This window comes from Dendropsophus ebraccatus, chromosome 12 (assembly GCF_027789765.1).
Source record: "Dendropsophus ebraccatus isolate aDenEbr1 chromosome 12, aDenEbr1.pat, whole genome shotgun sequence".
NCBI classification, from domain to species: Eukaryota; Metazoa; Chordata; class Amphibia; order Anura; family Hylidae; genus Dendropsophus; species Dendropsophus ebraccatus.
This window is the reverse complement of record NC_091465.1, coordinates 81,289,860-81,434,038: the sequence shown is the minus strand read 5'-3', so window position 1 is coordinate 81,434,038 and position 144,179 is coordinate 81,289,860. Positions and strand designations below refer to the sequence as shown.

Here is a 144,179-nt window from a genome sequence, read left to right as displayed (position 1 = left end):
GGATGTCATGGGAGCTGGTCTCACAGAGAGAGAGAGAGGGAGAGAGAGAGAGAGAGAGAGAGAGAGAGAGAGAGAATTGAAGCAGTTTATATATCACCCGCATTATATCATTATTAAACTGTATATATTAGTTGTCTAAAACATTATAACATCAATAAAGATCATTCATCATTAGTGATGAGTGAGCATGCTCGTCCGAGTTTGGTACTCGATGGTACTGCGATACTCCAGGAAATCTCATCATCCGTTTCCTGTAAGTTTGGGCGCAATTTCTTAGCCAATAAACATGCAGGAGACTCTTTGGTGCATCCTGCGATGACGTGGGACCCATACATGTCGATAGCAGAGATTGGTTGGCCAGATCAGATGACCCTGCCATATACATTAAAACTCGGCGCTGACAAGGCTCGGCTCACATGCATGCTGGAAGAGATTAGGGACAGAGCTGCTGCTGGTCAGGGAGAGCGTTAGGGAGGGAATTAGCGTTCCAGTAGGCAGGGAATACTAGAGAAAGAACCCAACAGCCCTTGTAAGGGCTTTAAGTCGTTTTTAATTTGTATAACTACAGACTGCTGGCTGGGAGTTGCAGTGCAGCTACCACGATTTCAGCAGCACACTGTGGTGACCGGCTGCTGGAAGAAAGGGGACATTAGGTGTTGCATACAGACCCCTAAGAAGTGCTCAGTACTCTTTTATGATTTTGTGGTGACTGGTGGTGCTGCTGTACTACACTGTATTGCTGTGATTTGTAGTACACCTGCATAGAACTTCACTGCTCATTGTCCTGTGTAACAGGTGCTGCAGACCACAGCCCACCACTTACACACAGACTCTACACGCCTCCAAATACAGTACTAGTGTGACACTGACCACCAGTATATTTACTGATTTCTGTATTTACTACTCAAGCCATATCTAAGCTCACTGCTAATTGCCCAGTGTAAGGGGGTGTTACACAGTGTATAGGTGCAGCCACCAACAGATTGTATACCACAGCCTCCGAAAAACTAGTGTGACCACCAGTAAATTTTCTTATTTCTGTATTTCTTACTGAGGACATATCCAAGCTCACTGCTAATTGCCCTGTGTAAGTGCTGCTATACACCATATAGCAGCACTTACACACAGACTCTATACGACTACCTGCAAAAGTAGTCTGAGTAATATATTTTCCTGGCTTGCTGTGATCTGTAGTGCAGCTATCTCAGTCTTGACTGTGCAGTGTCCATAAAATGGTAAAGCCCAGGGGTAAGGGTCGAGGACGAGGGTGTGGGGTTCAAAGAGATGCAGTGGGCAGAGGCCGTGATTCTGGTCAGGGTCACACAGCAGCACCCGTTGAGGAGGGAGCAGTGGTACACCACAGACATTCACTCCCTAGCTTCTTCTCACAACTTACGGGGTCTCAGGGTAGACCACTATTGAAACTGCAGCAGTGTAAACAGGTGCTGAAGTGGATATCGGATAATGTGTCCAGTAACTTATCCACCACCCAGTCTTCCACGCAGTCCACCCACGCTAGCCAAGGGAGTGGAACCCTTGCTCCAGAAGCTCAGCCTCCTTCCCCACAGCCTGGCCCCTCCAGGCAAAGAAGGAATTCAGAATTGGAGGAAGAGCTGGTGGATGAGGACGAGGTGAGTGACCCTAGCTGGGTGGATAAGCCTAGTGACAGTGCTTCTGAGGGGGAGTCAGGTTCAGTCACAGGACCGGTTGGAAGAGGAAGAGGGGTGGGCAGAGGGAGAAGCAGGGCCGGATCTTTCACAGGGCAATTAGCAGTGAGTTTGGATGTGACTCACCACTTCTCCCCACTGCTGATTCGATTTTGAGTTTGAGTTTGACTTGGAGGTGCTGGGCTGCCCTGCCCCTAGCGTATTGTCAGAGCGGATCTTCAGTGCAGCTGGTGGCATCATTATCACTAAGCACACCTGCCTGTCAATTAACAGCCCTGACGGTTATTAATTTTATTATTTCTTTATTTCTTATTGCAGCCATTACCCTGTGTAATTAGCAGTGATCTTGGTTGCGCGTGACAACGGGCGAAACCTGGTGGCGGCTCTGCAAATCTGCAGCCTCACACATGTACCATGCCTGGCCCATGTCTTCAACATAGTGTTGGTGCGGTTCCTTAAAACCTACCCCAATTCGGCTGACTTGCTCACCAAGGTGCACCGCATCTGTTCGCATTTCCGCAAGTCAACCAGGGAACGTTACCCCAACTGCTACAGTCAAATTCAAAGTCAAATGTCATCTTACGGGTGTCCTCTGCCGTCCTTTCACCAGTACCTTCTACCCTCCTTGGATGTTGTAGCCGTTTTGAAGGCAGGATTGACCACTGACCATGTCTTTTTAATAACATTCTGGGGCCTCTTAAGAAGACTGTATTGTATTACCCTGTGTAATTAGCAGTGAGCTTGGTTGTGTGTCACAACGGGCGGAACCTGGTGGCGGCTCTGCAACTCGGCAGCCTCACACATGTACCATGCCTGGCCCACGTCTTCAACCTAGTGTTGGTGCTGTGTCAGGCTACATTTTTGGGGTTGTTCACATGCTACCTCTGTTTTAATGGAACTCTGTGTCCTCACCGCCATGCTGTGTCAGGCCTAATTTTTTGGGAGGCTCACTTGCTACCTCACTTTTAATGGGTCTTTGTGTCCTCACCGCCATGCTGTGTCTGGTTAAATTTTGGGGTGGTTCAAATGCTACCTCTGTTTTAATGGAACTCTGTGTCCTTACCGCCATGCTGTGTCAGGCCTAATTTTTGGGAGGCTCACTTGCTACCTCACTTTTAATGGTTCTCTGTGTCCTCACCACCATGCTTTGTCTGGCAAAGTGTTTGGGTGGTTCATATGCTACCTGTGTTTGAATGGTTCCCTGTGTTCTCACCGCCATGCTGTGGCAGGCTAAGTTTTTGGGGTGCTTTATATGCTAACTCTGTTTTAATGGTTCCCTGTGTTCATATATATATATATATATATATATATATATATATATATATATATATATATAAATAATATATATTAATATATGTAAATATTATATTTATAGTATACTTATAAACATAATATATAATATATAAATATAATAAATATTATAAATATGTATAACTATATGAATACAGGTATATAAATATATAAATTATATAACATTATAATATAATAATAATAATAATAATAATAATAATAATAATAATAACAATAATAATATAATATATACACTCACCGGCCACTTTATTAGGTACACCTGTCCAACTGCACATTACCACTTAATTTCTAATCAGCCAATCACATGGCGGCAACTCAGTGCATTTAGGCATGTAGACATGGTCAAGACAATCTCCTGCAGTTCAAACCGAGCATCAGTATGGGGAAGAAAGGTGATTTGAGTGCCTTTGAACGTGGCATGGTTGTTGGTGCCAGAAGGGCTGGTCTGAGTATTTCAGAAACTGCTGATCTACTGGGATTTTCACGCACAACCATTTCTAGGGTTTACAGAGAATGGTCCGAAAAAGAAAAAACATCCAGTGAGCGGCAGTTCTGTGGGCGGAAATGCCTTGTTGATGCCAGAGGTCAGAGGAGAATGGGCAGACTGGTTCGAGCTGATAGAAAGGCAACAGTGACTCAAATAGCCAACCGTTACAACCAAGGTAGGCAGAAGAGCATCTCTGAACGCACAGTGCGTCGAACTTTGAGGCAGATGGGCTACAGCAGCAGAAGACCACCCATTACTAGCATGGTGTACCTAATAAAGTGGCCGGTGATTGTAAATATATTAATATAATATTTAATATCTATATATAGATAGCTGCCCCTGTTGTTTTCTGTCCATTTCTGTGGTGTTTCCATCATTTTCTGAGGTTTACAGGTTTTCACTAGAGATGAGCGAACCGGGTTCGAGTTAGAGTCCATCCGAACCCGAACGTTCGGCATTTGATTAGCTGGAGCTGCTGAACTTGAATAAAGCTCTAAGGTTGTCTGGAAACATGGATACAGCCAATGACTATATCCATGTTTTCCACATAGCCTTAGGGCTTTATCCAACTTCAGCAGCCACCGCTAATCAAATGCCGAACGTTCGGGTTCGGATGGACTCAAGCATGCTCCAGGTTCGCTCATCTCTAGTTTTCACGCGACCTTCCCTCTACCGAACTTGGGTCCCCTGCAAAAATGCTCGAGTTTCCCATTGACTTCAATGGAGTTCTTTACTCGAAATGAGCACTCGAGTATCGGGAAATACTCGTCTCGAGTAACGAGCACCCGAGCATTTTAGTACTCCCTCATCACTATTCATCATCTAATTCTGCCAAAACACAGCAAATTACCATCTATAATAATTAGAGATGAGCCAACCTGGAGCATGCTCGAGTCCATCCGAAACCGAACTTTCGGCATTTGATTAGCGGGGCTGCTGAAGTTGGATAAAGCCGTAAGGCTATATGGAAAACATGGATATAGTCATTGGCTGTATCCATGTTTTCCAGACAACCTTAGAGTTTTATCCAAGTTCAGCAGCCACCGCTAATCAAATGCCGAACGTTCGGGTTCGGATGGACTCGAACCCGAACCCGATTCGCTCATCTCTATTAATAATCAAACAGCAGCCATACCCCCGGGAATATATAATAACTACTAATGTAAATTTGTAGTAAAACTACTCCTCCTACCATGCCAAAGACTACAAAGACATGATGAGGGTGGTAGTTCTTCATCTGCTAATACAATCAAACTCCATGACCTGAGTAATGGTGAGTTTACACAGACAGATTTATCTGACAGATTTTTGAAGGCAAAGCCAGGAACAGACTACAAAAAGAGATCAGGTCATAAATTTGTCTGTGTAAACACCATAAGGCTCCTGCTCCCCTCCCCACTTACCACAACCTACCCAAGAAGGATCCAGACATAAAAGTTGAATGCAAATGGCCACGACAGCCGTTTATTAGAAGAATACAACCTGAAATACATTAACATATTATAAATTACATCCTTAAAGGGGAATGTGTAAGAGATTTGTCGTTTGCTTCTATTAAAAAATCTCAAGTCTTCCCATACTTATGAGTTGCTGTATGTCCTGCAGGAAGTGGTGTATTCTCTCCAGTCTGACACAGTGCTCTCTGCTACCACCTCTGTCCATGTCAGGAACTGTCCAGAGCAGCAGCAAATCCCATAAAAAAATCTCTCCTGATCTCCAGACTGGAAAGAATAAACCACTTCCTGCAGGACATACAGCAGCTGATACTGTAAGAACTCATGAAACTTTGGACACCTGGAAAAGGAAGGAAAAAACAGTAAAACTAAGGGTAGGCGAGAGATGTTGACCTGGCTGTTACACTGCTGCCAGCTGGGAGGTGCTTTCCAGAAGAGGTAGGTCCTCACGAACACATCAGTTTTTTCATCCGCTTTTTCCAATAAACGGATCCATAAACAGAGAGCAAAAACAGTGTGAACCAAACCTTACATTTCACTGTAATGGCACCTAATCACCATGCCAGGACAACTGCATAAGAATCAATCAGTCATATCTGGAAAATGGTATACAGATAACACAATCTTGCATACACGACACACACATTCTTCCCAAGCTGCACACACTTCACACACAAATTACCTGATGAAGAAGGTACTATTTACCTTGAAACACGTTGTCTGTTTAGTTAAAAAATATTTTACTTGGGGGGCGTGGTTTGCCATGCTAGGAGCAGGACGCAGGGAGTGAGAGCTCCGCACCCGGCCACCGCATACTAGGGGACTACAACGCTCATTTATGGGGCTGAAATGCACCAAATCCTCCAAGAAGGTGCCGCCGCTGCCCAGGACCCCGGTGACGCCGATATCCAACTTCTTTCAACCCCTGGCCAGCTTACCGGAGGATCTGGACGGCGAGACCACGGCCCGGGCGCCATCTTGCCCAGCAGCAGATACACAGGGGAGACGGCAGACCCGCAGCGCGGCGCTCACAGGCACACCAGTGACTCCGCTCCCTCAACCGACAGCCCCTGCCTCCGGCTCCCGACAGCAGGGTGACCAGATCGTGGGTCACCACCGGCGAGAAGGCAAAGACCGGGCATCCGACGTGCATGGAGTCCCTGACCCGTCGCCGGAGACGCAGCCTGCAGAGCTGAGGAGCCCCCACGTTGCTCCTTCTCCCAGCCCGGCTGCAGTGCCCGCCGCTGCAGGAACACAGCCGAGCCCGCCACTGGCGGCCCTGTCGAAACCCAATCACCCCCCACCCCCCCCAGGCTTTGAGGAGAGGCAGCGGAGTCCACGAGCTGGACACAGATACGGTTGCTACCCGTCCCACAGACCTCTGGCGCCTACCCCTAGTGAAGACACAAGGTATGGCTTGGCCTCAGCTGGCAATGGCATCAGCCCTCAGCCATAGCTCAGCTCTTGACTGTTATGATCGCCCCACAGGCGCTATGGACAGATCACAGCCCCATACTACACACGATCGCAATATGGCGGCAAGCCCAACAACGTCCAATGTCTCCTGCTCCCCTGCTACAGGCTCTGAGGAAGCTACATGGCCCACTTTGCCGTCAACACAGGGGCCTGCTCCAAAACACCTGTCCCCTGCCATACCTAGACAGGAAGCTGCCACCATCTTAAGCGCGCATCCTGAACTGCAAGCCTTATTGGCATTTCTGCCCTCTAAAGAGGATATAGACTCCATGGCTCTGGATTTGAAAGCGGCCTGGAAACAGGACCTAGGGGTGGTTAAAACGGACATTACTACTTTGCAGACCCAGGTCCGTGACCTAGAGACTTCTCACACCACGATCCAGCATACAGTGGAAGACATGCAAACTCAACTTACAGAACAGACCAAGCAGCAGCAGGTCCTTTTTGCACACTTAGACGACCTGGAAAACCAAAATCGTCGGAACAACGTTAGAATCCGGGGCCTCCCGGAAGCCACTCGAGCTGCAGAGCTGCTCCCCACGCTACTGGGCATTTTCAATCAAATACTTAGTAGACCACCAGACACCCAGATTGAGATTGATAGGGCCCATAGGGCTCTACGCCCTCCAAGCACTGACCCAACCCGCCCTCGTGATGTCATATGCAGAATACACTACTATTCCATCGAAGAGGAAATTATGCAAAAAGTACGTCGACTCCCGGAAGTGGACTTTGACGGAGCTAAACTCCTCTTCTTTCCAGATCTCTCACGGCGCACTCTGCGCTTGAGAGCAGCACTGAGACCACTCCTAGCTCTCTTGCAATCGCATAACATTCCCTATAGATGGGGCTTTCCGTTTGCCCTACATGCCAGGAGCAATGACAAGACTGCAACGCTGAGAGATATGACTAATCTTCCTGCCTTCTTGCGAACTTTTGATCTGCCCTATACCCCTCTCCCCAAATGGGCTGCCATCCTGAAGAACCCGTTGCTAAGCGACAGACCGCAGGGACCCTCCACCTCCCAGGTGACTCAACGTTCTCAACCTCCCAGGCCGCAGCGTGCCCCTAGACGGCGAAGGAGCAGGTCCCGCTCTGACCCAGAGATGTGAAGCTCACCACCACCTCACTTCACTGACTGTATTTGTCCGGGACTCTAAGGCCTGCTGCGACGACACCAGCTGACACGTATGTTACCCATGCAGGCGGTCCCACTAAGATGATCGGATATTGGATTGCCCCTTATTTACTTGTTTGTTTCAGTTTTTGCACTCCCCTAGTCTTTTTGAAAGTTTTATCAGATATCTGTTTTTCATAGGCCGAGGTTCACCCTAGCTATGGTGCTTTGGTCATACACCCCCCCAATAGGTATGCAGATGAGTACCTTCCATCTGTTAGTTATGGTACATTTGCTCTACACATTAGTTCCTTTGCCACCTCTGTTTAGGTGTTGCTATGTTTGGTCTGTATTATGTGTCCCCTTTCCTTTCCCTCTCTCTTTAAATCAGCTCTTTATCGCTCTGCTTGGCGCATGGCAGCAAGACTCTTAGTGATGGCGTTACTTAAGATCACTACCTTGAATGTTCAAGGTTTTAATATCCCAGAGAAGACGTCACAGATCTTGTATGCCATGCACAAGTCCAGAGCGCAGATCCTGTGTATACAGGAAACACACTTCCGACGAGACAATGTACCTACTTTTAGAAACCGCTACTATCCACAATGGTATCACAGTAGCAACCCTGAGGCTAAAACGAAAGGGGTGGCCATCCTCTTACACAGATCCTTGCCCTGTCAGGTCTTAGATGTACAGATTGATGAGGAGGCACGATATGTATTCCTTAGATGCTTAATTGCGGGACAGACATATACGATAGCCAATGTTTACACCCCTAATCAGAGGCAACAATTGTTTATCTCTAGAGCTTTAGAAGCCCTAAACGTTTTTGCACAGGGCTACCTGATTTTGACTGGCGATATGAATGTCCCGCTGAATCCAGCACTAGACACATCATCGGGCTTGTCCTCATTCCCTCATAGCAAGCGCAATAAGATTAAACAGGATTTATTCCGCCTGCAACTATGCGACTCGTGGCGCCTAACTCATCCAGACACTCGGGACTACACTCACTACTCCAACATTCATAAATCTTACAGCCGTATAGACTACGTCTTTGTGCACCACCATTTATTAGACAGAATTAAAAAGGTCTCTATAGGCAATATTCAGTTGTCCGATCATGCCCCAGTGTCCTGCACTCTCTCTTTACCGCAAACCCTCGCTAGGGAATATACTTGGAGGCTCAATGAGTCACTATTGAATGATTCCCTCTGCTTATCGGACCTGAAGTCCGCTATCCAACACTTTATTACTGATCATGCCTCGGACGGCCCCTCTCCACAGGTGAAATGGGAGGCCCTCAAGTGTGTCCTGCGAGGCATCCTCATAAAACATGGTTCTCGACTAAAGAGAGAGGCCGCGGGCAAACTTAAGTCGCTCTTGCAGAAACTCCATGCCTTGGAGGTGGAGCACAAGGCGACCCTGGGCGAGGGGGTGCACAGGGACCTAGTCAGAATACGAAATGACATTGCACAATTATTAGAACGCAAACATCATAGATTCAGACAGATTTGTGCCAGTGCCTTTTATGAATATGGCAACAAGTCGGGCAGAATGTTGGCAAGGGCTTTGAGGGATAAGCGAGCTGCCTTCTATATACAGTCAGTGAAAGACGCTGAGGGGAAGTTAGTCAGATTAACATCAGAGATACTGGCAACATTTCAACGTTACTACTCTGACTTGTACCACCTAGATAAGGCGGCAGAGGCAACACAAGAGACTGTCCAACATTACATCACACGCACTACACTCCCGAAACTCACACCAGACATCCTGTTGGACTTAGAGAAACCTTTTGTACCAGAAGAGCTGACAGCGGCCATTAAGGCGCTTCCTTCTGGCAAGAGCCCAGGGCCGGACGGCTACACTGCTAAGTTTTTTAAAGTCTCCCCCCATATCCTTACAGCGTTTAATGAAATATCATCTTACTCCCCTTTGCCCCCCACCTTTCTCTCTGCACACATAACCGTCATCCCGAAGGAAGGGAAAGACCCTAACCTCTGTGCCAGCTATAGGCCGATCTCGTTGATCAATGCTGATGCCAAGTTATATGCGAAACTACTTGCCCAGAGGCTTTCACCCCTCCTGGGGGTCCTGATCCATCCCGATCAAGTGGCGTTCGTGCCTTCTAGGGAGGCGAGGGATAACACCCTAAAAACATTTTCAGTCATTCAACATGCTCATGCCTCTAAAACCCCTTGCATGATGTTATCCCTGGATGCAGAAAAGGCCTTTGATCGGGTGGATTGGGGCTTCTTGGAGGGAGTGCTAAAGGACCTAGGATTAAGCCGAGCAATGCTGGACCGTATCCTGGCGCTATATACCTCTCCTCAGGCGCAAATCAGAATAAACGGATCATTTTCTACACCGTTTCGCATATACAATGGCACCAGACAGGGGTGTCCCCTTTCTCCGATACTGTATGTGTTAGTCATGGAACACCTCCTGAGGGACATCAGACAGCAGACCGACATACAGGGGATTACGGTGGGGACCATGCAACTGAAATGTTCCGCGTTTGCGGATGACCTGCTCTTATACCTCACGAACCCTGAGATATCCCTACCGACCCTAATGAACGCCTTGGACACTTTTAGTGTGGTGAGTAATTATAAAATAAACCTTTCCAAAAGCGTAGCATTAAACATCTCCCTACCCCATCCCGTGTCCTCATCCCAACGACAACGCTATCCCTTTGTGTGGAAGTCGTCTTCCTTTAAGTACCTGGGGGTGCATATACCTGCAAAACTGTCGGATATTATAGCCTTAAATTTTAACCCTCTAATGACTGTGTTTGGACAGGATCTCGCCAAGTGGGACAGGAAAGATTTTTCCTGGATTGGCAGAATCAATATCATCAAAATGAATCTATTACCCCGTCTGTTGTATCTGTTTCAGACGACCCCGGTTCTCCTACCACGCTCTTTTTTTTAAAACATTAATCGCCTCTTTTCCCGGTTTGTTTGGGGAGGTTCACGCCCCCGCTTGGCGAGATCCACTCTGTCGCTCTCTAAGTTAAATGGAGGCTTGGCTCTCCCAGATTCGCACAAATATTACCTTGCGGCTGTGGCCACTAGGGTGCTAGATGGGTTCCACTACTCCTCCACCAAATTATGGGTGAAATTTGAGAAACTACTCTCTCCTTTCTCTATACCGTCCCTGCTATGGATCAAACCCTCCTCCTGGTCGGGTTCACAGTTGACATCCCTTCCCTTGATTTCTAGGACTGTACTATTGACCTTCAGGTACTTACGGGTTACACTATATGAAGCGAACGGACCTCTTACCCCAGTCTCAGCACCTTCCTATCCTCACGTGGGAGTAGGGATTTACTCTTCGCCCACGTCACGGAAGCCTCCACCCTGATCCCATACGACGCCCTGATCCCAGAACCAGATAGGACTCGTGGGACCCACTGGCAATATCTACAACTACAACACTTCTATCACACGACAGTGCAATCCCTTAAGCTACACAGACAGCTGACCTCATTTGAGGAACTTTGTTTACAATCAGTCCCCCCACCCACACGATATCTTTAATATACTCCTTTCTAATTACACCACCTGACTCTTATAAAACTGCGTTCCAGACTGGGTGGGAGACGGAGTTAAACCGAACCTTCACGCCGGAAGACTGGGAGAAGGCCTTTCTCCTTTGCCATAAATCCTCCATCTCCAGCAGGAGACGAATTATAAGGTCTTGTCTCGATGGTATAGAGTCCCGACCCTGCTACATAGATTCTATCCTTCGGTCCCTGACTCGTGCTGGAGATGCGGACTGGCCAGGGGGTCTTTATCTCACGTTTGGTGGGGATGTGCCCGTATACAGGATTATTGGAAGACAGTGATTACGGTCATCCAGACCATAACAGGGACACATCTGTCAAATGATCCCTCCACACTCTTATTGTCTATGATACCAGGCTCGCCCTCCAAACTCAGGAAATCCCTTCTGAAATTTTTACTTTTAGCAGCTAAAACGGTGATCCCTCGGAAATGGAGGGAGGAGACACCACCGACTGTAACGGAGTGGTTTGCTGAGATTTTGTACCTACAGAGGATGGAGGAACTCAGGGCTGAGTTTTATAATAGAGCTGTGCCTGTGGCAAAGCTGTGGTTTCCCTGGGCCTCCTTCCTTGACACCCCCCTTTACAAATCCTTGGCTACTCCCCTATTACCCTGACTCGTTGTTAGTACCCTGAAGGGCGCGAAACTAGATCTGGTTCTTCAATACTGTTGGGGCTGTGTTTACCTGCGCTCCTGTACGCGGATTACCTTTTCTCTCCCCGAGCCGTGCTGACATCCCTCCTCTTGTCTCTTTTCCTTCTTCTTCCCAATAATTCCTCATTTCGCGCTCCCTTGGGAGCTGTTTCCTCGCTACAAGGAATGGTTTATCTACACATCCGCTCCCCTACGTGGTTCATTATTGCACTTGGGAGCTATTCGGATGTCAGCTGTAATGTAGAGATTTGACTGTGCTCCCCCTCATGTTCGCTGTAATGACTTGTAATGAGTGATACACTTACTGTTTTTGCCTTACCTCGTTTCTACGTTTGTATCTACCTGACTCTGTTGCTTACAAATAAAAGCTTTGAATTATAAAAAAAAATATATATATATATTTTACTTCATCTTCTTGGGGTAACCGTTTGTTGGGACACCCTTGTATACTCCATAGATCTTGTAACCATCAGGACAGTCACGCTCTAGAAGAGAGGCAGAGGGACTGATCCCCAGTAGGATAAAGATGCTAAGTGCCGAAGTATCTTACTGACAAACACTCATCCACTTGGGGGATTCCTTAGCCGGAGACAGAGACAGAGAGTGAGGACTCGTAGTACCCTACCTCGCGGTCTCCTAGCTGGTGAGGCAGGAGGCGGTCATATATGCCCAGTTCATATATGAGTACAAGAAGTTCTTCTTGCAAATACCTTCGCTATCAAGTTTTCTACATTTCCCCTCTACCTGTATTCTACCTCCAGAGTATTTTTGCACTAGCACCTGTGAGCAGTTCTTTTTTTTTTGTGGTATGTCTTTTGTATTACACTGAAATGTTTATAGGTAAAGTATCAACTACTGGTTAAGTGCTGGTCACCTTCTTTGCAGCACACCTGCACCCTCACACCTCACTACTGTTCTACCAAAGGACCAGGGCAAGTGTGTCCGGGGGTGGGTACTGCCACTCCTGGCCACCGTGACAAGGTTACCCCAAAACACCCGGGCCCACTAGCTGCCACAACATCCGCATGCAGCACCCAGGCCATGGCATGTGAACCACCATTTGCTGTGATCATGAGGGGCTGTAACAAGTGGTGTAGTGTTCAGGGCTAACTCGGTGCAGTAGTGCGTTGTCACAGTGGTGATGTCTTCTATGTACCACATATGCTACTTTTAAATGAGCTGTTACAGTCATAAAAAAGTGCAGTCGAATGACACCAAGATTTCTCACAGTGTGGACTGGAACAATGGTGACTTGCTTCACGTGACTATGAAAAGTTCTGGAGTCAACTGAGAAGCAGCAACTGGAATCTGCATGTAACGCCTTCTTCTAGCAGACACTTCTGTGAATTGTAGGCCGCAGCAGACTGCAAACTACAGCAGCACTGGTGGGGAGATATGAGATGATTTAGAGGCTGCTCTTATTGATTGAGATAAGGGTGGTGACTGGAGATGAGCGGAAAATCTGTGAAGAAAACGTAACAGCGTGCAGCTGAAGACATGAAAGAGGACGCTGGGGAAACGCAGCTAAGTAAATAAACTTTTTTTTTTTTTTTTTTGCAAATTTAGCAAAAATTTGCTTTGGCAACTAATCAAATATTTGCTAAATTCGCTTTGTTCATCTCTAGTAGTGACCACATATGTGACAGCGTGGGGTGTAGTGATATGGCAGAAAATGTTTAACCCTTGCACTGACAAACCCCTTTCCTTCAGTGTATACTGTTAAGCAGTGTGACAAGTAAGTCAGATGTACATACACAGAATATAAAATACCAAAACCAAGTACACAGTGTAAAGTGTTCCTCAGTAACTGTACTGGGGGTAACATACACCACAAGGATCTGTACTGAGAGTAGCGGAGACTATAAGGATCTGTACTGAGAACAGTATAGCCCATAAGGATCTGTACTGAGAACAGCGGAGACTATAAGGATCTGTACTGAGAACAGCAGAGACTATAAGGACCTGTACTGAGAGCAGCGGAGACTATAAGGATCTGTACTGAGAACAGCAGAGACTATAAGGATCTGTACTGAGAGCAGCGGACACTATAAGGATCTGTACTGAGAGCAGCGGAGAGTATAAGGATCTGTACTGAGAACAGTATAGACCATAAGGATCTGTACTGAGAGCAGCAGAGACTATAAGGACCTGTACTGAGAGCAGCGGAGACTATAAGAATCTGTAATGAGAGCAGCGGAGAGAATAAGGATCTGTACTGAGAGCAGCAGAGACTATAAGGATCTGTACTGAGAAGAGCGGAGACTATAAGAATCTGTACTGAGAGCAGCAGAGACTATAAGGACCTGTACTGAGAGCAGCAGAGACTATAAGGATCTGTACTGAGAGCAGCGGAGACTATAAGGACCTGTACTGAGAGCAGCAGAGACTATAAGGATCTGTACTGAGAGCAGCGGAGACTATAAGGATCTGTACTGAGAGCAGCGGAGACTATAAGGATCTGTACTGAGAGCAGCGGAGACTATAAGGATCTGTCCTGAGACCAGCGGAGACTATAAGGATCTGTACTGAGAGCAGCGGAGACTATAAGGACCTGTACTGAGACCAGCGGAGACTAGAAGGATCTGTACTGAGAGCAGCGGAGACTAGAAGGATCTGTACTGAGAGCAGCAGAGACTATAAGGACCTGTACTGAGACCAGCGGAGACTATAAGGATCTGTACTGAGAGCAGCGGAGACTATAAGGATCTGTACTGAGAGCAGCGGAGACTATAAGGACCTGTACTGAGACCAGCGGAGACTATAAGGATCTGTACTGAGAAGAGCGGAGACTATAAGGATCTGTACTGAGAGCAGCGGAGACTATAAGGATCTGTACTGAGAGCAGCGGAGACTATAAGGATCTGTACTGAGAGCAGCGGAGACTATAAGGATCTGTACTGAGAAGAGCGGAGACTATAAGGATCTGTACTGAGAGCAGCTGAGACTATAAGGACCTGTACTGAGAGCAGCTGAGACTATAAGGATCTGTACTGAGAAGAGCGGAGACTATAAGAATCTGTACTGAGAGCAGCGGAGACTATAAGGATCTGTACTGAGAAGAGCGGAGACTATAAGAATCTGTACTGAGAGCAGCGGAGACTATAAGGATCTGTCCTGAGAACAGCTGAGACTATAAGGACCTGTACTGAGAAGAGCGGAGACTATAAGGATCTGTTCTGAAAGCAGCTGAGACTATAAGGACCTGTACTGTGAGCGGTGAGGTACCCTAGGAATCTCTGCTAGGCCCTGTTTGTGTTACCACTTCATAGATGAACATGAAAGTTAAGTATGAGGTTATGTTGATGATGTAAATCTCTGTGGGACACTGGCAGCTGAGCCGGATTGTGAAAGTCCCTGAGAAGCCTGAAGTATGAGGGTAAATCTACTAGACAGGAATGATTGTTGATCTCCTATATGTAGAGTAATAAAGGGGAAAACTTATACAATGTGCAGAGGAGCAGCAGAGCAGTCACCCATAGCAACCAATCAGATTCCAGCTTTCATTTTTAAAAAAGGCTCTGAGAACTGGAAGCAGGAACCTGATTGGTTGCTATGGGCAACTGCCCATGTTCACCCTGGCTACATCTGTAGCAGCACACACACTATAATATATGAAGTGACCCTATAAGTCAATGTAATGACAAGGGAAAAACCAAGGCCAGATATTCATCCACATACAGCTGTTTCGGGGTGTTGCCCCTCATCATCGTGGAGCAGGATTCTGGCTAGGTGGGAGCAATGCCTAGTAGAGCCATAAGAGAAACAGATCGCTGATCTCAGGGAGACCAGCCAAACTATAACACTGCCCAGCCATGGGTCCTTCCCGGAGGGATATCTGGCTAGTCCTGTGTTTCGAGACTCTTCAATGAGGCTCCACGGGCTCTTCTTTTGCATATTCATGTTTCCCAGGGGGCAATGCACCTTGGATTTCACTGCATTGAGCGCTTTCACTAGCAGCCGGCACTGTTATCGTTTGGCTGGTCTCCATGAGATCAGCGATCTCTTTCTCTTATGGTTTTAATATATGAACAGAACTCCCAAAGCTCTGCCTGTCACTCTAAGCAGATGGGGGCATGCAGGGTGTTTTGTGCCTTGACACACCCCACTGACCCAGGTGATGACCTGTATTTTTGCCATGAACATACCCTGTACATGCAGCGATACTCCCTTGCATAGCTGCTTTACAAAAAAAGTAGTATTTTTGGAAAATGATGAAATAATGGAGAGTATTATGTACAGATGAAATATAATGTCTCCTCCATGCAGGGATCTCCTCTGTGACTGACTGGAGGATCAGGACAATGTTGGGTGGAAAAGCCTATAGGAACTAATATGTAGGATGACCCAGCCATGGTAATCCATCAGTCTCTTAATATGGACTCATTTTTTTGAGTTAGGTTGTGGCTGTGGTCAGGGTTTGGCTCTATATGACAGGTCCGCTAGCTCTGGCTTTCCTTTTCTCTCTGGTAATAAAGCTGCTACCATCAAAAGAACAGAACAGACCTTTATACTATTCATATACTGTATAAGACACTGAGGGATTGTACAGGTTTCACCCCCTCTGCAGAATAATAACTCTGGACGTCCACGGTGAGGATCCATCTGGGATACAGTAGTTCTCCTCTATTTTATTGTAAATAAACAGTTCTCAAATGATTTTCTTATTAAATTCTGATTTGTATCCTTCATTGACAGAGACACGTGTGGAGTTCACAGGCTGGAAAGTAACAGAAGATACAGTGAGTGATACATTACATACAATATATTATAATATAGTCCTTAACATTGTAATGACAACACAAAAAAGAAAAAGTTGTGTGAATTATATCTACTTATCCTGTCATTACTATGTTAGGCCAGTTCACACTGAGTAAACATGGCATAATTCCGCGGCGGAATCCCGTCGTGCTCAGTGTGCTGCTGTAAATGAATGAGAGGGCGCGTGCTTGTCCACTCTCTCTCCTCTCCGCTCAAAGAACTAACATGTCACTTCTTGGAGCGGAGAGCGGCGGCAGGGAACGAGCACGCGCCCTCTCATTCACTTACAGCAGCACACTGAGCACGGCGGGATTCCGCAGCGGAGAATTACGCCATGTTTACTCGGTGTGAACTGGCCCTTATATCTAAACCTGTTATCATGGCCTGCAGCATCTCCAGACTTGTCTCCTATAGAGCACCTCTGGGACATCATTGGTCGGCAACCACAAAGGGGCCAGCAGCAAACCTTGTTGACTTGTGTGTCCATGTATACTGATCAGTTGTGGTACCCATACAAGCATGGTGGCTACCCCAGTGGTTCTTGTGGCTCATATCTACATTGTTATTTTTAGCAGCGGCGGTGCCAGGTACCGCAGTATTAGGTCGGGTTCACACTACGTAGGACACTGGCCATTCTCTTAGCCAGCCATGTCACTGAACGTCCGGTGTCAGTAAAGTTAATCTCGGCCGCTACTGCAGTACTTTCTATTAAATTGGGATGCGGATGCATCCACCTGTGCCCGCATCCCAATTCACCATTGCAGACAATGGAAAGTGCGGCTGGAGCCGCATTCTCCATTGTGTGAACTGTCAGGGTTGTGCAGCCGCTATTCAATGAATAAACTGGCATGTCAATTTTCATTGCAGTCGCTCCAGCCGGGATTCCATTGTTTGCAGCACAATGTAAATTATCAATCAATCACTGACCATGATAAATTGATAATTTACATTGTGTGAACATAGCCTTATCTTGTTCTACAATGAAACAATCCTGCAGTACCTTGCACCGTCGCTGCTGAAAGATTTTAGTTAAAGGGATGTTTTGTTGTAGGGCAGCGGTAATGTATACGTAGATTTATAGAAATTGTTATTTACAGCCATGATGTATTGTTATAGGTACCTTATATTGTTCTTAGTCACTTTCCATATCTCTTTTCACCAGGGCAGTGTATGTGTATGTGTATCTAGAGATGTTTCACAATAAGAGAGAAAAAAAAAAATAAAAAATCAAAGTGGTTACCAGACCATAATGATCCCTCAATAATGATAATGACCCCATGTGATTCCAGAGGAACTAAACCCCACAATGTACGCCTGAAAGTACCAAAAGAATCTGTGCCGCAAAGGTTCTAAAACGTAAGGGTACTATTACACAGAACTATAATCGGCCCTATCCGGCCGATTATGGTTCTAAATAATAAACACAACAATCAGCCGATCATCGGCTGATCGTTGATATAGGCTCAGACCTATAATTGTAGGGCACCAACCGCGCACCACTATGTGTAACAGCAGTGCGCGGCCGGCGGCTGACGATTTGCAAAGTGCATACATTACCTATCCATGGTCAGGTAATGTATGCAGTTTAAAGTGACTCTGTACCCACAATCTGACCCCCCCAAACCACTTGTACCTTCGGATAGCTGCTTTTAATCCAAGATCTGTCCAGGGGTCCGTTCGGCAGGTGATGCTGTTATTGTTTTAAAAATGACTTTTAATCCGGCAGCGCTGTGTCTAACAGCCGGGGCTTACATTTGTATATGCATTAGGCTGGCACAACCTCTCTGTCCTTCCTCCCCACCCTCCTCATCATTAGAAATGCTCCAGGCAGATTGCTTCCTATTCCCCACCAGTGTGTATAATGAACATGGGCTGGATCGTTAATACACCTGTGCAAAGCTCAAACAACAGTAAATGTTCCTGGATCATTCCTAATGATGAGGAGGGTGGGGAGGAAGGACGGAGAGGTGGTGCCAGCCTAATGCATACACAAATGTAAGCCCCGGCCGTAAGACACATCGCTGCCAGATTAAAAGTTGTTTTTAGGACAATAACTGCATCCTCTGCCGAACGGACCCCAGGACAGATCTTGGATTAAAAGCAGCTATCCGAAGGTACAAGTGGTTTGGGGGGTCAGATTGTGGGTACAGAGTCGCTTTAAGCAAGGGCTGCAAAGACATCGGTAATGATGTCCATGCAGCCCTTGTTAAACGATTATCGGGCAGTGTAATAGGCCCAGTAAACAAGCGCTGATCTAGCAGATCGGCACTTGTTTAAAGTTATTATCGGGCCCCCATCAGGCCGTGTAATACCACCCTAAGTCTAGTTCCTGAGCCGTAACACAATGGAAAAGAAGTTACTCTATGGTTTCTCCATTAAAGGGTTTTTCTGGGATTATGACAAAGTTTGTTTGGTGGGGTGCTCAAGCAAATAACCAGGTGTCTCCTGTTCGAAATATACAAAGTAAGAACAAAAGATGCAATACATTACTGCAGGACACATTAGAAATTGGCAAATGACAGCATACCGCCTGAGTTCTAATGTCTTGCAGTAACATACTGCATTTTGTGTATTCTTTACCCGATCTACAGGCGGTGCACCATCACACATTAAAGGGATTATCCAGCGCTACAAAAACATGGCCACTTTTCTCCCTACTGTTGTCTCCAGTTTGGGTGGGGTTTTGAAAATCAGTTCCATTGAAGTAAATGGAGCTTAATTGTAAACCCCACCTGAACTGGAGACAACAGTAGGGAGAAAAATGGCCATGTTTTTGTAGTGCTGGATAACCCCTTTAAGATGGATCCATCATGCTCAATTGAGCGCCATGCTCGCTCAGCACTAATAGTATCTCAAGTCATTTTTTTACAGTCTCTAGTGGAGTCACATACCTCATGGATTTTAAATTTCTTACATCTTTCTCTATGGAAAAAAATGCACAATTACCACTGCTATTAGATTCTAGTAGTGTAAAAGAAACAAGTGAACTAGACAAAATGACACATTAGAATTAAAAAAAATTATTAAGGCACTATGATGATCGATGGTCGTTGCGAATTTAATTTAGAGACTTACTGTAAATGGTTTAAATGATGACAGGACTGGCTCCAGGTGTATGGGCTCGGTGGCCAATAAGCTGGTTTCCCTCCTTGCTCTAAGCCCTCCCTATTCCTATAGTCCCCCGAGCTTCCTCTTCCTGCCCTTAGTCTCCATAGGATCGACCTGCAGCCGATTTGCCCACCCGTCCTCCCTTTGGGTCTTGGTTTTTTGATGGTCTTTTGTTTCTTTTTGTGCCTTCTTTTTGTTATTATACTACCTAAGTCACAGCTGGCATAAATTACCTGCTAAGCAGGCAGGCGTGTGAGGTTAGTAAGGTGGATTGCACCTATACGTGCCTGGTTATTGGTATGGTTAAAGATATTATAATGGATGTTATATTGGTGTCTGTGTCTTTATTCCTGCCATATTAATTACAGTTGCTGTTTGCTTGGGGCTGACTTGAATATGTTTACTCAGATCAGCATGGGTTTCCAATAGCAATCGGCCAGCACATCAGCCTAGGTTTGCCTGGTAATTTTGTTAGAGTAAAGGCATCTTTATTTAGAGTCTAATTCTACTGTATAATGCCATATTACCCCAGTTTACATAGGACTACAGTGTCTCTTAGTGGGGGCTGAGCTGGTTTATTGATTCTTTATCTGTGCAAAGGAAGGTTCTTGACCTCATTTAATTTTGAAGACACATATCTTAAATTGTTGATAAGAAATGTTGATTGTTTTCTCTAAACATAGTGCCACTCTTCCCATTATGGAGTCCAGTATTCTCACTTAATTTAAGAAGGTAATTAAGGTACAATACACAATAAAGACTAATATAAATCCTTGAAAAATGTCTATGAGGACTTTTATCCTTAGAATAGGCCATCAATATCTGATCAGTGGTGGTCCGACTTCAAGATCAACTTCCCTACCAACTCCAAGCACCCTACCGATCAACTGTCTACCATCTGACTCCGGGCACCATACTAATCAATTTTTTACCTACCGACTCGAGGCACCCTACTGATCAACATTTTACCTACTGACTCCAGGCACCTTACTGATCAACTTCTTACCCTTCAACTCCAGGAACCTACTGATCAAATTTTTCCCATCCAACTCCAGGCATCCTGCTGATCAACTTTTTACCAACTGACTCCAGGCATCCTGCTGATCAACGTTTTACCAGCCGACTCCTGGCACCCTACTAATCCACTCTTTATACCAATCAACTCCTGGCACCATACTGATCAACTTTTTACCAACCAACTTGATGCGCCCTACTGATCAACTTCTTACCATCCGACTCTAGGCACCCTACTGATCAACTTCCCACCTGGCACAGCTCTTTTGAACATTTAGTGGTGGCTGATCCTGATATTCTAGCTAATTCTGCATGCTGAAAGTCTCCCATAGATCGGGTATTGATGACCTATCTTTAGGGCTCTAACCCTTTAAAGAGTTTACTCTTTAAAAATAATAATAAAAAAATATATTGGTAGAAGATATACACTACCTCCAGCAACAGTAGGACTTGAGACAGCTGATATGAGAGAGAGAGAGAGAATGAGAGAGAGAGAATGAGAGAGAGAGAATGAGAGAGAGAGAATGAGAGAGAGAGAGAGAATGAGAGAGAATGAGAGAGAGAGAGAGAATATGAGAATGAGAGAGAGAGAGAGAGAGAGAGAATATGAGAGAGAGAGAGAGAGAGAGAGAGAGAGAGAGAGAGAGAGAGAGAGAGAGAATGAGAGAGAGAGAGAGAGAGAGAGAGAGAATGAGAGAGAGAGAGAGAGAGAGAGAGAGAATGAGAGAATGAGAGAGAATGAGAGAGAATGAGAGAGAATGAGAGAGAATGAGAGAGAATGAGAGAGAATGAGAGAGAATGAGAGAGAATGAGAGAGAATGAGAGAGAGAGAGAGAGAGAGAGAGATTGTGGTGGTATCATTCTGAGCCTGTATCATTAGTAAAATATTTTTTGTATAATGACATAGTATGAGATGACTGGCATACCATGGCTTCAACGTCAACTAAAATAAATATACTGTACAAAAGACATACAGAAAACACAATACATTAGAATGCAGTGGTCTGTGCTGCAGGTCACTAACGTTTTATCCAGATCTCTTCCGAGGAGGCATTCCCAGCTCTATTGTGAGCGATACATGAATATTGCCCATTGTTCTCCCCATTGTTATATAGGGTCAGAGTCTTTCCTGTCTTACTGAGTAATATAGATCCATCCAGGTGTAGTGAGTGACATCAGGACGGCTGCTCAGGAAATCACAGATCAATGCTGGGAATTCACCTTCATTCTTCATGGTGATGTAAACTCCAGTTGGGGCAGCTACAGAAAGGATAAAAAGCAACATAAAGCCATCCATGACAATAAAATATTTATAGAACTCTGATGCGTTATTGTGTTGATACAGAATAAGACAACCCCTATAAACCACTTCAAATTATTTATATATCTGTATACATACACAGTACAGGTATCTCTGTATACATACACAGTACAGGTATCTCTGTATACATACACAGTACAGGTATCTCTGTATACATACACAGTACAGGTATCTGTATACATACACAGTACAGGTATCTGTATACATACACAGTACACGTATCTGTATACATACACAGTACAGGTATCTCTGTATACATACATAGTACAAGTATCTCTGTATACATACACAGTACAGGTATCTCTGTATACATACACAGTACAGGTATCTCTGTATACATACACAGTACGGGTATCTGTATACATACATAGTACAGGTATCTGTATACATACACAGTACAGGTATCTGTATACATACACAGTACAGGTATATCTGTATACATACATAGTACAGGTATCTGTATACATACACAGTACAGGTATCTCTGTATACATACATAGTACAGGTATCTCTGTCAGGGCTGATTCTCCTTTCCCCACATAATTTCTGGCAGTACAGAAATAGGGCTCCGTGTCTCTGGTCACGTTCCTCACTGTGATATCCTCTTCTGTCTCCGGTAATTTCTCTTTCCCTTTGTACCAGTCATAGTCATAGACATAAGTATTGGAGAAGCTGTTACACTGTAACGTCACATCACTTCCCTCCATCATGCCATCCATTCCAATGACAGAGACAGGCACATTTTTGGGGGCATCTGGAAAATATTATCGGTATATATATTTATATTATATATATTATATATATACACACACACACACACTGATCCACAGAACAGTTTTCATTACACATGTAGAGAATTATATCAGTCATGAATACTGAAAAAAAATGCAAATAATATAAATACATACAATATAATGTTCCTAAATCCCATCTCTATTATCAGCAATACATTATACAGTAAGTATGCAGTCAGCTCCTATACTCCCCCTAGTGGTGGCTGCAGGCAGACAGTATTTTCAGGGTATATAGCGCTCACAGAAACAAGTAAAAGCTTCTCAAAATGACCCTTTCCAGCTTGTTATTAAGGGAAGTCCTTCAATTCAGCAGCTGCCCCAGGTACAGAAGAGGTGAGAGGTGATCTCCTCCTGTCTGTTCCCCCTATCCCCCTGAATATTCTACCAGTAGACAAGTAGTGTATGGATGTCATACTGTATGTATATGGATGACCCAGGAGAATAGGAAACACAGATACATTGGGGAGGGTGGGAGGCCTGGAGTACAGACCGGTCACCTATAATACGTACAGTAGATGTTCAGTGTTCCTGGTTTCTCAGCTGTTTGTCCATTAGGATGTGTAGCCGTGCACTGAACACGACTCCCATCATCAACATAGGAAAATATAGGTGAGATGTGATTCTTCTCTCCAGGATCCTCCAGACATCTCCTTTGACTTGTACCTAACATCCCCGGTTTTGCTCCATTGTAGAGAAGGAAGACTGGAGCCACATGTGTGAGATACGTGACATAGTAATTTGGTTTCTTCTACTTCCATCAGATACATGAAGCCGAGCATTTACCGTATCTGTGGGATTATATGTTACACATCAGACACCATTACCGATTCTGTGTTCTCTATTACAATATATCTATCAAAGAACAAAGGTAAGAATGAATTATCTAATTTTATCAAATTTGTTAATTCTTCACCAGTTCTCTTTCTTGCTGTCTATGTGGTAATGTATTTCTTATTTTTACCTACCCTAACACCGATCTGCACTTTGCAATGACATATCGAAACCCATCCATCTCACTGCATACAGTACATGAATACATATATACTGTACACATCACATAATAGAAATAGCTATGTTGTCACCAATGTATACAATGATAGACGACAAGTGAGAAGATTCCCAGTGGTTCCTAGCATCAGATGGAATGGCCCTGCAACCCCCATGTCACAGGACCAAACCCAAAATGCCCCACCAGAACACGGCCAGCACCACCAGCAGGGAAGGCTGCCCCCAAACACCACAAGTATGAATATGGTATTACACTCACCATTGCTGCTGCACACAGAATGAGAAAGACATGCCTTACAAAGGAGAGCCAGCTGCTCAGAAAAGAGAGAACTGCAAAACACGACATGGAGAGAAAGGAGCGGCTGCACATCCCGTCTATGGCTGACATTAATGCCGCTAGGCCTATTTTAAAAATCAACACCAGAGTGTCGGTATATAATTTGATCAAACCTTAATGCACCGTGTAGCGGCATTAGTGTCAGATATATATATATATATATATATATATATATATATATATATATATATATATATATATATATACTTAACTGTGTGCGAGATAAACTCTTCTATCTTGTTTCTTATATGCATTTATATTTATATCTTCTGTGATCCCTGGATAATAATATTTGCCGTCATCTTCCCTTCTCACAGGATCTATCCGCAGGGTACAGCTATTATTCCCTGGTACCAGTGAGGTTCGGTTTCTGTATTCCTCTATTACTGCCGATGAGTTTTTGGTGTTTAGGATTTCTCGTCCACAGGGGTGATTCTAGCCTCTCTGCTGCCCGAGGCGAACTATAGAATGACGCCCCCCCCCCCCCCGGTCAATCCGCCCACATTATAATCCACTACTGCCCCCCCCCCCACTGCTGTCCCCAATAAACATAATGTTTGGTCCCTTGCTGCACAGAGGATGTCAGGAGAGGAGGGGGCTGACTTTATAGGAGAGGTCCCAGCAGCACAGAGGATGTCAGGAGAGGAGGGGGCTAATCCTATAGGAGAGGTCCCAGCAGCACAGAGGATGTCAGGAGATGAGGGTGCTAATCCTATAGGAGAGGTCCCAGCAGCACAGAGGATGTCAGGAGAGGAGGGTGCTAATCCTATAGGAGAAGTCCCAGCAGCACAGAGGATGTCAGGAGAGGAGGGTGCTGATCTTTTAGGAGATGGTCCCCCTCTTCCCCCCTTATAGATGGTCCCCCTCTTCCCCCCCTTATAGATGGTCCCCTCTCCCTTATAGATGGTCCCCCTCTCCCCCCCTTATAGATGGTCCCCCTCTCCCCCCTCCCTTATAGATGGTCCCCCTCTCCCCCCTCCCTTATAGATGGTCCCCCTCTCCCCCCTCCCTTATAGATGGTCCCCCTCTTCCCCCCTTATAGATGGTCCCCCTCTTCCCCCCCCTTATAGTTGGTCCCCTCTTCCCTCTCTCCCCCCCCCTTATAGATGGTCCCCCTCTCCCCCCCCTTATAGATGGTCCCCCTCTCCCCCCCCCCTTATAGATGGTCCCCCTCTTCCCTCTCCCCCCCTTATAGATGGTCCCCCTCTTTCCCCCCTCCCTTATAGATGGTCCCCTTCCCCCCCTATAGATGGTCCCCCTCTTCCCTCTCTTCCTCCCTTATAGATGGCCCCCCCCTTATAGATCGTCCCCCTCTTTCCCCCCTCCCTTATAGATCGTCCCCTCTTTCCCCCCTCCCTTATAGATCGTCCCCCTCTTTCCCCCCTCCCTTATAGATGGTCCCCCTCTTTCCCCCCTCCCTTATAGATGGTCCCCTTCCCCCCCTACCTTATAGATGGTCCCCCTCTTTCCCCCCTCCCTTATAGATGGTCCCCTTCCCCCCCTACCTTATAGATGGTCCCCCTCTTTCCCCCCTCCCTTATAGATGGTCCCCTTCCCCCCCCTATAGATAGTACCCCTCTTCCCTCTCCCCCTCCCTTATAGATGGTCCCCCCCCTTATAGATGGTCCCCCCTTATAGATCATCCCCCTCTTTCCCCCCTCCCTTATGGATCGTCCCCCTCTTTCCACCCTACCTTATAGATGGTCCCCCTCTCCCCCCCCCCCCCCCTGCACAGCAGATAAAACAAAAACAAAAAACAGCACACAACTCACCTACCCTCCGTTCCCCCGTCGAGCCTCTCTGGTCTGGTCCAGGCTGATGTGCGGCTGCCCGGGGTGTCCCGTCCTGTCCCCGGCAGCGCGCGCATCACAGAGCTCCCCGTGCGCCTGTGACTTCCGGCGCACAGGGAGCTCTCTGATGCGTGCGCTGCCGGGGACAGGACGGGACACCCCGGCAGCCGCACATCACCCGGGGGACTAAGGCTGCATTCCCACGTTCCGTGATCCTGACGGATCACAGACGTGGAATGCATGTACTGGAGCCCCCCCGCCCCCGGGCAGTATCTGTAATGAGATGCTGTGAGCGGGGGGGACTGTATTCATAAGCGCCGCGCTGTAGTATCAGCACGGCGCGGCTGATTTAGTACAGCGGGGCGCTTATGAATACAGTCTCCCCCGCTCACAGCATCTCATTACAGATACTGCCCGGGGGCGGGGGGGCTCCAGTACATGGTACAATCAGTGGCGGATTATAATGTGGGCGGCCGCCCGAACCGCCCATATTATAATCTGCCACTGAATGCCGCCAGAGCCGTTTTAATACATTGGTGGGCCCAGTGCACAGCCCTCAAGAGTGGGCCCCCCCTTCCCTTTCGGCACATTGTATAATGTACTGAATTTGCCCCCACACTGTATCAAGAGCCCCAATACATACAGTAGTTACCTTATAACACTATTTCCACAATACAGTGATTACATATTACATAAAAACTGCACTAAACAAAACAGAAAGATATCACCAATGATACCATTACATAATACCGCCACATCATGACCTCTAACACTACAATCCTATAACAGAGTGCAGTTACATCCAGTGACTCACCGGGGGCGTCTTCTCCGATCAGAGTCTGTCACCTTTTCTTTTTCTCTCCATCCAGCCTGGGCCACCTTGAAGTCTTCTCCTGGCTGTGAATCTTCTCTCCAGAATCTGCCAGACAAATATTTTAGGCTCCAACACATCCAGTAGTTAGGTCCCTTGTACCCCTATACAGTAGTTACACCCCTCTGTACTCCTACATAGTTACACCCCTCTGTGCCTCCATAGTTTTAAGGTGTCCCTGTAGTATATAGACCCTCATGTGCTCCTCCAGTTATATACAGCCCTCCTGTGCGCTCCCCCATTAGTATATAGCCCCCCTGTGCACTCTCCCCAGTAGTATATAGCCCCCCTGTGCTCTCCCACAATAGTATATAGCCCCCCTGTGCTCTCCCACAATAGTATATAGCCCCCCTGTGCTCTCCCCCAATAGTATATAGTCCCCCTGTGCTCTCCAATAGTATATAGACCCCTATGCTCTCCCACAATAGTATATAGCCCCCCTGTGCTCTCCCCCAATAGTATATAGCCCCCCTGTGCTCCCCCCAATAGTATATAGCCCCCTGTGCTCTCCCCAATAGTATATAGCCCCCCTGTGCTCTCCATAATATATAGCCCCCCTGTGCTCTCCCCCATAGTATATAGACCCCTATGCTCCTCAATATGATATAGCTCCCTGTGCTCACCAATAGTATATACCTCCCCTGTGCTCCCCAATAGTATATAGTCCCCTGTGCTCCCCAATAGTATATAGCTCCCCAGTGCTCCCCCATAGTATATATTCCCCTGTGCTCCCCCATAGTATATAGCCCCTCTGTGCTCCCCAGTAGTATATAGCCCCCTGTGCTCCCCAGTAGTATATAGCCCCCTGTGCTCCCCAGTAGTATATAGCTCCCCTGTGCTCCCCAGTAGTATATAGCTCCCCTGTGCTCCCCAGTAGTATATAGCTCCCCTGTGCTCCCCAGTAGTATATAGCTCCCCTGTGCTCCCCAGTAGTATATAGCTCCCCTGTGCTCCCCCATAGTATATAGCCCCCCTGTGCTCCCCCATAGTATATAGCCCCCTGTGCTCCCCCATAGTATATAGATTCCCTGTGCTCCCCATAGTATATAGACCCCTGTGCTCCCCAGTAGTATATAGTCCCCTGTGCTCTCCCATAGTATATAGGTCCCCTGTGCTCCCCCATAGTATATAGCCCCCTGTGCTCCCCCATAGTATATAGCTCCCCTGTGCTCCCCCATAGTATATAGCTCCCCTGTGCTCCCCCATAGTATATAGCTCCCTGTGCTCCCCAGTAGTATATAGCCCCCTGTGCTCCCCAGTAGTATATAGCTCCCTGTGCTCCCCCACAGTATATAGCTCCCCTGTGCTCCCCCATAGTATATAGCCCCCTGTGCTCCCCCATAGTATATAGCCCCCTGTCCTCCCCTATAGTATATAGCCCCCTGTGCTCCCCCATAGTATATAGCCCCCTGTCCTCCCCTATAGTATATAGCCCCCTGTGCTCCCCCATAGTATATAGCCCCCTGTCCTCCCCCATAGTATATAGTCCCCTGTGCCCCCCCCCGTAGTATATAGCCCCCTGTGCTCCCCCATAGTATATGCGCTCCCCCTCCCATATAACATTGAAAAAAACAAACACTGTTACTCACCTAGGTCCACGCGTTCCTCTTCTCTTCCCTCCTGTGGCCGCACTTCCTGCGGTCACAAGAGGCTGCACTCCCCTTACCCTCGCGCCGACGCTCCAGTGACGTCGGGCGCTAGAGGGAGAGTGCGGCCTCTTGTGACCGCAGGAAGTGCGGCCACAAGAGTGACTGACAGGGAGGGAGCCAATGGCTCTCTCTCTGTCAGTGTCGCTGCTGCTGCAGCGCTGAAGAGCCGCAGCAGCAGCGGGCGGGGGCAGCGGTGATCGCCGGGGGGGCCCTGCAGGGGGCGCCATGGAGGGGTAAGTAGATTACCCATCCATGGCGCTCCCCCCTGACAGGCTGGTGGCCGGAGCCCTGTGCGACCGCATTGGTCGCACATAGCAACGGCCGGCCTGCTCGGGGGGGGCCCCTTTAACCAGTGGGCCCGGTGCACGTGCACCATGTGCCCTCTGGTTAAAGCGGCCCTGAATGCCGCCCCCATTAAGATAGCTGGTGGCGCCGCCTGAGGCAGACGACTCAGGTCGCCTCATCATTGCGGCGCCCCTGCTCGTCCATCCCTCCTATCATATATGTACCATGCAGTGCTGGGCGTTCCTGAGGTGCCGGCACAATCATATGTAAAAGGAATCTCCACACAGGAGCCGAGCAGAGCAGTAACTTCAGAGGGGAACGTCCATCGCTGACATACAGAGCCCAGATAGAAGCCTGGAGACAATGACACAACATGAGGCTGGAGTCACAGAATCTAATTCTATCCGATTATTCTGGAATTGTGAGACTATTTACCTTGACAGATGAGGAGAAGATAAACCTGCTTCACTGCCTCCATTCTGGATGAGGATGGTCAGCGACTAAATCAGGAAACCCGGAAGGTGGAGAATAGAAACAATCATGTGTTATCAATACTTACTTATGTTCTTTTTGTTTTTACTGTCAAGGAGTCCTGGGTTTCGGGAAGATGGAAGTCCCTTGTCTAGACCCGCAACCCCTATCCCTACCTGCTTGCCCCCCTAGGCTAACCCCTAGGGCAGCAACTGGGCGACAGTCCCTAACTTACCTAGGGATACGGGGAGGCAGACAGAACACACAGACAGGTATATACAAACAGGTCAGGCAGTCCGAGTCAGCAACAGGAGGTAACGTCATAATCCGAATCAGCAAACAAGGGGTAAACAGAGTCCGGTCCTAGGTCAAACACGAGAGGTAACGCAGTACAGAGGATGAGGCAAAAGCGAAGTCCAAGTGTCAAAATATCTAGCAGAACAATAAGATATGCTGGAGACCACACATACACTGGCAACTACAAGGTGTAAATCACCAGCTTAAATGCTACCAGAGCTCCCGCCCCAGTCCCTGATAGGAGCAAGTAGTCTGACAGCAGCATGAGAAACCAATGGCACCCAGGGAGCCCTCCCCTGTACTCAGACAGGAGCAAGCCTCAGGAGAATGCAACACCTGAAGGCTTAACCCCACGAGCACCAGAGAGGAGTCAGGAGAAGGCATGAGACTGGGTGTCGGCTCCCTGGCAGCAAAGCAAGAAGTGTGAACAGGTCAGAAAGAAATCGGGCGTAGGCTGATTCTTCCAACCGAGTTCACACACACAGACTGAACTCTAACATTTACCCCATAGTCATGTAATAAATAGATTCTGCTCTATAGGGTGGTGTGTGTGTGTGTGTGTGTGTGGGGGGGGGGGGGGGGGGGGGGGGTGTAATATTATTATCATCAGTCTATCATTATACAAATGGCTCCAAATAAATATTCATCACAGAATAAGTCATTTTGCAGTGTCTGCCCCATGCTATCAGGATTAAAAATGAATACGACTGGGTAAAACTCTTACTTAAAAAGTTATAAAATATAGTGATGGAGCCAAGCTGCTACACCGAGTGGACTCTGGATACTATAGTTCCATGTACGGCCAGGATTGGTAGAATATCTGCTGGTTACAGGAGTAATGCCGGATACACACTGCCCCAGTGAACCCAAAAGAGCAGCTGGAGAACATTCTGAAATGTCTGAATAGAGTTAAAAGGAAAAGAGGAAACACTTTAAAATATAACCCTTAAAAACAGACTGTCAGCAGAAGCGGATCTGCCAGAGCTATGTGCCAGGACCAGTAATGGAGTGGAGGGAGAGGAGAGCGTGTTTTTTTTTCTCTTTCAGGAGGGCTCAGCAGCGACATCAGTTTGCTTAGTTACAGTGTTGAATGAGCACTGGACCGCCGCTAGCGATGGCATCAGGGAATGGAGTCTAAAAGACCGCTGGTCTTCACCAGAGCCCGACCCAAGGTGGGATGGATTTGCTGCGGCAAGCAACCCCCAAGTCACTAACCCTTGCTTGGCTTGCTAGCGGTGGTGGATGAGGTGCAGCTAGAGACACGTAGGCATGACAGCAGGCATGAATACAGCAGGAATGTGAGGAAGGACTGAAGGGTAGGAACCACAGGAAGAAACCACAGGCAAGAATCACTGGTAGGAACCACGGGCAGGAAAGCTGGGACCACAATGCTGGGAAGCAACGCAGGTGCTCCAACAAGGAAGCCTGTGGGATGTGTGGTGTCCCACCACGGGCGTTGCTATTGGTTACACCCTTCATAAAAGTCTGTACTTTTTGGGAGAAAGTGGTGATGAAGTAGTACCAAAGTTTCGCCACAAGATGTTGTTATTACAAGTGTTTATGCTCAGTTATTGCACAGTTGTAGTCCTTAAGGGGTTGTTGTTTGCTTGTCACATGGATCTACACACCAAGGAGAGTACTTTCTTCATCTATCCTATCCTATCTCTCTTTACTTCACACATACACTCTCCTCACCCACTCACAGCACACCTTATAGGGGCTGTAGGAAAGAAGTCACATAGGTAGAGGAAGTTTAGGGTCTTTTGTCTTTAGACTCTGTAGAGTGAGGACACAAACCAGAACGCTCACTACAGTTTTCTCTCAAGTAACCGTATCCTACACTATGCAGTGTTAAGCTTACACTAGAGAGGACAGGTCAGAGATTATCTCAACCCACGCCGTGGACAAGGAGAGACACAGTGCAGGACAATATCCATAAGCAAGTAAAGGAACTGATCCGGAAAGAGCAAAGTTGCTAGAAGCCTATGAACTCTATCTCGCAGCGCGGGTGTAAACAGGGAACCCTCAGCATTCCACTCATCCCAGGTAACAAGGTCTGGGGCTTGTGTCACCCTCTAGGATGGGTCACTTGACACTGGTGGGCAATAGGTAGTGCAAAGACCAAAGAGTTAAACTACAGACACAAGTATTCTCTCTCTCCTCAACTGTTCTTCTATTTCTACCTCCGAAAGTTCCGGCAGAGCACAGAACTACTTGGGTTGGGACTCTCACTCTTCTGATCCTCTTTCAAACCTCTCGGCACGCAACTCAGTCAGCACAACTGTACCACTCTCTATACTCTCACTACAGTTCTGGATCCTAACATATCAAGTGTCTTATCAAGTGTAAAGTATTCTATCAATGCAAAGATGTATGATCTGCTGCATACAAGTTTTTTCAGAGTAAATCAGATTTTATGATAAAGAGACTCTGATTCCTCGTCAAGCACAGACAGAGTACACACACACTCCTTGGGTCATCTCCCCTTTTTGTGGGTGGCAGTGCCAATAGTCCGGGTGGGTCACTATTCCACTCCAGACCACCGTGATAAGTACCCAAGGGACCCCTCAACCACCCAGCAGGACACTGTCCACATGGGAACAAGATATAGCCGGCCCTTTAAAATAAAATCAGGTGTGCCACCATACCTGTGTGCCCAACCGCCACTGGCGTCACAACATAACATCACTGGGCCTGGCTATATCTCGGCTAACCACTATACAACTGGAGCCACACTTCACCAAGTGACTGGCTGTGTCACCTCCACACCGCGGGTGTACCACACCACACATGATGACTTATATAGGAATAGGCTAAAGCCTGCAACCAATTAAGGGCGCACTGGCCTTTGAAATATGCAGAACCCAGCACTCCCTGCTTCCTTGGGCGGGCACGTGCCGAGTGCTGCAGAGGAACTGCTGGGGAAAGGAACTGGAGGCAGGAGGGCGGACATGTAAAGCATCTGGGTGGTTAAGGAACAATGGTGCTGAGCCCCTAAACATGGGCTCGGATGTCCACTGGGAATAATGTGCCGGAAGAGCGGCTTCAGCAGTGGCCCCGGAGAATGTGTGGCTGCAGCAGCCATGACAGCACCCTCCCGGCCTCCCCCTCTTTCTTGACCCAAAAGAACTGTCTCCCGCTAACTGTGTTCATAGCCAGGATGTCCTTAACAGTGTTGACCTCAGAGGAGGCTGCTTGCGGGGGAGATAGATGAACTTACTTGGAAAGCTTTTGAGTATTACTGGCTTTAGGAAGGATACATTTAAGGAATTCGGGATGCGCATGGTGGGAGGCAGGTGAAGTTTGTAAGCTGCAGGGTTGATACCATTCTGCATTGTAAAAAGTCCAGGAAACTGTGGGCCCAGCTTGTAGCTTGGATCTGACCGGATACATGTATCATGGATTGGCGTGTCTGTTCCCAAATGGACGCACAGTCCTTGACTACTTCGTCCATGGCTGGTACCTCGGAGGATGTAGATAGAGGCAGCGGAGGATGTGAGTGTCTTCCATAGACACTAAAGAATGGAGATGTGCCTGTGAAACTTAAGTCCAGATGGTTATAGGAGAATTCTGCCCATGGAAGCAGACTTGAGCAATTGTCCTGGCAAGCAGAGATAATTTCCTAGGACCAAGGGCGATCCGGAATAGGTAAAAGCTGGAGCAGACCATATTGTTTCAATCTGAAAGTCACCAGTAATGGCGGGAGATAAACTGCCTGATTTTATGGATTCCAGGATGCCCTGCGACAAAGGAAGTATGACCCCATTTCAAAATTCTCCTTCTAAGATCAGAGCGCACTTAACCCTTTAAGGACAGCACCTGAAAATTGCTTAAGAACCGGGCCAATTTTCAGTTTGGCATTTTTGTTTTTCCCTCTTCGCCTTCTAAGAGCTATAACTCTTATTTTTCCATCTACATGGCTAAGTGAGGGCTTGTTTTTATCAGAAACAGGAGTACTTTGTAATGGTGTCTTTCAATCTACAATAACATGTATGACAGAACCCCCAAAATATTATTTATGGGGGGGGGGAAATTGGGAAAAAAAAAACATAACGTAAAAACATAAAGTTTTTTGTTTTTTTGTGTGTGTAATACGTAATGCACTTTACGGTAAAACTGACATGATATCTTTATGCTATAGGTAAGTCTGAAAACAGCGATATGCAGTTTATATAGCTTTTCTAATGTTTTACTATTTTTAATAACGGCAAAACTTTTCTTTTGCAAATAGATCAAATTACAATGGCCGTATTGTGACTCTTATTTTTTCACATATGGGGCTGTAAGGAGTTTCATTTCTTTATGCCATGATCTCTAGTTTTTTATAAAGTACCATATATATATATATATATATATATATATATATATATATTATTTATTATATATATATATATTTATTTATTTATTTTTAAATAAAATGTAATAAAAAACAATAAATTGTGACTATTTTTTTTACCACTTTGTTTACAGCGTGCACCATGCGGGAACAATATTGTTTTATTTTATTAGATCGGATGGTTACGCACTCTATGGTATATAATATGTTTATTTATTTATTTGTTTATTTTTAAGTGTCTTATTTATAAAAGGGGAAAGGGGGTGATTAAATTTTTTATTGGGGGCAGGGCCATGGGGTGTTTTTAAAAACTTTTAGTTTAAACATTTTATGTCTCCTTAGGGGACTTTAAAATTTTTACATTACATGATATGATATACATTGATCAGTGCTATGCCATAGCATAGCATTGATCAGTGTAATCTGCAATCATTGCATAGAGCTTGCCTGTGATAAACTCTATGCATCGATTGCCGATCTGACTGGTCATCTCCTCTGTATGTAGTGTACCAACTTGGTTCTGTACAAAGCTGAACAACCTCACTCAGGAATTCACCCGTAACAGGATATGGTCAGCTATTTTGCTTCTCTGACTATTTTTGTGTCAAGCAGGCATTATTAAAGTTGTCTACTGATTTTCAATCCAAAAGGGCCATGGGCTGATGTTGCTGACCAGCTGCACAGAGAACATGACCGGCAAATACTAACGGGGAGAGGATGCGTTCACACCAAGGAAAGCTTCTCCTATATTGCCTAGGTGTGGGAGTTTCCTGGATGCTGTGGATGCAGAGCGCAGTTCAGACGGAAATGGTCAGAGCTGGCAGAGTACAGACACAAATTCTGTTCCCAACAATGAGTTTTCTCCTTTTGCATAAGGCAAACTCTCTCCAGCTGCATGGGCTCCTCAGAAGCTAGCTGGGAAGAAGGAGAAGATGGATTCTGATGGTGCCAAACTGAATGTACGGCAAGGACAGACTAACTCGCACTCCTGACGGACCTCCTCCTCTCTGTTGGAAAACCAAACGTCATTCCGGGTAGCCAGTCGTTCAAGGAGGATGGGAAGACCTGGCTAGAAAACACATCCTTCACTCAACTGGAGGGACCCTTCTTGAAGGTGGTCTCTCCACCTTCATGGCAGCATTATTCTAGTTGAGTTCTACAGCCAGAGTGCAGGATTGTACCGCATACTCCCTGACAGAAGAGTTCCCTTGCTGCAAGTTGAGAAGGGTGGTCTTCACAGAAGATGCTAATGCTGGCCCCTCAAATACTCATCAAAACTCAGACAGGAATGCTTAGAGGTTGTCTTGATCCCAAAGAGGTGTAGCCCAGGCAAAAGCCTTCCTAGAGACTGATGATGAATGCCACAAACTGATTGGCCATGAGCTCTATGTGCATGGTGCACTGCAAAACAAAGCCTCTGCACATCTTAGGATCCCCATCATACTTAGACGGCAGTGCCAGGCATAGATCTGGACCTAGAGGTGATGCTGCAGGCAAAGGTGAAGAAGGTACAGGTAGGAGTTGCTGCAACAAGACAGACAACTGCTTAATTGCAACTGGACCACCGCTAGCAATGGCGTAAGCCGCACCCGGGAACCAAGTCTAAAGGGATACTGGTCCGGGGATGGTTTTGCTGCGGTAGGCAACCCCCAGGTCACTATTCCTGGCTAATCTTGCTAGCAGTGGCGGACTAGCAGGATGGTCAGCAGACAGAAATACAGCAGATATCATGGATAGGACTCACTGCTAGGAACCAAGGGTAGGAAAACTGGGACCAATACTGGGAAGCAATGCAAAGGCTCTAACAAGGAAGCCTGGTGCAACCTGCAGCTAATTAAGGTCGCACTGGCCTTTTAAATCTAAAGCATCCGGTGTGCAGATGCCCAAGGATGCGGCAGAGATGAGTGTGCCAGGCAGAGGGACAGGAGGCAGGAGCGTAGACATCTGAGGGGGGGCAAGTAACAGTAGGGCCCAGTCCCTGCACTTGGGCTTCAGCATCTGCTGGGAATAGAGCACCAGGAGAGTGGGGGTGGCTGGGGCCCAGAGCAAGGCTTGCTGTTGTAGCCATGACACAGATGTCCTTCCTGCATGTCACAGAACGGCTGGGTCATGGAACGGCCGGTGTCTTATGCCATGGACGGGGATGTATTCATGATGGTGTGGGCAGAGGCTCTTGTCCAAAGTTTTTTAGAGGGTCACACCAGGGTTTCACCTACAATTTTTCAGAGGTCAACACCAGGCTCTCGCCCATAATTATGAGGAGGGTCACACCGGCCTCTCGCCCATACTTATGAGGAGGGTCACACCGGGCTGGCTTTTGTCTATCATTTTTCCAGGATGTGCATGAGGCCCTCCGTATGTGTAATGAATGGGATTACCTCTTTCCTTTGGATTCTTGAAAGCCCTTGTACTTGGTGCATTGGCTTGATAAGTCTCCTTCAAAATGTAAACAGGATGGGTCTGACCATGTTACACATGCAATGATGTTAACGGTGGGTGCAGTTTTAGTTCACCCTTATCTTCGGCATATACAGTTGTCAGAGATGACAGGAACAAAGATTTTTTTGTTTCTCTACAAGTAAATGTACAGGGAAGATGTTTTCTAATGTTTTTCCACTTTGAATTGTCAGACTGTAAAAGTGGCGTAATACAGTGACCTGGGAGTCTGTAATGCATCCATTCATGCTGCCCCTGATGTTGCCATTCCATTTCCATGCTATTTCCATCACTTTCTAAGGTTTTTAGGTGAACCATACACCCTCCCATCTGCCGGACACCTGAAAAAATGCTTGAGTCTCCCATTGACTTTAATTGGGTTGGTTACTCAAGTCGAGCACTCGAGCATTGAAAAATACTGGACAAAGTACCGAGCACTTGAGCATTGTAGTGCTCATTCCACACCTGTTAGTAATATACAGTACACCCTAGGCAGGCCCAGTTTCATAGAAGATCATTAGCTGATGATATGTATCATGTCTACAGGGATACAACATCCATAGATATCTGTCTCGTACCTGCCATCATGTGTCTTGATAGGAAACCATGCAGCCTTGTTCAGCCAGTGTCAGTAATTTGTCAGTAATTATAGCTGTTCCTATTATTATTTGCCGTTCTCCCGAACTCTGGAGACATTTCCAGGATGTCATGGGATCTAACCTCACTGCCTGCCAGCTTCCTTTCCCATCAGAGAGAAAGAGAGATTCATAAATATCATCATTCATCATCTAGTTCTGCCAAAATAAAATATACAGTGGTACCTTGGTTTAAGAGTGACTTGGTTTGAGAGCATTTTGGTTTAAGAGCTCACAGTTTTTCAAAATTGTGACTTGGTGTAAGAGCATTGCTTTGGTGTAAGAGCTCCCTGTACTGGGTGGGAGGGGAAGTGGGGGAGGGGCATGGTCTGCATAGCGGGGTCTACAGCCCTGTACTCTGACCCAGGAAGTCTCCCTCACCTTCCAAATCATAGCAGATCCACTTCAGGCTGGGGCTTACATCAGGGGACAGGACTGTGGAGGTAATCTCTCCATAGCTGTAACCCCTCTCTCCCCGGACAGAGAGCGCTGCATGTATGTGCCCACATCTGCCCTGCTCATTCCTTCATGCTCCCTGCAGTCTCTGTCAGTCCTGATTGGTACAGGCTGTACTCACCCTCTTCCCCATTGCTGTCATGTGACCACACAGACCTCTGACAGCAGCCCTGCCTCTCTATTTTAGCCTGTTGTACTACGCTACTGCATTATGGGGATCCATCCTGTATCTACAAACTGCTGCTGTGTTATCAGGGTTATGCAGTAACTATACATCATACACAACAAGCTGATCGCTATACTGTACAGTAACTTATAATAGCACATATACAGCTGCTTATAAATGTTTGTTTCACATGTTTTTCAGAATATAAAATCATTATTTTTGTGGAACCAATTACACTATATATATATATATATATATATATATATATATATATATATGTGTGCCATTGATGCAAAGAAGTAACAAAACTACTACTCTCACTATGCCAAAAACTCATAGGAGTTTTAGTTACACTAATATACATATGACTATCATTTTCTTGTGTTACTATTACACAACAGCTGGTTTGGAATAATAGAAATTTTAGTCCTATTGCTATCCATCTCACATCCAAAAATTGCTATCCATCTCACACAAGCATCCATGGCACACATACCCTCACAGTGAGCATGATGGGCTGCAACAGTTGGTGTACTGATCAGCTCTTGCACAAAATTTTATAAACGTGCAGTCTCTTACAGCGCAAGGTAGTTATATCTGGTCACAGCCGATAGCAGTTAACTGAGGAATTTGACTTTGAGGCGCTGTGAGGAATACGGCTCAGTCACTATGGGGAACAACTCTACTTAAAGGGATCACAGTACAATTACACTTGACTCTACTGATGAGGATGTTCACAGTTTGGCCTAATGTTCTTTAAGAAGAAAAAACTCACAATCATAGGAGGACCCTGACACACAATCTGACATATATCCCTCAATCAGAGAGGGATATATGCAGGAGCATCACCGATGTTGAGGCATATGTCCAACAGGAGACCTAAATGAGGACAGCAATGCCAGGGGGCCTTTTAAGCAATCTCTGCAACCCTGGTCTAGAAGAAGAAGAATGTAGATCCTCACAGCGTGGACTGGAACAATGGTAATGGTTACTTCACATGACGTTGGAAAGTGCATGTAGCATGTTCTCCTTGCAGACCCTTCTGGGAATTCTGGATTCTAGAGTAGGATTCAGCAGATGTAGGAAAACGTATAGAAAATTACAGCCACATGGCTAATAGGAACAGAGCTAACACACATGAGCACTGGCCAGAGGCCAGGACCTGAACTGTCTGGACTTGTCTCCAAAGTCCACCTATTTATGGACCAGCAGAGATTGCTCCCATTGGTGGGGAGTCATGAGTTGATCAGGCTAAAATTTGCTCTTATTGGTAGGGAGACAAGATGGCATGATTTAGAATGGCTTGCATTATTGGAGGGATTGGTTGAGAGGGGAGCAGTTACCAGACAACCTGACTCTCATACATGTGACAGGGTGTGGTATAGTGATACAGCAGTAAAAGTTTAACCCTTGCACTGACAAACCCCTTTAGTATATACTGTTAAGCAGCGTAACAACAAATCAGACGTACATACCCAGAATATATGATACACAAACCTAGAGTAGAGTGCAAAGCAAAATATTCATCAGCCGCACAACAACAATATACATTCAGCAGCTGTGAATCGTGTATCAGGACACTGCACAAGCATCTGTACGGGGAGTAACAGAGACCACGATTATCTTTACTGAGAGCAGTGGAGACCATAAGGGTCTGTGTTTGGAGCAATTCTAAGCACAATGTGTGTAGTGTCCCAGAACCCATGTGCCACTGCTATGTTCCTATTCATGTCAGTTGTGGTATATGTGGTATATTGGTATATTGTGTTGGGTTCTCCTAGGCTCTTCTATGCCAGTTGTAATATCACTTTTTGACCACTGGATATGGTCAGAGGCTCTTTCCAGAAGGCTCCTACCTATAAGGTACCAAGTTACCTGAGCTCATCTCTTGCAATGGGAGACTAGCACCAGTTTCCCTTATAAATCACTTAGTTTGTTCCTGACTAGCTGCAGTTTGCGAGGGAGCGTTTACAAGGCCTGGCCTCTGTGGCCAGTTTCCTGTCTGCTTTAGAGACAGTTTTGATTTCCTTCCAGCAGAATTAGGGCCTGCCAAACCAGGGTAGGGACAGCTACCACTAAGGGGCCTAAACCTGTCTACATTGAGAGAGACTGTTCTATTCTATTATTTTCTTCACAGTCCTCTTTGCTGGCCAAGGACATTCCCAGTGGTGGAAGAAGTGCTTATTTTGCCGATGTACCCGGCTGACCTTGCTTGATCTCCTTAAATAATCTTAAAGGATTAGCTCCTCCCAGATACATCCTGTTTTCCTAAATGTTACACTCCGTGATCTCTTCTAGCATTAGTTAGTTCTTCAATAGCCACGACGGAACTGAAGCCAAAGTTGCCAGAGTTGCTTTGAGTCCCGCACTTAGACAAGCCCCTCCTCCTGGTAGCCCCTTAGCCTCCTGTACAAGTCTCCTAACTAAAACTTAACCTTAAGACTTTGCCACTAAAGTGCTATATTGTAAGTCTAAACTTCTAAACTATCTCCAGAATTAAAAGGGCACTCTGGTGAAAATCAACTCAACTGGTTTCAGATTTTGTAGATTTGTAATGTACTTCTATTTAAAAATCTCCAGTCTTCCAGTACTTATCAGCTGCTGCATGTCCTGTGGGAAGTTGTGTATTCTTTCTAGTCTGACACAGTGCTCTTTGCTGCCACCTCTGTCCATGTCAGGAACTGTCCAGAGCAGGAGAGGTTTTCTATATGGATTTGCTACTGATCTGGACAGTCCCTGACATGGCACTGTCCAGATCCCCGGAGGTGAGATGCCAGATGACAGGCATGCTGGAATGTGGATAGAACGCTTGTAAGGACACCCGGGATCTATGCTGCCGCAGAGGGGTCTGATGAGGCCTGTAATCCCGACCGAGCACGAAGCGTCTCTGGTTGCCATGGTGATCGCAGGAGGCGCGCGGGGAAGCTTCAGTGATCGGTTGGGATTACATGCATCATCAGACCCCTCTGCGGCAACACAGATCCTCGGAGGTGAGGTGCCAGATGGCTAGCAAGGATGCTGGAATGGGGAGAGAGTGCTTGTAGGGACAGCCGATTCACAGGTGCAGTCAGGGCCGGGACAATGAGTTTTGGTGCCCTAGGCAGAGAAGGCAAATGCCCCCCCCCCCCCCCCCCCCCCCCCCCCCACACACACACACACACGAGCATGCTGGGTGCTGTAGCTCTACCTTAGTCACACAGGTGCATGCTGGGGGCTGTAGTTCTACCTCAACCACACAGGTCATGCTGGGAGTTGTTGTCCTACCTCAGCCACACAGGTCATGCTGGGAGTTGTTATCCTACCTCAGCCACACAGGTCATGCTGGGAGTTGTTGTCCAACCTCCGCTACACAGGTCAAGCTGGGAGTTGTTGTCCTACCTCAGCCACACAGGTCATGCTGGGAGTTGTTGTCCTACCTTAGTCATACAGGTCATGCTGGGAGTTGTTGTCCTACCTTAGTCATACAGGTCATGCTGGGAGTTGTCCTATCTTAGTCATACAGGTCATGCTGGGAGTTGTCCTATTTCAGTCACAAATTCCACTAACACACACACACACACACACACACACACACACACACACACACTCCATTAGTACACACACACAGTCTATTAATGTACACACACACACACACACACACACACACACTCTATTAGTGTGTACACACACACTCTATTAGTGTACACACACACTCTATTAGTGTATACACACACTCTATTAGTGTACACACACACACTATTAGTGTACACACACACACTCTCTATTAGTGTACACACACACACTCTCTATTAGTGTACACACACACACACACACTCTATTAGTGTACACACACACTCTCTCTATTAGTGTACACACACACACACTCTCTATTAGTGTACACACACACAGTCTATTAGTGTACACACATACAGTCTATTAGTGTACACACACACAGTCTATTAGTGTACACACACACACAGTCTATTAGTGTACACACACATACACACTATTAGTGTACACACACACAGTCTATTAGTGTACACACACACAGTCTATTAGTGTACACACACATACACACTATTAGTGTACACACACACTATTAGTGTACACACACACTCTCTCTATTAGTGTACACACACACTATTAGTGTACTTACACTATTAGTGTACACACACACACACACACACTCTCTATTAGTGTACACACACAGTCTATTAGGGTACACACACACACTCTCTATTAGTGTACACACACACACACACACTCTATTAGTGTACACACACACTATTAGTGTACACACACTATTAGTGTACACACACACTATTAGTGTACACACACAAACTCTCTATTAGTGCGCGCGCACACACACACACACACACACACACTCTCTATTAGTGTACACACACACACTCTATTAGTGTACACACACAGTCTATTAGTGTACACACACACACTCTCTATTAGTGTACACAGACACAGTCTATTAATGTACACACACAGTCTATTAGTGTACACACACACACACACACACACACTATTAGTATACACACACACACACACACACTATTAGTGTACACACACACACACACACACACTCCATTAGTACACACACACTCACTCACTCCATTAGTACACAAATACCCACCCACACAGCAGTAGCAGTGGAGGAGGACACTGAGGATGTTTCTGAGGATGCCGATCAGATTCCTCATCGTTCTCTGCCAGGAGGGGGGGGCGGGGGTTGGGTCATCTGCCATTACACTTGTCCCTGCACTTCTCCCCTCTCCTGATTGGCTCCAGAGGTCATGTGACATTAATTAGAAGCTTTTCTTCAGCTCTGGAGCCAAGCAGAAGAGAGGAGGAGCAGCACAGGACCTGCCGTTGCGGAGCTGGAGTAGAGTGGAGAAGGGATTCTGCTGTGTGAGGCGGGGTGGGGGGATTTTTACGTGAAGCTACATTGCACCCCCTGTAATTTACCAGGAGATGGCGCCCTAGGCCATCGCCTACTCTGGCCTACCCTTTGTCCCGGCCCTGGGTGCAGTTACAAGACCCACTATGCGGGACGGGAGGAGGAGGGGAGGAGGCGCAGGGGGCGGACTGAGCAGGATGCAGTGGTGCCCCAAATGCTCTTAATCCCCAAATTTGCATAGGGGCCATTAGTGAATTTAGGAGCAATGCTGCGGCGCAGAGGAGTGGTTCTGGCATCAATCTACTCCTAAGTTAAAGGGCTTCTGTGGCATATCAGCAGGTTCTCTTGGCAGAACCTGCTGATAGTGCCGCTGTTAAAGTGGAAGCCGCAGCAAATATTATTCTGTGGAGCAGTGAAAACTGCAGCCAATCAGATTTCAGCTTTCATTTAAAAAAAATATATATCTGAGAACTGAGAGCTGGAAGCTGATTGACAATTGTATAAAGCGCCAGGGAACAGAGGAAGGTCGTTCAGGCAGCAGTATATGACGGCAGCAACAGGGAGAGGAGGGCAAAATATATTCCATACAAAATCATAGAAATGTATAATACAAAAGGAGGTCATACAGTAACAGGGTGTAGCAGCCCTCATAGTTTTATTAGGGATTGTCACCTGGAATCAATAGACTTCTGACTGATCGCCCATCTCAAGGGCCAATAAAACATGGCCAGGGCACAGGAGTGTCTTCAGCTTCAATGTCTCTCCCCGCATCCTTTAATAGCTTCTCAGTTCCCTCCAAATGAAAGGCTCGGTGCTCGCTCTCATCGGTGCTTGGAGGGTTGGTAGCCCCATCCCCCCTTACTACTCCAAATGGCTTACCAGGCGTTACTAACAGCATGGGAACTACGCTGAGGATGAAAGTAAGAGGCAGACCTTCATCTTCGGTACCTCGTGACCAGTAGGGAGCTATCAGCAGGATAGATTCATCTATCCTGCTGATAGTTCCCCTTTAAATACGGCTGTCAGTTAAAATGGTACAATTAACCAGTACGACCAATTGGACCTCATGGACTGATAGTGACGGGTCACATTATGAGCCTTCTCTGTACCCCCTAGTGCAGCTGACATACATGGACATTGTTGGTCGGGAAGGGACTAAACCAGCTTGAGCCCTTTAAGGAAAATATTATAGTACTAGACAACCCCTTCAAAAGAGTCGGAGCTCTGTTTTTCTGCAACCACCACTAAAGGGGTGTGAGGAGCTCAATATTATTGACTATATATCTATGGAAATTTTTTATTTTATAATTTTTTTACATTTTTAATTAAATTCATACAATAAAAAGTGATCAAATGTTATATGTACCCCTAAATGGTACGAGTAAAAACTATAGCTCATCCCATAAAAACAAGCCCATGATGAAATAAAACTGTTTCATAAAAGCCAAAATTGGCTAAAGGGGTAAGGAGTAGAGATGAGGGAACCGGGTTCGGGTTCGAGTCGTTCCGAACCCGAACGTTCGGCATTTGATTAGCTGGGGCTGCTGAACTTGGATAAAGCTCTAAGGTTGTCTGGAAAACATGGATACAGCCAATGACTATATCCTTGTTTTCCACATAGCCTTAGGGCTTTATCCAAGTTCAGCAGCCACCGCTAATCAAATGCCGAAAGTTCGGGTTCGGATCGACTCGAGCATGCTCCAGGTTCGCTCATCTCTAGTAAGGAGTTAAAACATGTAGAAAATACGGATCAAGTAGGTATGATGTCCTGTAAGGAGTTAACAGGCTGTAAAGTAACAGAAGACATAATGACTTATACAGATTATCAATACACAATGACATCACAGAAGACAATATAATATGATATTTAAAAAAAACATTGTAATTACACTAAGTAAGTAAAATCTTCTCTATTTTATTACATTGAGATAAATGTTTGAACAGTTCTCATATTGGCTGTATCCCTCATTGACAGCGACACATGTGGAGTTCACAGGCTGTAAAGCAACAGAAGATACAATGACTGATACAGATTATTAATAACCAATGACATCACAGAAGACTATATATGATAATAAAAAAAACTAAAAATAGTAAGCAAACCACAGGCTGACTATAATGATGCAGCATTGCGGCCTGTAATTGGCTGAGCGGGCTGTCACTCTTGTCTCTAGAGCCAATTACAGGCTGATACATATATTGTATTAATCCTTATATTTATTTTTATTTATTTATTGGGGGGGGCATTTGGAAACATTTCAGACAAAAATAAAAAACATAATATTAATGATGTTAGAGATGGGGATCAATATATATATATATATATATATATATATATATATATATATATATATATATAATATATCAGCTAGCATATGGCTACAGCATTTTTTTTTTAACTAAATAAAGCTATGTACCTTATATTGAGCATAGTCACTTTGTATGTCTCTTTTCACCAGGTCAGTGTATGTGGTCTCTGGAGATGTTTCAGTCTACAAGGAAAGAAAATGGGTAAATAATAGTGGTTAGCAGACATATTGTGGCATAATGACCCCTATAACCTCATGGATCAGTCATAGACCTCATAATGTATGGCCCAAACCACCAAAAATATATGTGCCTAAAAGCAGGGGCCAAAATATAAAATCTATTGTGGTCAGAGGCAGTCATGAGAGCAACTGGCAGAGCAGAGAGCTAAAGGCTGCTTGCTCTGTCAGTCCACTGTATAGAACTATAAGGGCCGATTAGAAGCCGTTATGGTGAAAAACATAGGTGCCGGAGCAGACCACCTTCTGCTTAATCTGCTTAACTCCTTATGTACTGCAGTGTGTAAGTGACCCAATGTTCTCTTACATGCTGCAGCATAATAAAGGGTTAAAAGCAGAAGAGAAGGAGATGGCTAGTGCACTGATGACCCCTGAATTCTGCAGGAGCTCCAGAGAACAGAGGTCAGGGGTTATCAGAGCAGTGATCCCCGGGCCCCCCTCCCCCATTAGCCCCATAGCAACTGCCTACCCTGCCTCTATGGTAGCTACGCCACTGCCTAAAAGCTTCTGGTTTTTCCTTTAAAGAGGTTTTCTGGGCATATCCACAGGACCTAGGTCATCAATGCCTCATTAGAGGAGTGCTGAAACACCGTACCCTCGCTGATCAGGTGTTTGGGGCAATAGCTGCACCGGCACCTATGCAAAGTGAATATTGTCGAAAGTCTTTTACCATCTATGGTGTAGTGGTGGAGGACACCACAGCTCAACTCCTATTGAATCGACAGGAAGCTTTAGAGTAGTGACCACCACTACACAGTAGAAGGCGCAAGGCTTCCAACACTGTTCTGTGTGTTTTGGCACCAAACAGCAGAGGCACCGGAGGGTTTCATAGACTTCGATGGGGGTGGTCACTAATAAGTCTCTTTGAGAGCTGAGGGCTGGTGACTGACCGGTTGACTTACTAAATCCTATTGGCATATAGGGTATCAGAGTAACAATTCTCAGCATTATTAGTAGGCTTGATCGAACATCTGAAAAAGCTAGGTTTTATCGAACTCGAACCTAGCCGGACCTTTCGTATTTGATTGCTGATGCCTTCCCGGTCCGTGCGGAAGGAGGAGACATCCCGGGGACTGCCTGGAATTCTGGGATTCAGCCTAGGTAATAGGCTGAATCCCGGAACTCCAGGCGGTCCCCAGGATGTCTCCTCCTTCCGCACGGACCGTAAAGACATCAGCAATCAAATACGGAAGGTCCGGCTAGGTTCGAGTTCGATAAAACCTAGCTTTTTCAGATGTTTGATCAAGCCTAATTATTAGCTAGAGAAGGGGAAAAGTGGTTACAAAAAGCAAAGGGGCACAAACCTTGGAGGCCTGGCTCCACATACATGATCACATGATCCCTCTTACCCAGAAAGCCAAGATTAAAGCTCTAATTCTAATACATTAAGTTCTTTCCCACAGTGTCCAGTGGAGTCACGTACCTCATTGCCTTTCAACTTTTGGCATCTTTTTCTATGGGGAAAAAAGACGCACCATTATGACAGCTATTAGATTTTAGTAGTAAGTAAAAGAAACAAGCAAACTAGAAAAAATAAACCATTACTAGTGGATGAAAAAAAATGATGGTCAGTGTCCCATGCCCCTTGTTTCTGCTGCTGAATGTGATAGGTCTCTTTTGTGTTTGGAACTGTGAAATGTCATATGGTGTGTTATCTGATTTCTATTCACTGAAGGTTGTAGATGTAGGGGTTAACTATGTCTTTGTGGTGCCCGAAGAAGCGTGGAGACGCGAAACAGCTGTCTACTGGAGGGTTTTAGCGTCCCTGCCGCCTGCTAATTGCTTTTGCCAACAAGAAAGTTTTCACAACAATAAAGTTTACAGCACGTACCGGTGAGTACCCTTACATTATTTCTTCTTTAAAGACTGTAAAGACAGTAAGACTGGTCATCGCCCCCACTTCTAAGCCTATCAGCTTCAAGTTTCTCCTTATCTACCTGAGCCAATAAGTGCTCTGTTTACTTCAGGCTACTCTCCACCTATGGAAAACCTCACTGTAAGATATATATATAGGATGGGTAGTGCAGATCTAGGGGTTGGCTGTAGTAGCCACAGCAAGAGAGTCAGTCAGAGCAGAGAGTCTCCCTCAGGAGCCTGGCCGGAGGCCAGGGTTCATGCCTGTTCCTGCGTTCTAGTGTTTGTGCAAATCAACCATGTAGTGCTAACCAACTAAAGTGCGGCTACTGCTGAAGTTTTGTCCAGTCCATGCTGCCAGGTCTATCTTCATCTGAAGTCTATTTACTTCATTGTGTAGGGTTGCAGAAGTTGCTTCTTGCCTACCTTCCCCTTGGCCGACCATATTTGCTCAGGTCTCTGGTCAAAGACAGTACAAACGGGCTATCACGTCCATGCCCAAATTTTCCCAAAAATTAACTCATAGGGGGAGATTTATCAAACATGGTGTAAAGTGAAACTGGCTCAGTTGTCCCTAGAAACCAATCAGATTCCACCTTTCATTCCTCACAGACTCTTTGGAAAATGAAAGGTGGAATCTGATTGGTTGCTAGGGCAGTCAATTTCACTTTTTCTACACCTTGTGATTGAGGGACTGTATTGTGATGGATTGTATTCCAAAGGTTGTTCAGTAAAGCTTCCAGTTGTCTCAAGAAACAGTGTGATTTATGTCCTACATCAACATACCGCACAACGGGGAAAATGGTTTTCATAAAAGCATTTGTGGATGTGGGAAACTGCTAGTGTACTACTCTGGTACAATATACTGATGAATGATATACAGTACACTACCTCCAAAAACAGTAGACGAGCAGCACAAGCAGCAGTAGTAGGAGGCAGATCGCTCCACTTGTTGCTACAAGGATAATGGTACTAATGCTGAAGCCGTCATCTGTAAGAAAATATAACAGACAGACAACGGATGAAGAAATAAACTGGAAGAGGAAACATATGAAGTGAAATCAATAAAGTGTTTGAGCGCCCTCTACTGTTGACAGATTAAATTAGCAAATTTCCTCCATTCCTTTCAATAAAATCACAGCTTTCCTTCTCCACAACTTAGGATCCTTCATTGACTAGAAGCCTAAATCTCAGACATTCTTATTATTCTTATTCACCATTTTGGTCTGCTTTCTTAGTGCACTGTAAGGCCACGACCACACAATGTTTTTTTTTTTCTTTCCGTAAGTTTGGCGGCTGTTTTATTGGTCGCATGTCATTCTGTGCCCAGATAAGAGACGTTATTTTGAAACAATGGCTGTACTCGTCTCTCTTTAGTGGTTAGATAGAAAATAAATGGAGCTCTGAGTCACACAGCGACTGGTGGCTCCATTTATAACAAAGCGGACACTGCGACAATCTAGAGATCCCCAAGGGCAAGGAGGTCGGACCCACTGCATATTCATACTGTGGATAAAGGACAGGTAACTTTAAATTGCATAAAACCTGTTTAACCCCTAGACGACCTAGGACATACCTGTACTCCCTGGCTGCCTGTCACCAGACGATCTGTGCGTACAGGTATGTCCTGGGGTATGAAGCACGCTCTGGAGCAGAGCGTGCTTCATAGCAGGTGGGGGCCGGCTGCATTCAGCCGGGTCCTCACAGTTAATGACAGGCTGCACCGATCGCGCTGCATCATCAACCCCTTATATGTCGCTCCTGTCACTTAGTGACCGCGACCCCCGCAGGTCCCAATCTCTCTGTCGGACTGCCAGTCCTCAAAGGGTTAAAGGAGAAGTCCAGCGAATTATTTTTAAAGTATTGTATTGGCTTCAAAAAGTTATACAAATCCCGAATATACATTTACTACTGGAAATGCTTATAAAGTGCTTTTTTTCCCTGCACTTACTACTGCATCAAGGCTTCACTTCCTGGATAACATGGTGATGTCACTTCCTGGATAACATGGGGATGTCACTTCCTGGATAACATGGTGATGTAACTTGCTGGATAACATGATGATGTCACTTCCTAGATAACACGGTGATGTTACTTTCTGGATAAAATGGTGATGTCACTTCCTGGATAACATGGTGATGTCGATGGCTGCTGGAGAAGATGATGGCAGGGGGACACTGAGGGACACGGGTAACTGGAGGGACACTGAGCATCCCCCTGCCATCATCCCTTCTAGCAGCCACAGCCCGCACAGCTCTGGGAGTCGAATTGTAACATCACCATTTTATCCAGGAAGTGACATCACCATTTTATCCAGGAAGTGACATCACCATTTTATCCAGGAAATGACATCACCATTTTATCCAGGAAGTGAAGCCTTGATGCAGTAGTAAGTGCAGAGAAAAAAGCACTTTTAAAGCATTTCCTGTAATGAGTGTATATTAGGGATTTGTATAACTTTTGGGGGGGGCAATACAAAAAAAATTGACGGACTTCTCCTTTAAGATAGGTCATAGAAAAATGCAGTTATGAGACTCCATACTTCTTTCTCTGCATGGGAAATACAGGCTTCCTTAGTACAACCATATCAGAGGGGAAATAGGAATCAAGATGGACAAAATAAAAAAAAAATCTGGATTGCTTTCTTAACAAGTTCCAGGTCACTAACGTTTTATCCAGATCTCTTCGCAGGAGGCATTCCCAGCTGTGTTGTGAGCGATACATGAATACTGCCCATTGTTCTCCCCATTGTTATATAGGGTCAGAGTCTTCTCTGTCTCATTGTGTAATATAGCTCCATCCTTCATCCAGGTGTAGTGAGTGACATCAGGACGGCTGCTCAGGAAATCACAGATCAATGCTGGGAATTCACCTTCATTCTTCATGGTGATGTGAACTCCAGTCGCTGCATCTACAAAAGAGAGAAAAGTCAATTTAAGCCATTAATGATAACATAATGTATATGTATTTATATGTGTTGCACAGCTGAAGGTAGTCATGGGATAATGTTTTATCTGTACTATGTGTTCCATGCTGACCAATGGGAGGTGCCCTTTTATATCTTTTATCTTTCTTCTTTATCCTGCACACAATCATCCCCACCACTCACAGGCAGACATATGGAAGGCCCCTGTAGGAGGGGTTGTACTTGTGGAGAAAGTGCACATCAGTCTTATCCAGATTCTACGAAGCAAACAGTCCCTGGAGAAGTTAAGCCAGGGCCTGGCTTATGCCGGGACCCCTGTAAGGGACAGCAGTGTAGTCTAGTCACTTAAGTGAACAGATGCAGTTTAAGACAGTTCTTATACTACTACCACTATACAGTATCTACTATGCAGTGCTAAGCACACCCAAGGAAGGGTAGTCACCAAGGAACACCCTGACCCACGCCAGGAACACGTCTAAAAAGAACAGGGTAGTATCTCGAACAAGAGAGGAACTTGCCTCGATAGGACAAAGCAGCCAGTACAGAAGGCCTACGTATCTTTTCGTGCAGTGCGGGTAACTGGTAAACCTCGGAACCTTGCTACACCCAGATAACCATGGCTAGGGCTTATACTACCCTACTGGGACGGGTTCTACAATACCAGGGGGCAGAAGGGGGTCAGACAAAGTTTAAACTACAAGTAATGTTTTACTATTGAAGATATCTCCAGGTTCTGGCAAAGCTACACTGTGTTGGGGCTCCTCTGGCAAACTCCTCTACTTTCTACTCTATAAACACCGCTACAACTACCTCTCTTACTTCTCTCAAGCACCTCTTTCAAGCACTAAGGTGCAGCAGTCAAGAGTGTGTCAATATTTATTTACTTGTAAAAATGTGTACTGTTATACTGAAAAGCCTTACAGCAAAGCTGTTATATTTTTATATTTAGCACAGGACTCATCTTCTATCCACATCGGCACCTGTACACACACCTCTGCATACCTTGGATTATTTCCCCCCTTCTGTGAGTGGCGGTACGTACAGTCTGGGCGGGTCAGCTGCCACTCAGGAATGCCGTGACAAGAGCCCAACGGACCCACAACAACCCAGCAGGTTACCGACCATTTGGAGAACACAGCCAGCCATACAACACCTGTGTGCTGGACTAGCACTGGCGTCACGACACTAACACCTCCGGCTGAGCTGATAAACACCACTACTAACATCACACCTGGTGGTCACCACACATACACAATACAGGTATCTTTGTATACATACACAGTACAGGTATCTGTATACATACACAGTACAGGTATCTGTATACATACACAGTACAGGTATCTGTATACATACATGGTACAGGTATCTGTGTCAGGGCTGATTCTCCTTTCCCCACATAATTTCTGGCAGTACAGGAATAGGGCTCCATGTCTCTGGTCACTTTCCTCACTATAATTTCCCGTCCTCTCTCCAGTAATCTGGATTTCTCTTTCCCTTTGTACCATTCATAGTAATATACATCAGGCTTGGAGAAGCTGTTACATTGTAACGTCACATCACTTCCCTCCATCACATCATCCATCCCAATGGTGACAGTCACATTTTTTGGTGCATCTGTCAATAGAAATTTTTATAATTTTATTAATATAATTAATATATGATATTGGTTCTATAAATAGGAAAAATGTGTTACTTTTGAAACATTTTCTCACAGCTTAATAAGCTGTTTTGGTGAGTGGGATATGAAAGTACCAAACTTCAGGAACTAAAACCTTAATAACAAAACATTTTAGGGAAAACTAGGGAAAACTGAGGCTCCACAGACTCCTTCTTTGCATATTCAAATTTTGTAGGGGACAATCAGTGGAGACTCGTAATTGAGTACTCCATTGGATTTTTTCGCTGTTCTCCCTGAGTTCAGTGATTGTTGTGACAATGTAAAGAAAACACTTTTAAAGGGGGTACTCCAGTGAAAAGCTTTTCCCCAGTAATTGAAACACATTACAAAGTTATATAAGTTTGTAAAATGCTTCAATCACCTATCTGCCCCCCTTCCCTATCCCCCCCCCCTTCAACCCCCCACCAGGAAGTGAAGTAAACTCATTCTTACCTAATGACTGTTGACCCAGGCTGTTCTGTGGCAGCCATTCTGTGACAATGACATCATCAAGAGGGAGGGGGGTCTAAACCCTGTTAAGCCAGCTTCTCTTTTGTCTGATGACACAGGTTTCTGAGCTCTGATTGGCTGAGCAAGATGAAAGCCATCTAACAGTTTTACAGAGTCAGTGTCAGGGCGCCAGGGAACAAAGAGACACAGGACAAGTGGGCCCTATGGCTATCACCCCCCACGCTGTCCCTACCTACTTACAGTGCAGGTCCTAAATGACCGTCCGCAACTGGGCAGCAGTCCCTGCACTCAAATAAGTGCAAGACACAGTACAGGCAAACAAGGTACAATGACAGTAGACAAGGCAAGGTCACAAAGACACACAGAAAGACAGGACCAAGAAAGCAGCAAGACACAAAGTAAAAGACAACAGGTATACAGGCAATGTAGAACAATAACAGCAGACAAGACTAAATAACCAAAGAGGCAGAGGTAAGAACCAAGAAGGCAGCAAGGAACGAAGGACCAAACTAATAGTGGACGCACCAAGGTAAACAGAGAACCAAAAGCCAGAGATAGAAGCAGGGTGAACTGAGGACTAATCAAGGTACACTGAGGACAAAGCGAGACACAGAACCAAAAGACAAAGACTGCTAAGAAACAGGCAAGGGTCAGGAAACCAGAAATTCAGACTATAAGGCAAAAGGCTGGATCTAGCTGAACAGACAAGCTGCACAAGACTGTCAAGAGCCCAGACTGAAGGGAGAGAGAAGCTTATAAGGGAAACCAAGTCCCGGGCAAAAAGCTCATAGGTTAGGCAGGAGAAACGCAGAAAGCCAGGAGGTAAAGAGACCTGTCCATCAGAACACAGCAGAGACAATCACTGAGCAAGCCACAGCAAGGTAAGTGCAGGGAGAACTAAGAAACATGGAAAGAATAAGCAAAGAACAGAATAAAACCAAAAACGGACTTAAGGCCAAAAGCGCAGTCTTTGGCACTGAGGTCAAATCTTTGCCGCAGAGGATAGCACTGATGCTTTTTCAGGCACAATCATGACAGTCAGTTAGACATCACAGGAGACAATGTGCATCATGGGAAACCTCAAACCAGGAAGCAAAGAAAAACTGAAGACACCAACTGGAGCTTTAGGGACCTTCAAACTGCGGGAAATTGGTAAGTGGGAAACCATGTTTATTATTGATTGATTGTTTTTTTTTTTTTTTTTTTTTTTAAATCAGAGCAGGAGTACCCCTTTAAGAGCAACTCAATAGGCACTGTAAACATTATATAACCAATGTGGTTAGATAAAATGTAAGGGGTGAGTTAAATGATAAAAGAAAGCATGCAACGTACTGAAATATAAAGGGTGGGAAAAACATTAAAGTTTTATAAAGATCACAAACAGTAAAAGAGAGAGAATCAGTTTACGAATAAAGCAAACAAAAATTGTTCCTATTATACATACATACATAGTAAAGAAAAAAAAAACTAAAAAGGTTGGTCTTCTGGTCTTCTCAGAAATAACCTGGATGTAATGGTGTAGTAGGATGAGGAAAAGGCCAATCTATTAAATACCTTCTTCTCTGGTGTATTGTCCAAGGAAAATTCAATAACAGATGACAAGTAGTGATAGTTAAATTCTCCAATAACTCTCACCTGCTCAACCCAACAAGCTTAAAAACTGTAACATACACAAATTACTAGTTCTAAATGGCATACTCTTCAAAAGCAACAAGAAAAAAGCCTCAGCATCAGCACAAGTTAATAGTGGAATCATTCCTTTCACCCATAGTACGTACAATTGATGTTGAGTGTTATTGATCTCGCATATTGTCTTCTATTATGATATGTAGCCATGCACTGAACATAACTCCCATCATCCTTATAGGAAGGAATATAGGTGAGTTGTGATTCTTCTCTCCAGGATCCTCCAGATATCTCCACTGACTGATGTGTAACTTCCCCCGGTTTATTCCATTGTAGAGAAGGAGGACTGGAGGGAAATGTGTGATATACAGTACATCGCATAGTGGCAGCTTCTCCTTCAGTCATATCTCCAGATCCATGAAGCTGAACGTTCACTTTATCTGTAGAATTATATGTTATACATCAGAAACCTTGACTCTTTCTTTGTTCTCCTTTAGTATAGATATTAAGAAGAAGGAGAAAGTAGATCAGTATGAAAGAGAGGAGCAGAAACCATCAGCAGTGTGTACAATAGGTCATGGCCAGTTCATGCATGTAAAAGCTATAACGTTTGATATTTTTCAGTCCTCCAGGCTGTATACAGTATATAGAGTACACAGTACATATATGCAAGAAAGGAGTCCGTGGAGACTCAGTTGCAAGGCCGAAAACACGGGAATAGCCAGATATCCCTCCAGGGAAGGAAACTTGTTGCCAAAGGGGTGCCTACCAGTGGTGAGATCACCAAACCACCCTGATATGCAGCCCCTTAAGTCCCACTCGGTTGGGAGTCATGGGACACAGATAGGGTAATACCAGGGTGGCCCCTTCTCCATCAAAGTCTACCTCAGTTGCGACATGACAAGGGTTTACCAAAAACAGGCATCCATCTACAGACAGCTGTTTTGGGTATTGCAGTGTGGAGCAGGATTCTGGCAAACTAGACCAACAAAACACAGCAATCACCGAGCTCAGGGAGATCAGCAAAAAAAAAATCCAATGGAGTACTCATTCAAGAGTCTCTATTGATACATTGCCCCCTATAAATGTGAATATGCAATAAAGGGATATGTGGAGGTTTGAGACTAGCAACTAAGGCTTTCTTGCATATTCACATAATACAGGAGGCAATGTATCAATGGAGACTCTTGAATGAGTACTTCATTGGATTTTGCTTGCTGATCTTCTTGAGCTCAGTGATTGTTGTGTTTTGTTGGTTTAGTTTTCATTGCCCCCATTAACCAGAATCCTGCTCCACACTGATGAGGGGCAATACCCCGAAACAGCTGTCTGTGGATGGATACCTGGCTTTGGTAGTCACTCATCATGTTGTTATACTCACAACTGAGTTTGATTTTGATGTAAAAGGGGCCACCCTGTTTTTCCCTATTTGTTTCCCAACACTTGTTACCGAGTGGGACATAAGGGGCTACATATCAGGGTGGTTTGGTGACCTGCACCCCTTGGCAACAGGCTTCTTTCCCTTGGGGGGTGGGAGAGAGATATCTGGCTATTCCGATGTTTTGAGACTTGATACTGAGGCTTAACGGACCCCTTTCATTGCCTTACATTGAAATTGAGCAATGTATCAATAGAGACTCTTGGATGAGTACCCCATTGGATTTTTTTAATTTTTTTTTTTTTTTTGCTGCTCTCCCTGAGCTCAGTGATTGTTCTGTTTTGTATATATCTCTGTATACATACATAGTACAGGTATCTGTGTCAGGGCTGATTCTCCTCTCCCCACAGAATTTATGGCAGTACAGGAATAGGGCTCCATGTCTCTGGTCACTTTTCTCACTATGATTTCTCGTCCTCTCTCCAGTAATCTGGATTTCTCTTTCCCTTTGTGCCATTCATATTCAAATGCGCCAGGCTTGGAGAAGCTGTTACATTGTAACGTCACATCACTTCCTTCCATCACTTCATCCTTCCCAATGACGGTGACAGTCACATTTTTTGGTGCATCTGTTGAGGGCAAAATATTGTTATGATTTAATGAATATAAGTAATTTACTATATTTGTTCTATAAATGGAAACTCAAGAAAAAAGGAAAATATTTTGTTTCTTTAAAAAAATTATAATGTCTTCACAACCCTTTCTCCTAATTTTATTCAACAACCTAAGGGTCACCTAGGTAATATTGGGCACAAACGTGAAGTTTCAAATTTTAATTTAAATATTAATAAACTGTTTGGTAAGCAGGCTACAAAATCACTAAATATTTAAAGATTTCATTAAAGATTTCTAAAGACCACAAAGACTGAAACAAAAACAAAACACTATTATAGTAAGAAGATAAAGTTTTTATTCTACATATAGTTAAAAGGTGGATAAGAAAAAGACCAATCTATTAAATACCTTCTTCTTTGGTGAATTTTCCAAAAATAATCCAATGACAGATAACATGAGTAGGGATGGTGTAAATTCTACATTAAACCTCACCTGCTTAACCCAACAAGCTTAAAAACACTAACACATATAAATCACCAGTCCCAAATAACATCCACTTTAAATTCCCCTTTTATATAGGAACCCAGAATGAGTTTATACTAGAATTGTCCCTTTCACCTACAATACGTACAGTAAATGTTCAGTGTCATTGATCTCACAGTTTTCTTTCTATTAGGATATGTAGCTGTACATTGAACAAGACTCTCATCATCCACATAGGAGGGCATATAAGTAAGTTGTGATTCTTCTTTCCAGGATCCTCCAGAAATCTCCACTGATGTTTTTTTAACTTTCCCTGGTTTGTTCCATTTTAGAGAAGGAGGATTGGAGCGACATGAGTGATCGGCTGTACATCGAATAGTGGTGGCTTCTCCCTCAGGTATTAATCCAGATCCAAGAATCCGAACGTTGACTTTATCTGTGGAATTTTATTTTAAACATCAGACACTATTAATTTTTTTTTTCCGTTCTCTAATACAAAGTACAAAAGAAACAAAGAATGATGGTAGACTATCTTAGTGTCATTCAAACTAAATTTTATTCAGTAAACATATATACAGGTGAGTAGTATATCCATCACCACATTCTTTATGGATGGTGAAAAGTAGGATACGGCCTAGTGGAAGGAGGGTGTTCCTATCTATAGACTATGAGTCACTTAGGTCAAGCGTCCCCTACACCAGGTGGAACTCACCCTACACTTGGTAGTGGTTCATCCAGGATCAAGTAGAGGTTTTCCCTTATTCCTAGGTAAAAACTATCCAAAGGTATTCCATGTGAACATCCTTACGGTGGGACTACTTTATGGACTCTCTCTTGCTAAGTCTACATACATGATATTGTGATGACACATTTCCATATACTCCCTGATTAACCCATCTATCAGAATTAAAGAAAATGGGAGTGGAATGTGACCCAACAGAAATTAAGACATGGAATCTTTATGTGCATTACAGACTGAAGAAGTTTTCTAAGATACTGTATAGTCATCTATTTAATCTACTGTGATAAATAATGTGACCACTTGGTGGGACACCCTACCGACCATTATTGAGGACCATACCTCTATCCTATTTACCTAGAACTGACAGCCTCAACTTTTCCTGACCGACCACTACAAAGAGTAAGGTGAATTCCGCCTGGTGTAGGGGATTCTTGACCTAGTCTATAGGTAGGCCTTTACAGGAACACCCTCCTGCCAGTAGGCTATATCCTACAAAAGATTCATTCTCTATTAGAATATTTCCATCAACAGAGAATTTTTAGGAAGACTCTACAAAAAGTTTTCTGTAAAGCAAAATGCAAACTTAATGCAAATCTCATCTGTTCTGTGAACAACCATATTACAGGTCTCATCATCTCTAACTTGAGGGTATGGACAGTCCTGAGGGGGGGGGGAGATAAGTCAGACAGGCCACATCAGCAGCAAGTGGGAAAAAAATCTACGATAGGAAAGGATGAGAAGACCAAGAGATCAAGTACCAGACACATCTCAACATAAAGTTTGCAGAATGGACATCAGATCAGTGAAAATCTTCACTATGGTTTGATGAGTCAAAGCCACCATGTCTTTGGGGAAAGGTGAATGGAGAATAGATGTTTGGATGGCACCATAACTACAACACCACATAGTGGATACCACCATACTGCTACCAAATAACACATACTATAAACAGACCAATATTTCCCCATACATTGAATATATAGCAATAGGTATCAGCTCTATATAAGCTCTGTACATCATATAAGAGAATACAGTGCAGTTCCATCTAGTGACTGACAGGGGGTCACTTCTCTGATCAGTAATTTTCCTTTTCTTTTCTATCTGGCCTAGACTACCATGAAAACCTCTTCCATCCACAACTCCTCTTTGCAAAACCTATTGAACAAACATCTGTTATTCCTCACTCTTGCTCCATTTTTCATATTTACCTGTGACATGTAGAAGAACAGCTACAGCTTGTCTCTGATATGCATTAACTCCTTTATCTTCTGCGATCCCTGGGTAATAATGTTTATTTTCATCTTCTCTCCTTACAGGATCTATCCGCAGGGTACAGCTCTTCTCTCCTGGTACCAGTGAGGTCCGGCCTCTGTATTCCTCCATTATGGAAGATGAGTCCTTGGTGTTTAGGATCTCTGGATATTCACTACTATTTAATATGTACCATACAGTGCTGGAAGGTCCTGAGGTCCCGGCAGGATAATATGTACAAGGAATCTCCACACAGGAGCCAATCAGGGCAGTGATCTCAGCCGGGATTGTCCATAGCTGACATACAGAGCCCAGATAGAAGCCTGGAGACAATGACACAGCATGAGGCTGGAGTCACAGAATGTCATTCTATCCGATTATTCTGGAATTGTGAGACAATTTACCTTGACAGATGAGGAGAAGATAAACCTGCTTCACTGCCTCCATTCTGTATGAGGATGGTCAGCGACTAAATCAGGAAACCTGTCATAGACGTCTGTAAGATGGGGAATAGATACAAGAACATGTCAGTAGCAATCAAATCCTCTATTTGTATGTACCCAAAGTTATGTAGTTCATGTGGCAGTCTCGGAAAACCGTCAAGCTGGCATAGATTTTCACTATGTTTTATACCTTCTTGCAGATATAAATCTTTGTAAATTGGGGGCAGGGGAGATTATAGATATGCTGGCTGAGAACTATAATATTCCACTTGATCTTGGAGGTCTATGCACGGTTGTTCTATTTGGTTTCTGCCACATTCTGTGCTCCAATGAGGGAACATGTTATTACATCCTGTCTGTGTTCTCCAGGCTTCATCCTACTGTCTTCTATTACTCATACCAAGGACAAGCCAACCCAGACCAGGTTCGCAGAAGAAGACTTCCTCTTACAGGTGAAAGCACAACCAGCAAAATCGCACATGTGCCACCCAATTGGTACAAGCCACAGTGATATAGATAGGACAAGATGTGCGATTTTGCTGGTTGCGCTTTCACCTATAAGAGGAAGTCTTCTTCTGCGCACTTGGGTATCTGATGACGATAGTGGGCCTCTCAGAGCTGTACCTATTTGTTACATGCTTTGTATAGAGTTGTGTCAATGCTTGCACAACTTTACCTGGTGAGTGACATCTAATATACCATTTCAGATTGCCATCTTTCACCTTTGGCATACTGCACTAGGATGCGCCCATCTCCTTTTCCTCTCTCTTTGTATTACTCATCAGATTCTGCTATAATAACTTGCCTTATGTTCAGAAACTTTGCTTGATTGTCTGTTTAGTTTTTCTGTGTTCTGTTTCCTAGAGCTGCCTGCCTAAAGTCATTGGTTCCTATAAATCTGATTCAGATTTTTCTATATCCAGACCTGTTTCTAAAGGCCCTTAATTAAGAGTTTTGATGGTGAAGAGATTGGCCATCACTATAAGGTGTATGGGGCTGTCTAGAACCACTGCCGACAGATGATGTTGGTGGTGACAGGAGTTGGCTGTGATAGAAAATCAAAGCCTACTCCTTTGTTCTGGTAGGGATATGACCCAGCAAGGGCACTCTCTGCCATGTCAGTGCCACCTTCCGTGTCCCTAAAAAGTTAAAGTTCTTTAAAATTTGGGGTTGAGTAGCTCTCTCCTTTTCATTCGGTTCATAGTAAATGTAGTCTGGGGAAGTGGATTTCTCCAGCTTTAATGGTTAATTCTTGTTGAGTAAATTCCCCAGGAAGGTGGTTTGGTATGTCTGAAGCCTCCCTCCCTAGTTCCTTAAAGGAGAAGTCCGGGCAGACCTATTTTTTTCCACAAGTGCTCTCACCTCCTCCGTCAGCGGCCAAGGTGGGACCCCGCTACGGCCACTGACTGGCTGAGCAGACCTTACACATCTTGTCCCGGACCCCCACTGAGACCAGGAAACAGCCGGGGACCAGATCGGCAGTATGCGGCCACCAGCGTTATAGAGGGGGAGGTGAGAGCATGTTATTTCTTTTGTCCTCCCCCTTCCAGGCACTTGTGAGAAAAATAGGCCTGCCCGGACTTCTCCTTTAAGAGTAGCTGGTATTGTTGCATCAATTATTTGTGTAAGTTATTGAAAATATTTGTACATTATTTACATACTGTTTGTACCTGTTTTTATGGTAAATGGTGTTAATAATCCATGACCATATCATCCACAACCCCTGGTGTGCTAAGTCTTTATCATCGGTTAGTAAGGGGGTGGATTGCGTGGCCAACGGTTGCCACCTCTGCCTCAGTCAAGGCACTGCATCATCTACTCTATTGGTCTTTGTAGTCGATACTGTATATGTGGCTGTTGTGTAGAGGGATTGCTTGCGTCTTATATAGTGACATTATAGAGTATTAGTGAATATTTCAGAGATTTGTGGTTATATGCACATTTGTTTTCATAATGGGGCAGATTGTTCAGGGACAGGACTGATATACCTATAGGTATAGGTTTCATTATATAGTAATATAATATCCAGGGAAGCCTTTTGTGTAGCATTGTTTTGTTTTTATTGCCCTGGGATTTGTGCATTAGTATAGGTAGCAAAGCCGCTTCTACTCTTTGCATTAAGGACTGGAAGAAATGACTTGGTTATTTCCTGAAATGTGCAATATCCTTTATTGCAAGTGATTTCATAAATAATTCCTACCTAATGCTGAAGTTACTGGTACTGAAACTGTCCGATTCTTACACAGTGTACACTTAGTATTACACGGAACGATAATTGGCCGAATCGGCCCTATCCAGCCCATTATCGTTCTGTGTAATAAAGACACCGATCAGCCGATGATCGTTGTCATCGGCTGATCGTTGATATAGGGGTGGACCTATAATTGTCGGGTGCCAACCGCGGATCGGTCGGTGTAATAGCAGTGCGTGGCCGGACGATATGCTAAGAATAATACATTACCTATCCAGGCTACAGGGCTCCTCTTGCTCTGTGCTTCTCCCCAGGTCCGCGCGCTCCAGCTTCAGAGAGGCCTGTCTCAGCTGACAAACCGCTCAGCCAATCACTGTCCGGGACCGCTGCAGCCAGTGATTGGCTGAGCGACCTGTCAGCTGAGACATTTAAACAAGGGCTGCAAGGACATCGGTAACGTTTAATAGGCCCAGTAAACAAGCACCGATCTAGCAGATCAGCGCTCGTTTACATTTATTATCGGGCCCCCATCGGCCCGTGTAATACTACCCTTAGACTAGACAGCCTAAGGCTATGTTCACACAACGTTAGAGAAAGAGAAAAGGCATTCGCTTTTTCTATTTAAAATTACTTCCGTTATTGCGGCTATTTAATCGACTTAAATGCAATGCATTAAAGTCAACGGAATGACAGACGTCCAATACACACAATGTATCAAATAACGGACATTGTCTGCACGAACGTCAAAATAACGATTATGTCAATAATTTCCGGATGTCGTTTGCAAATAGCGGACGTTATTTTTTAGTTGTTCATACACAGTTTTGTTTTTTTTATCACCGTCCTTTTACAGTTTTTACTATTAAATTCAATTTACTTTTCAATTAAAGACAAAAAGGGCAATCAGTCCACACGGCCAAACTGCAAAATTGCGGTCATCATTTTAAACTCTAAATGCCTTTGAGGGATAATGTAAACATGTCTTTTTGCTCATAATACATGGGAAAATGCAAGCAGCTCAGCAAAACTATGAGCCACAAAGTAACTCAAAGGGATGAGCAAACAATGGTGGAAAATCGTACCAGAAAAACAACAAAGAAAGGGTAAAAAATGTTGACAAAAGATATAAATTCACCATTTACCAAGTCCAAATAACTGACATGTCAGTTTTCTGCGGCTGCTATTCAGTGAATAGCAGCCACAGAAACCCCTGTCAGTGCAGACTATGAAGCGAGTGGTTGCGCGCGCATCAGAACGCTGCGGCCCAAAAGATCATCCGGCCGGTACAGCAGTCACGGAATGGCCGGTCTCTTACGCCATGTGAACATGGCCTAAGGCTTCACATTCAAAGAAGACCAACCACACAGAGAAGCCTGGGGAATCCTGATTGTATTGTAGAGAGCAACACAACATTGAAATATGGTTATAAATATATAGGGGGAGATTTATCCACCATGGTGTAAAGTGAAACTGTCTCAGTTGCCCCTAGCAACCAATCAGATTCCACCTTTCATTTTCCAAAGAGTCTGTGAGGAATGAAAGGTGGAATCTGATTGGTTGCTAGGGGCAACTGAGCCAGTTTCACTTTACACCATGTTTGATAAATCTCCCCCATAGTAAATGTATAGTATATAAGTAGTGACACAAGATGGTAATGGACACAAACATAAGGTAAAACAAGAAATCGATGTTACTTGACACTGCAGCATGAAATAAGAAGAGCTGGCAAAATGTAACAGATTATTTTTAGCCTCAGAGTATATAAACCTTCTCCTCCACATTACACTCTCTATATACAATGAATAGAGGAGGTGTGCGGAGGGGGATGTAGATGCGTAATATCATTGATGTCACTGAAGATAAGAGATAAAATAACAATAACTAATAATGTATATATCATATCCCTTACCGTCACACAGCAGAAGTCATCACAAACCTTACACGCAGCTATTTTCTTCTTAGACATTTAGAGACGTTCCTTGATTTAGCAACTTCCTGAACATGTGCAACATCCTATGCTGCTTCATATTCTTTCTCATCAAATCAGATTTTACTGAAAAGTGTAAAAAACATCCTTATCCTTGAAAGTGTGTGTTTTTGTGTGGGGGAGGAGGGGTAGCTACAGGCAGTTAGGGGTCTATTACAGCCTTAGGCTGTGTTCACAAAGATCATCCCGGCCGGTACTGCAGTACCGGGCGGATGATCTTTCCGGCCGCAGTGTTCCGATGCGGGCGCTTCAGCGCGCGCCTGCATCAGAACCTCCCACAGCACACAATAAAGCTGGCGGCCTGAGCCGCTCACTTCATTTTGTGAACTGACAGGTCTGTTATTCGCGGGTCCGCATGGGATCCTGGCCGGAGCAAATACGATCCGGCCGGGATCCCATAGAGAAATAGGCAATGTTCCACACTGCATAAAGTGTTGCCAATGGCAACAACGGCCATACTTTTACATAGTGTGAACATAGCCTTAGGCTTGATTCACACTGCCTTTTTGCAGTCTGTACAATGTATAAGTTTTATGGGGGGTTAGATGCAAAAAACAGATGCAAGCGAACTGTATGCAATCCATTTGGATCCGATTCTCCATTGACTTCCATTGGCATACACAAAAGCATAGTTGTCCCCATTTTTGTGTATGTTAAAAGTAACCATTTAAAAATTGACTTTTGCACGATAGTTACAGCCACCGGCACTACAACCTTTCTCATGCGGCTAGGATACACTACAGGGTGGGTGGAGTAGTCCCACTTAACTTTGCAAAGGTGGTGCTCACCTGCTGAACGGCAGTGAAATGCCTCCAATTCTTAAACACACCAGTAAGAGGATACAAGGGCACTCACCGTTCGATGCAAATAATCTTTATTGATGATCTTCTAAAAACATGATTAGCAGGCGGCGAGGACGCCGTGCACCTCCAGCAGACAGCTGTTTCACGATATTCGCTTTGTCAGTCTCCGCCTCTTCCCCTACGTCACAGGTTTTATTCACCTGATCTGGTGACGTGTGGGAAGGTGGGCGTCACAGTGGATTTTAAAAACAAGGTTAAAATTTAAAATACAAACATGATTGTTACCACCATGCAAAATGAAATCAGAGAAACATATTGAGGTCTATATGGTCGTTTAGACCGATGTCCCCTTGAGCGCCTGTTCTTATTATCAGGCGCGCTTACGTCCTTAACCCCTTAAGGTCAAAGCCAATTTTCGTTTTTGCGCTTTTGCTTTTTCCATTTTATGTTTAAAAGTCCATAGCGCTTGCATTTTTTCACCTAGAGACTTATATGAGTGCTTATTTTTTGCGAAACCAATTGTACTTTGCAATTACAGGCATAATTTTTCCATAAAATATGTTGTGAAACCGAAAAAAATCATTTGCGCTGTCAAATTGAAAAAAAAACAAATTTGTTTTGATTTCGGGGAGTTTTGCATTTACGCCGTTCGCCCTATGGTAAAACTGACTTGTTATGCATGTTCTTCAAGTCGTTACGATTACTATGATATGTAACATGTATAACTTATATTGTATCGGATGGCCTGTAAAAAATTCAAACCATTGTTAACAAATATATGTCACTTAAAATCGCTCCATTCCCAGGCTTATAGCACTTTTATCCTTTGGTCTATGGGGCTGTGTGAGGTGTCAGTTTTTGTGCCATGATGCGTTCTTTCTACTGGTACCTTGATTGCGCATATACGTCTTTTTGATCGCTTTTTATTAAATTTTTTCTGGATTTGATGCGACCAAAAATGCGCAATTTTGCACTTTGGAATTTTTTTGTGCTGACGCCGTTTACCGTGCGAGATCAGGAATGTGATTAATTAATATTTCGGGGGATTACGTGTGCGGTGATACTAAATATGTTTATTAATTTATTTATTTATTAATTTATATTTATAAAATGGGAAAAGGGGGGTGATTTGGACTTTTATTAGGGGAGGGGATTTTTTATTAATAAAAACACTTTTTTACTTTTTTTTTTACATACACTAGAAGCCCCCCTGGGGGGCTTGTATATACATAGCACTGATCTCTCATAGAGATCAATGCTGTGTATATACACAGCAAAGATCCATTAGATCGGTAATAGATTGCTATGGCCTGCTGCAGGCCACAGCAATCTATTGCCGAGCCGGGATCAGCGTCATTCCGAGAATCTCCCCCCCGCGATCGCATCACGGGGGGAGATCCGTGCCACTAGACACCAGGGATGCACGGAGGAAAGCACTTCAATGCAGCTGTCAGGTTTGACAGCTGCATTGAAGGGCTTAATTAGCCGGCGCGGCAACGGGATTGCAGCCGGGATCGGTCCCGGCGGGACCCCGCTCTGAACACCCCCTGCGGCACCATGATGTATCAGATACGTCATGGGTCGCTAAGGGGTTAATAAGGTTTTATTCACATTTGTGATATCCTTGCCGCTTACCTGCTCAAAACCCATGAATTTTAAGACTTTAATATCTCCTTCATGTATTTGATTAACCCCTTGCCGCAAAATGACGTTTGGGGAACGTCATGTAAAACAAGTAGTTCCCGCAACATAACGTTCCCCAAACGTTCCCCAAACGTCATGGCTTCTCTGCCTCCCCGCGCTGTCCCTAACGGTGATCCGGCAGCGGGAGGAGGCTATGTCACACAGCATCCTCCCGCTGCCTCTGCCTGGAGGGGTGCCGCGCTCCCCGCGGGCAGTTAACCCCATAAACACTGCGGTCGCCCGGCGATTGGGCGGCGGGAGGAGGCTGCAGAACGTTGCCTCCTCCCGCCGCCACTTCTGTAATGTCCTCCGGCCCCCTTCCCCAGTCCCCCGATACCGGCTGATCGCCGCTATTACCGTTACAGCGGCGATCTGCCAGTACCGGGCATTACCGGCGCCGCCGACAGCTGTCATGTCCCCCCACCGTGAATCCACGGTGGAGGGAGATGAAAATGTATAAATCAGACCCCAGATAAATCAGACCCCAAATTACCCCTAACCCCCCCCAGATTACCCGTAACCACCGCAGGTTGCCCGTAACCACCGCAGGTTGCCCATAATCATGCCAGATTGCACGTAATCACGCCAGATTGCACGTAATCACGGCACGTTGCCCATAACCACCGCACGTTGCCCATAACCACCGCACTTTGCCCATAACCACCGCACGTTGCCTCTAACCACCGCACGTTGCCCATAACCACCGCATGTTGCCTCTAACCACCGCACGTTGCCCATAACCACCGCAAGTTGCCTATAACCACCACACATTGCCAATAACCACCGCACGTTGCCCATAACCACCGCACATTGCCCATAACCACCGCACGTTGCCTCTAACCACCGCACGTTGCCCATAACCACCGCAAGTTGCCTATAACCACCACACATTGCCAATAACCACCGCACGTTGCCCATAACCACCGCACATTGCCTATAACCACCGCACGTTGCCTCTAACCACCGCACGTTGCCCATAACCACCGCAAGTTGCCTATAACCACCACAAATTGCCCATAACCACCACATATTACCCATAACCACCGCACGTTGCCCATAACCACCGCACGTTGCCTGTAACCACCACATGTTGACCGTAACCACCCCAAATTGCCAGTGACCCCCTCCAGATGGTCCGTAATCAGCCCCAATTGCCCGTAACCCCCCAGATTGCATCTAACCACCGCACGTTGCCTCTGACCACCACACGTTGCCTCTAACCACCGCACGTTGCCTCTAACCACCGCACGTTGCCTCTAACCACCGCACGTTGCATCTAACTCACACACGTTGCCAGTGACCCCTCCAGATTGCCCGTAACCACACTAGATTGCCGTAACCACCCAAAATTACATGTACCCACCCCTGATTACCTATAAGCACTTCAGTTTATCTGTAACCACCCCAGATTGTCTGTAACCACCCCATGTTGCCCGTAACCACCGCAGATTGTCTGTAACCACCCCATGTTGCCCGTAACCACCGCAGATTGTCTGTAACCACCCCATGTTGCCCGTAACCACCGCAGATTGTCTGTAACCACCCCAGGTTGCCCCTAATCACACGTAATTCCCCCCAGATTGCCTCTGACCACCGCACGTTGCCTCCGACCACCGCACGTTGCCTCCGACCACCGCACGTTTCGTCCGGCTACCACACATTGCCTCCGGCCACCGCACGTTGCCTCTAACCACCCCAAATTGCCAGTGACCCTCTCCAGATTGCCCGTAACCACGCCAGATTGCCTGTAACGACCCCAAATTACAGGTACCCATCCCAGATTACCTATAAGCACTTCAGTTTATCCGTAACCACCCCACGTTGCCCGTTACCACCCCACGTTGCCTGTTACCACCCCACGTTGCCCGTAACCAACCCTGATTGTCTGTAACCACCGCAGGTTGCCCATAACCACCCCAGGTTGCCCATAACCACACCAGGTGGCCCATAACCACACCAGGTTGCCCGTGACCACCCCAGGTTTCCCGTGACCACCCCACATTACCTGTATTCTCATTTTTTATTGTATTTTAGTAACTGCGCTATTCTAATAACTATTACTAGCTGCGGTTTTGCTCCAGCAAATTGGCGCTCCTTCCCTTCTGAGCCCTGCTGTGTGCCCATACACTGGTTTATGCCCACATATGGGGTACCGTTGTACTCAGGAGAACCTGCGTTACAGACTTTGGGGTACGTTTTTTCTCCCATTCCTCATGAAATTAAGAAATTTTAAACTAAACGAACATATTATTGGAAAAATTTGAGTTTTTCATTTTTACTGTCTTTTTTTTAATACTTTCCTCTAATACCTGTGGGGTCAAACCGCTCACTGCACCCCAAGATGAGTTCTTTGAGGAGTGTACTTTCCTAAATGGGGTGACTTTTGGGGGGGTTCTATTCTGCTGACACTACAGAGGCTCTGCAAACGCACCTGGCGCTCAGAAACTTCTTCGGAAAAATCTGCACTGAAAATGCTAATATGCGCTCCTTCCCTTCTGAGCCCGGCTGGGTTCCCATACAGTGGTTTATGCCCACATATGGGGTACCGTTCTACTCAGGAGAACCTGCATTACAGATTTTGGCATGCAGCTTCTCCCCTGTTCCTAGTGAAATTAAGAAATTTCAAACTAAACGAACATATTATTGGAAAAATTCTAGTTTTTCAATTTTACTGTCTTATTTTGAATACTTTCCTCTAATAACTTTGTGTCAAAATGGTCACCACACCCCAAGATGAATTCTTTGAGGGGTTTACTTTCCAAAATGGGGTGATTTTTGGGGGGGTTCTCTTCTGGGGACACTACAGGGGCACTGCAAACGCACCTGGCGCTCAGAAACTACTTCAGCAAAATCTGAACTGAAAATGCTAATTGGCGCTCCTTCCCTTCTGAGCCCTCCTGTGTGGCCATACAGTGATTTATGCCCACATATGGGGTACCGTTGTACTCAGGAGAACCTGCGTTACAAATTTTGTGGTGCGACATATTATTGGAAAAATTCAAGTTTTTCATTTTTACAGTCTAATTTTAAATACTTTCCTCTAATACCTGTGGGGTCAAAATGGTCATCACGCCCCAAGATGAATTCTTTGAGGGGTGCACTTTCCAAAATGGGGTGACTTTTGGGGGGTTTCTCTTCTGCAGACACTACAGGGGCGCTGCAAACGCACCTGGTGCTCAAAAACTTCTTCAGCAAAATCTGCATTAAAAAAAGCTAATTGGCGCTCCTTTCCTTCTGAGCCCGGCTGTGTGCCCATAAAGTGGTTTATGCCCACATATGGGGTACCATTGTACTCAGGAGAACCTGCGTTACAAATTTTGTGGTGCGACATATTATTGGAAAAATTCAAGTTTTTCATTTTTACAGTCTAATTTTAAATACTTTCCTCTAATACCTGTGGGGTCAAAATGGTCATCACGCCCCAAGATGAATTCTTTGAGGGGTGCACTTTCCAAAATGGGGTGACTTTTGGGGGGTTTCTCTTCTGCAGACACTACAGGGGCGCTGCAAACGCACCTGGTGCTCAAAAACTTCTTCAGCAAAATCTGCATTAAAAAAAGCTAATTGGCGCTCCTTTCCTTCTGAGCCCGGCTGTGTGCCCATAAAGTGGTTTATGCCCACATATGGGGTACCGTTGTATTCAGGAGAACCTGCGTTACAAATTGTGTGGTACTTTTTTTCTCTTGTTCCTCATGAAATTGAGAAATTTCAAACTAAACAAACATATTATTGGAAAAATTTGTGTTTTTCATTTTTACTGTCTAATTTTGAATACTTTCCTCTAATGCATGTGGGGTCAAAATGCTCATCCTACCCAAAGATGAATTCTTTGAGGGGTGTACTTTCGAAAATGGGGTGACTTTTGGGGGGATTCTATTCTACGGACACTACAGGGGCTCTGCAAACGTTACAAATTTTGGCATGCTTTTTTTCTCATGTTCCTTTTGAAAATGAGAAACTTTAATCTAAACATATATATTATTTAAAAATTAAAATTTTCGATTTTTTTACGGCCTAATTGTGAATCCTTTCCTCCAGCCCCTGTAGGGTTAAAATGCTCATTATACCCCTAGATTAATTCTTTAAGGTGTCTAGTTTCCAAAATGGGGTCACTTATGGGAGTTTCCAGTATACAAACCTTCTAAATCCATTTAAAAAAAGAACTGGTCCCTAAAAAAAAAAATCAGTTTTGGAAACTTTCACAAAATGTGATAATTTGCTAATAAATTTCTAAGCCCCGTAACACCCTAAAAAAGTAAAATATGTTTTCCAAGTTATGCCATAATAAAGAGGACATATTGGTAATGTGATTTAGTAACTAATTTATGTGCTATGACTTCCTTTTTTAGAAGCAGAGAATTTCAGAAGTTCATAAAATGCTAAATTTTCAATTTTTTCATGATATTTTGATGTTTTTCACAAAAAACACACAAAGTAGTGACCAAATTTTGCCACTAATATAAAGTGTCATATGTGACGAAAAAACAATCTCAGAATCGCTAGCATACGTTAAAGCATCACTGAGCTATAAGAGCATAAAGTGAGACAGGTCAGATTTTGAAAAACGAGCCTGGTCATTAAGACCAAAACAGGCTTTAGAGGCAAGGGGTTAATATGTTCTATGAGTCAGGTAGCCCCATGCCCAGTTCGCACTGAACGTGTATGTTCGTAAAATCGCCTGTTTAACGCTCGTGTGGTCTTCCCTTATGTAGAAAAAACGCACGGGCATGTAATTGCATATACAACTTGTTTTGTTTTGCAACTGATGAAATCATTAATTTTATGTGTGTTCCCTCCTAATGTGACCTCTTTTGTATTGAGGAAGAAGGGACACCAGTTGCATCCTCCACATTTGTGATTCCCTTGAAGTGGATTTTTTGTTAACCAGTTAGTTTTTTTATTTTCTTTAAAATTACTTCTAACAATATGATCCTTTATGTTTTCTGTTCTTCTAAAAGATACTAGTGGGCGATCTGTATACAGTTTGGAGAATAATGGGTCCTGTTAAATCAGGTACCAGTTGTCATTTATTACTTTTTTAATTTTGTCCGCCATCGGTTTGAATTTGAATGAGAACGCGAACCTGGAAGCTATTTTTTCTGCACCTGATTTTTCCTGGCTATTCCTTGTTCTTTTTCCTTTTGTATTGTCCAGTAAATCTTTTCTGTTTATTTTGTAGGCTCTATATTTGGATTTTTCAAGACGACTTCTTTGGTACCCCCTGGCTAACAATCTTTCTGTTAGCTCATCCGCCTGTCGAAGGTAAGTTGTGTCTTCACTATTGATGCGATGTAGTATTGTCCATAAGGGACTGCTTTTTTTACATGTGACGGATGATAGCTGGAATGGTGTAAATATGCATTAGACGCTGTTGGCTTTCTATAACTTGTAGTTACTATCTGATCATTTTTGACTTCCACTAGGACATCTAGGTATTCTATTTTAGTTTTACTCCAATTACAGGTAAACGTCATATTGAAATCATTGGTATTCAAATATTTAACAAAATCCTCATATTCCTGTGGGGTTCCCAACCATACTATAAATACGTCATCCACAAATCGTCAATAGCAATGTAACTGCCTAAGATATGGATTATTGGGAGTGAAAATCATATGTTTTTCGAGTAATGCTAAGTACTAGTGATGAGCGAATAGTGAGATATTCGAATATTCGCTATTCATACGAATATCCCGCGAAAATTCGATCGAATATTCGATCCCATTAAAGTCTATGGGAACAAGTATTCAATTAGTGAAAAACATCTATTTGACTATTTGGAGGGTGAAACCGGAAGCTGGGGGATTTGAACACTTATCGAATATTTATCGAATATTCGCGGGATATTCGTACGAATATCGAATATTCGAATATCTCACTATTCGATCGAATATCTATTCGATCAAACAGTATTCGCTCATTACTACTAAGTATAAATTTGCGAAGGTACAAGCGACGGGCGTACCCATCGCTGTACCCTCGCATTGTCTGTACCACTCCCCTGCAAATTGGAAATTAATATTCTGTAAAATAAACAATAACGCGTCGCACACAAAATCTATGAAGTGCTTACTTTTATCAGTTTGTTGCAATAGTGTCTGTATAACTTGGACTCCTTTAACATGTGGAATCCGCATATACAGACTCTCCACATCGATGGTCCCTAGTATCGCGTTTTATTTCCATTCCTCTTCTGAAATTATTGTCAAAAAATCATTTGTGTCCTTTATTAAAGAGGGTATGCTTTTTAATAATGGTTTTAATAATGTTTTTTTTCTTCTGTTGTAAGGTTTTCGGCATCCATTGGATATACCAAGGCCTTTATTTGCTCTATAACCTTTTTTTGGAACAGATCTAAATTGCTACCTTGGCAGACAGGGGGGGGGGGGGGGAATCAGACTTAACACCTCCTGCAAAAAATGCAGAGTTAGTATCATGTTCATTATATTTTTCGCCCAACAATTCTAGCATAGTATTTAAACACTCACGATCCTGTTCATTTTCTGCACCGGCTAGAAAAAAAACAAGTGTACCTATTCCTGTTGGTCTCTCCCCCTCTTTTTTGGTGTGACTACTTTCAGAGGGTATTGTTGAAAAATACTTTTTCAGATTCAGATTTCTATCTCAAAATCTACGTAGTCAAATTTCTCCGTTATGCAGTAATTTAAACCTTTATTAAGTAAAGACAATACGGAGTCACTTAGTTCCAAGGTAATTAAATTCACTACCAATGGAGGATCATTAGTCTTGTCTGGACTGTTGTTTACTTGCACCAGCTCACACTTTTGTGTTTTGCTCCCTCGGTTATTGCTCTTTTTTCCTCGTCCTCGTCTTGTCTTTTTCCTAAAGGGATCTCAGAGTCACGTTCTCTTTCTCTTTGTACAGGTTTTTTCATTCTTCCTTCATGATCATCGCTCACTGGATTTTGGTAAGTTTGTTCTTTACCTGGATTATATTGCTTTTTTTGTTGTTGTTTTTCCTCCTCTGAGGATGTTTCAGATTCTGTTGTCCAGAAATCACTGGTTTTTCTGTTGTGTGTCTTTTTCTTTTGAAATGGTTGGCGTTTTTTCTTTTTGTAATTATTGTTAGTGTTTTTCCATGGTTTTTCAGGCTTGGCAAAGGCTTTCCCTTCCATATAGTCGATTTTGTCTCGTAGGAACTTATCTTTCTTTATATTCTTGATCTCTTCTTGCAATTTGGTTAGTTTCTCTGTCAGTTTCTGTTTAAAGTCCTGAAACTGAACATCTTTTAGTCTTTTACGCAATTCTGTCTGTGATTTACATAGATCACTTGTTATTTTTTCATATTCTTCTTCATTGCGTTTTAAGACTAATCTCATTAAATTCAGAGCATGTGCTTGATGCAAATCTTTCCACGTTTTAACAAAATCGCTATCTTCACCATATTGGGAAACCTCTTTATAATGTCTCAGTCCACAAGATACCCGTTCACACTGTGCATATTGTGTCAGTGAATGAATGGTCCAGAAAAGACGTAATTTCTTCTCGGCAAGGTGGTGAATACGTTGTTCCAGGTTCTTTATGCTTATCACCTAGATCGTTTCTCTGTCTTCACATTGCGTGAAGAAGGTGCTGGCATCAACTCGCCCTGCATCAAAAGTATACTCCATTTTTTCTTCTGTATGATCCATTGATTCCGCTTCCATTTTGTATGTTTATTCGTAGTGGTTGTGTGCTCAGGTGCAAGAAAATAGGGATCCACACAGTCTTTTGCACGATAGTTACAGCCACCTGCACTACAACCTTTCTCATGCGGCTAGGATACACTACAGGGTGGGTGGAGTAGTCCCACTTAACTTTGCAAAGGTGGTGCTCACCTGCTGAACGGCAGTGAAATGCCTCCAATTCTTAAACACACCAGTAAGAGGATACAAGGGCACTCACCATTCGATGCAAATAATCTTTATTGATGATCTTCTAAAAACATGATTAGCAGGCGGCGAGGACGCTGTGCACCTCCAGCAGACAGCTGTTTCGCGATATTCGCTTCGTCAGTCTCCACCTCTTCCCCTATGTCACAGGTATGTTCACCTGATCTGGTGACGTGTGCGAAGGTGGGCGTCACAGTGGATTTTAAAATTGATCCGTTAAAAACAAAATGCAGTGTTAACCCGGTCTTATTCGGCCCATCACTGTCCATTCAGGTTGATATTCATTCAGTGTAATAGGGCATGTTGAAAGGCAATGAACAGCCGACATGCATGATGTCAGCTGACTGTGGTCTTTCAATGTGCTGAAGGATCGGTCTGTAGCGCATCGCTCTGACTTCATCGATTTAAAGATTGTTAAGATTGCCCCTCTCACTGCTCCCCACCAAGGGCGGATTAAATTTACTATAGGCCCCGGGCTGTTCACCAAGCCTGCGCTCCCCATCCTACTGTAACTATGGCAGCACTAGCGTGGTGCTTATAGGACAGGATAGATAATGTCAATATGCCCTGATTTGTGCAAAATTGTGGTAAAAAAGCTACTATTTTTTGCAAATCATAGTAGAACTGTAGCCAGGAGACGGTACATCACTGAAAGTATAAGTCTTTTTGGGTGGCCATGGGCCCCACCAGGAGCTCAGAGCCCCGGGCTGCCGCCCAAAAAGGACCTATTATAATCTGCTATTGCTCCCCACTGTCTGTGCAGGGAACGAGGGGGAAGCAAGCAATGACCTGAGGTTGGCGCTCGATTCCTCAAAACATTGGGTTGTGTGATACGGCCTTTACTCATTCAACTGTATGAGCGCTGTGCCTCCTCCGTACAACATACTAAGGTGAGTACATAGGAAGCAAGAAAAGGCATCCTGATTATTGGGCTATGTTCACACGAAGTAAAATAATGCAAAAATATGTCTGTAGTTTTTGTTTTGTTTTTATGAAATAATGTGCTCCACTGAAGTCAATGGGGAATTGACTGTCAGTACACACACTGCCTGTGTGGAAAGGGGAAAAGTGATTTTTTTCTTGGAATACCTCTTCAAACAAACAAAGACAAAGATATGGCAGCACTTCAATATACAGTACAATGAAAAGGCCAATAATAACACTGTTACGGCCAAACAATATCAGACCATGGACACATATTGCGACACACAGTGACTGAATATTACTATTCTTACTGTTACGCAACAAAACACACTATGAGAAACACAATATTGCTCCCATACTGTAACCACATAGTAGTGGATGTGAATTCTACACTGGCACTCTGCACACCATACAAGTGAATACAGTACAGTTACATCCAGTGACCCCTATGTGATGTCTTTTCTGATTGGAGCTCTTCTTTTTTTCTTTATCCTATGACTGAGGCCAACATAATGACTTTCTTCATCAACAATTTCTGTTGCTAGACAACCTTTTCCTAAACAACTTTAACACCTCTTTTTCCAGCTACCCCCCCCCCCCCCCCCACACGCAGACACACACACCATACATACACCCCTACACAAACCTTGCTTTAAAAGGGTACTCCACAGGGTAATTTTTATGCCTAGTTCTGAGCAAGCAGGTGGTAAAAATTTTTTTACACTATACTTACCTTCCTTACTCCCCTACTACAGCCATTCTCATAAAGTACGGCCTCCCTGTGCGTTACTTCAGAGTGACCATAGGGAATTGCCTCCTCAGCCAATCAGTGGGTGCAGCAGTGTTCCACTACAGCCACTGATATGCTCAACAGACAATAAATTTTTGGATCCTGACCTTTGAAGTGCTGTGCAGTGAGAGAAAATGGCAGTGGTGGGGAAATGTGGATGGAACGCACAGTTTTTATTTTTTATTTTTTTTTTCTTACTTTCTTATTTTTATTTCTGTACTTTTTACCACCTAGCTGATAAAAATTAAGCATAAAAAGTTATTTTCTGCATAAAAAGTAAAGATAAAACCAAAAAGTCCTTAAATCTTTCAATATTTATAGCTTTTATTTCAGCAGGAACTGCAGGATTATAAGGGATCAAATCTACAGGAATATGAGCAGGTAAATCTAGTACATAACATTCTCATAAAATAGAATCCCTAAACAAATCTAAATTCATATCCATAAGTGGCAACTAGTGATGAGCGAGTACTAAAATGATCGGGTGCTCGTTGCTCAAGTAACGAACCCCATTGAAGTCAATGGGAGACTCAAGCATTTTTGGAGAGGACCCAAGCTCGGCCCAGGGAAGGTCGTGTGAAAACCTGTCAACCTCAGAAAATGATGGAAACACCACGGAATTGGACAGGAAACAGCAGAGGCAGCAGGCATGGATGTGGCTAATCACATCAAATTATGGGCAATTGTATGGCAGTGATTACACAGTGAAGGATTAAAACAGAGGTAGCATATGAACCACCCCAAAATTTAGCCTGACACAGCATGGCAGTGAGAACATAGGGAACCATTAAAACACAGGTAGAAAATGAACCACCCAAACGCCTTGCCTGACACATCATGGCAGTGAGGACACAGAGAACCATTAACCCTTAGAGGACTGGGCCAATTTCAATTTTTACGTTTTTTGTGCATTTCTTTTATATGGGGGGTATTTGTTTTTACGCTGTCAGCCCTGGGGTAAAACTGACATGTTATATATGTTCCTCAAGTCATTACGATTACATATGTAACATGTATAACTTTTATTGTATTTGATGGCCTGTAAAAAATTCAAACCATTGTTAACGAATATATGTTCCTTAAAATCACTCTATTCCCATGCTTATAGCGCTTTTATCCTTTGGTCTATGGAGCTGTGTGAGGTGTCATTTTTTGCGCCATGATTTTTACTTTCTATCTGTACATTGATTGCGCATATGCGACTTTTTGATCGCTTTTTATTACAATTTTTCTGGATTTGATGCAACCAAAAATGCGCAATTTTGCACTTTGGGATTTTTTTACGCTTGCGCCGTTTATCGTGCTAGATCAGGAACGTGATTAATTAATAGTTTGGGCGATTACGCACGCGGCGATACCAAACATGTTTATTTATTTATTTTTATTTATAACATGTGAAAAGGGGGGTGATTGAAATTTTTATTAGGGGAGGGGGCTTTTTATTAAAAACAACACTTTTATTTTTACTTTTACACTTATACTAGAAGCCCCCCTGGGGGACTTCTAGTATAAGTGCACAGATTTTTTATACAGATCTATGCTGCATAGATATGCAGCATAGATCGATGAGATAGGCACATTGATTGCTTCCGGCTGCTGCAGCTGGAAGCAATCGAGTGCCGAGCCGTGATCAGCGCCATTACGGCGCTGACCCCGGACGGGATAAGATGTGTGGATTGCTCCTCCAGGACAGCGTCCTGGGGGAGCGATCTTCCCCACTAGACACCAGGGAACAGCTGCATCAAGTAATTTCTGTATTAGCGGGCACGGCGATCGAACCATGCCCGCTAATAGCCACGGTCCCGGGCTACATGCGGCACCCAGGACCGCGGCGGTTCAGAGCGCAGCCGCCGCGTGGCCCTGCTCTGAACACACATAGACGGCCCAGGGCGTACAGGTACGCCCAGGGTCCGCCTAGGGGTTAAAAAACAGGTAGCATATGAATCACCCCAAAATTTAGCCTGACACAGATTGGCGGTGAGAACACAGGGAACCATTCAAACACAGGTAGCATATGAACCACCCAAACACTTTGCCTGACACAGCATGGCGGTGAGGACACAGAGAACCATTAAAACAGAGGTAGCATATGAACCACCCCAAAATGTAGCCAGACACAACATGGCGGTGAGGACACAGAGAACCATTAAAAGTGAGGCAGCAAGTGAGCCTCCCAAAAATTAGGCCAGACACAGCATGGCGGTAAGGACACAGAGAACCGTTAAAAAAGACAAAAAACAGGTAGCATATGGACCACCTAAAAACTTCATACCACTGACCCAGACCAAGATGGAATCAGCGCAGCATCTGCTTCTGGCCTGTCAGAGATGGTGAATCACTCAGGGGATTGGGGGATCCAGCCAAGTCTCCTGTGACATCACGCCCTGCCCCCTGTCTGCATCATCAGCCTGTCCTGAGCAAACACACACAATGTGAGACAGAGGCATGGAATATTTGTCTCCTAAGGGGGGAGAGCAGTGGGAGCAGGAGACAATGTGAATTGGCACATAGGCCATTTTTCTTCACTTCCTGGATTTCTATCAGCTACTAGTGTGGCAGAACCGCACAGATACAGTAATACATTGTATAGACACATCTATATAACTTTTAATGTACTTTTAATAGAAAACAAGTTTTTCTTATCCGGAGTTCCCCCTTAAGACATTAGCGTTCATTCAGATGTATGAATGAGACCAATTCATGACTAATCTATGAACTTATACCTTTCATTGGCATTTTGTCATTTTTCATAATTTTATTTTTCTTCTTTTTATCATGATTTCTCATTCTATTCACGATTTTGTTGATTGTCTATTTATTTTTTATATCAACAGTATTTTTTTATATCATTAGTATCTTTTTATCTTGAACATCTATTACTATAGAAATGTTTGTATTGTATTTGGACTTTTAATACTATATGGTATATTATTGTCGCACTTTGTTATTTTAAACATCCATAATAAATCAACAAATTAGATTTTAACTACACATTCATCGATCATTGTGTCATACAAATAGTTACCTGAGGACCTCACTACTAGAGATGAGCGAACTTTTCAAACGTTCGGTCTGACCGGACCTCCAGATTTTTTCAAAAAGTTCGGTTCAACCGAATTTCGGATTTTTTTCAGATTTCATAGTTTAACCCCTTAAGGACAGAGCCTGAAATGGCCTTAAGGACAGAGACAAATTTTATGAATTTGACCTGTGTCACTTTATTCATTAATAACTTCAGGATGCTTTTACCTATCTGGTCGATTCTGAGACAGTTTTCTCGTGACATATGGTACTTTACATTTCTGGTAAAATAGAGTCGATACTTATAACGAATCTTTATAAAAAAACACCAAAATAACGTGAAAAATTGTGAAAAAATGCATTTTTCCAACTTTGAAACCTTTCTGCTTAAACAGAAAATGGTTATGCCACATAAATTATATATTAAATAGCATTAGCAACATGTCTACTTTATGTTGGCGGCTTTTATTCAACTATGTTTCATTTTTTTTAGACAATAGAAAGCTTAAAACATTAGCAGCAATTTTCCAAATTTTCAGTAAAATTTCTAAATCAGATATTTTTAGGGACCTGTTCAGGTTAAGGCCAGGTTCAGACTATGTAACTCTGCGGCTGTATTTGCGGCTGTAATTGTGCGGCGGTATTTTTGGTGGTTCGTGTGTATGCTTGGAAGTATAGGATATACGGCTGCACAGTGCACACTATGTATGAATCTACGGCCCTATCGTAAACGGACCCGTAAAAAATGAACAAGACCATTGTTTGCGGCTGAATATGGGGCCGTGGATTGACAGGCGGTCCGTACGGAGTACTTCAAAAATAGCCGGCAATGATGCCGAATGCCGATGCCTCTAATAGTTAATATATTAAATTAATCAAACACATTTTCTTTGTAATCAAGACACTTTCGTTGATCAATAATTTATTTCTAACGAATCCATCATTTTGCAATTAAATATACTGTTAAAAAAAATAGATATATAAATAAATGTATATTTATATATATATTTATTTTTTGACAGTATATTGAATTGCACAATGATGGATTCGTTAGAAATAAATTATTGACCAACAAAACTGTATTTATTTCAACGAAAATGTGTTTTTTTAATTAAATATTAATTAGTACAGAAAGCTCTATAAGCCGTTAATTCATATTGCCGGCAATAGAGCATTCTGTACTAATCATCACTTTACTTTAATGAAAACATCAAATGTTTCTTCTAATTATGTTGTGACAATAACATTATTAGAAGAAACATTTAGAATTATATGTGCGCTCAGCTGATTGGCTGTTCGGCTGAGCGCACATATAATAAGCCGGTCCGCAGCACACTGACTTCATTGTGCTGCGGACCAGCGAAGAGGACACATCGGGGTGAGTATAGAGCTCTCCCCACCCCCTCCCCGTCACTGCACCCCTCCCAGCAAGGAAGGGGGGTCACTTAACCCCTTCCTTGCTGGGATGGGTGCAGTCTGACATCAGTCTGGCCCCCAGGGGGTTAAGGGGGATGCAATACATCCTCCCTTAACCCCTTGGGGGCCAGACTGTAAGCAGCGATCTGTAAAGATGCTGCATACTGTAAGGTGCACAACACCGCTCACAATGATGGGTGTTGTGCTCCTGTTTGTGTGTTTTTGTGTGTTTCTCCCTTTTTGTTTTTCAGATATCGGTATCCTGGGGATTACGTCGGATTCCATGGACTACGTCGATGACCAGCGTTTTTTTAATGTTTTTTTTAATAAAATGGTCAATGAGGGGTGTGGGGGTGTTTTTATTTGAATAAAAAAATTTGTAAACTTGTGTCTTGTCTTTATTTCTTTACTTTATAGACTTAGTAGTGGAAGCCGTCTAATAGACGGAATCCATTACTAAGTCGGGGCCTAGTGTTAGCCGGTATAAAATGGCTAACACTAACCCCCCATTATTACCCCAGTACCCAATGCCACCAGGGGTACTGGGAAGAGCCCGGTGCCAGTGGTCCCGGAGCGTCAAAATTGGCGCTCCTGGACCGGGTGGCAGCAGGCTGGTAAGATTTAGGCTGGGAAGGGCCTAAACCAATGGCTCTTCCCACCCTGGTGTTACCAGGCTGCTGTCGCTTGGTTTTTAACCCGGCTGGTTCTAAAAATAGGGGGGACCCTATGCGTTTTTTTTTTTTAAAAAAATAAATAATAAAAAAAAAACGCATAGGGTCCCCCCTATTTTTATAACCAGCCGGGTTAAAAACCAAACGACAGCAGCCTGGTAACACCAGGGTGGGAAGAGCCATTGGTTTAGGCCCTCCCCAGCCTAAATCTTACCAGCCTGCTGCCGCCCGGTCCAGGAGCGCCAATTTTGGCGCTCCGGGACCACTGGCACCCGGCTCTTCCCAGTACCCCTGGTGGCATTGGGTACTGGGGTAATAATAGGGGGTTAGTGTTAGCCATTTTATACCGGCTAACACTAGGCCCCGACTTAGTAATGGATTCCGTCTATTAGATGGCTTCCACTACTAAGTCTATAAAGTAAAGAAATAAAGACAAGACACAAGTTTACAAATTTTTTTATTCAAATAAAAACACCCCCACACCCCTCATTGACCATTTTATTAAAAAAAACATTAAAAAAACGCTGGTCATCGACGTAGTCCACGGAATCCGACGTATTCCCCAGGATACCGATATCTGAAAAACAAAAAGGGAGAAACACACAAAAAACACACAAACAGGAGCACAACACCCATCATTGTGAGCGGTGTTGTGCTCCTTACAGTATGCAGCATCTTTACAGATCGCTGCTTACAGTCTGACCCCCAAGGGGTTAAGGGAGGATGTATTGCATCCCCCTTAACCCCCTGGGGGCCAGACTGATGTCAGACTGCACCCATCCCAGCAAGGAAGGGGTTAAGTGACCCCCCCTTCCTTGCTGGGAGGGGTGCAGTGCTGGGGAGGGGGTGGGGAGAGCTCTGTACTCACCCCGATGTGTCCTCTTCGCTGGTCCGCAGCACAATGAAGTCACTGTACTGCGGACCCGCTAATTATATGTGCGCTCAGCCGAACAGCCAATCAGCTGAGCGCACATATAATTCTAAATGTTTCTTCTAATAATGCTATTGTGATAACATAATTAGAAGAAACATTTGATGTTTTCATTAAAGTTAAGTGATGATTAGTACAGAATGCTCTATTGCCGGCATATGAATTACCGGCTTATGGAGTTTCCTGTACTAATTAATATTTAATTAAGAAAACAAATTTTCGTTTAAATAAATTCAGTTTCGTTGGTCAATAATTTAATTCTAACGAATCCATCATTGTGCAATTAAATATACTGTCAAAAAATAAATATATATATAAATATACATTTATTTATATATATATATATTTTAACAGTATATTTAATTGCAAAATGATGGAATCGTTTACATTTAATTATTGAACAATAAAAGGGACTTTATTAGACAGAAAATGTGTTTTATTAATTCAATATATTAACCATGAGAGACATCGGCTATAGTGCAGAGGATCGCAAACCCCGGTAATATCGATTCATGTAAACTGTTTCCCTGCTTTCCCAGATGCATCCAGAGGTGTTTCCATCACTTTCTTAACATTTTATTTGTTATTTTTAGTTGAACCAGATTTCCAAGTAAATGACCGTATGTTTTGAGCCGCATGTCTATTTTTTCCCACGGCCGGAGTTTCACCCGCACATTTACAGCCGCATAAAAAATACAGCCGCACAGTTACAGCATGTGAACCCGGCCTTAAAGTGTATTTGAGGGGACTGTATGTTAGAAAGCCCCACAAAGCACCCCATTTCAGAAACTGCACCCTCCAATCTCTGCAAAAGCACATCCATAAAGTTTTTTTAACCCTTTAGGGAAGTCACAGAAATTAAATTAAATTAAATTAAATTAAATTAAAGCTAAGTGTGTAAGAAATTTGAAAATTTTAATTTTCTGTGCAGAGATTTTATTGTAATCCAATATTTTTCATAATTATAAACCTATTACCAGAGAAATGCACCCCAATATTGATTGCCCCGTTTCTGCAGTTTATAGAAATACCCCATATGTGGCCCTAATGCGCTATTTGACGCAACCACAAGCCTCAGATATAAGGGAGCGCCTAGTGAATTTCAACGCCTCCGTTATATTTGGTCATTTTTGACTATACCACTTCAGGTTGGCAGAGGCTCTGGGGTGCCAAAACTTAAAAAAACACCCCTAAAGGGACACTATTTAAAAAACTACACCCCTCAAGGAATGTAACACGGGGTGCGGTGAGCATCTGGACCCCACAGGTGCTTCACAGATTTTCAGAACAATGTGGTGTATATTTTTTACACTAAAATGTTGTTCTAGCCTTTATTTTTCATTTTAACAAGGAGATAAAAAAAAAAAAAAACACCAAACGTGTAGCGCAGTTTCTCCAGAGTACGGAAGTACCCCACATGAGGACATAAAGTGCCAAACGGGCGCAGGACGAGCCTCCAAAGGGAAGAAACGCCAATTGGCCTTTGGAAACGGAATTTCACTGGAATGGATTTCAAGGGTCATGTCGCGCATTTACAGAGCCCACGTGCTGCCAAAACACTGGAAACCCCCCACAAGTGACCCCATTCTGCAAACTACAACCCTCAAGGAATCTAACAAGGGGTGCAGTGAGCATATGGACCCCACTGGTGACGGGCACAAATGTGGAACAATGTGACACAAATGTGGCCGTCATCAGGGGGTCCATATGCTCACTGCACCCCTTGTTATATTCCTTGAGGAGTGTAGTTTCCAGAATGGGGTCACTTGTGGGGGTTTCCAGTGTTTTGGCAGCACAAGGGCTCTGTAAATGCGACATGGCGTTCATCATCCATTCTGGCCAAATCCAGCCTCCAAAATCCAAATGGCGCTCCTTCCCTTCGGAGGCTTGCCCTGCGCCCATATGCCGCTTTATGTCCACATGTGGGGTATTTACGGACTCAAGGGGAATTGCTCTACACATTTTGTGTGTTTTTTTCTCTTTTAACCTCTTGTGAAAATGAAACATTTAAGGTTAAACCAACATTATAGTGTAAAAAATTTTATATTTTATTTTCACACCACATTGTTCCACGTTTGTGCCCGTCACCAGTGGAGTCCATATGCTCACTACACCCCTTGTTACATTCCCTGAGGGGTGTAATTTCCATAATGGGGTTACTTGTGGGGGGGTTCAACTGTCCTGGCAACACAGAGGCCTTTTAAATGCAACAAGGCCCTCAAAATCCATTCCAGCCAAATCCAGCCTCCAAAAACCAAATGGCGCTCCTTCCCTTTGGAGGCTTACCCTGCACCAGCATGGCGCTGTATGTCCACATGTGGGGTATTTTCGTACTCAGGGGAAATTGCTCTACACATTTTGTGTTTTTTTTTTTATCTTTTAACCCCTTGTGAAAATGAAAAAATCAAGACAAGATCAATGATTTAGTGTAAAAATTAATCATTTTTTACACTAAATGTTGGTCTAGCCTTAATTTTTTCCATTTCCACAAGGGGTTAAAAAAGAAAATGAACACAAAACGATTAGGGTAATTTCCCTACGAAAATACCCCACATGTGGACATAATGTGCCATATGGGCACAGGGCAAGCAACCAAAGGAACAGAGCGTTATTTAGAGGCTGGAATGGAGGATGGAGGCCATGTCACAATTACAAAGCTCCTGTGCTGCCAGGACAGTAGAAACCCCCCACAAGTGACCCCATTCTGGAAACTACACCCCATAAGGAATCCAACAAGGGGTGCAGTGAGCATATGGACCCCACTGGTGACGGGCACATATGTGGAACATGTGCCTGTGAAAAGAAGAAAAAAATGTTTTTCATTTTCACGCCACAAATGTGCCCGTCACCAGGGGTCCATATTCCCGCTGCCCCCCTTGTTAGATTCCTTATGGGGTGTAGTTTCCAGAATGGGGATACTTGTGGGGGTTTTCTATTGTCCTGGCAGCACAGAGGCTTTTTAATTGCATCATGGCATCCTCTAATAGGAATGGCGGCCATATCTATTTAGCTGGGGAAAAGGGACCATTCTAATTTATTTGGGGGTATTAGGCCAATTATTAGTTTATAAGGTTGAACATGACAGGTGTCCATCAAATTCAACCTGTGTTGATCCAGAGGAAGGCAAAAAACCCTTGTGAGGCAGACGACAGAAGCCTCATCACAGGGAAAAAATTCCTTCCCGACTCCATAATGGCGATCAGAATAATCCCTGGATCAACGTGACCCCTGAAATAGGAATAAGGGACAGAATTTTGAAAATGTAGAACTCCAATGACCTGTGGTGCGCCTTGAAGCGATCCTGTATCCAGAGGCCGGGGTGATCAGGACAGGTGTCACACTGGAAAATGGTGTCCTTCCTGATCCCCCTGTTACGCCACACTCTGCACTTCTTCTGGGGTCTCCTGTTTTCCAGTGTGGGGGACGTCACCTGGAAAATGTTGTTCTGGTGCTATACGGGGTCCTTCATATCCAGAAGCGCTGGGTCCGCTCCATGGCTGCTAAATATTAGGGCTTTATTACGGCTTCTGATATGTTCGGATCGTGCCGCAAGCTACAGTAGCTCGGGCAGCGAGGGACAAGAAGAGGGGGTGCTGGTATAAAAGTTATCCCCATACGGGTGGTAACTGTTATCCAGCAGTTCCAGCAGTTCCCGAATGATCTCCCCACTAACTCGGAGGATGGGGGGGGGGCATCTGGGGGCTGAATTCGGGTGTCCCTTCCTTCATACACTCGCCTTAGTAAAGGTACATGCACACTGCGGAATGGTGAAGGATAACCCTTTGTGCATTCCGCAGCTTGCACCTGCCGGCGGACAAATGGAGGTGCGCATCTCTGTTCGTGTCACACTCCATTTTATGCACGGGCGTATAATTAAAAAAAGACTACTTGAGCAGCTGGAAGAGGCAGCAGTTGATCAATTCCCCTCTCAGGACCAAGGCTTGGAGGTAAGTGACTGTGCCTGGTAGATTGTCTTCTACCCCTCCCTCTTGTGCCTCGCTTCCTTGCAGCAGTGGGATGTTGCTGCTTCGGTAGCACCTCACTTTCCTCCCCTGATGACACTGAGGATAATGGTGCTTGGGGGCGCCACGTCCGATCGGCGACATCATCATCACCACCACTGCTACTGTCCTCCAGTGGCTGGGACAGGATCTCAGGTGTGGCACTGGATGCCCCTCCCTGGCTTACAGCCACCACCTCCTCTGCAGTCTCTGCACGTTCCACCTGCTGCCTTTGGTGGACTACCTCATCCAACTCCTCATCATCACTAAAAAGTGGTAGAGAATCCAAAGGCAGATCAAGATTTGCCAACAGTTCCCTGGCAGAAGGTGCCCCAGAGGTGGGTGGCATAGTAATAACAGGGAACGGGGCAGAGGACTCTCGCTGACCCTCCCATGTAAGGGTGGTGTCGGATGATCCAGCTGACCTCGTTTGGTAGCTTTGGGCGGTGGAAGTGGAGGATTGGGTAAGCCAATCTAGAACCGCTGGCTGTGTGGTTCTTACAGAACCACTGGGTGTCTGGGGTAGCTGCACCCTGCTGCCACGCCTGTTGCCCCGGCTGCCGCTGGGCCTGGTGCTGCCACTTCTCCTACCCTCACCGCCTGCCGTTGCAGTCCTTGCCTGGGAAGTGCTGGAAGTAGGACGCTTGGACATAGTTCTTTGGTTGGTGTAAATTTTGAAAAAGAAATAATCTATTGGGCAGAAGGCACAAATTTTAAGTGACTATTGCTTTGTGGGTTGGAGGCACCCAGCAAAGCAGAAATTTACAGGTTATCCCAAAAAAAACTTTTTTTTTTTTTTTTTTTTACTTTTTTGGTTGCGGGTGGCTAGAGGGGTTTGACGGCAACCAGCAGAGCACAAACGGAAAGCTTTTGTGGGGCGCTGACTTCGCCTCAAATAGAACAGCTGATCACAAACAAACAAACTTTTTTTTATTTTTTTTGAAGGTTTTTATTTTAACTTTTTTGGTTGCAGGTGGCTAGAGGGGTTTGACAGCAACCAGCAGAGCACAAACGGACAGCTTTTGTGAGGCGCTGACTTAGCGTCACCTAGAACAGCTGATAACAAACAAACCATTTTTTTTTTAAAGGTTTTTTTTAAACTTTTTTGGTTGTGGGCAGCTAGCCGGGGTTAACGGCAACCAGCAGAGCACAAACGGACAGCTTTTGTGAGGCGCTGACTTAGCGTCACCTACAACAGCTGATCACAAACAAACGTCTAGCGTCTCCTCTCTGTCACAGAACAGTAGCTGGTTCAATGCTACGTGTCCTGACTCCTGAGTGACTCTTCTCACTTTTCTCTCCCTATTTCTTTTTTTTAATCTCCCTATCTCTCCCTAGATATCACATTTTTTGAGTTAGATGGCTATCTCTCCCTCTCTCTACCTAACTCTTGATTTCTCAGCCTCTTTCACTATGTATGAGCTTATCAAGCTTTCCCTGTATCTTGCGCTTTTTTTTTTTTTTTATCTTCCTCTTTCCGGCTTCTCTCACAAACAATATATACTCCTTCTCTATCTCTCCCTGTACTTATCCAGTTGTTTTGATATGTAATCTATGTGTTTTCCCTCTCTGCCTAACGTACACCTCCTCTCTCTCTGCAGTCTAGACACACAATGAGAAATAGCATGGACTCTCAGGCACTTCCTGTTCCTGGAGTGACGTCACACACCTTGATATTCACATAATAACAGGATACAAAGGATTATAGGAGTAATAATCCCTTGTAGCCTGTTCTATTCTCTGATTAAAGTATAGTTTTGTGAGGCCGTTGCGATTTTAACGAACTTCGTCACTAACTTTTTGAAAGTTCGGTTCGGTACCGAACCGAACTTTTTGCAAAGTTCGTAACGAATCTGGTTCGTAACGGTTCGGTTCGCTCATCCCTATTCTACACACATGCATGAGGTATATTTGTGCCTCAGGATAATACCTATGTCATATACACTCTCGCAAGGGTGACAGTATAGTACTTATATATCTGTATAGCACATTCTTCTTCTGTGCACCCTTTGCTCTCCTATGCCTAATCTATCTATCTTTCGCCGTCTGTTTTTTTCTCTCTCAATCACTATATGTCTCTTCTCCACTTTTCTAATAATCTTTTGGTCTTTGCTTTTGTACAATATCTTCTCAGTAGTCAGTACAGCAGCGTACAGCAGCGTTTTGTCGCTGACAAGCTCTGTGCACTGCTAACAGTCTCCTTCCTCTCTCTCTGCAGACTGTATCATGCGGTCATGTGACCGCTCCTCTTAAAGCAACACCGACGTCACACAGGGGGTGGGCTAGTGCAAGATCCCTGCTGATTGGATGTGTTCCAGGCATCATGGGAAAGCGCTTTTCCCGCCCGGAACACTTTCTGCTTTCTAGAATGGCGGCTGCCATTTTAGAAAGCAAGAGAAAAAAAAAAATCGGCGCAGATTTCCAAAAATCCAAATCCGATCAAACTCGGATTTTTGGAATAATCCGAACAGGATCCCATACCGGGTGAAGCGGTTCGCTCATCTCTACTCACTACATGTTTTTCTGTTTTCACATTATTATATGAGACAAACATTTTTGTTTTTCTTTTATTATATGTGTGAACGTAGCCTAAGGGTGTAGAGTGTTGTGGGCATGCTCTGTGACATACAAAGGATATTGAAAACAATAATATTACTAAAATTTGAAAGTTACACTTGTTTTTGACAATGCATTCTGAAATAATCCACGAGAATATACAGGAAGTTGCTTCAGTGACTGTTGATTCATTACTTTACAAACAGAAAACCTTCCCTTTCATTGCTTAGTATTAGAGAAAGTTCTAAGTTGTTCATGCAAGGTCAGTGAGTCTACTTCTTAATGAAGACCTTTATCCTGTTCCTGAAAATCAGAAATCCCCTGAAAATAAGACCTAGTAGATGTTTTGCTGAATCGCTTAATATAAGGCCTTCCCCGAAAGTAAGACCTAGCAAAGTTTTTTTTCGGAAGCATGCCACCAAACAGAACACCAGGGCATGCAGCTGTGATACTTTTTAGCCTGACGCCATTGTCCCCTTTTGATAGTAGGCGCAGAAGGCTATAACCACACAGATTTATAGAAAAAAAGAAGAGATTTATTACAGAAAACAATACTTAGCTGCAGTTACAGATGGCACAGTTGCATTGTTGTTTCTTCCACAATGAAATGGGCTACCATACCCCCATTTCGCTCGATGACAGGGTGCTGGGCACCTTCCCTTCATGGTCCCAGCTGAGGCTGACTAGAAGCTTTAATAGTAAGTTTGGGTGGGGGGGGGGTGATGTGCTTCCAGAAATGTCTATGTAGACCACTGATGACCATGAATGGAAGTTTCCCAGGCCTTGTTAATGCTTACCAAGCAAAATGTGGTTGTACAATTACAGCTACATGCATTTGGGCAATAACAACAACTGTGTCCTCCAATGTTGACACTACTGGGGAGGTTTATGGCCGAACAGTTGACATAACAATACATCTCCCTATTCCCATGCGCATAGCTAAATACAAACCAATCCCACTTACACAGCCAGCTAAGATAGATAGATAGATAGATAGATAGATAGATAGATAGATAGATAGATAGATAGATAGATAGATAGATAGATATGAAAACACTACATTCCTTCCTATCACATGAATAAGACACTTAAATATTCTGAAATAAACCTATCCGGTTACACCCCTACCTTCATCATCCATTGCAGAGCAGCTGCATCCAACCCCAATGTTCCCTTCCGTGACTCATCGTCTGGTGCTATCCCCATTGTCCCCTACCACCAGATGTAGAGCTGCACACAGTCTGCCACTATCCTGTCGCCTGCCACCATTCCATACGCTGTCCCTGCTATGCTGTACAAGTGTGATGTGGTGAGCTCCCCCTGGTGGCCGGAAGCCGCCTTATCATACGCTCTGTCCCTGCTGAGCATGTGACAAGTAAATTCTTCTACATAGAAAAATAAGATATCCCCTGTAAATTAGACCTAGTGCATCTTTGGGAGCAAAAATTAATAGGATACAACAGTGTCTTGTTTTCAGGGAAACAGGGTACAATATATGAAGACTTTGTATACACATGTCATTATATAGAGAGAGTTCTTGGTTACAAGACAGTTCCCAGGTCGGAGAACTGGTGTAATATACTGCATCTTCTAACTCACTAACTCACTGGCCCAGATATACTAATGGTGTCCCTGGATGAAAAAGTACAATAGTTTGGTATTAGAGATGAGCAAGTAGTGAAATATTCGACTTTCGAGAATTCGAATCGAATAGGCACTGATATTCGACAATTTGAACAAATATTCAATCCCATTATAGTCTATGGGAAAAAAATTCTCGGCACCAAATCCCCCATGAAACCTCCCTAAACGATGCCAACACCTCCGGAATGACACTGTGACATCAGGGGGAGCATGCCTGGGTGCACCCAACACCCCAAAATCGCAGTATAATGCCACTCTGCGCAGTTGCAAATGAAAAATATTTGTGAACGCTTTACGAACATTTATGGCAATGTTCACACATTTCCTTCGTATTTCTTGCGCAGCGCTACATACATGATTCCAATGTGCGTCGCACGTATCACACGTCATGCTGTACGAAAGATACTGGAACAGTATGTATGACGTGCCTTTTTCTGGGCTACTGGAACAATATGTATCACGCGTCATGCTGTTCGAATAGAGATGAGGGAACCTGGAGCATGCTCGAGTCGATCTGAACCCGAACTTTCAGCATTTGATTAGCGGTGGCTGCTGAACTTGGATAAAGCCCTAAGGCTATGTGGAAAACATGGATATAGTCATTGGCTGTATCCATGTTTTCCAGACAACTTTAGAGCTTTATCCAAGTTCAGCAGCCCCAGCTAATCAAATGCCGAACGTTCGGGTTCGGATGGACTCAAACCCAAACCTGGTTCGCTCATCTCTATAATGTACGAACGTTACTGGAACAATATGTATCACGTGCCTTTTACTGGGCTACTAAAACAGTATATATCAAGTGCCCTTAGTGGGCTACTGGAGCAGTATATATAACGTGCCCTTAGTGGGCTAAACCACGGACACTATAAGTGACTTGTACACACAGGGTACTGGAATAAATACACCTGCTGATGTTGCTGTTATATCATCTATTTCTTAGCACTGAGAAGCTTTGGATGCAGAGATGACTTTTTCGCTGTATTTTAGCCCTGAAAAGGACTTTTGGGTTCTGTAGTAATCCTGCCTAACCAAAACGCTACTAAAACCTATCTCTCCCTGCTCCAAGATCTTTCCCTGGCTAGGTTGAAAGCTCATCTGCGGTCGAGAGGCGGGAGCCAAGTATTTAAGATTCAAGGTCATGTGGTTCAGCCATCCAATGAGGGTAGATGCCGTTTTGGCGCTGCGGGCATACTCCCAGGGTCCCTCACAGCCTCCCTGCATGGTGATTGGATTAAAAAAAGCGCTAACTGCGATGGGAGGGCTTTCCAATGTTTCCCGCGTATTCGCCACACTACTCGATTGAATTTGAATCTTTCGAATACCACAATATTCGATCGAATACCATCTTTATCGAATCGTATTCGCTCATCTCTATTTGGTATCGCTGGATTTCTACCGACCTGTAGAATTCAATTTGCATGTTAGTTTTACCATGTGGTGAATTAAGAAAAACTATTGTCACACAAAATTGTGTATATATTTTTTTTTTTCCTGGCTCTGTGATACATTATATAGTAAAATAAAAGATGACAGTAAATATAAATTCTAATGGTGCGGTCCATTCCGCTTACTGCTGCCCACTTCCAGAGATCTCCTCCGTTTTGTAATATGTAAATATCTGATTTGGTGCACTGGAGATGGTCCCAGTCCTCCCAGTGCACCGATACCCCCTCCCCTCGGGGAAGCGCCATCTTCAGAATTAAAGGAGTTGTCCAGCAAAAAAAAAAATTCTTTAAAATGAACTGGTGCCAGAAAGTTATACAGATTTGTAATTTACTTCTGTTGAAAAATCTCAAGTCTTTCCGCACTTATTAGCTGCTGTATGTCCTGCAGGAAATGTTTTGTTTTCAGTCTGACACAGTGCTCTCTGCTGACATCTCTGGCTGAGACAGGAACTGTCCAGAGCAGTAGAGGTTTTCTATGGGGATTCCCATAGAAAACCTTTCCTACTCTGGAGAGTGGTGCCGATCCAATGGTATGGAGATCTTTATTCAGTAATTTTTGTGGTACATTTGCTTTAAGGATTCCTGAAAAATTTCTGGGACTTTTCATTAGGTTGTTATATGTGGCATCTGGAAATGTTTCAGCCTAAGGAAAATAAACGAAAAAGAAACATTAATAAAATAAATCAAATAGAGCAAGGGTCCTAAACTGGCAGACCGCAGAGGCCACCTGTCCGGACCCCGGCTGCAGCTCAGTATACCTTTATATTGAGCTGCGCTGCTCCGCTTTGCACAGTAACTATGAGCGCTCGAAACGAGTGCTCATAGTTACCGTGCAGCAGCAGCACTGACTGTCACTCTTGTGGCCGCAGCGGTCCAAGAGGACGCTCTATTTCTCTGGTGTTGGTTCTCAAGTGATGTTACTCTGTCAGCGCCAGAACAAGAGGACAGCGGCCTCTTGTGACCGCTGCAGTGCGGCTACAAGAGCTAAGAGAAGAGGAGACGCCCGAACCCAGGTGAGTATAAGTGTTTTTTTTTTTAATGTTATATGCTATATGGGAGGGGGAGCACAGGGGGAGCTATATATTACTGGGGAGCACACAGCGGGGGTCTTTGTAAACGGGGGCCGCACACAGGGGGTCTCTATACAAATGGGGGGAAAACACAGGAAGTCTCTATACAAACGGGGAGCACACAGGAGGTCTCTATAAAAATGGGGGAGCACACAGGGGTCTCTATACAAATAGGGGAGCACACAGGGGCTCTATATACTACTGGCAGAGTGCACAGGGGGCTAAATGGGAGCACAAAGCGGGCGGCTATAAACTACTGGGGAAGTGCACATGGGAGCTATATACTACTAGGGGAACACAAAGGGGGCTATATACTACTGGAGGAGCGCACATTGGGGCTATATACTACTGGGGAGTGCACATAGGGGCTATATACTATTGGGGGAGCACATAGAGGGTCTATATACTAGTGGGGGAGCGCACAGAGGGGCAATACACTACTGGGGGAGCGCACAAGGGGGCTATATACTACCTGGGGAGCGCACAGGGTGGCTATATACTACTAAGGGAGCACTTAGGGGAGCTATATACTACTGGTGGAGTGCACAGAGGGGCTATATACTACTGGGGGAGCACACAGGGGGCTATATACTACTGGGGGAGTGCACACAGGGGATATAAACTTCTGGAGGAGCGCATAGGGGGACTATATACTACTGGGGGAGCGTACAACAGGCTATGTACTAATGGGGGAGCGCACAGGGGGACTATATACTACTGGGGAGCGCATAGGGGCACTATACAAGGGCAGTTGTCCCACAAAACACGTTTACTGCTGATGTTAAGCTCGGACCTTCACCTGACAATAGACCCCGGTAAGTTGACCTTCACTAAAAGTTGTTGAGTACCCCTGGGATAGAGGATAAATGTTATATTAATGTTATATGGGGGTGTACTGATAAATGTTAAAGATTATACCATGGTCCCCTATCCCCGTAGCACATTTTCTAAAGACAATTGTCACTGCAATGAATTTCTATTTGAATAAATACTGGATAAATACTGTGATCACTGGATAACACAATATTGTAAAGAAGGCATGACGGATAAAACACAATGCGTAAATTATGGTAGAGTCGGGGACACAATGTATAGTGTAACTGAACCGTGTCTATCAACTAATGTGAAGTATTCAAAAAAAGCAAAATGATCATAAGTAATATAAACACAAGATATTGATGAATAACATACATTACCTCTGACAGTAATAGACAAGCAGCACAACCAGCAACAGCAGGCCGATTACGCCAATCATTACCAAAAAGATAATGTTGCTAATGCCGGAAACTTCATCTATAAGAAACATAATGAATCTTAAGGGTACAAACACACACACACTGTATACGCAGCAGATCTGCAGCAGATTTGATGGTGCAGATTTGATGCTGTGTTCAGTTATTTAGATCTAATCTGCTGCGTATCGCAGCAGAAAATACACTGCGTATATGGTGTGTGTGTTTGTACCCTAAAAGGAAAGTAATCAACAAAAACCATATTGACCTCTTAATGACCTAGTGTCACGATCGGCAGGTGAAGACAACACACTCGACAGTGGGCCCTAAATCTGACCCCACCCACTGTCACCTGCCTACTTGCCTCAGTCGACCCTAGGCGGTCGCGGACAACCACGAAGACAATCCCTATACTGTATACGTGCAGAACATAAAACGCAGACAGACAGACAAACAAAATGCGGAAAGTCAACTAGCCGAGTCAGGAACCAAACGAGCAACGCAGTACAAAATCAGAACCGAGCGGAGAGTCAGGGGACAGGCAAAAGGTCAGAATCCAGGCAAGACAAAATGGAGAAGGATAGGACAGAATACAAGGGACTGGGGAGCTGGGATCAGAAACAACTAATAGCCAGCGATTAGAGGCTGACACTGCAAACACTTTATACTGGATCAGGAGCCCGGACCAAAGACTGATTGGTCCGGCCTCCTGAATCCAGACACATAGCAGCTGGTGCGCTGCAGGCTGAGTGGCAGAGCGATCCGTCACTCAGCCTGAGCTCAACAGCACTCAGCTGCTTGGCCGGGCGACGTACACTAACGCGAGACCCGCGGCTTCCCTGGTTACTAGGGACGCCGTCGGGTCTCCGTGACGTCACCCGGCTCGGCCGAGGAGGACGGCGCTGCGCTCCAGCCGGACCAGACGACGCTGGAGCGCGGTCAGGTAAGTTACTGACATTACCCCCCCCTTCAGGAGGGGCCTCCGGACCTCTACCTAAGGGACCAGGCTTAGATGGATTTTGCAGATGAAACTGTCTAACTAGACGTGATGCATGCAAATCTCTACTAGCTACCCAGGTGCGCTCCTCTGGTCCAAATCCTTTCCAATGAACTAAATATTGTAAAGAACTCTGAACCCGACGAGAATCCAGAATTCTCTCCACCTCATATTCCAGTTCACCTTGAATGATTAACGGAGCGGGAGGAGCAGACGGAATCACTGGATTAACAAATTTTTTCAATAGAGATTTATGAAAAACATTGTGAATTCTAAGACTCCTAGGCAACAGCAGCTTAAATGAAACTGGATTTATGATTTCTACTATAGGATAAGGACCAATGTATTTTGGAGACAATTTACCAGATGGTGTCTTTAATTTCAAATTTCTAGTGGAGAGCCACACCTTGTCACCCACCCTGTACTCAGGGCCAGATATGCGTCTTTTATTAGATTGTTTTTTACAATTCTCTTGAGCTTTAACCAGGTTCTGCAGAGCCTGGGCCCAAACTGTGCACAGTTTTCTGTAAATTTTTTCGGCGGATGGATTAGTGGATTCGGACGCATGTACAGAAGAACAACGAGGATTAAACCCAAAATTACAAAAGAACGGCGACATTTTGAGAGACTGACTTTCACGATTGTTCAGGGCAAATTCAGCCAATGGTAAGTATTCTCTCCATTTCTCCTGTGAGCCTGCAACAAAACACCTTAAGAATTGCTCCAGTGACTGATTTACCCTCTCCGTTTGTCCATTGGATTGTGGATGAAAGGCTGAAGAAAATGACAAAGATATACCTAGACGACCACAAAACTCTTTCCAGAATCTAGATACAAACTGTACCCCCCGGTCCGACACAATATTCTCCGGTACCCCATGCAACCGTAAGACATGACTAATAAAAAGAGAGGCCAAAGTACGAGCATTGGGCAGTTTGCTGAGAGGAATTAAATGACACATCTTCGAGAACCTGTCAACAACCACCCAAATCACCGTTTTACCCTTAGAGGGTGGTAAATCAGTTATAAAATCCATGGAGATGTGGGTCCAAGGTCTAGCAGGCAGGGGCAGGGGTTGAAGAAGTCCCTCCGGTAACCTGCGAGGAACCTTGGACCTGGCGCAAATCTCACAAGCTTCTACAAACAGTTTAGTATCCGTAGCCCAGGATGGCCACCAGTTATGACGAGACAGTAGGTACTTGGTACCAGCAATACCTGGATGACCTGCCAGTACTGAACAATGTGTTTCTTCCAACACTTTCAACCGAAGATTAGGGGGAACAAATAGTTTATTTTCCGGGGTGTTTCTAGGTGCCATGGACTGAGACTGAACCACCTGAGCAGCCAGATCGGGCTGCAGAATTGCCACCACCACCCCAGGAGATAAGATGGTTTCGGATTCTCTTACAGGGACCTCTTTAACACTGAAACTACGAGATAACGCATCTGCCTTTACATTCTTGGACCCTGGTCTGAAGGTGATTTCAAAATCAAACCGTGCAAAAAACAATGCCCATCTGGCTTGCCGTGGAGTAAGGCGCTTGGCTTTATCTAAATAAACGAGGTTTTTATGATCGGTAAGAACTTTAATTTTGTGTTTAGCCCCTTCTAAAAAATGTCTCCACTCATCAAATGCCCACTTAATGGCAAGGAGCTCTCTATTGCCAATATCATAGTTGCATTCGGTCTTGGAGAACTTTCTAGAGAAGTAGGCAACGGGTCGGAGGTTAGTGAGTGTTACGGGACCTTGAGAGAGGACAGCCCCTACACCCACCTCTGATGCGTCTACCTCGACAATAAAAGGTAATTCAAAGTTAGGTTGAATCAACACTGGAGCGACAGAAAAACATGTTTTGAGTTTGTCGAAGGCCAGAATGGCTTCAGGAGTCCAGTTATCCATATCGGAACCCCTTCTGGTGAGATCAGTTAAGGGTTTAGCAATTACTGAGAAGCCTTTAATAAATTTTCTGTAGTAGTTGGCGAAACCCAGAAATCTTTGAAGAGCTTTAAGATTCCTGGGGCGTTCCCACTTTTCAATGGCTGCCACCTTAAGGGGATCCATACCAAAAGAACTAGGGGTGATTTTATATCCCAGGAAAGAGACCTCCTGAACACCAAACTGGCACTTCGACAACTTCGCAAATAACTGATTGTGTCTTAACAGTTCCATAACTCTGCGAACATGATTGACATGTGAAGACCAATCTGGAGAAAAAACCAAGATATCGTCCAAGTACACCACCACAAAACGACCCAGGTACTCACGAAACACATCATTGACGAAGCGTTGGAAAACTGCAGGCGCATTACACAACCCGAAGGGCATGACTAGGTATTCAAAGTGTCCCTCGGGGGTATTGAATGCAGTTTTCCACTCGTCACCCTCCCTTATTCGAATCAAATTATAGGCCCCCCGGAGGTCGATTTTAGAAAACCACCGGGCCCCCCCAATCTGATCAAACAAATCTGGAATCAAAGGGAGCGGGTGTTGATTCTTAATGGTGATTTTATTTAGCTCCCGATAATCAATGCAGGGACGTAATCCACCATCTTTTTTACCTACGAAGAAAAATCCGGCCCCAAGGGGAGAACAGGAGGGACGGATGTGACCCTTATGTAAACTTTCCTTAATATAATCCCGCATAGCTTCCCTTTCTGGTCTAGACAAATTAAAGATACGCCCTTTCGGGTATTTAGATTCAGGAACCAAATCGATAGCACAATCGTATGGACGATGAGGGGGTAGTTCATCCACCGATTTTTCATCAAAAACATCACCAAAATCAGACAGAAACTCGGGGATCTCCCCTTCTAATGAAGAACATCCTGTTAGATTTAAAGAAATACAGTGAGCAGCACACCCGGGCCCCCATTGGACGAGCTCTCTGCTTGCCCAATCAAAAACAGGGTTATGCTGGGTCAACCAGGGCAAACCTAAAATAACATTGGAAGACAAATTGTCCATAACCAAAAAATCAAGACACTCCGAATGGATCGACCCCACTTTTACTTCTAGAGGAGGAGTGATATATTTCACTCTACCTTGAGCCAGTGGTGTAAAGTCCGCCCCAGTAATACTCAGCGGGCATTTAAGCTGAAGTGGACATACCTCCAAACTGGACCAAAACCCGGAATTAATAAAATTAGCGGATGCCCCTGAATCCACATGGGCCATTCCCGAAATACACTTCTCACCCAAACATAGTGAGATGGGGACCATTAATTTATTCTTATCGAGTGGTACCTGTGCGCCTGAGTGACCCCCTCGATAGTCACTCAGGCGCTGGAGTTTTCCGGCGATGATCCAGGCTTGGAAGTACATTCCCGAACACGATGTCCAGCTTTGCCACAGTACAGACACAGATTATGTTGCATACGATGGGCCCATCTAGTTTTCGCATCGGTAGCCCCGATCTGCATGGGTTCCTCCGGAGGTGGTAACGGGGAAGGAGGAGGTTTAGAAGGAGACAGAAAAGAGGTAGGGGTTTTACAGAGTTCAACGATTCCTTTCTCCCTACGTCTGTCCCGCGTACGACGGTCCACCCTGATGGCTAACGTCATGGTCTCTTCTAACGTTTCAGGGGGAGGATAAGCTACCAACCAGTCCTTTAGCTGCTCAGATAGGCCCACCCGAAACTGATAGCGCAGAGCAGAGTCGTTCCAACCGGATGGGATACACCACTGGCGGAACTCTGCGCAATAGTCCTCAACTGGCCTTTTACCTTGTTTTAAGGATGTCAACTGTCGCTCGGCTACAGCAGTCCTGTCAGGGTCGTCATACAATAACCCCAAAGCTGAAAAGAAATAATCAACCGAGGTTAACTCTATGGCGTTGGGAGGAAGAGAAAATGCCCACTCCTGTGGTGGCCCCTGCAACAGTGACATGATAATCCCCACTCTTTGAGACTCGTCCCCTGAGGAGCGGGGACGTAGTCGAAAGAACAGTCTGCACCCCTCTCTGAAGGTCCGGAAATTCCTTCTATCACCCTTAAATTTTTCTGGGAGTTGTACCGGTGGTTCAGGGGGGGAAGGGGTGGTCATAGTAACTTGTCGGGGAGCAGCCTCCTGCTCCTGAACCCGCTCAGCAAGGCTCTGTACCATAGAATTTAGGTTCTGCATTTGCTCCAACAATGCTTTCATAGGATCCATAATAGAAATCCTGGTGCACGTCACGAAACTGTACGGGCTGGCTATTCTGTCACGATCGGCAGGTGAAGACAACACACTCGACAGTGGGCCCTAAATCTGACCCCACCCACTGTCACCTGCCTACTTGCCTCAGTCGACCCTAGGCGGTCGCGGACAACCACAAAGACAATCCCTATACTGTATACGTGCAGAACATAAAACGCAGACAGACAGACAAACAAAATGCGGAAAGTCAACTAGCCGAGTCAGGAACCAAACGAGCAACGCAGTACAAAATCAGAACCGAGCGGAGAGTCAGGGGACAGGCAAAAGGTCAGAATCCAGGCAAGACAAAATGGAGAAGGATAGGACAGAATACAAGGGACTGGGGAGCTGGGATCAGAAACAACTAATAGCCAGCGATTAGAGGCTGACACTGCAAACACTTTATACTGGATCAGGAGCCCGGACCAAAGACTGATTGGTCCGGCCTCCTGAATCCAGACACATAGCAGCTGGTGCGCTGCAGGCTGAGTGGCAGAGCGATCCGTCACTCAGCCTGAGCTCAACAGCACTCAGCTGCTTGGCCGGGCGACGTACACTAACGCGAGACCCGCGGCTTCCCTGGTTACTAGGGACGCCGTCGGGTCTCCGTGACGTCACCCGGCTCGGCCGAGGAGGACGGCGCTGCGCTCCAGCCGGACCAGACGACGCTGGAGCGCGGTCAGGTAAGTTACTGACACCTAGTCAATTTAAAATTTTTGCACTTTTGTTTTTTCATACAATATCCTGTGAAACAAGAGTAGCTGTGGTCGAGTTACAGTCCGTTTCTAGTCAAGTATGATTGCTGCCAAGAATTTAGAGGGTGTGCTTTCCAGGACCTGGCTACTTGGCCAGTTCCTGAAGTAGTCAGGTGTATGCTGTGTTCCAGTTTCCTCAAAGTTCCTGAAAACTACACCATGGCCTACTAAAGCTTCAAGGGAGTCACTTCTGCCAACAAGATACCTAGGCCTGTCCACGCTGAAGGGATTGTCATTTACTAATTTCTGAAGTCCAACAAGTCTACAAGAAGGGACTACTAAAAGTGGCTGGAGAAGCTTGCCATTTGCCGATGTGTCCTGCTGTCTTTTGTTTGGCTTCCTCAGCTAATTTTGAGGGGTCAGCTCTTCCCAATTGTTCAAGCCTGTGGCCCGTGCTACCAAACTTGATACTTGTCTACCTGCTCAGCATCGATGGGTCAACCATAGCTGTGAGTATGGGTTATTCTTCTATATATCTAAAGTCATTACAACTGCAGCCAAGATTCTTAGAATTCCTCCCAGCAGAGTACCATTTCTATAGGAAGAGCGGCGTAAACCTATGGGAGCATGGACAGTGCACAGCCGCAGACCCAATGTGTAAATGGAGTACGTGAATGGTAATAATACATAAGTGCAATCTCTGGACTGAAGCAAAGAACAAAGAGATACAGAATTGCCAATAATATAATTTGAATCTTTTTTCATTGTCTACAAACCGTTCTCATACATCAAATTATCATATTATATTTTCTAATGTACAGCTGTAGCGGCAAACATGGCCTGATGCCACAATTGTGTCAGGGAGGTATGTTAAAGTGTCACTGTCGTTTCGCAAAACTTTTGACTTGTCATAGACACATGTCAAAGGTTTTGATCGGTCCAGGTCTGAGTGTTCATACCCGTACGGATTGGGAGATAGAGCTGGGAGAAGACCGCGCTTAGTGCGTGATCAGTCAGACTTATAATGGAGCTTTATGGAGCCCGACTGATAAGTATGACAGATCCTGTGACACAGAGGCGGGAGAGGACCGCGCTTAGTGCAATCTTATTCCGGCTCCATCTCCTGATCAGTAAGGGTCTGATTTGTAAAATACTGGCCGTTATTTGCCCAACAATGGCCGTTGTTATGAAATACGGCCGTTGTTTTACATAGTGTGAACCTAGCCTAAATATGTATTGCATTTTAGTATTGAGACTTTAGGCTGTATACATACATAGTACAGGTATCTGGGTCAGGGCTGATTCTCCTCTCCCCACAGGATTTATGGCAGTACAGGAATAGGGCTCCATGTCTCTGGTCACGTTCCTCACTGTGATCTCCCGTCCTGTCTCCGGTAATCTGGATTTCTCTTTCCCTTTGTACCATTCATACTCATTTACTTCAGGCTTGAAGAAGCTGTTACATTGTAACGTCACATCACTTCCCTCCATCACTTCTTCCATCTCGATGACGGTGACAGACACATTTTCTGGTGCAACTGTCAGGGAAAAATTATGATACAGATTTAAAGGGGTATTCTACTCAAACATAACTTTTGATATACTGCTCATGGTGAGAGTAACAATTCCTTCCATACTTGTTATTATATATTCAGTCTCCTTCCCCAGTTCTGAGCTGCTGCTTTCTGCTGAAAACACAAAAAATCAGTGTGTGAGCTTTCCTCTCTGTCTCCCCCTCCTCCCTTCTGAGACAGATGATGATGAACAAGTTCCTGGCTTGTCTGCAACATTGTAGCTTATTTTTAATGCTGGGAGGGTTATTCTGAGGTCAAGTTGCTAATTAACTCATTGTGATTATCCCTCCTAGTATTACAAAGAAGCTACAATGTTGCAGATGAAGCAATTCAGGGACTTGTTTACATTAGCTGTCTCAAAAAGGAGGGGGGAAGGAGGGGGAGACAGAGGATTGGCTCTCACAGTTTTTTGTGTTTTCAGCAGAAAGCAGAAGCTCAGAATTGGGGGAGGAGACTGAATAGATAATAACAAGTTTGGAAGAATTGTTAGTCTCAGCATGGGCAACAACATATCAAAAGTTATGTTTGAGTAGAATACCCCTTTAAATATAATAACAAATAATTGTCAATTTCAGGGGCACTGTTTGTAAAAATATTGTTATCACATGGGTGGGAAATTACATCAGTCCAGCACAATGGGAGAAAGTAATGCAAAAAAGCTAAAAATTTCTGATTATTTTGTTTCTTCAAAAACAAGAGGGTTCCCAGAGCCCTTTCAGTATTATCAGCATTATTTGTACAGTAAGTATGCAGAAAGCTCATCTGCTCCACCTAGTGGTGCTTGCAAGAAGAATTTTTCCTTTGTCTCTTGTGCAGAGAATTTGGAGGTCAGTCATTTATCATGATGTGGATTAAGATTGGGCTTTGCATGCACACATTTATTTTAATCAAATTGCATAATATTTTTATAAGAGGCAGGGTTTGGCTGACCCTTCAGAGGACTACAGCGCCCTCAGGTGGGCACTGGATTCAACATAATAAAAAAAAAAAATCCTGAGATTTATTGTGCAATTGCAATTTTTTATTTTTTCCCCCTGGCATTTTAGACTTTAGGTGTGATTTTTTTTTTCCCCCCAAGACATACTGTACTTTAGGTTAGCGGTAAATATTTGTAGTGAAAGCTTTTATAACCTAGTACAGTCAATGGCCATCTTAAAGAAGTTGTCCACCTTAAAATAGCTTATCTCTTATCCAAACTAGCAAATTTTGGTTCTTTGGACCACCACCATATCAGGACCACGTCTGTGGAGCCACCTAGTGCTCTCTAGTGGCAGCATACTGATGCATCCTGTGGCAGGATACTCCAGTTACTTGAGTCGAGCATTTTTTAATGCTCGAGTACTCAACTCGAGTAAGAAACCCTATGGAAACCAATGGGAAACTCAATTATTTGCCACTTGGTCCCTTTAAGTAACCTACTGCATCTCTGTATCTCAGGTATCTTTGTATGCAGACATAGTACACGTATCTCTGTATACATACATCTGTAGTGTCCCACCACAGATGTGCTACTAAGTTCCTATTGGGAAAAGTAACTTGTATCAGGTTCACGCTGTGGGATATAGTCTGAGTGTATACTGTGTTTTCCCCACTAGGTGTCACTACTATGGTTTTCTATGCTTTATTCCATGCACAGCTGAAGGAAACTATGAGTTTACTATTGTATGTCATGTGTAAATTTTTCTGTCACATGTGCAGGCTGTTTTCCCTCTTGTATCTGACCTATCCTCTTCTTTTTCTTTTTCACCACATAACCCCACCAATCACGGGGACGTTTAGTTTGCCCCTAGAAAAGGAGATTAGTTCCTGGTGGCAAGAGTTCTCTAGTTAGTCAGTGGAGAGGGAGCAACAAACAAGACGCCGTTCCTGCTGCAGTGAAGTTAGAGCCTGACTATGGCTAGGACTCTTGTCAGGGACTAAGAGACTTGAGCTTTCACTTCTTTAAGCAAGAAACCACCACTAGCATGCATTGCTAGATGCCTCAGTAGAAAAGGACGTCCTCTGCGGAACACCTTGTCCACGCCAGGGATACGCTTTGCACAGTACAGGGCAATGACCTGTTTCCTGTTAGGCATTGACTCCAGTAGAACAGTTGCAGTTAGCCTACGTATTCCACTGCATAACACACGACTATCCCAACACAGGGACATGTGACCACGTACTACCCTGCCAGGACGGGTACCCTGACATTGTAGGGCAATAGGTGGTCAGTAAATGTGAGTATAAGTATCTTCTCCTCTACTACTGTCAGCTAAGCTATCCTGGCAAAGTACAGTGCTACATTGGATAAGACCCTCAAGAAACTACTCTCCTCTATTTTCTTCAAGTTATTGAAGTTATTGAAGATATATATATATATATATATATTTTTTTTTTATATATATATATATTCGTGTATTGCACTAAAGAACTAAGTAAACAGACGTTATTCCGGTTAAGTCACTGGTCTATCATTCTGCACCAGCTCACCAACTTACACTTGGGTAATCCAAATGTTAGGACTCGGGCCGTGGGTTCAGCTCGGCGTCCATAGCAGCCAGACTGCTTCTCATGTTTTGCTCTGCTCTGATATTCCATGCTGTAGCAGTGGCAGGTGTTTCACTCCCTGTCCGATCAACATAAGGTGTAGTGTGTTCACTGATTGTTGACTGACAGCTGACTCACCTGTCAGCTGTCGGTATCTGGGCAGGACCTGGAACCTCAGCCCCAATCACGCCTTGGGCTGTGACTTCAGGCTCCATAAGTATCCTCACTTGTCTCATGTTCCTTGCTTACGATAGTGCCTTGTTTGACTAGTGTTACTTGACCTAGCGTTTCCCTGCATTTGTATTATGGTTACCTCACTTCTGCTATTGACCCTTTGACTACCCTTTTGTACACAATTTTGTACTTCGCTGCTTGGTTGGTTTCTGACTTGGACTTCTGACTTCCCCCATCATTGTGTTGTGTATTGTCTTGTTCTGTTCAGTGTTGCACTTGAGATCAGGGACTGTCGACCGGTTGTCTGTTGCTACTTAGAGCATCTGAGTCAAGTAGGTAGGGACAGTGGGCGGATGCTAGCTTCAGGGCTCACCTGTCCTTGTGTCTCCCTTTCCCTACCCTAACACCAAACCTGTGAAAGTGGAGCCTGTCTGACCGGGGGTGGGTAACAACGCAACTCCAGGCTACCTGGACAAGTGCCCAAGTGACCCTACAACTCCCCCCCCCCCCCCCCGCGCTTCACCGCACATAGTACAGGTATCTCTGTATACATACATAGTACAGGTATATGTGTCAGGGCTGATTCTCTGCTACCCATAGAATTTCTGGCAGTACAGGAATAGGGCTCCATGTCTCTGGTCACTTTCCTCACTGTGATCTCCCGTCCACTCTCCCACCGCAATCTGGATTTGTTTTTTCCTATGTACCATTCATAAAAATATACAGCAGGATTGGCGAAGCTGTTACATTGTAGAGTCACATCACTTCCCTCTATCACTTCATCCATCCCGATGATGGTGACATTCGCATGTTTGGGATCATCTGTGGAACAAGAATATTTTTTTTGGGTTTAGAGAATGTAAGACATAATTGCCATAACCAGAATATCACTTGTAGGATTCATTACATCTGTAGGAAATTATATCATACATTAAAACCAGAAGAAAAACAGAAACTTGAAAAAGAAACAGCTACTTTTGTTTCTACGTACATAAAAAAAAATCAAAAGTTTTTATTGCCCTCCTTTATTTTAAGCATTAAAGAGGTTGTCAGGGCAAAATTTAATTTTGTCCTTTCCACAGGATAGGGGAAAAGTAAGAGATTGTGTGGGACTGATCTCTATACCCCCTGGCGATCTCCGTATCAGCCCCTAGCTTCTGTGTTATGAATAGAGCCGCAGGTACGGCACGTGATCCATGGCTCTACTCATTCCTATGGAGGTGCTGGAAAGAGCTGAGTAAGGCGGAAGAGCCAGCACCTCCATAGGAACTAATAGAGTCATGGATCACTTGCCATAGCAGCGGTTCTAGTTATAACACAGAAACCAGGGCCCGATACGGAGATAGGCAGGGGTCCGGAGGTTGGACCCTCCCGCAATCTCTTACTTTAACCCTATCCTGTGGAAAAGTTGGTAGGGGGTGGTAGGGGAAAATTGATTTTGCCTGGACAACCTCTTTAACCCCTTTCCTGCAGAAAGACGTACCAGAATGTATGCAAGCAGTCAGAATTATATTGGGGTCACAAAAGTTGAGAAGAAGAAAAGCCTATGAGACACTGGCCATGTAGACAGCCACATCTCTCTATTTAGATGTTTTTGTGCAATGTTACTGAGGAACATGTTCTCTCTAGATGAGCCCTCACTCTATTATCCTCTGGGAAGAGCAACATACCCTAGACTGACACTATGCTGGGGCAGAGAGTAACATTTAAAGAAGTCTGGCGGATTATAAAGTCCAGCAGCCAGCAGATGGGAAATTGATAAGTACAGTACTGACTTAACTCTCCCCGTGCCTGTGGTGACGGCGGGATCTCCGGAGCTGACACGTCACAACCCAGCTGATGGACTGGCTGCTCAGCCAGTCAGTGACTGGGACGGACGCCGCTCCAGTCACTGATTGGCTGAAGGGCCAGTCCATCAGCCAGGAGAGGCCCTCCCCTCCCCGAGTCATGATGTCATTACAACCTGGGAGGAAATGCCTTCCAGCGGGAGTCCTGGGGCTGGTTCCGCTGTTCACCGAAGGCACAGGGAGAGGTAAGTCAGTACTTGTAGTTAATTTCCCCCTTGCGGGCTGCAGGTTTTTATAATCCCCTGGACTTCTCCTTTGGAAGATTTATGGGCATAGACTGATAGGATTCCTTGTCGCTCTTCTTTTCACTACAGTTCAGAAATTATTCATATAGAGATATAATACGTACAGTAGACGTTCATTGTTTTGTTTCTCTCAATTATTAGTCCATTAGGATATGAAGCCGTGCACTGAACAGGACTCCCATTATCCACATAGGAAGGGATATAAGTAAGTTTTGATTTTTCTTTCCAGGACCCTCTAGAAATCTTCTCTGACTGATGAGTAACATTCCCCGGTATGTTCCATTGTAGAGAAGGAGGACTGGAGCCACATTTGTGATATGCAGTACAGAGCATACTGGTGGTGTCTCCTTCAAGCATAAGTTCAAATACATAAAGCTGAACGTTCACATAATCTGTAGATTGATACAAAAAAGACACTGTTACTCTAATAGAATATGTCCATTAGCGGAGATTGTGTTCGAGAAGGTTTTACAAAGACTTTTAAGGAAGCTTTTCCACCCTGAGGAACATGGACAATCCTGAGGTCTTGTAAAGTGGGAGGTCTGAAGGCACGGCCAATGTGTGTGCTAGAGACCTGACGTAAAGCGAAGACTTGGGAAACTAAACCCCCAGTATGTTTTACAGACACTAGTATACCCACCTAGCACCACTATTCTGACTACTTTTTGTTATTTACCTGGAAGGAGTCCTAGCGCTGTGTGGTAACCCAGGGGCTGCAGGTGTATTCAAGAACTTTAGGTTTTGTTACTGTACCACTGTGGAACTTGTCACTGTGGCACTAGGTCTCATCATAAAAACTGTTCCTAGGACTTCTTCCTACAGTGTGGTGGTGGTGCGAGACTGAAAGGGGGGCATTTATTAAGACTGGTGTATGAGTACCCCATTTTTGAATTAAGCCAGTCCCCGTTTCACTAAGAGGTGCATGCAGAGTGGGGCCCATCTAGAAGTACTGGGCACCAGGTGAACTACTGGTAGGAGCTGACTTTCAACTTTAGGGTTCAGGGACTTGCAGAGGTGCACACAGGTGAGAAGAACTTCTCTAACCTCTGCCTGGTGTGAAAGACCCCCTCATCATGGACAAGGACTAGGACCCTTCAGATGTCAGGCTCCAGCTTCATCACCACATCAAATTTTAACCTTTTCGATAATGGTCAGCATTTGGCGTGCAATCCTCATGGAGGGGGTCATGGGTGAAAATCTGTCACTCCTTCTAGTATTTGCCCAGCAAACCCTGTGGAATTGAGCATTATTAGGTAAGCCAGCACTGACTTACTGGGTCCGGTGGCATAGAGTCCCTCCATTGGACATGGTGTGCCCCTGGCCCAGGGAATCTTTTACCTATAAACCAGTGATGCATAGTGCTATGATAACGTCCCTGCTCTTATTTCTTAGGTCCTCCCAGGTCAAAGAAGCAGTCAATTCTACTCCTATTTCCAGCTTACCAAAGATTACCATAGATCATTACAGGACATTACCACTCATCCTCTCTACATACATGAATACACAGACACATCACATACACTAGGAGAGCAGTCAGATACAATAGACCTAATAGAAATAACTATGTCACCAATGGATATAATGATAGAAGACAGTGAGAAGACTCCCAGTGGTGCCTGGTATCAGTATATATATATATATATATATATATATATATATATATGTATTTATTTACCTGAGACATCGAGATAAACACCTCTAGATTGTTTCTTATATGCATTTATATTTATATGCTCTGCGACCCCTGGATAATAATATTTGCCGCCATCTTCTCTCCTCACAGGATCTATCCGCAGGGTACAGCTCTTATTCCCCGGTACCAGTGAGGTTCGGTTTCTGTATTCCTCTATTACTACAGATGGGTCCTTGGTGTTAAGGATCTCTTGTTCATCCCTTTTATCATATAAGAACCATGCAGTGCTGGATGTCCCTGAGGTTCCGGCAGGATCATATGTACAAGGAATCTCCACACAGGAGCCGACCAGAGCAGTGATATGTTCAGGGAACGTCCATCGCTGACATACAGAGCCCAGATAGAAGCCTGGAGACAATGACACAACATGAGGCTGGAATCTCATTCTATCCGATTATTCTGGAATTGTGAGACTATTTACCTTGACAGATGAAGAGAAGATAAACCTGCTTCACTGCCTCCATTCTGTATGAGGATAGTCGGCGACTAAATCAGGAAACCTGGAAGATGGGAAATAGATACAATAATGTGTTATCAATATTTACTTGTTCTGTTTGTTTGTTAACCCCCCCTCCCCCGAATGATGTAATAAATAGATTCTGCACTATTAGGGGATAAGTCATTTCCAGTATCTTCTATCACACATCATCATTAGCTAAAACTAATATGACTGGGTAAAACTTTTACTCAAAAAGTCATAAAATATAATGATGGAGCCAAGCTGCTACACCGAGTGGACTCTAGATGCTATAGCTTCATTTGCGGCCAGAATTAGTAAAACCCCTGTTGGTTGGATACAATGTTGGATACATACTTCCCCATTGGACCCTAGAGAGCAGCTGGAGAGCTGTTTGCGCAGTAAAGCAGAGTGTGGCCTGTGGGGCTGGATTCTATTGGTTTAATCCTATTTATTATGTAGTCTCCCAGCACAGGTGTGTCACTAGGGTTGTTATGCACCTGGGCAAAGTAACTCACTCAGGCTGTCATAGTGGGATTAAGGAGATGTGTATTATGTGTTTTTCCCCACTAGGTGTCACTGCTGTATTTACTGTATGTATTGTTTTGAGCACAGCTGAAGGAAGCATTGGGTTAACTGTTTTATGTTACATGTTATGTTTAGAGATGAGCGAACCCGCCAGATTTCTGGTTCGTATGAATCAGAAATCTCGGCGGCTGTCTCCCGCTGTCTGCTCGCACTGTGCAGTGGGTGAATACAGCGTAAGGAACGCCTAGAAAACTGGGATACACCCAATTCCAATGGCTGTATCCCAGTTTTTCAGGCGTTCCTTACAATGTATCCACCCGCTGCACGGAGCCGGCAGACAGCGGGAGTCAGCCGCCGAGATTTCTGATTCATACGAACCAGAAATCCGGCAGGTTCGCTGATCTCTAGTTATGTTCTCTCCTGATAGAGGTGCAGGTCTTTTTCCCTCTTTTTTCTGCCTATTCTCTTCTTGTACCTGCAAGGGATACCTTTTACAAAACACAGAGAAATCACCTGGAGTTAGGTACTGACCCCAGTAGGACAAAGTGGCAGTTAAGGCTACGTATCCTACTGCAACGCACGGCTATTCTGGGAAACCTTGTAAAGTCTGCTAAACCCAGAGCAGGGACCTGGGACCTCATACTACCCTAGCAGGACGGGTATCCCGACATCATAGGGCATAAGCGGTCAGATCAAAAGGATCTATACGAGAGTACGAATATCTTCTTCAGTTACTTCTATCTTCAACTAGGCTATCCTGGCAGAGTATACTGTAACATTGCACAGGGCCCTCAAGACGTTCCTCTGCTCTACCTTGCTGTCAAAAACTTCTGTTACTACCTCCTACCTGCTGTTACCAAAAGTGTGATGTCCTGTAGGTAATCAGCAAGTAAATGAGATGAATACATCAGTGGCACTCACCCGGTTTTCTCTGCAAGCTTTATTGTAGTACAAAAATCATCAATCATCCTGATGAACAACATGCAGGTGAGGGAGGAGAAACTAAAGTGCTCAAAGCTTTGGGGGAGGGGCTTTGCAATCTTTTAAAACTTTTTTTTTACTCTTTTTAGGTCTCCCAGTTGACTTTTATAAGCAATCATCGGATTACTTATGCTGGTTAATGCTACTCCATCACATTGAATGGATTAGTGACAACAGTCTCCTGTTACTACCTGAAGCAATCTCTATGAGTATCAGGCTGCAGCATTGTTCTCAACCCCCCTGCAGCCCCTCATCCCAAGAGCAGCAGGTCAGAGGCCCTAGCCATGTACAATACCACTACAACCACCCTCATCATCTCCTGCTTTATCCCTTCTCACTTTCCTCCATATCTAGCCTTTTGAATTTGAAAGGAGTTAAATGGAGGGGAGGAAACACTTTAAAATATTAGCTAGAAAAAACAGACTTGTCAGCAGGAGCAGATCTGCCGGAGCCATGTGCTGGGATCACTGATGGAGAGGGGGAGAGAAGGGCGTGTTCTTGTTTCCCTGTTAGGGGTCTCATCAGTTCGGTCAGTAATATACACCCTGGACAGGTCTTATGTTATAGAAGATCATGATCTGCTGGAGTGATCTCCTGTCTATAGTCATTAGAGATGAGCGAACCTCGAGCATGCTGGAGTCGATCCGAACCCGAACTTTCGGCATTTGATTAGCGGGGGCTGCTGAACTTGGATAAAGCCCCAAGGCTATGTAGAAAACATGGATATAGTCATTGGCTGTATCCATGTTTTCCAGACAACCTTAGAGCTTTATCCAACTTCAGCAGCCCCCGCTAATCAAATACCGAACGTTCGGGTTCGGATGGACTCAAACCCGAGCCCGGTTCACTCATCTCTAATAGTCATACATCATCCATAGATATGTGGCCGTCTCCTACCTGTTATCATGTGTCCAGATAGGAAACCATGCAGCAGCCTTGCTCGGGCAGCGTCTGTGATCCTTCCCAGCTCCCGCTGTATATGTTCTGTTTGTCAGTAATTATTCCTGTCCTTCTGCTTATATGCTCTGCAGTTCTCCTAAACATTAGAGACATTTCCAGGATGTGATGGGGTCTGGCATCCCTCCCTGCCAGATTCCTTCCCCGAAGCTGTTTGACTGACAGCAGCGGAGGCCAATCAGCTGCCGTCTCCTCAGCCCCCTCTCTCTGTATACAAGGGGGGAGAGCAATGACTGCAGCACACATGGTACACTTTATATATACCACTCCCACACTATACTAGACACATATATTTATATAACTGTATATTGTATTTGCCTAAAACATTATAATAACATTCATGAAAACCCTTCATCATCTAATCCTGCCGAAACACAGCAAAATACCATCTAGAATAGTCAAACAGCAGCCATACCCCGGGAATATACTATAACTGCTAATATAAAGCTTTAGAAAACTACTACCTTTATAGTCTTTGGCATGATGGGGGTTGTAGTTCTATAACTACGAGAGCAATCACACAGCAGCCATATCTCCAGTAACATGCCATTGTTGCTAATTTACATATCACTATAAAATTTTTGTTTTTCCAAACTAGTATTCAATGGCCGGTTACTGTATATTCCTGCTGGTATAACAATAACCGCTCCCCCACCCACCCCCACCCACATTACAGTAATCAACCCCCATATCAGTATCAGTTCACCCCATGCAGCCACAATATCGTTTCAGCTAACACCCCTCCGCCATCCTGATATATTTCCAGAGTCCTATGGATCCCTCTGCTTTCTTAGCAAAAGTGAGGATGAAATAATAAATCTTATGTGACTTAGGGTGAAAGCAGTGGGAAAGTTTATTTACAAGTGACATTACATAAAAAAAAAAAAAAGAAAGAAATACATGGCAAAGAAGTAAAATCTATATCATCATGTTATAACATTAGCAGTGCGTTATTGATATTTAATGAAATGATAATTATTTTTTATTAACAAACAACAAAATTTACCATTCAAAAAATACAAAAATACCCCCCCCCCCCCCCCGGCCTATTGAAAATCATAGGAGGGTGTGCACAAAACCTGAAGCTTTTAATAATAAGTGCATCCTGTATACACAATCCAGATCCACCATAAGTCACCCTGTCCCAGCATTACCTTCCATCCTTGGTGAGGACAAGACAGAAAAAGTTTCCAATTCCACCGAAGTGTAAACAATTCTTCAGGGTCAGTGATCACTTGTAGTGTAGTGATGTGTGACACGTATAACAATACCTGCAAAGTGTCTGCAGTCCTGACTTTCCTGCATTTTATGTCTGTGTCCAGTTATCATCTGCAGGTTATGGGGTCAATGCAGTCAGTGGTGTGTAGCAGATAGTATAATTTATGGCCACTCCATAAAATCTGCCGCTCTTCAAAGCTGCCGCCCTGAGCAGTAAACTCATCTCGCCTCATGGCAGAAGCGGACCTGGTCCCACCTCTAACAATGATTGAGGTCTACAGAACCAGACTCTCCAGCTCTCTGCTGTCCCAGTGATATCAGGGCAGCCTTTGTGTCGAGTGACACGCTGAAGATTGTCTGGTCTGATGTACAAGGTGCAGAAATGTACATACATACATGAAGACAGGTATATAGAGATTACATGAAGACCAGTATGTAGAGAGTACATGAAGACAGGTATATAGAGAGTACATGAAGACCGGTTTGTAGAGGGTACATGAAGACAGGTATATAGAGATTACATGAAGACAGGTATATAGAGAGTACATAAAGAGAGGTATGTAAAGAGTACATGAAGACAGGTGTGTAGAGAGTACATGATGACCAGTATGTAAAGAGTACATGAAGACAGGTGTGTAGAGGGTACAGGAAGATCGGTATGTAGAGAGTACATGAAGACAGGTGTGTAGAGGGTACATGAAGACAGGTGTGTAGAGGGTACATGAAGACAGGTGTGTAGAGAGTACATGAAGACAGGTGTGTAGAGAGTACATGAAGACAGGTGTGTAGAGAGTACATGATGACCGGTATGTAGAGAGTACATGAAGAGAGGTACGTAAAGAGTACATGAAGACAGGTGTGTAGAGAGTACATGATGACCGGTATGTAAAGAGTACATGAAGACAGGTGTGTAGAGAGTACATGAAGACAGGTGTGTAGAGAGTACATGAAGACAGGTGTGTAGAGGGTACATGAAGACAGGTGTGTAGAGAGTACATGAAGACAGGTGTGTAGAGAGTACATGAAGACAGGTGTGTAGAGAGTACATGAAGACAGGTGTGTAGAGAGTACATGATGACCGGTATGTAGAGAGTACATGAAGACAGGTGTGTAGAGAGTACATGAAGACAGGTGTGTAGAGAGTACATGAAGACCGGTATGTAAAGAGTACATGAAGACAGGTGTGTAGAGAGTACATGAAGACAGGTGTGTAGAGAGTACATGAAGACAGGTGTGTAGAGGGTACATGAAGACAGGTGTGTAGAGAGTACATGAAGACAGGTGTGTAGAGAGTACATGAAGACAGGTGTGTAGAGAGTACATGAAGACAGGTGTGTAGAGAGTACATGATGACCGGTATGTAGAGAGTACATGAAGACAGGTGTGTAGAGAGTACATGAAGACAGGTGTGTAGAGAGTACATGAAGACAGGTGTGTAGAGAGTACATGAAGACAGGTGTGTAGAGAGTACATGAAGACCGGTATGTAGAGAGTACATGAAGAGAGGTACGTAAAGAGTACATGAAGAGAGGTACATAGAGAGCCACATCACCAGTAATAACACAATTGTGTTACATGTATTGTACACTTGCGCTGGGCACAACATTCTTTTATAATACAAAGTGTAATGCTCTATAGCTTTATATTGTAATTGTAATGTGCAGGTGACAATGTATCATTTCTAAGTTTTTGGCAAATGGTGACTGTGTTACTGCCGTCTATAAATACACAGAATCAGCGTTTGCTAAGAACTTTGCGGTAATTCCTAATTGCAGGTAAATTTCTGAATGAAATCATATTTTATTATATTTATATTATATTTTTGTTTTAGTTTTACTACTGTAAGGGTAGCTTCACACGTACCGCATCACTGCGTTTTTAACGCTGCATTTTTATCGCTGCGTTTTTAACGTTGCGTTTTTGGTGCTATTTTTACATGCGCATTTTGATTTTTACATGAAAATCATGTGAAAATAAAAAAATGTAAAAAATGCAGCGATAAAAACGCAGCGATACGGTACGTGTGAAGGCACCCTTAATGAAAAATAGCAAAATTAGAATGAAAATATGCTGTATTAAGTAACTATAAGCTAAAAGGAGGATCGCTATTGCATTGCATTAGATGGAATCTCCTTACATTAAAGCCTAAGGTCCTTTTAGTTTATATTTACTTAATACAGAATATTTTTGTTCTAATTTTGCTATTTTCCGATTACAATAACAAAATTTAAACAAAAATATGTTTTATGTTGGTGAATTTTTGCAAATTTACAGGAAATCCTGCTCTTTGTCTACAGCTAAACAATTGTTTCACTGTAGTGATTCATTTAGGTTGGATTTGTTAATATTGGTAAATTTGCGGTGAAATTCGTGAATTTCGGAGCGCTTCACTCATCTCTAATCTTAACATTTACCTATAACAATAAATGGTTTGAGACCTCGGGGAGGGCGGTTTGGCTTTGCCTGACGGGGCCGCTAGCTCTGGCTTTCTATTCCTCTTTGGTAGTACAGTTGCTACTATTAAAATAATAAAACAGACCCTTATACTCTTCATTTTCCACTCATAGAAATCTTCCTAGATTTTACTAATGAGTCCGGATCCATATGTGAATTTTAGGTAAATTGTTGATGGTTCCTACATCGTTGTCATATTACATTTTCATATTGGTGACCTGGGTAGAGTTCAAAGGCTGTAAAGAGTCAGAAGATATAGTAAGTGATATAGATCAATACAGTGTTTGAAAGGATTATCCAGGCTATGGCCACTTAGCTCCAGAAACAGCACCACTCCTGTCCTCAGTTTGGGAATGGTATTGCAACTAAATTCTATTTAAGTGACCAGAGCTGAATTGTAATACAACACACAACCTGAGGACAGAAGTGGCTCAGTTTTTGCAAGAAAGTAGTTTAATCCTGGCTAATCCCTTTAACAATATTATCAACTTGGAATTATTAAATTGTATTAAAATTGTAATTTCTTTTGTAATAAAAAAAATACATAGAAAATAAAAACATCAACATTAAAAAAGATTATGTTTAACACATAGAATTGTGATGCAATTGCAACAAAAAAAAAAAAATAATGATTGATCAGCCATTGATCGGCCTCAGAATGAGCAAAATCTAGTTAATCAGCCAATCGTATCTTTTGTGCGGCCATTTAAATCATCATCAGTCGACTACACATCTTCACGTGTAAACAGAAATGTGCGGCCCCCTATGATAAATTTAACAGGCCCAACCACAGGATTGATCCTTGCTTTCGACAATTGTAGGACCCTGTAAAAGGGCCCTTGGATCACTGGAAGAAGATATCAGAGTCCACGTAGGGTGGTAGACCTAAATATACAGAGGTGCAGAATTATGAAGATCTACAGGTATATTGGATATGGCTGTTGTAAGGAGCATTTTTAATCCCTTCCTGATCCATAACATACAAAACAGTATGGGAGTATGGGTCGGGTGAGGGAGTAAGACATGTACTAGGCTGCTATATCCAGATGGAATTTGTCCAAAAATGACCGATGTGGGTGATTTAAATCAGTAGCGAATGTGGCATCTAAAGAGTCTTTACCAAGTGGCCCTACTGTCACTCCACAAGGTAACCGGCCCATTGCCATGACAGCTCAAGGACTCTGTTAGGTATTGGCTCCTATTGGTTACTGTGACTGACCTGCTGGTGTAGTCTGCATATGGCACCATATGCATTATACTCATCTGTATCAATTGAGGCAATTAAATGATTGCTTATAAAATTTAAAGGAGGATTCAAAGAGTGTAAAAAAAAAATTAAATCAAATGGCATAGAAGGGGGGGGGGACCTGAATACTGATGTGATCAAAAAGTCTAAGGGCCCTATTCCATGGAGCGATAATCGGCCAAATCGTCCCGGTACGGTCGATTATCGCTACGTGGAATAGAAACAACGATCAGCCGATGATCGTTGTCATCGGCTGATCGTTAATATAGGCTAGGACCTATATTTGTCGGGTACCGACCGCGCACCGCTACGCGGAATAGCGGTGCGTGGCCGGCACCTAGCGATATACATTACCTATGCAGGGTACAGGGCTCCTCTTCTCCTTCTTCGACCGGGTCCCGCACGCTCCTCCAGCGTCAGGTCGGCCTGTCTCAGTTGACAGGCCGCTCAGCCCATCACTGGCCGCAGCGGTCCAGGGCAGTGATTGACTAAGTGGCCTGTCAGCCGTGACAGGCCGCCCTGACGCTGGAGGAGCGCGCGGGACCCGGGCGAAGCAGGAGAAGAGGAGCCCTACACCCTACATAGGTAATGTATGTTAGTTAAGCTAGGGCTGCAAGGACATCGGTAACGATGTCCCTGCAGCCCTTGTTTAACGATAATCGGGCCGTGGAATAGGCCCAGTAAACGAGCGCCGATCCAGCAGATCGGCGCTCGTTTATCGGGCCCCATCGGCCGTGGAATCGGCCACTTTAAGGCTGCATTCTCACGTTCCATGTTCCTCAGGGAACACGGACTTGGAATGCCTGTAAAGGACTCTCCCCTGCCCGGGCAGCATCTGTAATTAGGTGCCGGGAGCGAGGGGAACTCTACAGATATTCGCAGCGCTGTAATGACAGCACCGCACGGCTGATTCATTACAGCGCGGCACATATCTGTACAGTTCTCCCCGCTCTCAGCATCTTATCACAGATGCTGCCCGGGCGGGGGAGACTCCGTTACAGGCATTCCAAGTCCGTGTTCCCCGAGGAACACGGAACGTGAGAATGCAGCCTTACCTTCACATAGTTCTACTGACAAAAACTTTTGATCTTTGAGCTCTGATGTAGTTCCAGGGGTCAGAACATGGAAAAAATAAAACTACTTGGTCAGATTGGATTTCCACTGAGAGTACATGCAATACGTTAGATTCACCATGTGGTGTCCTTCATTTTTTTTTTTTTTTTATCGCATTATATGGTGGAATAGAAGGTTCCAGAAAAAAGTTCACATCGTCCTTCAAACATAAATATTATTTTCACTCATCATATATTTTTGCACCTTTAATGATTCCTAATAATTTTCAGAGACTTGACTTTTCATGAGGTTGGTATATATGGCCTCTGGAGATGTTTCAACCTAAAGGGGAAAAATGAATAAAATACATTGGATAGAGGATAAGTGTAATATTGTTGTGTACTGACCGATGGTAACAGATTGGAGAATCTAGACTACCTATCCCCGTAGCACAAGTACCAGGAAAGCTTTGCACCTATTGTTTTCTATTTTTGAACCAGTATTCCATGGCCGAATTTTTTTTAGATTAGATTTTTTAATCTGCCTGTTTGAAGTTTTCACCCAAAATTTGGGATTAACGTTTAATTTATCTTTTGCGGCTTTTCGAAAAGTTGCACAAACTGGTGCAGGCCTCTGAATGGTCAGTACTAGGTGAATTTCATTGTGACTTTTTTGCGACTTTTCACTTATCTACAAAGCCATTGTGACTTCATAATAAATAACACACAACATATTGGCACTAATGAAGCACCAATCCCCATTGCAATAGTCATAGAAGTTAGACTCCTTAGTAAATGTCCCCTATGTCTATAAAGCTCTGACGTGTAACTCTAGTTCTGCAGCCATCAAATACATATACAAAGTTCTTCCTTACAGCCCCTCAACCAGGAGATCAGGAGAATATCATGGACATACCTCATTGCTTGTCACCTCCTGAGATTTTTTTCTAGCAAAAAAAAAAAAAAAAACAATTATATTTTTTGTTAATTTCTATGTGAATAAATGTGAGTAAGCATCTAGCAACAATAAATATAGCAAAATGGTATTGATAATAAATATACACACACAATATATAGATTGATAATATAAACAGGATATTGATGGATAATATATACACAGGATATTGATAGATAATATACACACAGGTTATTGATGAATAATATATACAGGATATTGATAGATAATACACACAGGATATTGGTGAATAATATATACACAGGATATTGATGAATAATATATACACAGGATATTGATGAATAATATAAACAGGATATTGATGGATAATATAAACAGGATATTGATGAATAATATATACACAGGATATTGATAGATGATATATACACAGGATATTGATAGATAATATAAACAGGATACTGATGAATAATATACACACAGGATATTGATGGATAATATACACACAGGATATTGATAGATAATATAAACAGGATATTGATGAATAATATACACACAGGATATTGATGAATAATATACACAGGATATTGATGGATAATATATACACAGGATATTGATTGGTAATATACACAGGATATTGATGGATAATATACACAGGATATTGATGCATAATATATACACAGGATATTGATGGATAATATACACAGGATATTGATGGGTAATATATACAGGATATTGATGAATAATGTATACACAGGATATTGGTGAATAATATGCACACAGGATATTGATAGATAATACACACAGGATATTGGTGAATAATATTTACACAGGATATTGATGAATAATATAAACAGGATATTGATGAATAATATACACACAGGATATTGATAGATGATATATACACAGGATATTGATGCATAATATACACACAGGATATTGATGCATAATATATACACAAGATATTGATGGATAATATATACACAGGATATTGATGGATAATATATACACAAGATATTGATGGATAATATATACACAAGATATTGATGAATATACTGTACATTACCGGCAATAGAAGTAGACAAGCAGCACAACCACCAGCAGCAGGACGATCGCTCCGATCATTACTGAAATAATAATGTCTCTAATACTGAAGTCTCCGTCTGTAAGAAATATAACATTAAAGGACTTCTCCTCTTTGCTAGGAATATAGTTTTTTTGAAGTATTATTTTTGTTTTTTTCTTTTCCTTTATTTTTAGCACACATCTCATATAAAAAGAAGTAAAGAGAAAAATTAGGAAAGTAAAGCAAAAACTAGATGGTTCTGGTGCTGATCTGGCTGAAAAGTCCAAGATAGATGGATCTTGAGTGCTGGAGGTGTGGCTCTGGGGGGACTCTCCCAAAATGGGGAAAGCCCCAGTCATTGCTACACTGTAACTGCAGGAAAAAGAGGTTTAGTACATTAAAAGCTTATGGTAAAGGTAAACGTTGTAGAAGAAGTAATGTATGTCAAGCACACTGCAAGTGAAACAATTTGTGAGTAGGGGGTGAACAGAGGAAGGCATTCCTCCAAAGAACAGGGTAAATGTAATAAAGGTGGAGGAAGAGGGTGGGAGATACTGTGAGGGAAGGGAAAGAAAATTTCTTGATATTGTATTTTATATATTATTGTATTGAAAGTAAGCTGAAGAATAAAGATTGTTAATTAAAAAAAAAAAAAATTCCAGACTGCTGACTGGTCGAAGCTCCTGGTGAACATTGCAGGGCTTCAGAAGACAGAAAGTTCAGGATAGGCCCTCACTGTGGATTAGAATGGTCCTTTGGTAGCCTCACCAGAGGTTGACTAGCCTAGCATGGCTAGAACAGAAGGAACTGATAGGATCAGGATCTGTATGCACACTCTCAATCCATGTGGTGCATGGATGTGGCGCATGGGGCCTGGCCAACTGGCCAGGCCCTTGAAAGTCTCTCCTGGAACCAGCATTTCTTGTTCTTACTAGACTGACTGGCTTAAGACCCCCACATGGCCTACTCCACCACTACATACAGACTACAGGAAGATTTTCTATAACCTCAACAGGAATAGGCCAGCTAGCTAACTCTCTGCTGGTGGCAAACAAGAGAAAGATATGTGCTTAGGCACGTACATCCTTAGCCCACTGCAATATCACTTCAGCTGTGCTTTGTAATAGACAAATGCAGTGAAACACCTAGTGGTCAAAATGCAAAAAAAAAAAAAAAACATCTTTACAATACCCCACCTATTGCTTCCTTCCATATCGACCTACATACCTACAGAACAACAATGGCACATGGGTTCTGGGAAATTGCAAGCATACAGTACAAATATGTATTCTACTTTAATACTGAGACAATACAATGTATACGTACATATGTGTATCAGGGCTGATTCTCCTCTTCCCACAGTATTTCTGGCAGTACAGGAATAGGGCTCCATGTCTCTGGTCACGTTCACTGTGATTTCCCATCCTCTCTCCGGTAATCTGGATTTCTCTTTCCCTTTGTACCATTCATACTCATATGCATCAGGCTTAGAGAAGCTGTTACATTGTAATGTCACATTACCTCCCTCCATCACGTCATCAATTCCACTGATGGTGACAATGACATTTTTTGGTGGATCTGTGGAAAAAAATATTATTCAAGCTTAGTTATTATAGTAGGTAATTGTCAGGTATCAGTTACAGAATTCATAAAGGTAAACTACCACCACCAGATCCCATACTGATGTCTCGGTATGTGCGTAGATAAGTGCTGTGATACTGATCACTAGAACTTTATTCACATGAAACTCTGATGGCTGCCCCTGTCACTGTACCTGATTGTTATATATATAATGGTATGCTGGGCTGTGTATATATATTGGTATGATGGGCTGTATATATAATGGTATGATGGACTTAGACCTAAAGTGGCTTTAAAATCAAGGGGTTAATGCAAAAAGTATTTAGGTTTTCTTAAAAAAAAAATGTTCAGAGAATCACACCAACATGACTACTTCCTGTAGCCAATCCTAGTGCTATCTAAAGTTGTTCTGCCTGTTGTTGGATCCTTGTGTTTCCTGGTGTTGCCCAAAGACAAACTGGTTAAACAAACCAGTTTAACTTTGGGCCACAACAGGAAGCAGATTTTATGGTTAATCTGTAAGCGTTGTCCCAGTGTGGGTAAAGCTAAACTTGTTTGGTAGTATAGCGAGTCCATCTGCTGCCTATTACACAGCATGGGCTTACTTCTGAGTGTGGTATAGATTCTTTGGGTAAGATGCACCATGCTTGGCCTAAGAGGTGCCTAAAGTATCAACGGCTTACTGTTTTGTAAGTGGAACAGAGCCTACTAGTGGCTTACCCTATCCATGGCACCTAATTCAAATAGCAAAAAGTGTCATACAAAGTGACTATGGACACCCAGGAAAGGGTGGCTATATTTGTATATCACATATGTCATCTTTTCAGAGATATGGAATAATAAAAACTATATACAGTATAGTATACAGAGTATATGGTACAGACATGTATTAAACATGAAAACAGTTGCTCCAAGCAGTATACATACATAGTACAGGTATCTCTGTCAGGGTTGAGTCTCCTCTACCCACAGTATTTCTGGCAGTACAGGAATAGGGCTCCATGTCCCACGTCACACTTATGATTGTGATTTCCTGTCCTCTCTCTGGTAATCTGGATTTCTCTTTCCCTTTGTACCATTCATAGTCAGATACATCAGGATTGGAGAAGCTGTTACATTGTAACATCACATCACTTCCCTCTATGACATCCTTTGTCCCGATGACAGTGACAGTCACATTTTTTGGTGCATCTGTTGAGGAAGAATATGTTTAAAGTTTTAAAAAAAAAATAATAATTGTCATTGTGGTGACCCGGCACGGGCACCTTAACTTTTATTGCACCTAAATAAAGTAACTCCCTTGGGTTCACACAAGTGGGATGAGGTATCCATTGCAGTTAGTGTTTTCCCCCGCTAGGTGTCACTACTGTGTTTGTATGTAGCTTATTCTATGCACAGCTGAAGTATACCAAGGGTTAACTATTGTGTGCCATATGTTGTCCTTTACCCACTCACAGGTGCAGGTACTGTACTTTTCCTCATTTCTTCCAGCCTATCTTCTCTCTCTCTCAGTTACCTCAACAGTCATAGGAACTGACCTCAATGGAACAAAGTTACAGAAAGTCTACGTATTCCACTGCCAGACGACTGGGAAGGCTTAGAAGTCGGTTTAGTCCAGATAACAAGGCCTGAGGCTCGTATTACCCACCTAGGATGGGTAGCTCACAAATAGGGGGCAGAAGGTGGTCAGACTATAGGTTATCTGTGAGTACGAGTATTCTCTCTTTTTCGTCTACACACCTCTACTGTTCCAGGCAGAGTACACTTCTACATTGGACAAGGCCCCTCAGGCAACCCCTCTCCTCTACTCTCTCTACTGCAAAGCTCTTTCTTCTCCAAAGTACCTTGTGTCTACCACAACTACAAATACCTGAGTCACTTGCAAGATTGTATTTTGTATTGCACTGAACTGAATTCTTACCAAAGTACATTAGTCTTTAGTCCTTTAGTACCGATGTCTCTTTATTGCACTCTGTTCTCTCAAGTAAACTGTTCTATTCTTTAAATTCTGGCCTATTTCTTGTGCATCCACCCAAACATGTACACTTGGGTTAACCTTTTCTTACTGTGCTACTGCCAAACTGTTCAGGTGGGTCCTACACTGCTCCAGGCTACCGTGACAAGTGCCCAAGTGACCCTAGACCCCCGCAGCTATCACACCACCCTACCAGCTGACCCGACAGAGAGACCAAACCAAACCTCACCCCTTCAGGCCCCTGCAACACATCATCATCAGGGTATTGTTTATACAAAAGCATTCATTACACCTGTGGAGAATGATGTCAGTCCTGGATAATGGGTGAAAGAAAGAATGGCAAGTAAAAAAAAAACAAAAAACTAATAAATTCAGACGTCAGGACGTCGCTGGAGTGCAGGGAGTTAAGGATGTTACAGAGCCCTTTCTGTAATCTACCTGTAATATACCTTGTCTAAACCTGTGCAACCTTCTTGGGGGACCTTGGGGGACACGTGCTACCAGACCTGAAATAGATAATAAATAGTGATGAGCGAATAGTGAGATATTCGAATATTCGATATTCGTACGAATATCCCGCGAATATTCGATCCCATTAAAGTCTATGGGAACAAGTATTCGATTAGTGAAAAGCATCTATTTGACCATTTGGATGGTAAAACCGGAAGCTGGGGTATTTGAACGCTTATCGAATAGCCATCGAATATTCGCGGGATATTCGTACGAATATCGAATATTTGAATATCTCACTATTCGATCGAATATCTATTCGATCGAACAGTATTCGCTCATCACTAATAATAAGTAGCAGAGCCTTTTCTGTAATCTCAGCATTACTTTTTACAATAAGTATGCAGAAAGCTCCTATACTCCCTCTAGTGGTGGCTGCAGGGAGGCAGAACTTTACCATCTACCTATTTATCCGGGGCAGATAATTCTAGTAACTCATTTGAAAATCTTGTACAAAGTCTCACCAGGAGAATGAAAGTTGTTAAAGCTGTAAATGGAATCTCCAAAAAATATCCTGTAGGTGTCCCAATATTTTTTTTCTTTTTTTTTTTATCTAGTGCTTTTTAATATGTGAACAATATTTAAAAATATCAGCTATACAGAGAAAATATGTAGAATATAAATGTATGTTATATAGCAGTATTGTTGCCTCTGGTTGAATATTGAATACATACATAGCACAGGTATCTGTGTCAAAGCTGATTCTCCTTTACCCATAGGATTTCTGGCAGTACATGAATGGGGCTCCATGTTCCAGGTCACGTTCTTCACTGTGATCTCCCGTCCTGATAGATTGGTTTTGCTTTTCCCTTTGTACCATTCATACTTAGATACATCAGGCTTGGAGAAGCTGTTACATTGTAATGTCACATTACTTCCCTCCATTCCTCCACCATTGATCACAGTGACGGTCACCTTTTTCGGTGCATCTGTTTAGGGAAAATATTATTCTGGTTTAGTTAATTTACCAAATAATCGTCATCACTCGGGTGTCTCTATTATCACCAATACCTAATGCTGTAAGTATGCAATAAGCTCCCATACTCCTAGTGGTGACTGCAAGAAGCCAGATTTTTACCATTTACCTCTGTACCTATAGATCTAGCCAGCACCAGCGTTATTGAGTTGATGCACACATTGCATAGAGATCTGTATGTGACGGGCAATGGATACAAATCACTGGACATTTACTCAGCAGAATTTTTGGTGTCTTAAAAAAACAGCATAAGTCACCACAGACATTTTTTACAGGTGTCAGAACTAAGGTTGCAGCCTATATGGAGAGATGCGTTGTGACAGGCGTTCAGCCACTCTGGACGGGGTGCGTGTCACTGTTGCCAATAAGAGGTCCAGGTGGTCGCACCAATCAGCTGCAGAGGTGGCATCCAGGCACTCCATGTTGACCTCCTTTGAGCTCACAGCAGATGCCAGGGACAGTTCAGGCTGTGTATTGCTACAGTGTGTTCTAACCTCTTGGCTTATTTCTCTGACCCCATCTTTGGTTCCCGATTCTGCACCTTTGCTTCTGACTATTACTGACCTTGGCTTGTTAAACGTTTGTTCTTGGGATTCTGATTTTGTGCTTCATTTTCCTCCTGTTTCTGACCTTTGGTGTGTTTTACTGGTTATTCCTTTGATTTGTGATCTGTGGCATTTACATTAGGGCTAGTTACTTAGACCTCTGACATTTCTCCGCTACTTAACGGCCCAGCACTCTAGCAGCGTAGAGATCACCAGCCAATTTAGGTCTACCACCTGGGGCAGCACGTCTAAGTAAGTAGGGGCAGTGGGCTGGGCTCAGTTAGGGTTCACTGCTCCCCTACGGATGTGACAACAGGATTCCTTTTTTCCACTTACTTAACATTAAGCCTGTGATGCTTTTGCATTACTGACTTACTGTCAGCAATGCATATGGCAGCCATACATACACATATTTAGGCAATTTCCGCTACGGTAACTCTTTCGAATTAGACCAAATAGGCTATCCTTCTTTATCCACATATACAAATGGTGCCAATGAAACTTTGACTGGTTCACTGCCACTTTATACCAGTTACATCCCACAAGACTTGCCACAAGGCCACTCTATACCAATATTATTCCAGATGACCACTCTTTACCAATAACATCTCAGGTGACCACTCTATACCAGTTACATCTTACAACACCACTGTTTAAAACTAATATCCCACAAGACATCCCTGCGAGACCTGCCACAAGACATCCCACCTAGTTACTCTATACCAGTAAAGTCCCACATATTTTTCTATTTCCAACAAATCCTCTTCAAGATCTGACTGCTCGTTTAATGCAGATATATTCTATTTTTTGACAGATTCCAGTTTACGGGCCTGTGCACAATGTGAGAAAGAGGCGGAAATTACAAGCGGAGTCCGCACGGCGGATTCCACTTAAAATTTTCCCTGTCCTATTGCTCCAATAGGATTTCTTGTGCGCCTCTGCTCTCCACTTAAAGAATCAACATGTTCATTCTTTGAGTGAAGAGCAGAGAAGCACAAGAATTGTCATTGAAGCAATAGGACAGGAAAATTTCAAGCAGACACCAACACGCAGACTCCGCTTGTAAATTCCATCTCTTTTGTTCAGTGTGCATGGGCTCTAACAAGTTATTTGTTAAAGGAGTGCCGGGGTGAAGGCCGCCCAGCTCCCCCTTATACTTACCCTTTCTCTCCAAGCCCCGATCCTGGAACCGGTCCCTCCACCAAGATATCAGCGTTGGAAGCTGTGCGCGAGATAAGTTCAGAGAATGGCGGCTCCAGTCATTCTGTATGGGCATCGGACTCACCTCTGCAGCGCGCTCATATGGCTTCCAAAAGGAGCGGGACTTGGAGAAAAAGGCCTTCACCCCGACATGGGGATGACAGGTCTCCTTTAACGTTAAAAGTTGTTAAAAATTTGACATGTCAATTCTTTGAGTAAAGAGGCATGCAAGCCCTCCCATTCAAACAGATAGCAGTCAGAATTTGGTGCCATTTCAAGGTGCAATGGTTCCGCACGGATTTTTGACGCCGATTCTGTAGTATGAATGGGCCCTTAATTAAAGTGGTATTCTGGCGATCAAAATTGAACATATTTATTAATGACTTTAGACCTTTTTTTATTGGAGAGCCAAATCGGCAAATGACAACTAGACATAAAGTTAAGACTTAACTGGACTTTTAAAGAGACCCTTATCCTAGTAAATAGTAATGTTGAAAAATGTATATGTGTACAGGTATATCTGTATACATACATAGTACATTTATCTGTATACATACATAGTACAGGTATCTGTATACATACATAGTACAGGTATCTGTATACATACATAGTACAGGTATCTGTATACATACATAGTACAGGTATCTCTGTATACATACATAGTACTGGTATCTGTATACATACATAGTACAGGTATCTCTGTGTACATACATAGTACAGGTATCTCTGTATACATACATAGTACAGGTATCTCTGTATACATACATAGTACAGGTATCTGTATACATACATAGTACAGGTATCTGTATACATACATAGTACAGGTATCTCTGTATACATACATAGTACAGGTATCTGTATACATACATAGTACAGGTATCTGTATACATACATAGTACAGGTATCTGTATACATACATAGTACAGGTATCTGTATACATACATAGTACAGGTATCTCTGTATACATACATAGTACAGGTATCTGTATACATACATAGTACAGGTATCTGTATACATACATAGTACAGGTATCTGTATACATACATAGTACAGGTATCTGTATACATACATAGTACAGGTATCTGTATACATACATAGTACAGGTATCTGTATACATACATAGTACAGGTATCTCTGTATACATACATAGTACAGGTATCTCTGTATACATACATAGTACTGGTATCTGTATACATACATAGTACAGGTATCTCTGTATACATACATAGTACAGGTATCTGTATACATACATAGTACAGGTATCTCTGTATACATACATAGTACAGGTATCTGTATACATACATAGTACAGGTATCTGTATACATACATAGTACAGGTATCTCTGTATACATACATAGTACAGGTATCTGTATACATACATAGTACAGGTATCTCTGTATATATACACAGTACAGGTATCTCTGTATACATACACAGTACAGTTATCTCTGTATACATACACAGTACAGGTATATCTGTATACATACATAGTACAGGTATCTCTGTATACATACACAGTACAGGTATCTGTATACATACATAGTACAGGTATCTCTGTATACATACATAGTACAGGTATCTGTATACATACATAGTACAGGTATCTCTGTATACATACATAGTACAGGTATCTGTATACATACACAGTACATGTATCTCTGTATACATACATAGTACAGGTATCTGTATACATACACAGTACAGGTATCTCTGTATACATACATAGTACAGGTATCTGTATACATACACAGTACAGGTATCTCTGTGTACATACATAGTACAGGTATCTCTGTATACATACATAGTACAGGTATCTGTATACATACATAGTACAGGTATCTGTATACATACATAGTACAGGTATCTGTATACATACACAGTACAGGTATCTGTATACATACATAGTACAGGTATCTGTATACATACATAGTACAGGTATCTGTATACATACATAGTACAGGTATCTCTATATACATACATAGTACAGGTATCTCTGTATACATACATAGTACAGGTATCTCTGTATACATACACAGTACAGTTATCTCTGTATACATACATAGTACAGGTATCTGTATACATACATAATACAGGTATCTGTATACATACACAGTACAGGTATCTCTATACATACATAGTACTGGTATCTGTATACATACATAGTACAGGTATCTGTATACATACACAGTACAGGTATCTGTATACATACATAGTACAGGTATCTCTGTATACATACACAGTACAGGTATCTGTATACATACATAGCACAGGTATCTGTATACATACATAGTACAGGTATCTGTATACATACATAGTACAGGTATCTGTATACATACACAGTACAGGTATCTGTATACATACACAGTACAGGTATCTGTATACATACACAGTACAGGTATCTGTATACATACACAGTACAGGTATCTGTATACATACATAGTACAGGTATCTGTATACATACACAGTACAGGTATCTCTGTATACATACATAGTACAGGTATCTCTGTATACATACACAGTACAGGTATCTCTGTATACATACATAGTACAGGTATCCGTATACATACATAGTACAGGTATCTGTATACATACACAGTACAGGTATCTGTATACATACACAGTACAGGTATCTGTATACATACATAGTACAGGTATCTCTGTATACATGCACAGTACAGGTATCCGTATACATACATAGTACAGGTATCTGTATACATACACAGTACAGGTATCTGTATACATACATAGTACAGGTATCTGTATACATACATAGTACAGGTATCTGTATACATACATAGTACAGGTATCTCTGTATACATACACAGTACAGGTATCTGTATACATACATAGTACAGGTATCTCTGTATACATACATAGTACAGGTATCTGTATACATACACAGTACAGGTATCTGTATACATATATAGTACAGGTATCTGTATACACACACAGTACAGGTATCTGTATACATACATAGTACAGGTATCTCTGTATACATACATAGTACAGGTATCTCTGTATACATACATAGTACAGGTATCTGTATACATACATAGTACAGGTATCTGTATACATACATAGTACAGGTATTTGTATACATACATAGTACAGGTATCTGTATACATACACAGTACAGGTATCTGTATACATATATAGTACAGGTATCTGTATACACACACAGTACAGGTATCTATATCCATACACAGTACAGGTATCTCTGTATACATACATAGTACAGGTATCTGTATACATACACAGTACAGGTATCTGTATACATACATAGTACAGGTATTTGTATACATACATAGTACAGGTATATGTGTCAGGGCTGATTCTCCTCTCCCTATAGGATTTCTGGCAGTACAGGAATAGGGCTCCATGTCCCAGGTAATTTTCCTCACTGTGATTTCCCGTCCTGTCTCCGGTAATCTGGATTTCTCTTTCCCTTTGTACCATTCATACTCGAAAACATCAGGCTTGGAGAAGCTGTTACATCGTAACCACACATCACTTCCCTCCATTACTTCATTCTTCCCGACTACAGTGACAGTCACATGTTTTGGGACATCTGTTGAGTAAAAAAAAATCTGGTTTGGAGAATATAACAGATAATTGTAATAGCCACAGTAAGTATGCAGTCAGCTCCTATACTCCCCCTAGTGGTGGTTGCAGGCAGACGGGATTTTACCCTTTACCTCTGCAGGGAATTTGGAGCTTTGTGGCTAAAAAAATGAGTTCTTATCACTAGAACGATATATTAATATTAGATTGCAGAGAATTCAGACATAAAAGTGAACTTGTTTTAAAAGATAAAAATGTAAAACATTTAAATTTAAAGATATTTTCTGTTTCATTATTCTTAAAGAGGTATACCCATCTGGAATACTAATGGAATATCCACGGGATAATAAAAGGTCAATAAAATATCAAACAATATTTATCTGCTAATTGTAAAATAAATCTCTAGCACAGATACAAGTTTAAATAGATTGATAGTTGTCGATGTTTAGTGGTTCATGATGATTTCTCTCTCCGTGTACATAGCGGTCAGTAATATACCTTGATTCGTAATAGGATTGGGCTTTGCATGCACATATATATGGGTTAAAGTGTATCTTATAAAATAAAGACAGGGTTTTCCTGCCCTATTAGAGGACTAGAAGTTTTTGGGGTGGGCTAACACAAGGTACTAATACAAGATCACAATACATATGAAAAGGAAAAGCTGATTAGAGACTGACTACAGTATATAGACTGCCACGTGTCTCTAGTTAGATTATGTAATTGAAGATGATTGAGGAACATGTCCTCTCTAGATGAGCCATCAGCAGCGCCAGACTGGGACAATTGATCAGCCCTGGCGCACAAACTACATCACCAACCCACATAACATTAGAATGTTGACATAGAACGTTGACATTGAATGTAGTCTTAGAATGATGGCATAGAATGTAGGTTTAGAATGTCAACATTCTAAGCCAGCATTCAATGGCAACATTCTATGTCAACATTCTAAGCCTAGATTCCGACATAGAATGTTGCAAATAATGTTATTATAGAATGTAGACTTAAAATGTTGGCTTAGAATGTTGTAAACCAACATTCTATGTAACCATTCTATGGCAATATTATATGTAGGTTTTTAATACTATGTCTAGATTCTATAACAACATACTATGCCAAGATTCTATGCCAACATTCTGTCATAGAATGTTGATATAAAATTCTAAACCGACATTCTTTGTCAACAGTCAAAATCTGAATTCTATGTCAACATTCTTACATAGAATGTAGGTTTACAATGTTGACATAGTATGTAGGCTTAGAATGTTGACATAAAATTTAGGTTTAAAATGGTTACGTAGAATGTTGGCTTAGAATGTTGACATATAATGTATAGTGATGATCGAACAGTAAAATGTTCAAGTTTGAGTCGAACCTCGAACAGTAGTGGACATATGAAACAAAATGTTTATTGTAATATTGCTATTGTGATAAAAAAAAAAATAGCATAATTAAAAGAAACATTTGCTGTTTTAATTAAAGCGTAACCGTCATTTCAGGGTCATTTTTTTTAAAACATTAAATATCAACAGTTCAAGCGATTTTAAGAAACTCTGTAATAGGTTTTATGTACTGAAAGAGTTAACTTCTGGACTAAAAAAGCAATCTCCCAGCCCCCACCCTCACTACAAAAGAAGCAGGATTTCTCTGTCCATTATGTGTCTATGGAGAGGGGAGGGGCTGTTAGGAGTGACTGAGCACAGAGGATTTCTGCAAAGCACAACACTCTCTAATCTTTTCTCAGTAAGTCCATAGATAAGCACTGACCTGTCTGAAACCTGAATCCAGCGTTTTAGGTGCACAGAGAGTCTACAAACAGCTGACCTTCATGTCTCCTCTTCCTGCTCCCTCATCTCCCTCAGCCCCTCCCCCCTCCATAGGCTTACAATGGAGAGAGCAGAGCCCGTCTTCACTGGCTTCTCTGTAATGAAGACGGATTTGCCTGATAATGCACAGATAAGAAGTCAGGGGGGGAGGCTGGGAGATTGCTTCTTGAGGACAGAAGGAGGCTTTTTTGGCTGATGAAACCTATTACAGAGTTTCTTAAAAACGCTTATACTACTGATTTCTGCAATAAAAAAAAACATGACAGTTACGCTTTAAAAATAAAGTATTACATTGAGCTGTATTACCGGTATTAACGATCCCTATACATTTATTTATATATTTATTTTTTTATTTACAGTATATTTATTTGAAAAGGCATTTATTCATTTCAATTATGCTATTGTAAACGAAAAATAGCTTTTTTAGTACAAATATTTGCTTTATTAATTAAATATTAAGTATTACATGGAGCTGTATTAATGCCAGAGATTGCTAATACCGGTCCCTGTAATAGTGGTTTAATACTGCTTCCCTGCTATATGGCTGGCAGAAAGGCCCTCAAACTTGATCTTGAATCGGTTCTCGAATCAAGATGTTCGAGTCAAACCTAACTTTTCTCGCACAGTTCGATCAACACTAATAATGTAGGCTTAGAATGTTGACATAGAATGAAGGCTTAGAATGTTGTTATTGAATTTATGCTTAGAATATAGACATTAGCTTGATTAGACTCCAAGGTCCCGATCTCGAGCGCAGCCTCTAGTAAGTGCAGCAGGAAGAGGGGGGGGGGGGGGAGGCTCTAGCTAGCACTCAGGAACTTTGAATGACATAATCACGGCTTCTAGCTGCTCATACGTTTGTGTAGTTTTTGTCATGTTTTGCGCTAAATAGAAGAACAATACTTAAATGTTATCATTTAATTTTTCCACACTATATGGCGAATTGGGTCAGAAGCAGTTGTCTCTGTGTAGCAGTAGTGACCAGTAACTGCAGATCAGCTCCTCATTAAGTGAACAGGACCTTAGCCGCAGTAACCAGGTCCGGCCACTACACAGTGAACTGTCACTGTTGGCTGAGGTCTGATTCTGTCTAGCAGTATTGTTCAGCTGCATATGGAACTGGTGCAGCTCCTGATCCTGCTCCATATCTTCCGACACTGATTCTTACATAATCGGTGTTCTAGGGGAAAAAAAAAAAAAGAAAAAAGCTTAAAAAAGTATATATTTTGTGTTTCAGTTTTTGTGGTTTTTGGGTCTATGACATTAAAAAAAAAAATTACAACATGTTCTTCTAGGTAAGGCTAGCTTCACACTCTCTTTTTGCTATCGTTTTATCGGGGGGAAAAAACAAACAAACAAAACAGATGGTAAAAACGGACGCAATCTGTGAGGATTCATTTTCTATTGACCTACATTACATAGAAAAACGGACTGAAATGGATCTGTTTTTGTTTGTTTGTTTTTCTAGCATACAAAAAATGTCCCTACATTTAAAATGAATCCTTCAAAAATAGATACAATAAAATGGATGCAAAAACTATTGTGGTCATATAATTTTTTCTGCATTTGACCACTTTTGCTGCCTAGGCATGATGAGACTTGGTAGTTTTGCAGCAGCTGGAGGCTCGCCTCACCACAGGGCTATATAAAGCCTCAGCAGCTGAAGAAGACTTTTGGTTGAAACTGAGAATGTCAGTGAGGAAGTTTTTCATGCACGTTATATGAGGGGAAGACATGAAATCAGGCATGAAGCTGTCTTGAGGAAAATACTTCATGTGAGGAAACCCTGTGATCAGTCCCAGGAGGCTGTCGGCCCTCCGCTGCTTAAAGGTCATAGACGCTTCTGAAATGGAAAGAAGAAGATTTCCGTATGTTAGTAGTTAAAGTGAGATTAAAAAGTTTCAGTCTTATTCCTTTACTCCATCATTAACCCCTTCAAGACAGAGCCCATTGCTGCACAAAAGTCCGGGTCAGATTGATGCAATGTTCCTCCCCGCCTTCTAAGAGCCTTGGCACTTTTATTTTTCCACCTACAGGGCTGGTTGGGGTGTCATTATTTGCGCCATGATCTGTAGTTTTTATTAATATCATATTGTTGTAACAGAAAAATTTTGACAGCTTTTTATGAATTTGTTTGTGACATATAATTTAATAAAACCAGCAATCCTAGTGCGTTGGGTTTTTTTTCCCTTCCGTTTACGCCGTTCACCGTGAGGGCACAATAATGTTATATTTTAATAGATCGGACAATTACACACGCTACGATATGTAATACTGTATGTTTATTTATTTATTTTTATTTTTATAATGGGCAAGGGGGTCTTTTAAACTATTATTGGGGGGGGGGGGGTATAAGGTTTTTTTTTATACATTTATAACACTTTTTTTTTCAGAGATTCAATCATTAGATTGCATATACTGCCATAGCATAGCATAGATCAGTGTTATCGGCGATCTATGTATAGAGCCTGCCTGAGAGCAGACTCTATACATGGACTGCCGAACCGACAGGACGGAGGTAAGGAGTTTACCCCCGCCTGTCGGCACATGCGATCGGGACTGATCACTCAGTGACAGATGCTTGATCTGTCACTGAGCACCTTAAACGCCGTGATCGCTTTAATTATTCTTAAATACGCAGCTGCTTTCTCTTGTTGGGAAATACAGTACAGTGCTAACATTGAACTGACAGTAGATGGCGCTGTCCCATCACTGCATCATCGGCATGAGGGGCTTTTGATAGGCCGCGCAAAATTTTACAGTTGTGGGGTAAAGATCATCATAAGACACAAGTGCCTTGATACATCTTGCACAATTTATTGCAGAATGGATGCCAAAGGCTGTTTACAACTTTTTTTGCATTCGTTTTTTTTTTTTTTTTTTCATCCTTTTTTGCAATAAAAAACAAACAAACAAAAAACTAAGCAAAACGCATTTTTTTAGCATACACAAAAAAGTGGTTGACCATGTTTTTTGTGTACGCTAAAAAAAAACAGATGCTTTTTGATTGTTTTTTTTAATCCGTTTTTTATTATGGAAGTCAATGGAGAAACAGATCAAAAAGGAGGCTCACAAATGCATCTGTTTTTTCATCCATTTTCCACCTTTTTTTTTTTTTGCAAAAAAAAAAAAAGGACTACAAAAACACAGTGTGAACCCAGCCTAATTTTGCACATGATACTACTGGCGGTATGATATGGCCTAAGGGGGTATGAATTGGCCTAGGCCAAAATATACCCCGGGGTATAATCTAGCCTAGGCCATTTTAACCCCGGGTATACTATAGCCTGTTACACCGGTACATCAGTGGGTCCAGCAGCGCTATAAAGTGAGCTCAGGAGCTAAGCTCACTTCATAGCACATGGGGACCGGCTGCTATCACACACTTAACACAGTGTCAGGAGCTGTGCTCCTTTCACTGTCCGATCGGCACCCCCACCGTGTGACTCTGGGGGTTCCGATCGTTCTATCTGACTTTCAGAGGTCCCTTACCTTCTTCCCAGCAGTCAGATCAGCAATCAATGCATAGAGTCTGCCACAGGTATAGCAACAGCAATGGCATAGCAATGATCACTGTATGTAAGGGGACATAAAAGTGTAGAAAAAAAATTAAAAAAAGTTTTTAAAAACATGGCATAGCCTCTCCCTGAATAAAAATTTTAATCACCCCCCTTTCCCCCAAAAAAAACATAAATAAAAATTGATTAATAAGTCTTATCTACACAAACATGGTATTAATAAAATAGTGGAAGGAAGGGAGTGTGATAAAAGATGTAGGTCCTCTAGTTAGACATGTAAATTGATCGTACATATATTTAAAAAAGGTACATGGAAAATGAGAAAACAGAGAATAAAAAATAGAATAAACTTATTGGTAAAAATAAGATGATAATAAGTGATAAAAAATGTGAAGGTACCAATGATGTAATAAGAATTCTGTGAGTATATCTTATATAAGATTTCTCATATTCATCATCGCGATGTCATAGTTCATCAAGGTAAATTCATATAAGTTCGTTATGGTAGTAGATAAAATGTTGCTTAGATCGCCGATGCAGTGTGACAATATAACACACTGTGTCGATCTCTGGAGGTTTGCAACTAATGTAGCGCTTTATTATAGTTTTGCAACATATAAACCCCCGTTAGTGAAAAAAAGAGGTATGGTGTAAGACACCGCTCACCGGTCCTTCATCTGGACAGCAGTCCGGGGTTCGGTATGTGCCTGTGCTGACAATGCTGGCTGAGATGCTACCGCTGGTCGAGGTAGATGCCGCGTAGTGGATCTCTTTGGGTGGCAGAGATGATAGGTGCTTGGCGCTGAAGTCCGCTCTGAAATGTCTGGGTTAGAACACGCGCATGCTTGATGGCAGCTGTTGCCCGCGGGACCTCGTGCAATGTTTGGCCCCAAAATTTTCAAACTTGTGCCAGTTGAAGTATAGGTATATATGGACCCGGTGAGTATCAAATAAAAGTTATAGGTGGATTTTTATATAGTAATTTCCCTCTTGGCTCCTTTCTCAACAGCAAAATTTTTTATAGGAGTGTCCTGATAATTGGTTAAATTGACACCATCCCTGCATTGATGGTTCAAAGATCTGGGCTGGATTGGTGGATTGTTCCAAATTTGTGTCCAACATATGCATAGATAAAGAATAACAGTGGGTAAAGGTATAATATACTCAAATGTAATGAAATTGATATAACCGTATGTATCATATATATTTGGATACATATAAAACAGATAATGTAACTGATATGAAACTTAAAAGCCAACAATTTGATCAGTTATAGCATGTATTTAAAATAGATATGTTTCGTATATATTGTACATCGTAAATACATAAATATGTAGATGAGAATGTAGAGACATATAGAATTATATAAAACAGGAGCATAAAAATAAGAAGTTTAATGGAGGAAGAGTAGACAGTTTTGTGTAGATGTAATGGTACTGGTATCGATAATCTGGAGGAATGATAGAGGAGTTAGAAATTATAGCCTGATATGGTATTCTTGGTAATGATGCCTATCGCTTGAAGTGTCAAGGAGAGGGAATCTGGGGGCCAACCGCAGAGTCCGTCACCGCGCTGATAGACAGCCTGGCAGGTGACGGGCTGTGGGGGAGGACCACAGGAACCGGATTCGTGGTGGAGATGCTCAACCTGATTAAAGGAAACATAAGATTTCTAATTCTTCATTCAAACCCTTTGGAGCTATAGTTTCAAAATCGTAAATGCATCTGGATTCCGCCCTGGACATGGCCGCAATATAATCACCCCCTCTCCAGCTGCGTTTAACTGACTGGATTGCTGTGAAGATGGTTCCTGTGATATCACAGTTATGAATCTGCTTGAAATGCAGAGAAAGAGGATGTTTTTCATTTCCCTTTTTGATGTTGTAGAAGTGCTCTCGAAGGCGAGTTTTCGAAGGAGAGTTCTTTGTACGGCCTATATATTGTTTGGAGCAGGGACATTGTATCATGTAGATCACCCCTTTAGTGTGGCATGTGAGGAGTTCTCACATTGTGCGATGTTGTGCAATGAACGATTCTAGTTCTGTGCTGGGGCCTTTCCAAAAAAGAATAATGTCGTCTATATATCTTTTCCAACAAATGAGGTCTGATTCTAGGTATTGTGTGATGGTTTGGGCTTCCCAGTATGCCATGAACAAGTTGGCGTAAAATGGCGCAAACCTAGTGCACATGGCCGTACCGACGAGTTGGTTGTAGTGGTCTCCTTCAAAGAAAAAATAGTTGTGTGTGAGTATGAAGTGTATCTATTGGTGAAATCTATTTGTTTGGTTGGCATGTCCGTCTGGGTGAGAAAGTGTTTGATGGCCTGTATGCCTAAGTCATGTTGTATGACTGTATAGAGCGATTGGACGTCAAGCGTTGCCATGGAAAAGTTTGGTGCCATGGGAAGGTTTCAACTAGTTTGACTACTTGTGTGGTGTCCTTGATATAGGATGGAGTAAAGTACAGTAAAAAACGGGTAGGCGTTTCTGTGTGCCGGTGATGATGTCTCTCTTTGTATGTTAAATTGTGTTTATTAGTTTTGTTGTGTAGTTCGCGTAAGTCTTTTTCTACTGCTTTTTTGAAAGCAGTGACGTCTTGTCCTGCCTCATGTCTGGGATAGAACTTAGATTTGAGGGAGCAGTTAGTGTGGATATAGTTGTCCGTTGTTTTAGAATTGAATTCTAATGGGTTTTTTATGTAGTACTTGGTAAGACATAATTTGCGTCCATATTTTTCTATACCTATGTATGTGTCAAATTTATTCAAGGTGTTGTTGGGGGCAAATTTTAAGTCTTTGTTCAGTAGAGAAAGTTGTGGTTTAGTCAGTTGGGTAGAGCTAAGATTTATAACGGAGTCGCTTAGTTCGTTTTGCCAATTTTGGGTCTTGGCTGATGTTCTATTTGTTCGTTGGCGTCTATGTCTCTTGTGTGCGGTCTTTTCTTGGGGGTGGCCTGGTGTACCTTTTTTAAATATATGTACGATCTTGACATATGTATACTCAATAGATGCATCCTTTTTATTTCCTTTAAATTTGTTTATTTATTAAATTTATCAATTTACATGTCTAACTAGAGGACCTACATCTTTCTTCCTTTATGGTATTAATAAAAACTACAGATAGTCTCACAAAAAATGACACCACCATACACCCCCCCATGTGAAAAAATAAAAGCGCTATAAGGCTATGTTCACACAACGTTTTTTCAGCTGTTTAAAATGACGTCCGTCATTTTGAGTCTAAAATAACGGACGTTATTTAGTTGCCTGACCTCCCCTTAGTGCAGTGACTGGTATTTGCACATTATTCTAGTTTGGTTGATAATCGGCCGTTGGATGGGGCTTAATTGAAAAGTCCATTGAATTTAATAGCAAAAACGGAGACAGAATGGTGGCAAAAGGAAAACTATGTGTGAACTACTAATAAAAAACGTCCGCTGTTTGCAAAAGACATCCGGAAATAATGTTCATGTTCATTACTTTGACGTTTTGAACGGCCGTTTTTCAATGCATTGTGTGCATTGGACGTCCGTCTTCCCATTCACTCCAATGCATTGCCAATGCAGTCAGTTAAATCTCGGCAAAAACGGACGTTTTTAAAATATGAAAATCGGACGCCTTATCAATATTTTTGACGTTGTGTGAACATAGCCTAAGAGACACAAAAACATGGCCACTATTTCCCCTCTCTTGTGTCCAGTTTGGGTGGGGTTTGGAACTCAGTTCCATTGAAGTAAATGGAGCTTAATTGCAAACCACACTTGAACTGGAGACAAGAGAGGGGGAAAAGTGGCCATGTTTTTGTAGCGCTGGATAACCCCTTTAAGGTCATTTTGGGCTCTGTCTTTAAAGGGATAAGACTCTAGCAATGTCCCTTAATAACTTACACACAGTTTCCCCTATGTGTCTGTTACAGCTATGTACCAAGTAGATCTGAAGATTGTTCTGATACAAGGGTGACCTGAGATCCTTAGCCGCTCAAGTACTTCCCTACCGATCCCAAGAAACAATGTCCTGTGTCCCGTGAATGAATGAAGAAGCGTAGCACATTTGCATTCAGAGCTTCATTCATTTTTTATGGTGCTTGTGAACCTGTCAGATGCAGCGATCAGCGATGATCAGTACCAAAACGGAGAATGAACAAAGCTCCATTTAGATAGGGGACAATTGTCCTTCATTCTCCGAACTGGTGAGGGTCCCCATTGCTCTCATCAGCTAGTTATCACCTATAATGTGAATAGGGACTATGAGGGAGATTTATCAAACATGGTGTAAAGTAAAACTGCTCAGTTGCCCCTAGCAACCAATCAGATTCCACCTTTCATTTTCCAAAGAGTCTGTGAGGAATGAAAGGTGGAATCTGATTGGTTGCTAGGGGCAACTGAGCCAGTTTCACTTTACACCATGTTTGATAAATCTCCCCCAATGTCTTGATTTTTGAATAATCCCTTATATATATATATATATATATATATATATATATACAAATCCTTTGTTGCTTTGCTATAAATATAATAATCATTGTGGTTACAGAACATAGAACAATTATTTGCATTTTCAGTATCAAATGAATCAATTACTCTTTTTTTTCCTGTATCAGTGATGTCAGTGCCGCAGGGCAAAAAAAAAGGAGAAGAAGGATTAATCTGATTATAATGTTATCTATTATTATAGTACATGCAGACTTTGTGGTATGGTGTGATAACTTTTGGGATTTGGAATATATTGGTGCGTTTGGTGTTTTAATTTACTGCCCGAATTATACTGTAAAAGCCTCATATAATAACAGCATAGCCCATCGTGAATATTTATGAGGAGGGAGGAAGGAAGAAGAAGTGGTGCATAAGGGGCTTGGGACCGCTATTGGTGCACCAAACTAATTTGCTTTAACAGCATAAGGGCCTGTTCACACTGAGCAAATTCGCCTTCCCTAAGTGTCAAACAGTGTGTCTATGGGACAGCTCGCGCCCCTCCGCTCTATGCACAAAGTAATTGACAGGTCTATTTTCTGCGGCCGCTATTTATTGAACAGTGGATGCACAAAATAGCCTGTGCACACAATGTAAAGTATGGCCGGGAGCCGTACTTTACATTGTGCTATATGGCAAAATTGGATAGCGGACACATCAGAATGTGCCCACATTCCACTTCAAATAAAGCGGCCGATACTGTAGTATCAGCCTGGGTGAACATCTGAGACATCGGCTGTTTGACACCACAAACAGTGGCCGTGTCAAACAACGGACGATGTTCATGTAAAACAAAAACAATTGTTCAGACCCCAGTTATTGAAGGTGTATCGGCATCTTTAAGCATTGAAAACTACAGAACATATTGGTGATAGCACTTACATAAAGCAGAAGACAAATGAGACATTCATAGAAAGTTGTGCAATCTTCTTCTCGTCCTCCATAACTTCCTTATATTTCATCAGCACTCTCATTTTTAGAAGTTTGAACTACTCTATTGTTGTCTGGGTCCCTTCAGTATGTAGGGAGCCCTTTACATAAGACCTTCTCCTTTTCTCAGTTCCTCCTCTGGATTAGGTATTTTTGGAAACGTTTTTTCTTTCCACTTTGCTGCAACGTGCGTCTTTTATTGCAACGTCAACAAAATGTAGGAGAATCTGAGCTACTAAGGTCTTTGGAGTGCAGAAGTGTGGAAACCGCGTCTCTGCAGGTATCAAAGTAATTGATAATTGGTTGTGTGTGTTAACGGTTGTACATCTTTTTTTTTTTTTTCTTGCAAAATCACTTGAGTCTATGTTCTAACAGTGTAAGACACTGGCCGTTCTGTGACCCAGCCGGGTCACGGAACGGCCGGTGTCAGAAAAGATCATCCCAGCCGGAACTGATCTTTACTGCCACTGAATTCGGATGTGTACGCCTCCGTGCACTGCCGCTTCCAAATTTCCTGCTGCTCACAATAGAGCATGTGGCCGTAGCTGAATGGTCCATTGTGTGCACTGACAGGGTTTTCTGTGGCCGCTACTCATTGAAGGCAGCACTACGTAAGTTGCATAGGAATCACGGCCGTTGTTACAACGGCCGTGATTACTACGGAGCTTACGTAGTGGGAACATGATCTGACCACAGTAGCGGATTAAATTAGGTGGTAGCCCGGGGCCCTGAGCTACTGTGGGGCCCATGGCCACCCAAAAAGACTCATGCTTTCACTTGGGTTCTGTCTCCTGGCTACAGTTGTTCCACGATTTGCAAAAAATTTCAGCTTTTTTACATAAATTTTGTACAAATCAGGGCATCATGACATTATCTATCCTGTACTATGAACACCAGGCTAGTGCTGCCACAGTTAGAGTACGGTGGGGGGCCCAGGCTTGGTGAACAGCCCGGGGCCTATGGTAAGGTTAATCCGCCCCTGCCAGACCGTGTAAAACTACTGTTTACCAGTAAGTCACTGTTGCCCCAAGTTGCCTTAGGGTGAGTCCACACTGCGTTTTTGCAGCCAGTTTTACATATACGTTTTATGGGGGGGCGGATGAAAAAAATGGATGCAATTGTGCGTAATCCGTTTGGATCCATTTTTCGATTGACTTCCATTATAAGGCTATGTTCACACAACAAACTTTTTAAGTAAAGAACAGCCGCTATTTACCATGTACACAACGGCCCTTCTTTGATCATTTCAATTATTTCCGGCCATTGTCCATAGACTCCAATGTAATTTTCATTTAAAGACAATGGCCGTTGTTTGATACATCTGTTGTTTTGCGTGCCAAATAGCGGCCTTTGTTTATACATTGTACAAACATAGCCTTAAAGAAAGAAAAGGATTGCTTTTTTTTTAGAGTACCCAAAAAACGTAGTTGACCACATTTTTGTGTACGTTAAAAGTAACCATTTAAAAAAAAAAAAAAAACTGTATCCTTACTAGTTAGGGGTTCCTCTATGTGCTGACAAAAAGTAATCTCTAGTGACTTCGGCCTCTGCTCATTGTTCCTCCCTTGGTAAACTTGGGGGTGGAGTGCTGTGATTGGGTACAGAGGCTGGCAAATGTCATGGGCCATTGTGGCTAGCAGATATAATATGGCCGGTGGTAGCGATACTTTTTTTTTTTTTTTTTTTGAGTCTCCCTAACATTTTGATTTCATTGCCCCCATGTCTACCATAGTGTCCCCCACACTTCCACTCACAGTACCCCAGAAATTCTTTCTTTCTGACAATAACATCTGTTGCGATACCTTACAATTCCCCTGGTGTAAAATAAGACAAAAGGCCCCTTGGGACTCATCTGACAGATACAGACACAACGTCCCTGGTAGCGCATCTCTTTAGTAGTAGTGGCTGTATCACATTTTATCTTCCCACAAACAGGTGCTGTCGGAGGATTTGCCAGAAAGGGGAACTAACAGATAAACTTCTGAAGAATAGTGGCTGCGAAAACAGAACCATTGAGTCTAACGTGAGGTCTACAGTCACATCACATTGGGGGGCGGCTCTATGCTAATGCACACAAAGTTATCCAGTACTAAAAACATATAACACATAGTATACATGGCTTACATTTCCATATGTGATGGGAGATCACCCTCAGTTATTTATGGTAAAAATAGATTGATCTTCCCCCATGAGCTTTTAGCGGTATTACTGAGAGAGGATGGAACAACAGCTCCTCAGCCACAAAGTGGAGACCTTGTAAAGTAACAGAGAAGCATAATGTCAGTGCTTACAACTGACTCAACAATTGCAGAGACCAAATCACATCTAGCTTTACCATCAGCACAAAAATTGTGCCCTGACAGCTGATACATAATGTGGGGTTCCATAGCTGAGCAGCTGCATGCAATCCTTACATTACAATCCATAGAATGGAGAGGTGTAAAGCCAACACAGGGCACACTGTTATATATAAAATCTGATGGATTAGTCTAAGTTTGGTGATTTGCAGGAGACCTTTACCTGTTTAACTACATTGTGCCAAAAGTGAAGTGTAGTGGAGGAGGTATACTGCAATCGGGGTGCTTCTCAGTGGTCAGCATAGGAACCTTTGTTCCAATAAATGGAAATCTTAATGCTTCAGCAAAAACTTCAGCAATAGTTGGGGTTCTGCCCTTTTTCTGATAATACTTCTACTATATACAAGAATATAACTACTATAATACTGTTCCTATATACAAGAATATAACTACTATAATACTGCTCCTATATACAGGAATATAACTACTATAATACTGCTCCTATATACAGGAATATAACTACTATAATACTGCTCCTATATACAAGAATATAACTACTATTATACTGCTCCTGTATACAAGAATATAACTACTATAATACTGTTCCTATATACAAGAATATAACTACTATAATACTGCTCCTATATACAGGGATATAACTACTATTATACTGCTCCTATATACAGGAATATAACTACTATAATACTGCCCTATATACAAGAATATAACTACTATAATACTGCTCCTATATACAGGAATATAACTACTATAATACTGCTCCTATATACAGGGATATAACTACTATAATACTGCTCCTATATACAGGAATATAACTACTATAATACTACTCCTATATACAGGAATATAACTACTATAATACTGCTCCTATATACAGGAATATAACTACTATAATACTGCTCCTATATACAGGAATATAACTACTATAATACTGCTCCTATATACAAGAATATAACTACTATAATACTGCTCCTATATACAAGAATATAACTACTATAATACTGCTCCTATATACAGGAATATAACTACTATAATACTGCCTCTATATACAAGAATATAACTACTATAATACTGCTCCTATATACAGGAATATAACTACTATAATACTGCTTCTATATACAGGAATATAACTACTATAATACTGCTCCTATATACAAGAATATAACTACTATAATACTGCTCCTATATACAGGAATATAACTACTATAATACTGCCTCCTACAGTGGGGAAAAAAGTATTTAGTCAGTCACCAATAGAGCAAGTTCTCCTACTTAAAAAGATGAGAGGCGTCTGTAATTTACACCATAGGGGACCTAGTGAATGAACTGCAGAGAGATGGGACCAATGTAACAAAGCCTACCATCAGTAAGACACTACGCCAGTGCCAGGGACTCAGATCCCTCAGACGTGTCCCACTGCCTAAGCCAGTACATGTCTGTACCCGTCTGAAGTTTGCTAGAGAGCATTTGTATGATCCAGAAGAGTATTGGGAGAATGTCCTATGGTCTGATGAAACCAAAGTGGAACTGTTTGGTAGAAACACAACTTGTCGTGTTTGGAAGAAAAAGAATACTGATTTGCATCCATCAAACACCAAACCTACTGTAAAGCATGGGGGTGGAAACATCAGGCTTTGGGGCTGTTTCTCTGCAAAGGGGCCAGGACGACTGATCCGGGTACATGAAAGAATGAATTGGGCCATGTATCGTGAGATTTGGAGTGCAAACCTCCTTCCATCAGCAAGGGCATTGAAGATGAAACGTGGCTGGGTCTTTCAACATGACAATGATCCAAAGCACACCGCCAGGGCAACGAGGGAGCGGCTTGGTAAGAAGCATTTCAAGGTCCTGGAGTGGCCGAGCCAGTCTTCAGATCGCAACCCTATAGAAAACCTTTGGAGCGAGATGAAAGTCCGTGTTGCTAAGCGACAGCCCCAAAACATCACTGCTCTAGAGGAGATCTGCATGGAGGAATGGGCCAACATCCCAACAACAGTGTGTGCCAACCTTGTGAAGACTTACAGAAAACGTTTGACCTCTGTCATTGCCAACAAAGGATATATAACAAAGGATTGAGATGAAATTGTGTTACTGACCAAATACTTATTTTCCACCATAATTTGCTAATAAATTCTTACAAAATCACATATTGTATACACATTGTAGCGAGGTCAGCGGGGAGAGGGAAGGTGTACAGCAGGTGCATTCACATGAGGAGCAACAAATGTTTCACGCCCACTACGTGAGTGCTAGCGCTATTTCTTTTCTGATTGGATAACTACTATAATACTGCTCCTATATACAAGAATATAACTAATATAATGCTATGTTCACACTGCGTACGAATCCGTACACATTTCGTAAGGCGCCGTACATGTGCGGCTGAAACTACGGGGGTGCGAATATTCGATGTGCGGCCGGATGTGTACGCAATGTGTACGCAATGCGTACGCAATGCGTACGCAATGCGAACGTACGCCCGTAGTCTACTTACGCTTCCTGAGCCCCTACAAAGCGATCTGACAGCGGTCTTTTACTTGGAAATCATCACCTAGCCCCGGACACCCCACAGAACCTTTTGGATCGGCATAGAAGAGTGGAAAAATGAAGAAATCACCACTTCGTACGGATTCGCGCGATACGCTACCGGCGTAAGTTACAGCCTTCCGGCCGGAAACAATCGTCTGGTTCATTTCTTACGGCGCAGTGTACGATCCGGGCGTACATTCGTACGAAGTGTGAACTGTGCGGCCGGGATCGTATACTTTGCATTGTACGCTAACTACGTAAGTTTCCGGCTGCATATTCACGGAGCGCACTACGGCCGGAAGCTTACGTAGTGTGAACCTAGCCCAATACTGCTCCTATATACAAGAATATGTTATTCTTATTAATACATTTCTGGATTTACTATATAAGGAAGATACTAATATGTTTTATGAGCAGGAGGAAGGACCTGCAGATGGAATACTTACATTTACATTCATGTGTCGAGTAACTTTTTTAGACCTTCAGTGGAACTTCTGCTTTTGTACCTTATTACATTGCCGAGTATGTACAGTAAGCAGAGCGAATACAGAACTTCTGCCACTTGTTCTGAGAGCAGGAGATGAGAACACATGAGGATAAGAGTCTGAAGCAGTAAGGTAACAGGATTTGGCATGCTGGGCGATATCTGAAAAGATTCATGGTAAGTATTACATATTCTATCCATTTCCTCAGCATTGTTCACCATTTTCTGTACTTCCCAAAGGTTTTCTGTATTTGTGGAACATTTTAAATTTTTTTTAATAGAAAATAGATTTGAACACACACGCACACACATATACACACACATACACACAAATACACACACATACATACATACATACA

The 144,179-nt window shown here is 43.3% G+C and overlaps 2 protein-coding genes and 1 long non-coding RNA gene across 6 annotated transcripts; 1 reads left to right on the top strand and 2 right to left on the bottom strand.

The window, feature by feature from the left end:
- Positions 1–7,462: 7,462 nt before the first annotated feature.
- Positions 7,463–23,591, top strand: LOC138769537 (uncharacterized). Its single transcript, XR_011359264.1, has 3 exons — positions 7,463–7,583; positions 16,434–16,477; positions 23,495–23,591. It is a non-coding gene; the product is annotated as an uncharacterized lncRNA (long non-coding RNA).
- A 20,443-nt stretch (positions 23,592–44,034) lies between these two features.
- Positions 44,035–109,576, bottom strand: LOC138769700 (B-cell receptor CD22-like). 4 transcript variants are annotated; one of them, XM_069948316.1, is made up of 12 exons: positions 109,394–109,576; positions 58,312–58,390; positions 57,865–58,230; positions 56,063–56,350; positions 55,182–55,445; positions 53,591–53,878; positions 51,038–51,298; positions 49,427–49,669; positions 47,650–47,749; positions 46,328–46,358; positions 44,776–44,850; positions 44,035–44,355 (listed from the first exon to the last, which is right to left on the bottom strand). In XM_069948316.1, the coding sequence occupies exons 2-12, from the start codon at positions 58,352–58,354 to the stop codon at positions 44,269–44,271; spliced, it is 2,046 nt and encodes a 681-aa protein (XP_069804417.1). In that variant the 5' UTR covers positions 58,355–58,390; positions 109,394–109,576; the 3' UTR covers positions 44,035–44,268. The 4 variants fall into 4 exon arrangements, with proteins under 4 accessions (XP_069804417.1, XP_069804418.1, XP_069804419.1 ...); XM_069948317.1 differs by lacking the exon at positions 109,394–109,576 and adding an exon at positions 62,451–62,500 and having other exon boundaries at positions 58,312–58,403; XM_069948318.1 differs by lacking the exon at positions 51,038–51,298.
- Positions 89,896–105,252, bottom strand: LOC138769701 (B-cell receptor CD22-like). Its single transcript, XM_069948320.1, has 5 exons — positions 104,942–105,252; positions 103,301–103,567; positions 99,746–100,009; positions 92,571–92,667; positions 89,896–90,947 (listed from the first exon to the last, which is right to left on the bottom strand). The coding sequence occupies exons 1-5, from the start codon at positions 105,192–105,194 to the stop codon at positions 90,911–90,913; spliced, it is 918 nt and encodes a 305-aa protein (XP_069804421.1). The 5' UTR covers positions 105,195–105,252; the 3' UTR covers positions 89,896–90,910.
- Positions 109,577–144,179: the final 34,603 nt, after the last annotated feature.

Coding starts and splice junctions, on each gene's coding strand:
- LOC138769700 (XM_069948316.1), bottom strand. CDS start 58,354: ATGGAGGCAGTGAAGCAGGTTTATCTTCTCCTCATCTGTCAAG. Junction 55,446..56,062: donor AATGACACTGAACATTTACT/GTACGTATTGTA, acceptor TGCCCTCAACAG/ATGCACCAAAAAATGTGACT. Junction 44,851..46,327: donor AAAAGTTGAAAGGCAATGAG/GTACGTGACTCC, acceptor CTTTCCTTGTAG/ACTGAAACATCTCCAGAGAC.
- LOC138769701 (XM_069948320.1), bottom strand. CDS start 105,194: ATGCTTGAAGGAGACACCACCAGTATGCTCTGTACTGCATATCACAAA. Junction 103,568..104,941: donor CAAAACAATGAACGTCTACT/GTACGTATTATA, acceptor CTTGTTCCACAG/ATGATCCCAAACATGCGAAT. Junction 92,668..99,745: donor GACCCAGATACCTGTACTAT/GTATGTATACAG, acceptor TGTTTCTTATAG/ATGAAGTTTCCGGCATTAGC.